The sequence below is a fragment of the Leptidea sinapis genome, chromosome 9 (genome assembly GCF_905404315.1).
Source record: "Leptidea sinapis chromosome 9, ilLepSina1.1, whole genome shotgun sequence".
NCBI classification, from domain to species: domain Eukaryota; kingdom Metazoa; phylum Arthropoda; class Insecta; order Lepidoptera; family Pieridae; genus Leptidea; species Leptidea sinapis.
The window spans coordinates 4,845,869-4,990,047 of NC_066273.1; the positions used below are offsets into that span (position 1 = coordinate 4,845,869).

The 144,179-nt window shown below is 34.4% G+C and overlaps 1 protein-coding gene across 2 annotated transcripts; it reads left to right on the top strand.

Moving 5' to 3' along the window:
• Positions 1-18,428: 18,428 nt before the first annotated feature.
• Positions 18,429-112,468, top strand: LOC126965978 (neuropeptide CCHamide-2 receptor-like). Of its 2 annotated transcripts, none has more exons than XM_050809831.1 (8): positions 18,429-18,658; positions 83,584-83,781; positions 90,953-91,172; positions 97,153-97,316; positions 99,243-99,436; positions 105,115-105,235; positions 106,512-106,694; positions 110,767-112,468. In XM_050809831.1, exons 2-8 carry the CDS (start codon positions 83,585-83,587, stop codon positions 110,924-110,926), a joined length of 1,239 nt encoding a protein of 412 aa, XP_050665788.1. In that variant the 5' UTR covers positions 18,429-18,658; position 83,584; the 3' UTR covers positions 110,927-112,468. The 2 variants fall into 2 exon arrangements, with proteins under 2 accessions (XP_050665788.1, XP_050665789.1); XM_050809832.1 differs by lacking the exon at positions 18,429-18,658 and adding an exon at positions 59,996-60,083.
• Positions 112,469-144,179: the final 31,711 nt, after the last annotated feature.

Here is a 144,179-nt window from a genome sequence, read left to right on the forward strand (position 1 = left end):
TCTGAAAACTTAATCTTTGACCAAAGCTCATGGAGTCTTAAATTTAAGTAAATTATCTTATTTAAAAATCAAAAATAAAATTACAAATAATTAGTATCTATATCAAAGTAATCAAATTATTAAAATCTACCCAAACCTCAAAAATAAATTTATAAACTAAGTTACTTCTAATACAAACTTATAGTTGTATGTTTGGTTAAGCCTAGAAATAGAAATAAAATGTTATCATAAATTTAAAATAGAATGAAAATAAAAATCAACTGAATTAGAAACTATCTAAGTTTCTATGTGATCTAAAATGAACTTTATGCTTTTTAATTTCTATTTCAGGAAGGCTTTTAATCGAATCCTTGTCACATTCATCTGAAATGTCTGTCAATTCAATCGCAGTGGAAGTTGACGTTATTGTCCTTTGGACTTTCTTATTATTGCATTGATTATATATTTGAATGCAACAAGCAGACGAGTTATTGTTACATTTCAACCATTTCTTAAATAATTTGTATGCTAAATATAATAAAATAAAAGTAATTATAATATATGTAAATATGGAATAGTAATTTCCATATTTTATTATGTGAGGCTGGTTTTCAGCTTTATTAATATCATTCTCCAAATGATCTAACTTATGAGAGGCAAATTTTAAAGATTCTAAATCAATATTCGTTAAGCTAATTGGAGACAATAATTTTAAACTTTCATTGTAAATATTGGGCTTACAACAATCATCTTCAATAATGTTAAAGTCCAGTGATAACTGGCTTGGTAAAATTGTTTTTAAGTTGATGCTAGAATAAAAAGTTAAAGTCTGAAAATATGCAATACAATTCTCTTCAAGTTTCAGGATTCCTGTACCTTGTAAAGTATAATCTTTAATATTATTATAACATTTAATAGTTAATTTATTAGGCTTAGACTGTACATAAATATATTGTCCATTATTTAACTTTTGCCATAAGTTAATATTGCCATAAATTACCTTAGAAACACAAATATCAGGTAGCGACAAAGTCACCTCGCTTAATAGCTTAGATTCACAAGATGGATTATTTATAGTAGACAAGATTGCAGGCTGAGGACAAATCATGTATTCAAAATTAACATTTTTACACTTACCTAAATCATCAAATAATGCATAATACAATCTATCATCAGTTACAGCAATGTAAGACTTAGAAGGTTGAATAAGAACATAAGTTTGGTAATGCTCAATTTCATGAGGTGTAGGCAATGGAAGGCTTTTATAAATATCAAACTTAGTCAAACTGATCAATGGTATCTTAAGTACAAATATCAACCTATTATTATAAAAATATGAATTTAACAGAGTATGTATATTTTGTAAAGTTAAAATTAATGGAAATTCAACATTTCTTTTTAAAGAAAATTTACTGTTTGAAAGTTCATCATAAAGCTTGCTAGGCGATAAAACATAAGGATGCAAAATGTTCGCTTTTGCAAACAAAATAGAGTTTAAAATTGCATCTAAAATATTCGTTACAGATAATAAGGAACCTTCAATAATATTCAAAATTGAATTAATCTTTTCTATATTAATAATCTTAGAATTTATCTTACTTTGATCTTGAAATATAAAATTTAATTTCTCGATGCGGTTATTTAATTTTATCTCGTTATTATTTAATTTTATAATAGACTCATTAAAATTTCCTATAGTTGATTTCATTATGTGAATGTTATTTTTCATTAAAGTGTAGATTTCTTTCTCACTTTCTTGACATATTGAAATAGCTTCGTCGTATTTTCTCGCATCGTCGGCGTCTAGAGTACCGAAAAAGAATTTTAAAACTTCACCACCGAACTCGAGGGCTCTTTTTGTTCGATTTTCGGGGTTCTCAGAAATAAGATGTGATAAAGAGTCATCCCTACAGTCTATACTAATGACCGCTAGGTTTTGAACCTTTTCACAAAAATTATTTAAATTGATTATAGACCTTTCAATTTTCAATAAATATGGTCGTAACCTTAAAATATCAATATGAGTAACGACGTTCCAGAAGTCATCATAAAAGTAAGCTTCTGAAGTGGGGTCAAAATAAATTCCTGGGCTATTTGAAATTGGATGAATTGGTTCCGTAGAACATGAATTGAAGAATAATCTGGAACAACAATAATTTATACTGGTTTTATTTCATCAATATGATGTTTAATGTGTTTGCGATTTATTAAAAGGGTAACATTATTTTTTCCGTTAACCTTTATTATTTTATAAGGCCCTTTCCACAATGGGGAGAGCGCTTTTCTTAATCTATGGTGCTGTTTTAAATAAACCATGTCACCTACTTTATAAGACTTTGAGGAAGAAGAAGAGTCATAATAACGTTTTGAAGTTTCTTTGCTTTTATTTATATTTTCAAGTGCTCTTTCTCTACTAAATCGCATACGATATTGAAGAGCTCGTATATACTCATCATAAGTATTATTTTCGTTTGTTTCGTAAACACTACTAGGTATAGTCGGCTTATAACCGTATAAAAGTTCAAATGGTGTATAAAGAGTTGTAGAGTGCGGCGTTGTATTATAAGATAATATTGCCGTCGCTAGATAGCAATGCCAATCATTTTGATTTTCGTTAACAAACGATTTTAAGTATTCCTTTAATGTTGCATGAGAACGTTCAAGGGCACCGTTAGTTTGGGGATGATAAGGAGAAGAATACAAATTTTTAATTTTAAGAATGTTGGTTAATTGCTTAAATAACTCTGAAGTAAAACATGTGCCTTGATCCGTAAGGATCATTTTAGGAAACCCGAACAAAGATATAAAATGTATAAGGCTTCTAGCAACCTCATCAGTAGTGCTCGTCACCATAGGGTATGCACATGAAAACTTTGTAAGGTCATCTTGAAGTGTCAAAATATATTTAAATTTCTGAAAACCTGCTTCAGGTAAAATTCCAACAATATCTAGGGCCAATCTTTCAAAGGGCTTAGTACTTGATGAAGTGATAACCATGGGAGCTTTATTTGATGCTCGTAAGGGTTTATTAATTTGACACATTTTACATTCTTTAACAAATCGTTCTATGTCTGAACGCATACTCTTCCAATAAAAGGATTGTTTTATCCTACTGTACATCCGTTTAATACCTGGGTGTCCAGCTATTGTAGTTCCATGATTTTCTTTAAGTATATTTGGGACTTCCGCAGGTGTCGGATAATATATTTTATTTTTATAAATATGTACATTTATATTAGTACCGTGAAAAATATAAGAAATAATATTGTAAATTTTGGTATAGTTTAATTTTGTAAAAGGGTCTGAAAAATCAGAAATAGCTATATCACTCTCGTTAGCATTTTTGCTAATAATTAAATCTCTTAATTTTAATAATAAATTGTATATAGTTCTATAATTCGTTTCCTCATAATGATGAACCTTAGTGTATAAAAAGTAAATGGTTCTATCACTTGTATCGACTGACTGTACAGTCTCGGATTCACGTTCTAATTCTAAGAAATCAGCGGGACTACTCAACATAGATAACAATTGCTCACAATGTGGCATAGAGTAATCAAAATCTAAAGATATCGGACAAATTATTATTTTATGTTTAGTTAAATGAAGACTTTCATTTAGTTCTTCAATTTGAGTATCACTTGAAAAAGATTTAGTAAATTGATCTTTAAAGTATTGTTCATAAGTAGAATGCTTTAAATTTGAATGAACAACAGCGTTAACCGGGTTACGAGACAGAGCGTCAGCGTTTGAATTTATTCGACCGGGCTTATAAATAATCTCGTAGTCGTATTCTTCTAACTTTAACCGCCATCTTAATAATCGACTACCAGGATCTTTAGCATTAAATAACCAAACTAAAGGACGATGGTCAGTGACAATTTTAAATTTGTAACCATAAATATATGGACGGAATGTATTCACACCAAATAGAATTGCTAGAAGTTCTTTTTCTGTGGTTGAATAATTACCTTCTGCTTTATTTAAAGTGCGAGACGCATAAGCGATTGGTTTGTCCATACCAATTTCACCTTGTGATAAAACTGCGCCAACTGCGTAGTTTGATGCGTCAGTGGTTACTATAAAAGTTTTAGAGAAATCAGGGTATTGAAGTAATGGTGCACTTATAAGTTTTTGTTTCAGTATATTAAACGCTTGTTCTTGTTCAAAAGACCAACTGAAAATAACATCCTTTTTTAATAGAGATGTAAGAGGTTTTGTAATATGTGAATAATTTTCAATAAAACGGCGATAATAACCAGTTAAACCAAGAAACGATTTAATATCTCGTGGATTTTTGGGCACTGGAAAATTTGAAATAGCTTTAACTTTTTCAGGATTTGGCGAAACACCGTTGTCAGTAATGACATGACCAAGATAAGCGACTTCACGTCTAAGGAATTCACACTTATCCGGCTGTAGTTTTAAATTGGCTTCTCTAAGCTTAGAAAATACAAGTTCTAACTTATTTATGTGTGATTCAAGGTCGTGGGAATAGATAATACAATCATCAAGGTATATATAGCAATGAAGACCTTGAAGACCAGTGAGGACAATATTCATCAAACGTTGAAACGTTGATGGAGCATTTTTTAAACCAAATGGCATTCTGGTAAATTTAAAGTGTCCAGATATACCATTTGTTGATACACTGAAGCCAGTTTTGGCAACGTCACTGGGATTTAATTTTAATTGATGGAAGCCAGACGCCAAATCAAGAGTTGAAAAGTACTTGGAATGACCTAATTGGTCTAATATGTCGGTTATTAGGGGTAGAGGATATACCTCGGAAACAGTCACATCGTTTAACCGACGGTAATCAATAACAATACGCCATTTTTGCTTACCAGAGGCATCTATTTTTTTGGGAACTACCCAGACAGGGGCATTCCACGGGGAAGTAGATGGTTGGATGATTTTTTGTTCAAGCATTTTCTTTACTTGTTTTTCAACCTCATCTTTGTGAACTTCGGGAAAGCGATAGGATTTTACATGGATCGGTGCCGAATCACCGGTATTGATAGAGTGCTGAATTACATCTGTACACGATAAAGGTTCGCCTTCAAGATGAAATATATCAGTATAATTTGATATGCAATTTAATAACTTTTTCTTCTCTTGAGGATTTAAATGTGAACAGCGTATTTGTTCAAGAACCTGATTGATCCTATCCTTTTTAAAATTATTAATATGATTTATTAATTCAACGGGCTGTGCATTTAAAGAGGAGGGTATCTCTTTTTTCAAATTCAAAAATTCAAAAGGTGTAACAGTCACCATAAAATCATTAATCTCAATTTGAGAATCAGTACTATTCAAAATAGTAACATTCACTCTTTTATTATCCTTTATTCGGACTATGCAGTTTGCAAGATAAACTCCTTCTCTAATAGTTTGGTCTAAAACCAAAGCTTCTTTTAAATGATGCACTTCATCTAAATTTGCAACTTGACACTCGATCACGCTTTCTGAACGTGCCGGTATCGCATAAGAACTTTTTGTAAAACTTATTGGTATAGAATAACCTTGCACTGTAAGAGAGTTCGTAGAATATTGAACATCAATATTGAAGTGTTTAATAAAATCACTTCCTATAATTCCATCGAATTCTAAATTTGTTGTGTCGTTGATGGAGTGAAAAGTATAATTAATACGCATCTTACTTTTTGTTGAAAACTTATATTCAAGGTTTAATAAAATAGAGCCAAGTGATTCACAGTATGAATTACTATCATTGAGACCTTGAATTTTCACAGTATGTGAATTAAGCACTGGATGATTTGATAAACTCGAATATTTAATAATCGATATTGAAGCACCAGTGTCGATTAAAAAGCTGAGAGGTTTCTCGCTATTATTAACTTTAAAATAAACATGTGGCAATGATATTTTATCGATTCTATTAACCACAAACTGATCCGTATTTATTAATTGCTTGGAATTATTATTTTTTTTATAATTTTTCTTTCCATTAGGTTTACCCTTTTTATTAACCTGTGCTAATAAGAACGGCTCAGAGACACAGGGAGAAGGTTTAATCTTATTTAATTTATTCTGATTATATTTATTTCTCTGTGGTACACTACTCTGTGCAACCGTGAATTGACCACAGGGCAGGTGTCCTTGAGAATCAGAAGATTCAGTTTGTTTAAACCTATAAGAAGACTGAGTTTTATAAAATAATTTCCGATTATTATTTACTCTATGAGGAACATTACTCTGTGCAACTATGGATTGACCACAGGGCAAATGTCCTTCAAAATCAGAACGCTCAGTATTACAATTAAACCTTTTATAATGACTTTTGCCATTATTTAATGTTGACCGTGATTTATAAAATTTAGAAACACGGGGAAAAGTAGAACCATTAGAAACATAATTTTGTTTCGTGTCATTTCTAATATGACAAGGCTTCGATAGACACGGAACCGAAGCCCTTTTTAGTTTAAATGGTCTTGATTATCATTACATCTATCTACATCAATAATATTCACATGGGAATTATTACCTTTCGGTGCGAATGCGGTCCGATTCGGTGCATGGGAAAGTTTCGAATTTCGCTGGGCATTCTTATGCTTGAGCGTGTGACACTCACCGATCAAATGACCGCGCTTCTTACAATAAACGCATACTTTGTTACCATTGTAAGAATAATTGTTTGAAAAGTTATTATAACTTTGATTATAATTAGAAGGATGCGAGTTATAATTATTAACTTTATGAGACTTTGTATGTCTATTCTTATTTTTATAGCACTCAGATATTGAATGACCATTTTTATTACATAAAGTACAATATTTAGAAGATTTCTGTGATAATTTATTTAAGTTAAATAACTTCTCCTCTTCTATCGCGTGAGTTATCGCGTCGGAGAGAGTTTTAGGGTTTCTACAGCGCACAATGTGTGAAAAGTTTGAATTCATGCCTAATAAAAATGTGTTGAGAGCTAAGTCTTCCATTGCAGCAATTCTACCGATGAGTTCTTTATCACTCTCACAACTATAATGTATATCAGATTGAAGCCGTGTGAGACAGGATTCAATCCTCAATGAATATTGCGTCACATCTTCATTGGGAAGTTGTTTGCAGTTCTGCAGATCAAGTAATAAATGAGTTGAGTGTTTCTTTTCTCCGAAAGTTGATTTTAAAAACTGTTTAATTTCGGGCCAACTTCCAAATTTCTTTAGACAACAAGCTAATTGAGCTTTCCCCTCAAGTTGTGACACGATATATTTAAAAAGAACGTTCTGTTGTTCTGTACTTGCTAAAGAAATTGCATTTTCACAATTCGTTAAAAATGCAGGAAGTGATTCGCGATCCCCATTGTATGGTTTGATGAACTTCGTCAAAAATGAGAGTGTGAGTTTTTCACTCATTTTAATTTTTGGCTTTTGGGGTGTCGCTTCTGAAAGAGAACTGTCTGAGTCGCTATTTGAATCGACTTCTACGGACTGTTCCGCTTTAATTGTTTTAGGCATTAATTATTAATAAAATAACAAAAGCGTACAGAGCATCAGAACACACAGACAAAATTATAAACGCACAATAAAATTGATAATACAAAATTGAAATATAAGCTGTATAAAATAGTAAATAAAGTTCTAAATCTTGAAAAATAAAATATAAATTCACCATTCACTTTGAAATTCACTGAGTGATTTATTCACTTTAGGACTCTTAGTAAAGATTAGAAATAACTCACAGAATTAATAAAATCTTCATACTCGTCCAATGACCTGATGTTCTCCGTGGGACGGTCACGGGGAGGATGGCTCCAGGTGACCTTCTGGTCACTGGTCGGAGGTCTGATGTGGTGGAACTAAGCAGGTGATGCGGGCTCACGCTTGATAGCGGAGGCTTATCGTCGATCAACTGTTAGGAGGTGTTTAAGAGATGCTGGCTTGCAACTACAAGGCTAAGACTTAATAGCTATCTCTTACAGGATCCAGGCGTAGCTCTTTATCCTTGACTCCGGGTCTTCCCTAACTATAGGCCTTCCCGAAATCACACTTCTGACACCAATTTTGTTAGGATGGACGCGCTGGTGGCCTTTTTAAAAAAAACACTTTTTGACTCCCGAATTACTTTAATTTCCACACACAATTTTATACAGAACTTACTCACAAGACCGAGTGTAGCCAACTCTCCGCACCGCGTGGCGGCTATCGCTTTTATATAAAACTAATATGTTAACTCGGCAATTTACCTCGTATGACAATTGTTCATAACAAAACGTTGCAATAGAATTTAGATATTCATATCTAGCTCATGATCGAGCATATGTCCCAAGCTGAGAACGACGCCCATTAGACTGAACACTACACACTACTCGCAACTCACAACACTCTCACATATTCATACACATAGTAGAAATGCTGTAAGGTTTGCTTAAAATAAATAAATAAAGAAATATATCAAAATACTCAAAAATACTTCTTAAGACTTGACTGACCACCGATCAACTTATCGTGTTCAACTATTATTAGTATCAAGTACTTTTACTTTTATTTGTAAAATTATAAGTATTAACTGTATATCTAAGTTTCTAACGATTGTGAATTATTTTTTCTTTTGTTAATTTTACTCTGTTGGTGTAGACTAAATTTAGCAATTGTACAAACCTCAGTGGTTTTTATTGGTTTGAAACCTCCTGTAAAATTTGTTTTTTATTAATAAATAAATAAAATAAACTATTAAGGTTAGCTTCGTTTAATATTAAATTTTCTGAAAACATACGTACTAGCGGATTGGATGTGGCTATTTGGGTAGGTAGTAATTTAATTTAAATTTCATATCCTGTAAGATTGATATGTCCTGGCCACACAGCATGCAGTGCTGCTCAGGATTCAGGATCATAATCCAAAAACCGGAAGAAGTGGTGTTGGCAGGCCCTCCACAAGATAGACTGACGATCTGGTCAAGATCGCCAGAGTAGGTTGGATGAGGGCAGCGCAGGACCGATCGTCGTGGAGATTTTTTGGGGGAAGCCTTTGTTCAGCAGTCAGATTTAGACGTCTTCCGGCTGATATGATGATGATGATAACTAGAGTTATCATATATCAAAGCTAATAGGGCTTTCATAGCCCAAAAGAGATGCTTAAGAGCTATGACAGGAGCTTTTTGCTTAGATTCGTGTGAATCACTGTTTAAAGAATTACGTATTCTTCCATTTCCCTGTATGTATATATACGAAATATGTATCTTTTTCAAGCAACATGACGATTTATTTACAAATGCAAGAGATATTTATCCGAAAAATACAAGAAACGGTGACAGACTGGTGATTGCAGACACATTTCATAATGCATTCTACGGAAAATGTAGCTATGACATGTGTATAAATATATTTAATAAACTCCCTCCAAGCTTAAGCGTATTACCCGTCCAACGATTTAAAAAGGATCTTTTTACATGGCTTATAAATAAATGTTTTTATTCCATAAATGAAATGTTAACACATTAGATTAAATTAAATTGACTTGAAAAATATATTAATTCTAGTCTTTAAATAATGACATTTAAAAATAATAATTATAATTTAAATTGACGTAAGTGCTTAAAATATAGTGTTTATTAATGTTAAATCAATTATAATAATAACTAGAATTTTGTAATCAAAGGAAAAATGAAATAATAGTTAATAATAATTTTACATGTCAGAAATGGCCGATAGCATACATTAAAGATATTTACACCAATTGTTACATGTTTTCTAGTAAAATAAAGGATTAATTTATTTATGAATCCAACAATCTTAGCAGCACTTTTTTTCTATGTTTCAAGTCCTCCAGTTTTGATCGTAAAATAGAAAACAATATTTTTAAGATTATTTCAAGCTACTATTGGCACTGTGTGAATGTAAAATGCTTTTTGCGTATAATATAATCGATATCAAAAACAAAACTAAGTAACTATTAACTACTAAAACTAACTATTAAGTCTTCCCACGTCTGGTCATCAAATGGTGAAATTTACTTTGCAACCAGGATACACCTTACACGCCACAAATTAGGATATCATCCCCACCATCTGGATGAGTCGCGGTCCTCCACAGTTCGGTTTTCAAGGAGCTTTCTTCCTCTTACTACTAAACTGTGGAATGAGCTTCCGTGTGCAGTGTTTCCGCGACGATACGACCAGGGTACCTTCAAAAAAAGCGCATAGGTACACCTTCCTTAAATGCCGGCAACGCTCTTGTGATTCCTCTGGTGGTGCAAGAGAATGTGGGCGGCGGTGATCACTTAACACCAGGTGACCCGTACGCTCGTTTGTCCTCCTATTTCATAAAAAAAAGGATAACGAAATGGCAACTGCATCAGCTGCTACCCATCATTTCACAAATCTAATATTAGATTTATCTTTACTGTAACTGCCTAGTTGTAATACTGTTTTAGTAGTGTAAGGGGTTTTTTAAATTCTAAGTATTATTTTCATCTCAATATCGCACAGAAAATTAAAAATATTCTTATGAAATGAAGTATCACCCACGGATTTTTAATCAGTGATTAATAGCATTTAGTCCATACAAACAAGATACAAACGTTCTCATCTGTTTTCTGGTTTGGTTTTTAATCCTAGATCAATATTTCTTTTAAATAATGTTTGCTATATCAAAAAGTTTGCTATACTAAACAAACCTATGAGCGCGTATTCCATTCGCAACAAAAAGTTTATGTTTTTAGTTTTTTCCTGCGTAATATCGGAATGATGTGAGCAGATGAATCAATGGTTATGAATATAACTGCTATATTTATCCTATCTAAATAAGGGTATTGCAAAGTAATCAGTTTTTTTCAGTTAATATTCTGAACCCATTTATTTTACGCAATTATTTTAAAAACAATAGTTATAAATACTCGCCGATCAGATCAAAGAGGTTGTAAATACTACGTAATAAGGGCGAGACTGCCTAAGTATTGAAATTTAGGTAAGTGTGAAACGTGCAGTGATTAGAAATTAGTTTGAAATAATAGTAATTACAGTATGGCGATTGGCGACGAAGTATAATCCGGCAAAGTTTAAAAGCTAACAGTTGCTTAAAACTTAGTAGATTTCAGTTATCTCCGTTTTTTACAAGATTATTGTCGTCATATGTCAATCTATCAATGACTGCACATTTCATACAATCTAGTTAAACTCTCTAAAAAAAAATGCGATATTTTTTTTTAGAGAGCTTCGCTAGGCTGGTACGTGATCGATCGAGGACTTTACCGCCCCAACGGCCGTCTGCCCGTCGAGCTATGTTCCCTGCCCACTGTCATTAGAAATATTTCTATATACGAATATAAAATAGAAATACTTCCCGAAATCGAATACGCGCTCTTAAAATAACTTAATCACATAGGCTGCAAACAGACTCTTAATAAACAAATACGACAACAATAAAAAGAAAAACTATAGACACAGAGTTAATAGAAAGAGAATAAAAGGCATTTATTATCTCAAAATTGGTTCCCTTATAAGATTTTTTTATGTCATTTCTAATAAGCTAGACACTAATACCGATTTGGAAACAAACAAATGGCGCTGAGACAGAAGAAGCAAATATTTACTAAACATTCAATTTCCAAATTTCATTGCGATTGGTAGAGTTTAAGAGAAGGATAATAGTCGAAAACCACACCATGATTTTTGACTTTACTCTCATTTATCATTTAAGCTATGACATAAATATTGATTGAGAATTCTTAAATCTGAGAAAGGTTTCAGCTATTGAAATCTTATTACTTAGACAAATGGTGCTGTCACTCTGGTGTATCTCAGTAATTCCACTATTTAAAGCGCCTTTCAAGGCAAAAAACAAAAAACAGCGAGTGCATCTCTGGACGCCCGACAGCAGTGATAACTTAAACTAATATAAATCGAACTATTTAATATTAAATATGTTTAAATTGGTAATAGCTTAGGTTGTTACTTAAATATTATGTATATTAATATGATAACGTAAGGAAAGGTTATTTAAAATTAAATCTTTTATTGATTATATGCAAAAGAACCGATATTAAATTAATACCAATACCACTAATCAAGGATATTAGTGGTATGATGACGTAATTAGAAGCTATCTAATTATTTTAAGCTTCTACATCAATAATATCAATTAACATATACGGCGTTACAAATAAACTTGGTATTATGTTATACTTGAGAATAAAACAAGAAAACTACTAATATAGTTAATAAACCTTAAAATTAAAGTTTTAATACCTTTGTTGGCGCCGGCTCCGCCAATTAGTACTTCACTTGAGCTTGTGATTTGAATAGTGAAGCCTAACGTATACATTGTATGAGCTACAAAAATAGGAATTAAATTAGGAAATTAAAATAGGAAAAAGGCTGGCAACTCTCCAGTGAATCTTATAGAGTTGCAAGAGAATGTGGGCGGTGGTGATCACTTAACATCAGGTGACAAAAAAGGTGTGTTTTTGAATAATATTTATATTAATATGCTTTTTACTGAACAGAAGAATATTGAGTTAGTGATAACCATCAAACAACGTAAGATATCGTATCTCGGTCGTATACGCGCAGTAACAAAACGTACCGCCTGCTGCAAACTATTTTAAAAATTTGGGGAAAATTGAAGTCTTGGCTCAGAAACATTAGGGAGTGGACTGGCATGACAGTCCAAGAACTATTCCGACAAGGCATGAACAAGGAAACTTTTTTTTATGCCAATACGGGACGAGACGAGCAGGATTTTCAACTGATGGTAATTGATAGGCCCTGCCCCTGTACAATGCATCTCAAAAATAATAAACAAAATGACCAGGGGAAAATCACCTGGACACGAAAGAATTTTGTGTAGGTATGTACATTATTGGTATCATGAGCTTGCTTGCGCGGACACCCCCTATCGACTAAAAACCTCTACGCTGTTAGCCCTGAAGGCTTTAACAGCGACATAGGACGTGGGCCGTGGAGGCCGAAAAGACTACGCAACAACAGTAGCGAGGCGTCTCCTAAGGACACTCGAACCTCGGACCGGCTGTGGGCTTGTGGGAAGGAGAGATATATGATCCTATAAAAGTAACAATTGGTTCGAGTGAGAGAAAGGGGCGCACGGCAGACTGACGCCGTAACGCGTTATGTTACACCTAAAAGAAGGTATCACATCAAAAGAGTTTGCAGACACTACCGATTCGTTACAAAAAATACCGCTGCATAGCATCAAAATCAACAACCTCTTTATAAGCAGGCATGTCTCGCTTCTCGTGTAGATATCGAAATCGTAAGTACGTGCGACGCCCTCTACAGAGTAGGCCAGTCAGTAGGGACTCACGAGTGAGCTTTGTTGTCACCTACTTCACAGATCCGTCCGATATTTTAAGAATGGAGAAACATTAAAAAAGCAAAGCATATTAAAGGTCATTGCATCATCCTAATTTAAATTTTTAAGCTTCCTAAAGATGCTGAAACAATTAAATTAAAAGTGATTATTATTATAATGAAATTACCATTCATGATAGCTACCTATTTATTTCCTATATACTAACGGCCGTTCCCAATATACTATCTACAGATAGAGATAAATACTATCTTCTACTGTCAGTAATTAGCTGTCAATAATCTGAAGCTGTTCCAATATACCCGATAAGTCATTCTTATCGCTTCATATTGGGACGCGTGAATCGCAAATTTCCATACAAACTTCTATCGCTGGTAAGCTATACGTCACCCATTGACAGACGGCGTGTACGGATAAGGTAAGTTACAGTCGATAAGTTTATTGGCATAGAAAAGTCAACGATAGTTATGATTTTTATCTCAAGTAAGAGATAGACTGAATATTGGGAACGGCCGTAAGTAGGTTCGACTATGTCTTGGTCTTACGATACATACATTACTATCTGCAACCATTGTAGGTTTGACAATGAAAGATTATTGATTTAAAATTACGATTAAAAACCTATTTATGTTCTAGAAAAAACTGAGCTATTTTTATGAGATGATCTTATACTAAGTAGGTACAGTTTCAGGTAAAGAAGTCAACCCTAATGTTGTCAGAAGAGGTGAGAGTCGCGCGATAGAAAGAGACACAACTTCTAGGTGAATAAAAATGTAGGTTAGTAGCACTGTGCAATCTAAATTACACCTAATTATATAACAGCAAAAGTCCCTATTTCTTTAAATGATATTGCGGAGTGAGGCTTCCGTACTTGTATTATGGTAAAAGTAAAATACTCCATTCAATATTGACATAAAATGCAGTGCGCAACATTCCTTATAAGAGCGGAATCTTCGAGGAAGGGATGGAAAAATTTCAAGAGGAATAAAGTATCAATTTCATTATTTACGTTCGGCTTTAAGTATTGACACAGCTTACACAGTTGAAACTCTTAAGTGAAATGATACTTCTATCTTGGTTGATTAAATATTATCATAACATAAATTTATATTATTCACGATCGAACAATCAATGAATATAAAGCCTTTTGACTCACTGCTACTTCATGATGTGGGCGAACATTAGTGTTCATATTATGCACTGACCTGTATAAATACTACTGGACAGGCTGTTACATATATTTGACTACAAATTTTTTGTGCCTATTTGATTTATTCTATAGGTACATAAAATTTATCATACCACAATAATTATTATATTCGATTGCCATCTTGGAACCCTATAGTGCCCGCATCTGTGGATGGAACAGATTAACATAAAAAACGCTATACAAAAATAGGTGTTGATCGTAGACGGGTGAAAATTTGAAGTTATAATATGTATTTCTTATAGCTTAATTATGTAAAAAAAAATATATTTTAGGGTTATATTACCCTAATCATACGGGGGTATGAAAAATTGATGTTGGCCGATTCTCAGGCGTACCCGATGTGCACAGTGTTTGCGTTTTCCTTGAGGGTTCCAATCTAGGGCTTGCCTCAGTATATGGTTGGATCTCTCCGTAGTGTGTGGCCTATCCAGCTCCATTTGCGGCATTTTATTTGTTGGTCGATTAGGACTTCATGAAAACGTTGCCAAAGATGAGTGTTGGAAATTTTGTCGGGCCGGTGAATACCGAGGATATTTCGAAAGCATCGGTTAACGACGACCCGAAGTTGATGAGAGATGGGCTTGGTGACCTTCCACGTCTCACACCCATACATCAATACGGTCTTCACGTTAGACCGGAATATTTTGAGCTTAACTCTCCGTTTCAGTTTCCGTGATTGCCATACGGATCGGAACCGTGCGAAGGTTGCTCGTGCTTTTGCTTATATAGCATGGGTTCATAAGACGCAATAGACGTAGTGAAATTAAAGCATAAAATATGATTTTAAGAAAAAGAAAAAGAAGAAGGAAAAGTATTCTAAGAAATAAACCAGATCTTTTAAATATCAAGATTAACAAGATATTCAATGAAATAAAAGTTTAGGCAAACCGTCATGTTATCTGAAACATCAATGACGTCACAGATATTGAAGTTGTCTTCTTTGATTTTTGAGGCATGACGTCATAATCGGCTTCCATGACACTAACGAGCGCGCGTAAAGTAATTTGATAAACATACAGTTATTTCTGTCACAGCTCATTGTATTGCTGAAATAAAGTTGTCCGGAAATAGACGTGTATCGATAATATAATACTTGTATCTTAGATTAAGGATTGGTCTCCTATACGCTCCAACTAGATACCGCACTACCTAAGAACAATATATTTCTTATTACGGCAACTATTAGATGCTTGTGTGCCTGGCATCTTGACACTCAATGGCATCTTTCAAATTTTGTAACATACGCTTCGTGTTATTTTACATTGAAATTAATAAAATACTTATGATATGTGATTCCAGTGTCTTTCTTATTTCTTGTACTATTATTTTTACAAAGTTTTACTATGCAACCCGGCTTTTTAGTTTAAGTTACAATTATTAGCAACGTTTAACAGAACATGACATTATTCGAGACTGGCTCGAGTACGCGCACTTGGGCGTAGAATTAGTTGCCGTACTTTGCGATAGCGCCTTCGTTATATAGCTTGAGAGCAGAGGAGGCCAATTCTTAATCTAAGACTTGTATTAAGACGAAGAACCCAACATCTGCCATTATGTCAACTTGAACAAATAATAATTTGGAACCGGTATGGAAACTGTGGCACATAACATGTTTTTTTATGAAAATAAAGGACAATACGAGCAGGACGTTCAGCTGATTGTAATTGATACGCCCTGCCCATTACTACGACATGTAGTACCGCTCTGGATTCTTGAAAACCCCAAAAATTCTGTATAGTACTACAACTGCGCTCGTCACCTTGAGACATAAGATGTTGAGTCTCATTTGCCCAGTAATTTTACTAGCTACGGCACCCTTCTGACCGAAACACAGTAATTTCCTATACATTACTGCTTCACAGAAGAAATAGGCGCCGTTGTGGTACCCATAATCTAGCCGGCATCCTGAGCAATGGAGCCTCCCACTGGTACTGGTACCAGGCTCCTTTAGTACTCCTGTAGGAGTTACCAGTCACATAACACAACATTTATTTATTCATGAAATAGCCATTTCAATCACATAATTTCAAATCCGTTTAGTAAGTAATTTATGTAATAGTATCCTTTAGCACACAAACGTGTGTGTATTTGCAAGAGAATGTGGACGGCGGTGATCACTTAACAACAGGTGACCCGTACGCTATCTTGTCCTCCTCTTCGTTAAAAAGCTCTTTTTAATCATTCCTCCTGTTAATTATTCCTCCTGGAACATTGTAAATTTACCAAATCGGAACAATAATTGTAAAAAGATGTAGTTGTAACTTGTAGTGTTTTTAATAATTATTATCATAAGGGATTCTTTGTAACTAATTCTAGTAGGCTTCATAAGATACATAATAGATTTAAGGGTAGATGCACTTATATAATAAAGTCCCAGCCACTCTTGAGGCAATAGTTATAAATAAATTTATTTTTTTTATTAAAAAATGGCTGAATATAACAGCTGGGGATTATGATTATTTAATAGCAATAACAATGACGGTAGCATATTGAATATTTTAGTAAAAAGAGCGCAATAAAAAGAATGCTGGGGGAGTTTCTTGCGCTGCTTCTTCTCTCTTAGAGTGCCATTTGTTTCCGAAATGGCAGTAGTTCACTAGATATTAGAAAGGACATCAAACAGGAACCAATTTTGAGAAAATTAATGCCTTTTATGCCTTTAAAGAAAGTAGTATTTGGAGGTCAGTATCACCTAATAATAATTAGGGCTTTAAGGCACAAATTTTTCGAATTGGTGGATTAAATCTTCATCCTTGAATTTAAAATAAACTCTCCGATATTTCATTAATGACGTCATTATCTATCACCAAGTAATAGTCTAGTACAAAATTGTAATAATTTCTCTAAAATAATAGCCAATTACCTTGTGTAGTGTTAAAATAAAAAAGACCGTCTTCAGTCGAACCTAGATAAGCCGAAAATCGTTACTGTTTGACAATAAGTTAGGTTACTAGTGGAAAACTCTTTAGAACAGTATGCCGGCTAGATTATGGGTACCACAACGACGCCTATTTCTGCCATGAAGCAGTACACTACTGGTTCACGGCAGAAATAGGCGTGAGCATTACTGTGTTTCGGTCTGAAGGGCGCCGTAGCTAGTGAAATTACTGGGCAAATGAGACTTAACAACTTATGCACAAGGTGACGAGCACCATCGTAATGCTGCTCAGAATTTTTGGGTTTTTGAAGAATGCTGAGCGGCACTGCATTGAAATGGGCAGGGCGTATTCATCACCGTCAGCTGAATGCCCTGCTCGTCTCGTCCCTTTTTTTCATAAAAGATACCTTTGATAAAAAACCTATTTTGTAAATAACATTGACAAAATATCTCTAATTCCAGAAAAGCAAATAATCAAGACGTCCTTAGAAGCATCATTTTACATATATTGTAATTGATTTGTAAAACGATGAAAATCTACATCTTGAATTAAAAGAGTGGCAATAAGTGTCTTGCTACTTCTTCTCATTACCTCATCCCTTTACGAAGTGGGGGTAAATTCAATAAAAATTTTTTTTTTTGACATTAGACGGGTGAAATTTTTAAGTTGTATGTATCTTTTAATTTTAATATAATAATTTAATCATAATAAAATAAAAAAATATTTATCACCCACCCCGGGTGACCCTTATCATCTAGGGGTATGAAAAATAAATGTTTGCCGATTCTCAGACCTACCTGATATATACACAAATTTTCAAACAAATAGGTTTAGCCTTTTCGGAGGAGTTTGGTAACAAACACCGAGACACGAGAAGTGTATATATACGACGATATTATTATAACATACCGCTCTCTTTCTAAAATTTTGGTATTCATATTTTAATTATGGTTTCAAATGCACAACTTAACATGCAATTCCATTTCTTTCTCTTAACCATGCGCGGAATTATCCTGTACATCGTTCGGGAATCGTGGCTGAATCCAGTCCACTTTGTGAGACATAGCCGCGCAGTCGACCGAACACGCGCCTACACGGTAACAACTTTTATCAACTCAAACGAAATATCGCGCCAAAGACGCGCGTTCCAATATTAAATTTATAATTCAAATAAAAATCAGACTCAATTATTATAATTTTATTAGTAGTATTATTAGTGAGTGACGTGAGAAAGTATTGGCACGTGAAAAGTTTTCGTTGGCATCAATCTTCTAAAAACAAAACGTTCTGAAACTAATCTAGGTAAGAAAATATTTTTAATATTCATTTTTAGCATAAATATAACTATAATACCATAGAATAACCACAACTAATAGTAATTGTTCAATTATTCAGTTTCACATTTATAAATAATAATAATAATATATAAATAATTTATAAATAAATGGATAGAAATAATAAAATATTTGTAAAATATATATTTTTTAAACTATTTATTTTCCATCATATTATTCAAATATACCACGTTTGCTAATTATTAAGCTAAATCCAGCTATTCCTTAAAAAATATAAAATGCCATATAAAAAACCATTAAGTAAAATGTATTTTCTTTGATAAACGCGAGTGTTACACATTTAAATAAAACACTTTTTAAAGAATTAAAATGCGTGTAATTGTAAGTTTTTATTACATTAGATTTTGCGTAAAAGTTACATTTTTATTTTTATTTTAGTTAACCCGACGATTCAAGACCTTTCCAGATATCGCTTTTAGGGGAACTAAAAATGTGACTGGAGCTTGGGAATTTTACGCAAAAATCTAATGTAGAAACAAAATAACACGCGTTTTAATCCTATTAACAGTGTTATATTCAAATCAAGTAAATTGACTGAAGTGATTAAAATTTAATAATTAAAATAATTAAATAAAACATATGAATCTTAAAATTAATATCTATTTATTTTTAACGTCTTAATCTAACATTGTTTGTCTTTTTACACTTATTATCACATTATATTAAAATGTTATATTTTACTTTAGCCTTTTCACTTTTATTATATTTAAAATAGCCACATTTAACATAAAGGCTGTAATTTCATGTAACAAATGCCAAAATTTTATTTATATGGTAATCATATTCGACAATACAAAATTTTTATTAATAGTATCTATACATAATTTTATATTAATAATTTATGTACGTATTTGTATTTATGTAAGTTTAAGTATGTTTATTGTATTAAATATATCGTTATCTAGTCTATACAATAATCTAATCTAATATCTTTAAATGAGCAATTCTTGTATATATATATTAATAATAAATATTCTGAATCTCGGAAACAGCTCCGACGATTTTAATAAAATTTAGTATACAGGTAGTTTAGTATACAGTAGTTTTTTCGGGGGCGAGAATTCGACCTAGCTAGGTTTCAATATTAAAAAATGTATTTTATCCGTGTTTTATATATATATATATTATACACAGGACTATAATAGCTCAGATGGGACATTGGGTGATCTGGAAAGCAGAAGACCCTGGTTCGAATCCAGATGTCCTATAGTATTTATTTTTTCAAGTTTTGTACATTCTTAAAAATCCGAGCAAGGCTCGGTCGTCCAGATATTATAATATAATATAACAAACTAGCCAGTTTGGGACAAGATAATTTTTGTAAAAGTGTGTCAATATTATTATTATTTCATGAAGCTATATTGCGATTTATTATCAAATATACACATTCTGAAAATGGTTTGAGACAAGTCCTGTGTTGGTTAAATGATTGTAAACTCACGTTAAATGTGGAAACGACATAATTTATTACTTTTAGTCATCGTCGAGATACTTTACTAAATCAAAATTACACATTCTGTAAATGATTGTAAACTCACGTTAAATAAAGAAAATACAAAATTTATTATTTTTGGTCATCGGCAAGATACTCTACCTAAACACAATTACACATTCTGAAAATGGTTTGAGACAAGTCCTGTGCTAGTTAAATGATTGTAAACTCACGTTAAATGTGGAAACGACATAATTTATTACTTTTAGTCATCGTCGAGATACTTTACTAAATCAAAATTACACATTCTGTAAATGATTGTAAACTCACGTTAATTAAAGAAAATACAAAATTTATTATTTTTGGTCATCGGCAAGATACTCTACCTAAACACAATTACACATTCTGAAAATGGTTTGAGACAAGTCCTGTGCTAGTTAAATGATTGTAAACTCACGTTAAATGTGGAAACGACATAATTTATTACTTTTAGTCATCGTCAAGATACTCTACTAAATCAAAATTACACATTCTGAAAATGGTTTGAGACAAGTCCTGTGCTAGTTAAATGATTGTAAACTCACGTTAAATGTGGAAACGACATAATTTATTACTTTTAGTCATCGTCAAGATACTCTACTAAATCAAAATTACACATTCTGTAAATGATTGTAAACTCACGTTAAATAAAGAAAATACAAAATTTATTATTTTTGGTCATCGGCAAGATACTCTACCTAAACACAATTACACATTCTGAAAATGGTTTGAGACAAGTCCTGTGCTAGTTAAATGATTGTAAACTCACGTTAAATGTGGAAACGACATAATTTATTACTTTTAGTCATCGTCAAGATACTCTACTAAATCAAAATTACACATTCTGAAAATGGTTTGAGACAAGTCCTGTGCTAGTTAAATGATTGTAAACTCACGTTAAATGTGGAAACGACATAATTTATTACTTTTAGTCATCGTCAAGATACTCTACTAAATCAAAATTACACATTCTGAAAATGGTTTGAGACAAGTCCTGTGCTAGTTAAATGATTGTAAACTCACGTTAAATGTGGAAACGACATAATTTATTACTTTTAGTCATCGTCAAGATACTCTAGTAAATCAAAATTACACATTCTGAAAATGGTTTGAGACAAGTCCTGTGCTAGTTAAATGATTGTAAACTCACATTAAATATAAAATTAATTATGTTTATTCCTCGTCAAGATGCTCTACTAAATCAAAATAACACGTTCTGAAAATGGTTTGAGAGAAGTCCTGTGCTGGTTAAATAAAAGGCATAAAAAGCATTTACTTTCTCAAAATTGATTAGAGATACTACTATCACTTCGGAAACAAATGGCACTCGGAGAAAGAAGAAGCGGCGCAAGAATTTCTCCCAGTATTCTTTTTTACGCTCTTTTTAATAAAATATACAATATTGTACTGTTATTGATTATATGCTAGTTTACTCGCATTAAATGAAAAAAGACAAAAATTATTACGTTTAGTCATCGTCAAGGTACTCTGCTTAAACAAAATTATAATATAAAATTGCAAACATGCAATAATAATAATAATTATTGTAACTGCCGATCTCTACATTCAGAAACTAACATAAAATACCTAGGACTCACTTAATTAGACAGAATATATCCTAAACTTTACTGGGAAAACTTATTCCCATTTTTCGTTAGCTTAGAAATGGAGCCGATCTTAAAACACTAATTACAGTATATTATGTAAGAACATAATATACTGTGTATAATGGCCTATTTGAGCAAGAGCTCAAAGCCTATTAAAATATTGTGTGACAGTATGGGGAGGTATCGGTATCAGTACGTCAGAACTCGGAAACAGAGAAATACTAAAAATCTTAATTAGAAAGTCTCTCAGATATAGCACTAATTGCGTCTATTCATAAACGGTTGTACTTATGCTCTGCCAACTTGATTTGCAAACGACGATCCTAAAGAAACTTAAATATTCAACGTTCGCGCCTATTTTAAAATGAAATAAAAGTAAAATATGTAAACTTCCCCCACAAAAAACATATCAAGCTAGACAACAATTCCAATGTTAACAGTAACTAAATATATAATGCAAGTTATACACGACTAAATAATATATATATATATATATTTTTTCTTTTTATGGAATAGGAGGACAAACGAGCGTACGGGTCACCTGGTGTTAAGTGATCACCGCCGCCCACATTCTCTTGCAACACCACAGGAATCACAAGAGCGTTGCCGGCCTTTAAGGCAGGTGTACGCGCTTTTTTTGAAGGTACCCATGTCGTATCGTCCCGGAAACACCGCACAAGGAAGCTCATTCCACAGCTTAGTAGTACGAGGAAGAAGGCTCCTTGAAAACCGCACTGTGGAGGACCGCCACACATCCAGATGGTGGGGATGATATCCTAATTTGTGGCGTGTCGTGCGAAGGTGGAATTCGGCGGCAGGAATCAGGTTAAACAACTCTTCGGAACACTCCCCGTGATAAATGCGGTAGAAGACACACAATGAAGCGACGTCTCTACGCAACGCCAAGTGTTCCAGCCGTTCACAGAGCACTGGGTCCCCGACAATTCGAGCTGCTCTGCGTTGCACGCGGTCAAATGGATCGAGCAGATACTGGGGTGCGCCAGACCAGAGATGACAGCAATACTCCATGTGTGGCTGGACCTGCGCTTTGTAGAGTGCTAGAATGTGGGCCGGCAATGTGGGCAGCAATATATGTTGGAGGTGTCCAACATATCATTGATATGCAGAAGAAACAGCGTGGGAGATAGCACACAGCCTGGGGGCACTCCAGCGTTAACGGGCTATAGAATAGAGCAATAACCGTCGACATCGACCTGTATGCTGCGCCCAGTGAGGAAGCTGGAGGTCCACTTGCACAAGCTCTCGGGAAGCCATTTTTAATTTATTTATCATATTGCAATTTACTTATATACAAAACAAGCTCAACTTACCGTCTAAAAAACCACATAAGTTACAATAAATGCTAATAATTAGAATAATACGTCACAACTTAAGTTATTTATTAAATAAAAAAACAGTGAAAATGTTGTGAGACTTAAAACGAATAAATATAACTTAGCAGGTTCATTAATATTGTCTTAGCTGTTATAGTTTTCTTAAATACATAATATATTCACAGACTTTATGACAATGAAAGAAAACAACCAAAAACTGGCTGCATGGGCTGAATTTCCATGAGACCGAGAACATGATGCAAGCCGACTTAATCTATATATATATATATATATAAATTAATTGCTGTTCGTTAGTCTCGCTTAAACTCAAGAACGGCTGGTCCAATTTGGCTAATTTAAGTCTTGAATTATTTGTGGAAGTCCAAACAAGGTTTAAAATGTTGAATAAATAGAGAATTCAGAATTAAATTAAAACAACAATTTTGATTTTACTTTGATATGTCCCCCGTCGTTCAGAAATATGGTTTATCAGAAAGCTTTTAATTGTTTAACTGTCGGTATCATATCTGTGTAACTTATAAATAGCCAGTGTTTCAGGAAAACTCTGTTTTGTAAGTGACCAACATCCAGAACAAAAAAAGGACTACTTTTGTTTGTTTTAAGTTTATTTTATACACGTTTAGGTCTTTTATTTATCGAATGAGGCGGTACTAAGTCTGCCGGGTCAGCTAGTACATAATATAATTAAACACTACTACACCCTAACACACACACCCATTCTTAGAATTTAAGAAATAAACGTAAATCTTATTAGTTATGATGATCACTAACATCAGGTGAAGCGTGTATCTGCCCGTTGGCCTATTTTTCGATAAAACAACATTATAATATATACCTACGAAGTAAGAACCTCCTCCTTCTTTAAAGTCGGTTAAAAATTAATCAATACTGTTGTAATAATTGCCATCTTATTAGAAAAAATATAACCTAAAAGGTAGATTATGAGCACCACAACGGCGCCTATTTCTGCCGTGAAGCAGTAATTTGTAAACATTTCTGTGTTTCGGTCTGAAGGGCGCCGTAGCTAGTGAAAGTATTGGGCTACATCTTATGTCTCAAGGTGACGAGCGCAGTTGTAGTGCCACTCAGAGGTTTTGGGTATTTCAAGAATCCTGAAAGGCACTGCATTGTAATGGGCAGGGCGTATCAATTACCATCAGTTGAACGTTGTTCGTCTGGTCCCGTTTTGGCATAAAAGAACCTCTTGCTAGCATCCAGGGCATACGCTGAAACAATTATTGTAAAAGTTGTGATAAAATATTAAATTGTGGAATCGGGTCTCTCGGAAAAGTCTAAGAAAAGTCTGCGACTGATGTTGAAAGTTTTCAATTTCAAATGATTGCTTGAAAATTAATAGGAAGGAATAAGAAAAAGTAATAGGACTGAAATAAAATGAACAATATATAATGTTTGTGTTTGTTGCAATGGAAAGTTGTTAAAAGTTAGTTGAGAAATAAAAATTATCTAGAGCTATACAAAAGGACTTTTCAAGGCAATAACTATCTAGTGTTTTTTATGTAAGTGGCGGACTTATCAGCGTTCCCACGTTCTCCAGAGGAATCACAGGAGCGTTGTCGGTCTTTTAGAAAGCCTTCCGCGCTTTTTTTGTAACCACTTCGTACTGGAAACACCTCGCAAGGAAACTCATTTCATAGGTTGGTGGCAGCAATTTAAAATGTAGTAAAAGGAAATTACAAAAATATTAAAATTAAAATAGAAAAGTTTGGGTAATTTGTTGTTTTGCTTTGCATATCATAGTGTATTTCAAATATCATAAAAACAAGATTTTATAACGAGGCGTTATTCGAACGGTTAGCTCAGCTGGTTAGAGCACCGGCACGGAACGCCGGAGGTCGTGGGTTCGAGTACCGCATCGTTCATAAAATTTTGTTTTTCAAAATATATTTATGTATCATAAAAACGATAAATTTATAAATATTTGCAACTTTTTTTTTAATCTAACGTACCTATTGGTAAATGTTTAAATAATGACATCTACAATGGACAATGGTAGATTTCCTGCGAGATCGAATCAAAAATGAGAAGATCCGTAGGAAAACTAAAGTCACCGACATAGCCCACCTGATTGTGAAACTGATGTAGCAGTGGACAGGGTATATGGCTCGACGGGCAAATGGTATTGGGGCAGTAAAGTACTCAAATGGCAGCCACGTACGGAAAGACGTAGTGTTGGTTAGGCCTCTCACAAGATGGACCGCCGATCGGGTCAAGATCGCTTGAATAGGTTGGATGAGAAAATTTATTGAATCGGGCGTTTCTTTGCGGAAATCCATAATTATACAAATGATTTAACTTTTCATTTGTGTTAATTCCGCCAATATTTCTCTCGCCGAGTCTCGTGCCAGATTTTGGCGAGACAACACGTCCTGAGGATGCCTCGTGTAGAGGCGTAACACGTGTCGAATTGTTTTAAATATGGAAATTGGCGGAATTAACACTAAAGAAAACTTAAATCTTAGATGTGAGGTGACAATGAGGACCAATCGTCATGGCAATCTTTTGGGGAGGCCTTTGTACAACAGTGGACGTCTTCCGGCTGAAATGATGAAAGATGATGGCATCGACAGTAATAATAATGATTGTTAGACCTTAATTTAATTTTGATTTTGACAGATAATGTCACTGACATTTAGCCAGACTTCTTGCTACACAGATGATATACCAAACCAAATGATATCACATAGGGGTAATAACCGTTAAATTTTAAATCGCTTAGAAGACTATAATTTTATGTTGCCTTTATTGCACTGCTCAGATTTCGTATTTCAATACTGTTGAGTTGATATTAATACAACAGCAGGTTGCTGTACAGCTATAAAGATAAAAATAACTGAACATAACGTTTTAATATAAGAGACACGAAGCGATAAGACCTTTGTTTACGTGATATTGAAAAAGGGCATCGGATTATAAGACATGAAATTTTCGTTATAAAGATTAAGTTTTAAAGTTGTTTACACTTTTAAAGGATTACTCATTTATTAAGTATTTTTTCATGGATGCAGAGGACAAACGAGCTAACGGGTCATCTGATGTTAAGTGATCACCGCCGCCCACATTCTCTTGCAACAGAGGGATTACAGGAGCCTTGCCGACCATTTACAAAGGTATTCGCTCTTTTTTGAAGGTACGCAAGTCGATGATACGCCTTGCACTCAAAATTCTTGAAAAACTTAAAATATTAATCAATTTCGCAATTACGGTTGTCACTTTAACATAAGATATTGATTCTCATCTTGCCAGTTACTTCACTAGCTGCGGTGCCCTTAAAACCGAAATACAGATAGTACTTGATAGTACTTGTAGTTTTCTGCTTGGCGGTAGATAAATGCTTCGCTATTACGGCCTTGAAAAGATCCCAGTTACTTATGAAGTTATTTGTACGGAAAAGGAAGACAAACGAGAGGGGTAAACGGGTCTCTTGCAACACCAGAGGAATCACAGGAGCGATGCCGGCCTAAAGGCCGAAAAGGAGGAAGGTGTACGCGCTTTTTTTGAAGGTACCCTTGTCGTATCATCACGGAAACACCGCACACAAGGAAGTTTATTCCACAGCTTTGTAGTACGTGGAAGAAAGCTTCTTGAAAACTGCACTGTGGAGGACCGCCACACATCCAGATGGCGGGGATGATATCTTAACTTGGGGCGTGTCGTGCGAAGGTAGAACTCGGCGGCAGGAATCAGGTGAAACAGCTCTTCTGAACACTCCCAATGATAAATGCGGTTGTAGACACAAAATGAAGCGATGTCTCTACGCAACCATACCAGTTGGAGGCTCCTTTGCTCAGGATGCCGGGTAGATTATGGGTGGTGCCTAACGGTGCCTATTTCTGCCGTGAAGCAGAAATGTGTAATCATTATTGTGTTTCGGTCTGAAAGGCACCGTAGCTAGTGAAATTACTGGGCAAATGAGAATTAACATCTTATGTCTCAAGGTGACGAGCACAATTGTACCGCCGCCAAGAGTTTTTTGGTTTTTTCAAAACCTCTGAACGGCACTGCATTGTAATGGGCAGGGCGTATCAATAACCATCGGTTGAGCGTCATGCTCGTCTCGTCCTATTTTCATAACAAAAAAAACGCCAAGTGATCCAGCCGTTCACAGAGCACTGGATCGGGAATTCGAGCTGCTCTGCGTTGCACGCAGTCAAATGGATCGAGCTGATACTGGGGTGCGCCAGATCATAGATGACAGTAATACTCCATGTGTGGCCGGACCTGTGCCTTGTACAGCGCTTTATTAATTATGACGCCCAGTTTCTTCGAAGCCAATTTGGCTTTGCTCTTCACATGGCCTCGGAATCGGCAATTGCTCGAGTGTGTGAACTGTAGTCAAAGAGCGGTGATACGACAAATGGGGTTTTTTTAGTGGTAAACACGCAAACTTGAGTATTCTGGGGGTTAAATTGGACAAGGTTTAATTTACCCCATTCCGCGACCATTTCAAGAGAGGACTCGATTGAAGACACAAGTTTCTCCCGGCACTGGTCGACGATTTCCCTAGAGAAACCTGCATGGCCCGTGTATACGGCAACGCCCGTGCTGTCGTCCGCATAACAATGTATGTTGGAGGTGTCCAACATATCATTGATATGCAGAAGAAGCTTTGGGGCACTCCAGCGAGCAATAACCGTCTATAACGACCTGTATGCTGCGCCCAGTGAGGAAGCTTTGGCCAGGAGGTCAACTTGTATAAGCTCGCGGGAAGCCCAAATCAAGTTTTGAGAGAAGCGCCTTGTGCCATACACGATCAAAGGCCTTTGCTACATCCAGGCCTACTGTCAGGCCTTACCCCTTACTTTTGGTAGCCGCCGCCCATCTATGAGTTAAGTATACCAGAAGATCACCTGCCGATTGACCATGGCGAAACCAAGTGCAAGCGGCTGATTATGCTCTCTATGATTTTGGAGAGCAGGGAAGTTAGCTACAGACCTGTAGTTTGCCAGATCCAAACTGTCTCCTTTTTTTTGGATCTGATGGACAAGGGCTGACTTCCATGAGTCAGGGACTACGCCTTTTGTATATGAGTGCCGGAATAAATACGTTAGTACCGGCGTCAACGATAAGGCTCTGACACCGCGGGATGGACGGCGGTGTGTTTCGGTTGTCATCAAGAGTCGAGTTGGAGGCAAAAAGAGCGCACAGAACACATAAACGATCTTACGTTTATGGGCGAATCAACTTTTTTACCCACACAAAAGACTGGTCTGAGATATTGTTTTGAAAAAAAGATAACATTAATATTGCCCTATTGTGATTTGCTTAGGACATCAGAAATATCATCTACTTAAATAACCTAGAAGAGCAGCGACGTAAAATTATATTTTAGATAGTTTTTTGAGAAAATTACGACTCAAACTGTCAAAAACTGTCACCTGAGTTACATACATACAATGTTACACAAATGGTAAATAAAACACCAAACCATTAATCATTTTTGTTTATTTACTCTGGGTTGCATTATCAAACATTTTGGCATAATCTGTCTTCATATTATTCTTAAATTAAAGTAAAAAACTAATAGACATTGGTCTCTTGCGTTACCTTTAGACAAATAATTACTAATATTTCTTAATAAAACTTAATACATAATAGTTACAATTGAAAATGAATTATGTATGAAAGCTTGCTAATTGTTAGAATGACGTACTGGTAAGTTCAAAAATGTAATAGAAAAAAATAGTATATTATGATCGGAAAAAACCTTTTTTATATTAGGGACAATAGTAACTCCAAAGGCAAAATTTGGGTAACGCCTGAGACATAGTATTACGCTGTTTGTATAACTAATGGAAGACACATAATTGAAAAAACTAAACTCAAAAATATGGGATACAATATTACAATAAACATAACAAATTAACAATAAGAATATTTTCAAATATTATGTGACATACATGACGAAAACGTCAATCGTAGTTTCAAATTTAAGTATATTGCCCTTTTCCTAAAAAGGCCGGAGTTGTTAAATTTTTATAATGTCTTCATATCCGACATAACTATTATCATTCGTATCAATTCTGAACGTCTGCATCGTCACTTACGACCCGTAGGAACATGAATTCCACTTCGCCGTCTTCTTCAATAGGTGTCAAGGCTTTACACACGTAAGAATACTTTTTTTTTTGGCACCAAATTTTTTCCCATCTTTTTCATAATTTTCTTCCTTTCTTGTCCCTTCACTGTACTTTACAATTCCGGTTAATTTTTCTTTAACATACTTCTCTATATCTTTCTATTTGCACGTTGAGCAAGTTTCTTGTTTGAAATCTGTGTATAGTTTTCGCATTGAGTCCAACAAATACCTCTTCTATACTTTCTCGCGGTTTCGAGTTACTGTTTCTTTTTTCCCAGCTGTAGCTCTGGAGACATCATCACGTAGAAAAAACTTATGAATATTCTTCTTAAGCAGGTTAGGGCCAAGTCTGGTTTTCTTTTTAGCGTACTGTCTGTTTATTACCAATGTTTCTCTTTAACTGTGTCTTGTTTCTACATTTAACTATGTCAGCACTTTTGAAAAGGCTTTTAAACAATCCTTGCTCCTTCTGGCTCTTAATTATTTCATGTCGCTCCTTAATCCAACGTGTCAATAGCTTATACATTTTTTTCTGATCCTTAGATTGCCGTTCTTTTATTTTGTTTCTATTCAGTCTTTTCTTATACTTCGCACAGTTCTTTTTCAACTTCTTGTTTTGTCCTCGCTGTACACTTTATTTCTATCTTTCTTTCATCCACGTTCTCGGCATGCTTTTGATGCTGGAGATACTGGTGGTGAATCATTGTAGCGATTGAGTTCGCATACCGGGGAACTAGGTGGTGTCTTATCCAAGAGCGCTTGTAAATTCTCCCTTTTCTTTTTTAATTTTACTTTATGTGCTACAAGCCAGTCTCACTAAGTATGTAAATGTCTTAGGAGTTACCAAGATTGTCTTTGGAGTTACCACCAATGTAACTCAGTATACAAGTAACTCCGCAGACAATCGTCGTATTTTTATGAGAAGAGCACATTATAATTTGATTTTGGTACTAAACGTTAGCTTTAATCGAAAACATGTGATAGGTACTACCAAAACATCTGATTATATTAAAAAAATATTAAACTTACAACGAGAAATCGCGGTCATTCAGCAGACGATACAAAAAAATACTCACACCCTGCTAACGTTCTTCGCAGACTAGCGACTCGACCGCGCTATCAAAGGACACCGCCGCGTCATGCGGGCAAAAGCAAACACATATGAACCTACCTACGGCAAATTGCGCCATCTAAGTGTTTCCGGGTAAAATTTACAAGTGTAACTCAGCATACGAAGGTAAAATTATTCTAGTAAGGGACACAGTTTAGAGATTTTTTTATAAAAAAGTAATTTGGTCCATCTCTATTTTGTTATACACACAATAAACTATTATTTATTGTCTTTTTGTATAATTAAAATTAACGAAACCCAGAAGTATAAGTAAATTTAGAATGCAAGTTCAAATGTGAATGTGGTCTTAAGACAGGAATATTTTGTATGGTGCCAGTTTTAGGTGTACCGAGTTACCATAAATTTTCATGGAAATTATATATTTTCGAGAACATAACCAAGTTCCCACTGTGCCGTATAATCTGGGATACTATAGCTATACTCATTATGTATGTAAATATAATTAATTAGCGTATTTTAATAAGAAATGGTCGGGGACAGCAAAGTGTGGGTAAAATAGTTGATTCACCCTTATACGTCTAGGTAGACTATCCGCCAGTTGCAGAAAGCATCCTTAAAGTTAATGTTTCATTATATCACATTCTATCTTTGACTGTCAAAATGAAAAAGAAAGTGACCGAATTATATTAAATGAAACATTAACTTTAAAGAAGATTTCTGCACCTAGCGGGTTGACAGCTGTGAAAACTTTGAAAAAAATAGACTTAAGAACTAATTTCTATTTTGACCACTCATGCACTCTTACACAAAGTGACATACAAATCGCGATTATAAGACATAGCTTGTCACTAAAGTAATAAACGTGGCCTGGTTTTATCGGTTGTCTAGCAGGAAGTGACTCTATCTAGACGTATAAATTATATATGTCTCAAGCAAGACATCAAAAGAAGTGGCTAACTTTGGCATGAAAACAAATCGGTATATCATTTTGGCCAAACAAATTGACCAAAACCCTTATATAATAATAATAATAATAGTATAGCCTTTATTCAGATCTTAACTAACATAGATAACTAACAATACTCAAACATAAAACATAAGAAACAAAATAACTTATTCTAGTATTTGTATTTTTTTTATTTTTTGTGGATCTGTTTGCCAATCGGCAAAGGCCTCCTCCAACCGTTTCCATTCGTGTCTTTCTTGAGCCACTCTGTTCCAAGTTACTCCTGCCACTTCCCTGATATCGTCCTCCTATCTTTTCTGGGGTCTACCTCTTTTCTTTTTCCCTTCCCTGGGATACCATCTTGTCACTTTCTTGCTCCATTTGTCATGTCCTCTTACCATGTGCCCAGCCCATCTCCATTTGAGTCTTCTAATTTTGGATTTGACATCGATGACTTTTGTTTTACTTCTGATGACGCGGTTTTTTAGTCTGTCTGATCTTTTCACGTTCAGAATACATCTCTCCATAGCATATTGGCAAGCAAAACCCTTATATAGCCCTTTTTAAATACAATTTTATTGACTATCTTATGAATAAATTAAGCATTTTTATATTAATTTTATTATAACAGAACTAACGACCTGAAAAGGTCTGATAATATAGAAAGACGTCCCCTTCTATTACTATGGTTAAAATAAAATATGTTATACAGCATATCAAAATAATATTGAATATAATATTTCATTTATAAAAACGTTTATAACGTCAATCATAGCGTGAGGAATATGCGTATTATTAGAAACACGTACATAATTAGCAATAAACCGCAATAATCCATCTCACGACTTAGCTGAACTTAGAAATTCATTACTCACCAATAAATTGGTTTATGCTTAAGCAATCGCTGAAAGATATGAGAATGTTTTATTGCGCCAGACACCTATACACTCGGTGCCCTACATTATCAAAATAATATTTACATTTTGCTACCTGCACATAGAATCTAAATCTAAACTTAATATTATAAAGGGAAACATTTGTGTGTTTGTATGTATGTTTGTAATGTTGTCACAAAAAAACTACTGGACTAAATTCAAAAATTCTTTCACTATTCGAAAGCTGCATCTTCAATAAGTGACATAGACACACATATTATACGTTTTCAAAAAATTGTAATCCCTACGATAATTGCAATAGTTTACCCCAGGGTGTGAAGAAATTGTCATAAATCTGTCATCGCGTGCGGTGCGGAAACTATTGATGATAGAATAAAAAATGTTCGTCAATATTATAGTACGTATCAATATCTACAAATAAGTACGAGATATCATATGTTCATCTACTGTAGTTATGCCACTATAACTACTTTTATACATTTTAAAAGTTGATAAAAGTGCGACAAACAACCCTTAGCCCATTAAATTTTATTAAAGGCCATTTCAATACCTGTAAAATACTTTTTAAATTATTAAAATTGGCTATTCCATTCAAATGAAATATTAAAAAACCCAGTCTAAATAAAATTATAACTAAATGAAATAAGACTTTTATGTTAACAAAATAAATCTATAGTCCGACTTAGTAGGCTTTGCACTACCATAAGATCGGTATCTACGTGATTGAAACCGCGGTGCATTGCTAGTACTTGATATGACTGAAATGCGAATAATTTTAACCGAAATGCCAAAAATAATTCATACATTAATTCACAGACTGAGTTGATTAAAAAAAATGCATGTGTAATGCACGCAAGAATTTATACTTCTTTGGGCATCGAAGCAAAAATCATTAAAATAATTTATTCCTCTCGCTATTCTACGTTTTTAGAAAGAACAATTTTGTAAAAATCATGCAAAGATGGCTTTGACAATTAATTATTATTACCGATTCCAAAAATAACAATAATCGTAACTAGAAGTAGATTAATTGATTAGATTGTAAAAGTACGCAATTATTTTTATGCTTTTTAGTACGTACGTATTATAATATCTATTGTTTTGAAAAAGTGTTTTTGAACTCGGTTGTTTTTTTTGTTATTTTTTTTTATTTGAAAGCTGGTGCTTAGTTTTGTGACTACATATAAAGTTATAGATGAGATATGCTTGAGTCGCACGCGTGACGTGAGGAGGCAAGAGCAGGGCGCGGCGGGAGGACTCCGATATATCGATATATTGCATCCAAAAGCGTGCTATTGCTACAGACGCCTAGCACAGACTAGGTGAGTTGTCGACAGCTGTCTTAAACTCGCGTTAAACAATTAAGGTGCGATCTCTACTCTAGTATATAGTACATAATACGTTACCCCAACGTATAAATCAACCAGAGTATTATAAAATCAGTTGTATTTAATGAAATTTAAAATTAAACTCAGTTAATAAGTTTCGGAAAATTTGCCGGAACAAACAGGTAAACAGACAAATTATTAATTTTTGAAGTTATACTTTTTAGGCGCGTTATGAAAAAATGATGAGAGTGAAATTTTAAGATGCGCGCGCATCACTGTAACACAAAAGTAACAGGTTGAAGTTGGTTTCTAAAATTTTCGGACGTTTGCGTCATTCGTTATTTTTTTTTGGTTTTTTCGTCCATTATTAGGACAGGCAAAGGGTTTGAGCCCATACAGCCGTATTCATTATATAATAATTAACTATTGCAAGCTTTTTACAAAATTGTTCTATCTAAAAACATAGAATAGCAAGAGGAATAAATCATTTTAATGATTTTTGCTTCGTTGGCCAAAGAAGTATAACTTAATATGCATAAGTACACACACACTTTTTTTATTCAATTCAGTCTGTGAAATGTATGAATTACTTTTGGCATTTTGGTCAAAATCATTCGCATTGCAGACATATCAAGTACAAGCAATGCCCCGCGGTTTCTCTCGCGTAGATACCGATCTTACAAAACGAATATAAATGGAATGATAATAAAGTTAATGAAAATTTATTTTTAACCGACGGAATATAATAATAATAATATTGACACACTATTACACAAATTATCTTGCCCCAAACTAGGCTTAGCCTATACTATGGGTTACAAGACAACGATATATTTAATACAATATACTTACTTAAACATACATAAATACATATAAACATCCATGACTCGGAAACAAACATTCTATTAACATTCGAACCCGGGACCTCTAGCTTAGTAGTCAGGGTCACTAACCATTCGGCTATATGGGTCGTCAACGGCTATTTATCTGTTACATATTTCCGAAGTTCACAGTGTCTCAGTATCCTGAACGAAAATTGAGCATCCAATCTATAAACGCCATTTAACAGAATATGATCCTAATGATACATTATAAAAATTGAATTTGATGAAAATCTGATTATTATGCGCAATAGAAAATTGATGACTCGAAAACGTCTTAAAATAAAACGTAATAGCTTTCAGGCCGTTAACTACATTGAGCGATTCATGGCTGCATTAAAAACGATTTTATGTGAATAATAGCTTTCTAATAGATTGTCTACAGTTGAATTTTGTGATGTACATTTTTGATCTGTACCTAAAAACGAGAAAAAGGAATCCAATTCGACACGTTTTTCGCCTCTACACGAGGCATCCTCAGGAGATGTTGACTCGTTAAACTCTGGCACGAGACTCAAGACTTCAAGACTTGTATTGGCGGAATTAACCCCATAGAAAATTCAAAACACTTGGATAATTATGGATTTCTGCGAAGTAACGCCACGCCTACTTCAAAAAAAAAATTTTTAGAAAAAAAGTAAATCACTTTATTCTACGTTCATCTATCTGTCACTCCGTCTGACTGTCTCTTTGTCAAGACCCTTTGTCTTGCGAACGAGTGGATGTATGGAGTTGAAATTAAAACTATATAAAGGCATAAAGGCATTTATTTTCTTAAAATTTATTCCTTTAGAATTCTTTTTGATGTCAATTCTAATATACTAGATACTACTACCGCTTCGAAAACAAATGGCACTCTGAGAGGTAGAAGCAGTGCAAAAAACTCTCCCAGCATTTTTTTAATGCGCTCTTTTTAAGAAAATATACAATGTTTTACTGTCATTGCTATCGCTATAAAATAATCATAATCTAGTCCCTTGACTGTCCGATCACATATTCAGCTGTGGAGTAGTAGGATTTACGACAGAGCATATATACTGAAATGTATAGTCTCTAGAATCTGTGAAAAGACCAAATATCTGGGTAAGCGTTGAAAAAAGATACGGCCGTTTATGCCCCAAAAAACGTATATTTCGACACTGTCAAGGGATTCAAAATTTATAGGGTGTTTTGTTGAGTAGTAGAACTATGTATAGTAGAACTATGTATTGTAGAACTATGAAATTTGGCAAGTTATACTGTCTTATCATTACAAGTATAGGGAAAATTCTGAATACTAAACATTGGTAATTACTTCATAACAACATTTAAGTACGCAAGCGTTGGTGAGCTGGTCTGACTTTTGTCACACTTTTCCTTTTTTTTTACACATTTAAAGTACTTATGCGGTGAAGCAATAATGTGTAAGCATTATTGTGTTTCAGTCTAAAGGGCGCAATAGCTAGTGAAATTACTTGGCAAATGAGACTTAACAACTTATGCACATGGTGAGGAGCCGAATCATTTTACATTTTACATATTATATTGTAATTTGAAATGATTTGTAAATCGATGTACTTAAATGTAAATCTTGATATAAAAGAGTGGCAATGAGTTTCTTGCTACTTCTTCTCAATAGCTCAACCCTTTACGAAGTAGCGGTAGATTCAATAAGAAAAATATATTTTTTTTGACATTCATAAGTGTCATTTCCGTGACCTACGTGATTAAACTGATTTTGATTTAATTTGAAGTGCCGATCAGAATTTTTGGGATTTTCAAACATCCGGAACAGAACTACATTGTAATGGGCAGGGTGTAGCAATTACCATCAGCCGAACGTCCTGCTCGTCCCATCCCTAATTGTCATAAAAAAAATGTATTATTATCTTATCTCACTATAGAATAAAAAACTGCATTACATTATTAATATTAAGCCGCATTATGATAGCAGTCTGCGGGTAATATACCTTCAGAATGCGATCTTACCAGCCAGCGTCTTGGGCATATTGCCCACGAAGCTGGCAAAGTTTCCTCTTTGAATTGCCATATTTTGAATGCCAATTCTTTGGCCGAAGTAAATTAAATTGACTTTTCATTTACTTTCTTATTTTTCAACGCAATTTTACTTAAAAATAATACACAAAAAATACAATCTGTAATTAAAAAGTTAACTAAATAAAATAGGTATAACTATTTATGTGACAGAACCTAAAATGAAAGTTTTGTGGCAAATTTTCAAAAGTGCGTTGTACTTTTTCTCAGGTCTGACGCATATTTTTTCCAATAAGTAGGATTTTCTGAGTCAAAATTGACTATCAATCTTACTTCGAATTTATTAATATGTGAAAGTTATTTAAAATGTTATAAATGATGATCTACGTAATATTATGTTCGCCGTTAGATAATAATAGTTAGAATTAAAAGGCATAAAAGGCATTTATTTTCTCGAAATTGATTCCTTGATATTTTTAAAGTGAAGCGACGTGCGGATATTGATGACGAGGTAAGCAATGCACTCTCAAAGATAGTGCGTTGGTTTGAGACGAATAATCTGCACTTAAACAGTAAAAAAACAAAGTGTTTACGGTTCATTACACCAAACACAGCGGAGGTACAAACCAACGTACTTATAAATGACCAGAGATTGGAACTTGTGGACACTACGGTCTTCCTGGGTATCACGTTAGATAAAAAGCTTCAGTGGGGTCCACATATTACCCATCTAGCAGATAGACTCAGCTCTGCGGCATATGCAGTTAGAAAGATTAGAGAGTACACGAATGTTGCGACCGCTAGATTAGTGTACTTTAGTTATTTTCACAGCATCATGACGTACGGTATATTACTATGGGGTCATGCTGCTGACATTGATATAGTGTTTGCTCTGCAAAAGAGAGCTGTTCGTGCTATATATCAGCTTGGTTATAGACAGTCTCTCAAAGAAAAATTTAAAGAAATAAATATTATGACTGTTTATTGTCAGTACATTTATGAAAATTTAATATATGTTCACAAAAATCGTCACCTTTTTGCTCTTAATAGTGATTTTCATTATTATAACACTAGAAATAAGGGATTGCTTGTAACTAATTCTAGTAGGCTTCATAAGATACATAATAGCTTTAAGGGTAAATGTATACACTTCTACAATAAAGTCCCAGCCACTGTTCAGGCATTGTCTATAAATAAATTTAAATGTTTTATAAAAAAATGGCTCTGTCGTAAATCCTATTACTCCACTGCTGAATATCTAAATGATCGGACAGCCTGGGACTAGATTGTGATTATTTTATAGCAACTGTACAATATTGTATATTTTTATTGAAAAGAGCGCAAAAAAAAAGAATGCTGGGAGAGTTTCTTGCGCCGCTTCTTCTTCTCTCAGAGCGCCATTTGTTTCCGAAGCGGTAGTAGTATCTAGTAGTATAAGAAATGACATCAAAAAGAATTCTAAAGGAATCAATTTTGAGAAAATAAATGCCTTTTATGCCTTTTTATGCCTTTTTAGAATTCTTTTTGATGTCATTTCTTATACTACTAGATACTACTACCGCTTCGGAAACAAATGGCGCTCTGAGTGAGAAGAAGCGGCGCAAGAAACTCTCCCAGCATTATTTTTTTGCGCTCTTTTCAATAAAAATATACAATATTGTACAGTCATTTCTATCGCTATAAAATAATCACAATCTAGTCCCAGGCTGTCCGATCATTTAGATATTCAGCAGTGGAGTAATAGGATTTACGACAGAGCCATTTTATTATGAAACATTTAAATTTATTTATAGATAATGCCTGTATACATTTACCCTTAAAGCTATTATGTATCTTATGAAGCCTACTAGAATTAGTTACAAGCAATAATTAATAAATAGTTAAATATTCATGCAATAATGTTTGGATTATAGTACCTCTTAAATTTCTTCTATGATTTTTGCAAGGGGAAGAAATACAAGCATTAGTACCTATGACCTGACGGTATGTCATCGCCGCTGTAAATAATAATAAATAAATGTAATAAATAAATAAATAAATAAATAAATCCTTTATTTTGCAAGAAAAATTGTAACAATGGGTGTAAATAGTTTTAATGTATCAATGTTATCGGCCATTTCTGGCATGCAAAATTATTATTAACAAAATTCTAGTTATTATTATAATTGATTTAACATTAATAAACTCTATATTTTAAGCACTTAGGTCAATTTAAAATATAATTATTATTTTTAAATGTCATTATTTAGACTAGAATTAATATATATTTTAAAGTCAATTTAATTTAACCTAATGTGTCAACATTTCATTTATGGAATAAAAACATTTATCTATAAGCCATGTAAAAAGATCCTTTTTAAATCGTTGGACGGGTAATACGCGTAAGCTTGGAGGGAGTTTATTAAATATTTTTACACACATGACATAGCTACATTTTCCGTAGAATGCATTATGAAATTTGTGTGCAATTACCAGTCTGTCACCGTTTCTTGTATTTCTCGGACTCTCTATTGTGGCGACTGGAATCACATACGTACCGTTAGCGGCCTTGTAGGTAGAAATTTCGTCCTGAAAATACCGTGCAAGAAATTTAATTCCAAAGTTTGGTAGTGTGAAATAGAAAGTTCCTTGACAACTGCACTGTGGAGGAAGACGACACATCCACATGGTGTGAGTTATAGTTAGTTTCGTGGGGTTTGTTGTCAAGAACTGTAGGTTTGAACAGCTCTTCAGAACAGTCGATATATTTAATAATTATAAATTCATTAGAAGAGACACAACGTTCTGTTACAGCTTACTAGTCTTCATCATTATATATCAGAGAGCTATTCTTAAGAGAAATTGACATCTTGACTGTTGCTTTTCAATATATTATTGATGATGTAATGTATGCTGATATAGTTGATACCAAATACTTAATTGCATTTACCTTTTAAATTCAACCAAAGAGGAGTTAGGACGGATCGCTACTATTATCGTATTCAAAACAAAAATCCAATAATACCTATACTTTTACAATGCAAACATTTCATTCGAAGAACTGAAGTAAGCGGGCGCGAGGTACTTAATGTTCATTGGTCAGATAATAAGTTCAATTTATCGTAAACAATCAATACTTACTTCTGTGGATTTAAATAATATCTGTGTCTCTTATGCGGTATTCGAAAGTTTTCGCCCCCTATTATATACAAAGAGGGCGAAATAGGTTAAAAAATCGATGATCCAAACAAAAGATGAACGATGGCTAGTCGATGCATCAACTCGTGAACGGGTGCTGCTTGTGGTGCCAGCTCGACCTGTTATAGTTAATAAATCATTGTATTTGTTGGATGCAATTACTAATTATGACAGGAATCGTGACCATCTTGTTCACGAAGCATCCTTACACAAACAATGAATTCAATCTCTAATATATATTTATAGAATTTATTCTTTATTACGGTTTTTTGAAATAATGTTCGATATTCGATATAATTATTTAAACACCTTTCATATATCGAGTGCAGCACCATACAAACTATTGTAAAATACTCTATTTGATTGAAAAGAGTTCGTTGAGTTTCTTGTATGTTCTTTTCACGAGCTCTATAACCTTTTCGAACATATAGTAGATTCAGTAATTTTAAAAGAAATATTTATAGTAACGACTCAATAGCAGTTACTTTAAGCCTGACTAAATAAAGTTTATTTGACTTTCACTATGAATATAATACCAAGAAAACTCCTCGGTATCTTACATACCTTGCCAACGACAATCTAATTCTGTAGTCGTATTGAAAGACACGCCCCTTGCAAATGGCTTTTTGGCTGTATTATCGTCTGCAATGCTATCAAGCCGTAATAGCTTGCCTTGACATCATTATTATAACTTAAACAAAACGAATCAAAACTAACTTCAAATTCCCCTTCTTGGTATTCATTCATTTGAGTACCTAAACTGCGAGTGCTCGCTACCTAAAGTTCCTTCATAATCATTGGAAATATGGAGGAATATTAGAATCAATTTTAATACTAAAATATAGAGAATATTGAGTGATATCCTGTGATAATAATGTGATAAATTTTTGTCGAAAATATTTGATCTTTTTTTTATGAAAATAAGGAACGAGACGAGCAGGACGTTGAGCTGATGGTAATTGATACGCACTATCCATTACAATGCAATGCCGCTCAGGATTCTAGAAAAACCCCAAAAATTTTGAGTGGCACAAAAACTGCGCTCCTAACCTTGAGACAAGATGTTAAGTCTCATTTACCCAGTAATATCACGAGCTACGGCCTCACTAGCTAGACCGAAACACAGTAATGCTTACACATTACTGCTTCACGGCAGAAATGGGTGCCGTCGTGGTACCCATAATCTAACCGGTATCCTGTGCAAAGGAGCCTCCGAATGGTAAATACATACAAACATACTATCCTTAACTAAGTATCTGTATACTGTCTGTTTGTCTATTTATAAAGGCCTCTTCCAAGTTCTTCCACTCTTTTCTATTTTCAGTTATCCTTGACCATGTCTTGCCTACTATCATCCTTAGTTTGTCTGACTTTGTTAGTATGAATACTAAAATATAGACAATATTGAATATTGCATGTCGCCGAGATGAAAATGCTCAGATGGGTGGCGTCACTCGCTTGGACAAAGTGAGGAATGAGCACATCCGCGGCACTTTCATAGTTCGGCCAATCCCAGAAAAGCTGTTGGAGACTAGATTGAGGTGGTATGGGCATGCCATGAGGCGTCCAAAAGATCATATGACCAAGAGAGTGCTTGATATTAACACCGGACCAAGAGGACGCGGAAGACCCCGATTAACATGGAAATCAGTAATAGACAAAGATCTACAAAAAGCCCAAATAGATCCGCAGACAACCCAGGACACCACGTCCTGGCAAAGACTAATTAGGAGAGCCGACCCCAAGTAAAATGGGATAGTGCGAGGATAAAGAAGAAGAAGATAATATTGAATATTATCCTGTAATAAATTTTTCGTCGAAAAAGTATTATTATTTATTATTTGAAGAGGGTGGCTATTTCCTAGTCCAAAAAGATTTCTAGTAACACCGCGTCCAGAATTGGACTATTGTGTTCGCCACTCATACTAAAGCTCATCGTCAAGCCCTGCCGCCTTTACGAACCGCAGTAGTTCCTTGATGCGAGTGTTGCAAACACTATCTGGTGGCACGAAGTAGTCGCCAAAGATTGTGTTACGCTTATGCATTTGTGGGCCGCAGTCGCAGAGTAGATGAATAGGTGTTTCATCATCCTCAAGGCAGAACCTGCAAGCTTTGTCGCTTTTGATGCCGACCACACTGAGGTGCTTGTTTAGGCGACAGTGCCCGGTTAGCATCCTAGTGAGTATGCATAGATTTTTCCTGTTCAATGATAGGGCTTCATTCGCATAGCTACTGTTGAATGCCCTTATCAGTGCTTTAGAGTGGTTTAAGCCTGAAGAGTTGTTCCAGCGTTTAAGTGCTTCTTGTTAACATTGGTTACTCAGGGTGTGTCGGATGGCGCTCTTGGGCAGTCCGCAAATGGGTTCCGGACCATATTGGACTGCTTTAGCCCCAGCTCTTGCAAGCTCATCGGCCATTTCATTGCCTATGATTCTGGCATGCCCTGGGACCCATCTGAGAATCACTCTGTTTTTCATGCCTAATGAATTCAGGCATTCAACGCAATTATTGACTAACTTAGACGACGTCAAGTCAGCGTCTAAAGCCAACAATGCTGCCTGACTATCAGAGTGAATGTATATGTTATGATTGAAGTAGCCTTTTTGAACGTTGGTTTCCGCGCATTCCAGGATGGCGTACACCTCTGCTTGAAATATGGAGGTAAAGCTTCCCAGGTTTGTGCTAGATTTAAACCTGGGGCGTTCTCCATAGACCCCACAGCCAACTTCATTTTCCATTTTGGATCCATCGGTGAACCACATGAGGCTCCCGTCCTTCCACGTGACTTTGTTGTTCATCCAGTCGTCCCTGGAAGGTAGTTCCACGATATAGTGTTTAACAGTGATTAATTGTGGAATCATCTAATCAGGTAACATGCCTAATATGTGGTCTCGCAGAACTGAATCCTCTAAAGTCCTAAGCGTTTGCGACATCCAGTTACATGAACCCCCTGGGCGATTGCCCTCAGCATGCTTGCCTTCGCCTCTTGCTGTATGAACAGTGAAAGAGGCGGTAGGTTTAGCATTGCTTCAATGGCCGCACCAGGAGTAGACGTCATGGCCCCGGTTACCAACATACAGGCAAGTCTCTGCAGGCTATTTAGTCTGTCTGCAGAAAAAGTATTCTTCCCTTTCTGAAAAAGTTTTTGTTTGACCCTGTTTCTTTTTATTAATTATTTGTAGCCCAATTATCTCCAGAAAGAATTAAGATAACACGAATAATTAAGGAAAGAAAAAAAACTGATACTTTTAACGTATCAAATTTTAAGAATGTACTTTTAGTTTTTACAAAGCTAATTTTCAGACATATTTATATTTCAGTTGGATTGCAATAATAATTCGAATTTAAAATTTGTTATACGAAATTAGTTTTCTTACTAAATGTAGCCGTCAGTTTAGAATATAATAAAAATTATAAGTTAGGGGTTCGACCTCCACCCACCACTCAATGAGCCTCGCTCGATGCTACGAGTCAAAGGTTCTATCTACTGCATTACTGATGTTTAAAATACATTTAATAATAATAGAAGTTACTAAATAAACAGTCTCTTCTGAAAAATTGCTCAATTTGAAGAGGTGTGTTGACTCTCATTAGAAAAACGAACATAATGATTTTATTGATGTAAATATTAACAAGATAATGAAGCTACCGCAACCAAGTCTCAATAAGTAAATTCGAATTATAACACAAAAATAAAGTGGGCATTTCGCAAACTTAGTTCTTGTGGAAGTATTCTAGAGAACAAAATTAATTAAATGCCTAATTACAGAGAAATGGACAGGAAATTTAAAATTAGTTATCATAAAAATAAATTTATATCCTGTCATTAGTTAATTAGACGGACACACTTAATTGAAACACATCATCATCATTTTAGACGGAAGACGTCCACTGCTGGACAAACGGCCATCTGTCCGTCCAGCTATGTGCAGGGCACATAGTCACTGCATATTATATAATGTACTCTGTGCTCACTGCCATGTCATTTATGAAATACATAATCTATATATATAAAAATGAATTGCTGTTCGTTAGTCTCGCTAAAACTCGAGAACGTCTGGAGAGATTTGGCTAATTTTGGTCTTGAATTATTTGTGGAAGTCCAGAGAAGGTTGAAAAGGTGAATAATTATGAAAAAGCTCGGAATTAAATAAAAACAACAATTTTGTTTCTCCTTTGATGTGTCCCCCGTCGTTCAGAAATCAAATTGAAATTATAATTTAAAATGAATAACTAATTTGAATTTTTAAATCTTTCTTTCTCAGCAGGTAAAAAATAAACTTGATTTTAGTTAACTATAGTTGGTAGATTAACTACAGTTGTTAACTATCTATCAGTTTTTTTTTATGTAGATTGATAAATCTTAAGTTTTGTCACAAATTATAGTTCTGAACGCAACCATAATATTTGACATTTGACAAACAAATATATGTAGATTGATATATCGTAAATATATTATCGGGAAATTAATAAAAACCTTTATTTTATTCATTATATACAGAAAAACTTTTGTCGGGTCAACGACTACTAAATATATAAATTATAAATTGTGAATGTACAGAAACAATCCACTAGAATTATGTTTCATGCAAATTCAAACGAATTCCGTGCTTAAATTATTCTAGTGTTGTAATTTTAGCCTCTTTCATTATTATATCATTAAGATAATGATCCTGCGTATATATCTTAATTTTTTTAAGCGATGCACTGAGTAGGCGCCATTGATATTCAATAAACTACTAGACTTACTATTAAAAAAGCATAAAAGGCATTTATTTTCTCAAAATTGATTCCTTTATAATTATTTTTGATGTCTTTTCTAATATATTAGATACTACTACCGCTTCGGAAACAAATGGCGCTCTGAGAGAGAAAAGCGAAGAAGAAGGCAAGGCTTGTAACCAAAAGCCCGACACTTTTTGTGTCACGTCCAAAAGACGAGCACGTTCTGTTCTGTCAGTAGATGAGATCAAAATATGATCATCAAAGGATGACTTACAAAGAAGTGCATCCCATGCTTTTTGACACTTTAAATTGTCTGGAAATTTTTGAATATTTGCGATATTTAGCCAAACATTGTTTAGCTTCGTTCAAATACACAATTTCAGAGTTACCTGGTTCATGATTTAGAATTCTAGTAACCAAAGGCTGCGAACTATGAACTGAAGATAGAAATGCTGGTAAGGCAACGCCCGAAACTTTGCGAGTATGTAAGTATATTGTATTAAATATATCGTTATCTTGCACCCATAGTACAGACTATGCCTAGTTTGGGGCAAGATAATTTGTGTAAGAGTGTTTCAATATTATTATTATTAATGGGAAGTAATATGCCATATCTATTAGTACAATGCAGTGCTTAGGATGCTTGGGTGAACCCAACGTTCTGAGCGGCACTGAGATCGTGGTCGTTAATTCGTGACATAAAATGTTAAGTCTCATTAGGTGAGTAATTTCCTTAGCAACTACGCCCTTCAAATAAACGCAATAACTGTCTCATGGCAGTAAGGGTACTGCCGTGGTACTCACCTATCCTGCAAAAAGAAGCCAATTGGTAAAAATCCATTCATTAAAATTTCTTGAAATTGCGTATTATAAAATATGTATTACTGAAAATGAATGAAAATAGCAAATTTTCAAAATGAAAAATCGTTCTGGTCGATTTCCGTCAATAGTTAAAGAAATTTTAAAAACTAAATATGCAGTTATTCCTTTCTTATAAATCGAGGGCATGACTCCTTTCACGACTTTCCTCTAAGTCTCGTAGTTTCCGACTTGGCCATCACCGCCCTTCTCACAAAACTACCCTGTATATTGAAATGATTTGTAAACCGATGAAGCTGTTAATGTTGATGTAAAAAGAGTCGTTTTAAAAAAATTGACTTTCTTGCCACTTCTTCTCATTAAAGCTCAACCTTTTCAAGTGATGGTAAATGTAAAAAGATAAGAAACTTTTGACATTCAAGTGTCATTTCCTTGATCGACATGAATATAGTGAATTTGATTTGATTTTAACCATTGACTATCACCACGGAGCCTCACCTCAGTTTACATAAACAATGCATTAACAATATCAACAGTTTAAACAATGTGAAAATAATTTATCTACACCCATGCTTTAAATCCTCTATTATAGATGCTAAAACACAGGTTATTGCCAACATTAAAACACCCAATGTCCTAATAACCATTACATCATCCAAACGAGTGTTGTAATGAAATTCAGTACAACAGTATTCATAATAACACTCCTTTGGATGATATTATGGTTACTAGGACTGGCTTTTTTAATGTTAGCAGTTTCAGAATCTTTTATAGAGGATTCATATTATGGGTGTAAATAAAGTCTTGTACGCAACTGTTGATAATTAGGTATTAAAACACTCATTTGATACTTATATCACTACCCACATTCGTGTAATACTTCTTATTACACAACAGTTGCGTTTTAAAATAAGTTAATGTGTTATGTGGGCACTGTGCGTAGCTTTCGCTTAAATATTTATAAGGTAGGTGTTCGCTATAAGACAACCATGACGTCACAGGATAGCTGTCACTCGAACCACTGGCTCGTAGATTAATGAATAAGGAAAATGTATCATAATATTGCGTCACTTTTGCTAAACGATGTAACGGGTAGATAAATATTATGTTATCTCGACAATAGGTCATCGTAAAAATCTTAAAAAGTATCATTTTTTATTAGTTTTGAGTATTATTACTTATCCTTCGGGAAGCTCCGTGATATATTCTCGTCCCAGATACCTGAGTGTCTGAAGTTTTTCAACCAGTGTGTGTTGCCAGTGATGACTTACCGTACGCAGACGTGCTCACAATCTAGTGGGCTTAGGTGGAAGTTTCTCTGCGAAATCGAATCAGAAAGAAGAAGAGATGGACAAGACGGAAGACACAGTTTTGGAAGGCCTCCCACAAGATATATTGACGATCTGATCAAGATCGCTGGAATACGTTGGTTGAGGGCAGCTCAGGATCGATCCTCGTGGATATCTTTAGGGGAGGCATTTGTCCAGCAGTGGATATCCTCCAGCTGATGATGATTATTTCTTAATAAACTTTTAATTATTACTTTTTGTACCTGGGTACATCGCGCATTGGGAACTTCACTCAACAATACGGTTGGTTGTACGTTTAATGGAAGTTGAGTTTTCGAATGCAATTTTAGATTTTTACCCTCACAACATTTAAATAATTTTGCTTGGAAACCTATTCTTTTGCAATTTTCTTTCTTCTATTCTTCTTTCTTTCTTTTTCTTCTTCTCCTTCTTCTTCTTATTTTTCTTCAATTGAGGCTAAGTTAAAAGTTTAAATCAATTTAAGATTGGTGTAGTACAATTGAAATAATGGAGAGAAGAGAGAGAGAGGTAAATATTTCCTTATCTAGTTAGCAATAAGCTTATTTATAACAAGCTAAAAGAGGTTCGATTAATTTATTCTTTTATCGATGTAAAAAGAACATTTTCCAAATTAAACAACACTCTTAAAATGAGATTCTCAAAAAATTGTAAAATTTCATAACTCCCTAGAGTTTTGTATCGTATCTTTAACGGCCGTTCCCAATATACTATCTACAGATAGATATAAAAAACTACCTTCTACTATCAGTAATATACCAGATAACTCATTCTTATCGCCTTATATTGCGACGCGGAAATTGCAATTTCCATACAAACTTCTATCTCTGGTAAGCTATACGTCCTCCCATTAACAGACAGCGTGTACGGGTAAGGTGAGTTACCGTCGATAAGTTAATTAAAGAAATTGGGACGAATCTATCATAAATGACGTTTACAAAAACCAAGCTTGTTTATCAAGTAACGTATAATGATACCTCGACTATTGTAAGCACACGTGGATAGCGTCTTATATGGCCGGCGCCGGGTTTAGCGCCAAAACAGCTCAGAGGCATATCAGAGGTAAATGATAATGTCTTGATAATATTCATTAAAATATAACTTAATATTTTTAATCAAAATATACAATATTGTACTGTCATTGCTATTGCTTTAAAATAATAATAATCTAGTCCCAGGCTGTCGGATTACTTAGATATTAAGCTGTAGAGTAGTAGGATTTACGACAGAGCCATTTCTTAATGAAACACTTAAATTTATTTATAGATAATGCCTGAACAGTGGCTGGGACTTTATTATAAAATTGTATACATTTACCCTTAAAGCTATTATGTATCTTATGAAGCCTACTAGAATTAGTTACAAACAATACCTTATTTCTAGTGTTATAAAAATGAAAATCACTATTAAACGGGAACGTGTGAACGTATATGAAATTTTCTGCCCTGTGCTGCCCCGGGGCGTAAAAAGAATAGGGTAGCCCCAGGTCCAAGGGTGTCGTAAGAGGCGACTACGGGCTTTTTGAAAGTGGGAGAGTCATGCTGCCGTCTTATGACGTCAGCATAATCGGGCCAGACTCGTCCAGGTTACTTACCACACTCGCACAGAATACCGGCGTGAAGTAGTGTAGAGGACCGGAGGCCATTCCCCCCGCCCTCGCCCCCCCCCCCCACAAAATATGAGAGCGGTATTGAAAGAGAAACTACCCCAGGAGGGTACCGGATCTTATAGAGCCGGAGAATCCCTCCCCGAGCATTCGCGCTCGGGCTGCCCCTCGTATTCTGGGAGGGCACAGTACCGTGTATGACACAGGACAAACAGGGCAGCAACACCACGGCACCCCGCTCCACGCTTAACGTGGACTTTTGTAACATCCGCGGAATTCACTCCAACTTAAACGCCGTCCACCACCACCTTGAGACGGCGCAGCCGGCCTTGTGTTTCCTTACGGAGACGCAGATATCTCGACCTAGCGATACGTCATATTTAACGTACCCCGGGTACAAAATTGAGCATAATTTCATGCCTCATGCCGGGGTATGTGTGTACGTTAGGGAGGATGTCTGCTGTCGCCGTCTATGCCGCAATTTTAAGGGAAGGGACCTGCCTACTCTCTGGCTCCGCGTAGATTTAGAGGACCGCGTCATCTATGCGTGTGTCTACAGGTCCCATAGTGGTAACGCAGAAACGGATCACCTCATGGGTTGCGTTCAAGCGGCATTTGATGACGTGCTTGCTCAGATCCCCTCCGCTGAAATCGTAGTCTTGGGTGATTGCACAATGCCGAATGGCTTGGATCACGTACTACAGACTACGCAGGGCGATCTGTGCATAATTTTGCATTAGCGTATGGTCTGTCCCAATTGGTTGAGTCGCCAACGCGGCTCCCGGATGTGGATAGCCACATGCCGTCCTTATTGGAACTTCTGCTGACTACACATCCCGATGTTTACCAGGTCTCGGTCGACGCCCCTCTTGGAACGTCCGACCATTGCCTGGTCAGGAGTGTAGTGCCTATCCGACGCCAACGTCGCAGACTGGGATTGCAGATTGGGATAGGATGCGTACCTTTTTTGCATCCTACCCTTGGGGCAGGGTTTGTTTCCCTTCGGATGATCCTAGTGCCTGCGCCGTTACAGTAGCCGATGTGATACTGCAGGGCATGGATATTTTTATACCAAGCTCTGTAGTACCGATCGGTGGCAGATCACAGCCCTGGTTCGATGCGTCAGTTAAAGCAGCATCTGACTGCAAAAAACGGGCGTATCGAACTTGGGTTGCGGCGCTGGGCTCAAAGGATCCGAACTGCAAAGTTCTGACGAGGAAATATAACCGTGCCTCTAGATTTTTTAAGCGGCAAATCGCCCGTGCGAAATCGAAGCACGTCGTCAAAATTGGCGAGCAGCTTTCCAGCTACCCGACCGGGACACGCAAGGTCTGGTCGTTGTCGAAAGCTGCTCTTGGTAACTTTAACCAGCCGTCCATGCCGCCGTTGCACATGAGGAATGACACCCTGGCCCATACGGCAAAAGAGAAAGCTGATCTCCTGTGCACTCTGTTTGCCTCCAACTTGACTCTTGACGACAACGGAAAAACACCGCCGACCATCCCGCGATGTCAGAGCTCCCTGCCTGAAGTACAGTTCCGACAGAAGACTGTTAGGCGAGCTCTATTTTCGTTGGACGTCAGGAAGTCGAGCGGGCCGGATGGCATTTCTCCAATCATGCTTAGAACGTGTGCCCCTAAGTTGACGCCGGTGCTAACGCGTTTATTCCGGCACTCTTCTTCAAAAGGCGTAGTCCCTGATTCAAGGAAGTCAGTCCTTGTCCATCCGATCCCAAAAAAAGGAGACAGTTCGGATCCGGCAAACTACAGGTCTATTGCTATTACCTCCCTACTCTCCAAAATCATGGAGAGCATAATTAACCGCCAGCTCTTGGTATACCTTGAGGGTCACCAGTTGATCAACGACCGGCAGTATGGCTTTCACCATGGTCGGTCGACTGGCGATCTTCTGGTATACCTAACACATAGATGGGCGGCGGCTATTGAAAGCAAGGGGAAGGCCTGGCAGTTGGTCTGGATATAGCGAAGGCCTTTGATCGTGTATGGCACAAGGCGCTCCTCGCAAAACTTCCATCATTTGGACTTCCCGAGAGCTTATGCAAGTGGACCTCCAGCTTCCTCACTGGGCGCAGCATACAGGTCGTTATCGACGGTTATTGCTCGAATCCCAAGCCCGTGAACGCTGGAGTGCCCCAAGGCTGTGTGCTATCTCCCACGCTGTTTCTTCTGCATATCAATGATATGTTAGACACCGCCAACATGCATTGCTATGCAGACGACAGCACTGGTGATGCCGTATACACGGGCCATGCAGGTCTCTCTCGGGAAAACGTCGACCAGTGCCGGGAGAAACTTGTGTCTTCTATCGAGTCCTCTCTCGAGAAGGTCGCGGAATGGGGTAAGTTGAACCTTGTCCAATTTAACCCCCAGAAGACTCAAGTTTGCGCGTTTACCACTAAAAAAACGCCATTTGCCGTATCACCGCTCTTCGAGAACACTTCCCTGAAAGCCTCGCCTAGTATCGGAATACTGGGTCTCGAAATCTCGAGCGATTGCCAATTCGGTGGCCATCTGGAGGGCAAAGCCAAATTGGCTTCGAAGAAACTGGGCGTCATAAATAGAGCACGGCAATACTTCAAGCCGGCCCACATTCTAGCGTTCTACAAATCGCAGGTCCGGCCTCACATGGAATATTGCTGTCATCTCTGGTCTGGCGCACCCCAGTATCAGCTCGATCCATTTGACCGCGTGCAACGCAGAGCAGCTCGAATTGTCGGGGACCTAGCGCTCTGTGAACGGCTGGATCACTTGGCGTTGCGTAGAGACGTCGCTTCATTGTGTGTCTTCTACCGCATTTATCACGGGGAGTGTTCCGAAGAGCTGTTTAACCTGATTCCTGCCGCCGAATTTCACCTTCGCACGACACGCCACAAGTTACGATATCATCCCCACCATCTGGATGTGTGGTGGTCCTCCACAGTGTGGTTTTCAAGGAGCTTTCTTCCTCGCACTACGAAGCTGTGGAATGAGCTTCCTTGTGCGGTGTTTCCGGGACGATACGACATGGGTACCTTCAAGAAAAGCGCGTACACCTTCCTTAAAGGCCGGCAACGCTCCTGTGGTTCCTCTGGTGTTGCAAGAGAGTGTGGGCGGCGGTGATCACTTAACACCAGGTGACCCGTACGCTCGTTTGTCCTCCTATTCCATAAAAAAAAAACATAAATGTGCTAACAATGAACAGTCATAATATTTATTTCTTTAAATTTGTCTTTGAGAGACTGTCTATAACCAAGCTGATATATAGCACGAACAGCTCTCTTTTGCAGAGCAAACACTATATCAATAAGTTTGACCCATAACAAGTAGTGGTAACCCGCAGGTGCAATCAAGTGGAAAGGTAACATCGGCACATAGAGGACTGTTAGTCGCACTTATTTTAAGGTACCTACGGTAGTTGTATTTCCTAGAGCTATTTCTCTAGTGTTATAATAATGAAAATCACTATTAAACGTGAACGTGTGAACGTATATAAAACTTCATAAATGTACTGACAATGAACAGTCATAATATTTTTTTCTTTATTTTTTTCTTTAAGAGACTGTCACAAAATATATGATCACAAATCTTTGAATGCATTCCAAAAAGCTAAGCTGAGTAAATTTTTCTTATCCAACTTATCTATCAGACATCGTTTCAGCAAGAAAAATTACTTACAGTAAGTACTATATAATTTACAGCGGTAAAAGATTGCTTTGTTAAAAAAGCAATATTGGAAGGTGGAATTTGTTGCTTGCGAGCCTATTGGCTTGTCCGACAGACAGATATATTGAGTATCGACAATTGCGTACGCATTCTAAGGGACAGTTTATAAATGAGGTTTGTTTTTATTAAGTGTAAATAAAATACACAAAATTCTCGAGTGTGAGACTTCTTTTCACAGTATTACCACAGTGTTATGAAGCCTCAACCTTGTTGAACAAAGCATACGAGAATTTATAAACGATACGTTACTAGAACGGTTGGAAGTGCGCTCGCACGGAACGCGAGAGGTCGCGGGTTCGAGACCCGCATCGTCCATAAATATTTGTTTTCAGTTTTATTTTTGTAATTAATCCGAGAAGTGAGTGTTATCACTTTAAAAACATAACATATTGTTTAGATTTACAAGAGCGACATCTCAATTCAATTTCCTAATATGCAAATATTGGGGTTGAGCAGGTTATCAATTACTGTAAAGTAAATCCTGTGGATGAAGCCACAGCCTGAGAGTTGAACAAAGCATACAAGATCTTACAAATGATACGTCACTCGAACGGTTAGCTCAGTTGGTTAGAGCACTGGCACGGAACGCGAGAGGTCGCGGGTTCGAGTCCCGCATCGTTCAAGAAATTTTGTTTTCAGTTTTATCTGTGTAAATAATCCCAGAAGTGAGGGTTATCACTTTAAAACATAGCAAATGCACAATGTTATATTATTTCGGCTTAAATGTCGACGTAGCTAGTGAAATTACTGAGATAATGAAACTTAACATCTTATGTCTTAAAATGACGAGCGCCATTGTAATGCTGCACAGATAAAATATGGGTTTAATGAAGAAACTTGAGCGGCACTGCATTGTAATGGGCGGGGAGTATTATCAGGTAAAGTCTTGCTCGTCTCGTCACATTTCCTCATGAAAAATCATAGCCGCTTAAGAATTTGTTAATTTTAAAGTAATAACCCTCACTTCTGGGATTAATTACACAAATTAAATTTAAAATCCAAATTTATAAACGATGCGGGACTAGAACCAACGATCTCTCGCGTTCCGTGCGAGTGCTCTTCCACTGAACCAACCGTTCGAGAAACGTTCATAAATCTAGAATTAATAGTAGCACATAATAAACAGCAATATGGCGAATTTCAAGGGCACCATGCGACGAAACATAATATTCTATGTACAGGCTCATGAAATAAATGTAATATGGAGTATTGAGCATTGAAAAAAACTCTTATATATATTCAGAATAATCCGCTTTCAGTGTTATGATGAGATATAAAGTAAAACCGCTTAAAAAGCTTGTATAAATGAGTAAATTAATTAATAATGCCATCCACAGGCTCAACACGAGTGGGTGCCTAATTGATAATTGACAAGCGTTACCTAAATTCACTAATATCGGTAAATATAATATCTTTTAGCCTACATTTTGTGCAATTAAGATAACGTTGTATCACTTGATTTAATACAATTTCATGACAAAATAGAAGCCCTATTATAATATGAGAAATATCTTTTAATGTAACAAATTGAAATGAAATTTAAATTTGAACTTTATTTATTCGTAGGAATCGTGGTAAAATAGTTTTAACAATTGATAGATGCACAGCACAATTCGCCAATGAATCGGCATATTTAAATATTTGATTGTCAATATTGGATTTATTATATTTGTACGTCAGTAATACACGTAACTTTTAATACTATAGCTTATAAGAATTCTTTAGCCAAAAATAATAGTATTAAAAAATTTAATGATGGCTAATAGATAAAATATGCTTCAATTATTTTATCTATTAGCCATCATTTAATTTTTTAGTCATTATTATTTTTGAGATACACCTAACATTTACGTTATGTTGATAAAGCGCTGTTCCACAAAAGGCGAGTTGGACCTGTTAATCGTAATTTGGAATAGTCTTTTGCTTGTTGAAAAGTTCACCACGATTTTTAATGTTATTACTAATTTCTAATATATGTAGACTAGTAGGCGAATACTCACGGTACTGTTTGAATAATGGTCTACAAGATTCTAGAGAACTGACATTGCATAAAGCTCTTATACACTGTTTTTTGGGTGATAAAAACATTTGAAATATTAGCGGAGTTACTAATAATTACTAATAATTTTATAGTGTTTGCTTCTTTAATAGTTTGGTCACTGTGTGTTATATTTAGAGCTTTATGTTGTGTTTTATTATTAGAAAATTGTATATATTTAGTTTTTGTCATATTAGCGAATAAATTATTCTCATTGAACCATGTCAATATAGTTTCAAAATTTTTGTTAATAGTTATGTTATCATTTATAGCTTTATGCTCGTCAGGAAAGTTATGGATATATCACCAGGAAATAATACACAGTTATAATCAACCACATCAGGTAAATAATTTAAACAAATTAAAAATGTTAAGGGTCCCATAAGACTACCTTGAGGAACTCCAAATTTACTAACTAAATAGGGAGACGTGTGTAGTTTCCAGTTTCTTTTTCAGTTGTGTATGTCCAGATTCTCATTTTGTTGTCCATCAGCTTAATAATTTTCAATCCATTTGTTACCCGGGGATAGGCTTGCCAATAGTGAATGAATTATTCAAATCGGTTCAGTAATTTCGGAGCCTATTTAATGCCAACACATAATCAAATCATTTAAAATATTAGTATAGAAGAACGTGCCGTATCTTGTTACATCGTTTGGTGAGGAACAGTTCAATGTACAAACAACAATTTACAACAGCTCCTTGTTAATTCCACTAACTTTGCTTCCAGAAATTATAATTAAAAATTAACGAAATAGTATTTTGTGTGAATTTGTGTGAATGACAGATTTATAATTCCCCGTTTTGAAAGTGTTTAAAATGGGTAGGTTTGATAAGAAAAGAAATGTGTGATATCTTAATTTTTGTACTTTTTACTATCACAAAAAATAATTAATAATCGATTGTATAAGTTAAGTATGTATTTCATAATATCATGTTTATCTTTCACAGTTATTATGTTAATTTGTATAACTTTTTTGATTTGCAGTTTATATCGTTACCTTTTAACTAAAAGTGTTGTATAACTTTGCGAAACTTCACTCCTAAGTTCTGTTAATATTTATTTATATTGTTTAAATCCCCAATAATACACATCCTCGTACCTTATCTTACACACACCACATTCACATTCGAAATTTCGTAAAAACTCGTTAATGCTCAGATCTGCCGTATCTTGGAATAAAATTTGTATGAATATAAAATATAAAATTTAACCTTTTTTGCATCAATGCCACTACCATTCGTAAAACACTGGCAAACGAATTCTTTAACACATTAGCTTTTTTTACTGCTCTTTGTATTTTTTGCAATTTCCCCTGTATTCCTTATTACTTTTCTTTCTCCCAGTCGAGTGTTTCTTTTTTCTTTTTCTTTTTCATATATAAATTCTGTGTGTGGAAACATGTAATTAGCTTATATTCTTCTTCTGTATTTATTGACTAATTTCTTTAAATAAAGCTGTAAGTCCTCTTTTAAAATGAAATAAAAGAAAATAGTACTTATTTTCTTATACAAAACTAACATTGTTTTCCATATTCTTAAATAATATAGTGGTATAGGCTACTACTAAATAGAGTCATAACATAAAAATCGACTAAATAATTAAGTGTTTTCTAATCTGTTTGTAAATTGTTATTTGAATCTCATACTAAATCCCCAACATATAGTCTAACTTTTATTATTTCAGCTTATTGTTACTGCAAATTGTTGTTACCGATACAACTAGATACCGCACTACATAAGAACAATAGCTTTTTTATTACAGCAACTATTAGATGCTTGTGTGCGTGGCATCTAGACGTTCAATGGCATATTTGTTATTTTACATTGAAATTTATAAAATACAAAATCCCAGTGTCTTTCTTACTTCTTGTATTTTTATTATCACAAAGTTTTACTACGAAACCCATCATTTTAGTTTCAATTATTAAAAAAGCTTAACAGAACATGTGACACGGCAACGCACGCATTGTTCAAGACTGGCTTGAGTACGCCTACTTGGGGGTAGTATTAGTTGCCGCACTTTGCGACTACGCCTGCGGTATCTAGTTAAAGCGCAGCGGAGACCAATCCTTAATCTAAATATATTATTTCTTCTTAGACCGTTGAAGCATTAAGTATTTTTAAATGTTAATTAATTGTGCTGAACATTTTTTCGAAGAGTTAAAAATTTATAAGTATTGGTGCGTCATTATATACAACCAAAGAGGGTGTAAATACTACGTTATAAGAGGCGGAACTGTCTGTAAAAATTTAAATTTAGTTTAGTATGAAACGTGCAGTGAAATTTCACATAAGTTTGAAATAGTTATTACAGTTGGGCGACGATGTATGATCCGGCTAAGTTTGAAAGCGAACATTTGCATAAAACGTAGTGGATTCCAGCTATCTCAGTTTTTTTTACAAGATTATAACCATTGTCATCTGTCAATCTAACAATGACTGCACATTTCATACAATCGAGTGAGTTTCGCTGGGCTGTGTACATCATGAGAAAGTATGAGAGTGATATTGAAAGAAGAGTGAATGCAGGAAACATGGTGAATGGAGCTTTGCACTCCTTTATGAACAGTCAGAAGGTGTCTAATAAGGCTCGCTTGGCTGTGCATGAGGGGGTGTTGGTTCCAACACTCATGTACGGAAGTGAAAGTTGGGTATGGCAGAAGAAACATGAAAGCAGAATAAATGCAGTTGAGATGAGAGCGTTGACAAGTATGATAGGAGTTAAACTGAGTGACAGGATAAGAAATAGTGAGATAAGGAAACGTTGTGGTCTGATAGAAGATGTTGTGACAAAAATTGAGAAAGGTATGCTGAGATGGTTTGGACATGTCGAGAGAATGAATGAAGAACGATTGACGAAGAAAGTGTATAAGGCCAGTGTGAATGAAAGTGTTGGAAGGGGTAGACCTAGGCGGACGTTTCAAGATCAAATCAGGGACGTCTTGAAAAAAGGCCAGGTCAAGAGTACCCTAAACCGGAGAGCATGTATGAAAGGAATAATGAAAGCGGACGAAGTGAAAGAAGTATGTAAGGATCGTAGCAAGTGGAAAGAAGTGGTCTATGCCTACCCCTACGGGAAAGAGGCGTGATTTTATGTATGTATGAATGTATGTGTACATCATCTGTGTCATGTAAAGTTACTCCAAGCTTAAGATTACTTCTTCCTGTCATGTAATTCTGTAATGATAAGGGTAAGAGAAAGACATAAAGTTTTAAATTTGGAATAACTTTACTTCGCGTTTATTAATAGCATAGCACATGTGTAGCTCATATCTGTAGCTATACGTTTGACGCAATGCCCGTATTTTACGGACATTCCATAAATCATCGAGTAGCGGAATATTTCAAACCAGTTGTGGTTTGTCATATTTTTTATTAGCATATTTTACTTGAAATGTCATCGCCAGATCTAAGTTTCCACTCGGACTATTTCTTGAAATATTTATTGACGTTCACGTTGATTCAAAATTCAAAAACACATTATTCATGTAGGTCACGGAAATTACACTTTTTTTTTTCACAAAAATTTTTTTCTTATTGAATTTACCACTACTTCGTAAAGGGTTGAGCTAATGAGAAGAAGTAGAAAGAAACTCATTGCCACTCTTTTAAGTCAAAATTTACATTTTAATTGTTCTACAAATCATTTCAATTACAATATTTGCAAAGTGACGCAACAAAAATACTCAAATGTCAATAACTGAAAGGCTTACACGATTAAGTCAAAAAAAGAAAAAAAATAAATTAATACTTATAAACACAAGAGTTATTGAGTACAGAAGATGCATCAATCCACACATACCGTAAATAAATAGAGGCATTATGTGAGCATTTCATACAATAAAATATATAATAACTTCAACTTTAAAGGAAATAATAATAAAAAAAACACATTAAGCAGACCTCCCGGTAACAAGATCATCCAGCCACCACGAGTAGCACCCGTTCACAAGCATTACGCATGGACCAGCCATCGCCTCCCTCGACCATATTTTAGGGAAGGGAACGACCCGCCCCACGTCGCCGCCACAAGCAGAGGCATTTAAGCGAGCATGACGATGCCTGTCACGAGAAATCTACCGAATAACAAAACAATGTTCATCTACATATTATGCAATACTTACTAAATGCCTCTATTTACAATTTTGTTTCAATTTACATAAATCATAATTATAATTATTTTTCTTATTAAAATTGATTAAAAAACAGAAACAATATTAATATTTAAATTATATAACTATAATGACATTTATCAAACTGAGACAGACATGTAACAGCCCAGCAGTTCAGTCCCAAGGGTTCCTTAGATCCAGATATTCAGATATTTTATAGTACCCTTTTGTATACAACTTTAAGATTTTAGATAATAATTTCTATCTACGGTTAGCCATATAATTATTAATTATATTGTTCCCATGACATGAAAAGTTTATAGAAAATTTCAAATAAAGAAAGAGTTAGGTACTTTATATTTTCTTGTAGGTAACTGCAAAAATATACGTGGTGCAGTTTGATCTTTCAAAAAGAAACTTATCAATACCTACTAAATCCGTTTAAGCATATCTAGTCAATGTTTTCACAACTGTGCATAAAAGAGAGAAATACAAAAATAATAAATAACTTCAAAATGTTGTAGAGATAATTAATTTATTACTTTCTAATTACATAGTTTACTTAAGAAATTCAACTGAATAAAGAGATAAATTCTAGGACCTCGCCACGGCAGTTAAGCTTTAGATTTTTCGTATAAAGGCAAATTCCTAGTGGCTAGATAATTTATTGAGTTAGACGTTATTTTGTGGAAATCCATAATTATTTAAATGTTTTAAGCCTTCTTGGGTGTGAATTCCACGTAGATTCGTCTTCAATCAATTCAATCAAATCAGGCACGAGACTCGTGCCAGAATTTGGCGAGTCAACATTTGACAAGCAGGCAACACGAGAAGCGAAACACGTGTCGAATTGGTTGAAGACGAATCTTAGCGAAACTAACACTAAAGAAGGCTCACAACATTTCAATCCTAGTGGCTAGTTAAATCTGGCCATGCTTATCAGCGTTCATAAGACCGCACGTTGGGGTAGACTGAAGCCTTAAAATTACATGGAACTCATTTTCGAGCCACACACACAAAGCCCACATACAAACAAGCTGAGTGTAGTTTCAATATAATATGCCATCGATATCTCAAGGAATCATGAACATAATAAATAACGTATTATGTTTGTCATCACTCAAGAGTCTCCAGTATTCACTCACATTGTTATTGGTTTAACAAATCTCTCTCTATCTCGGTACGTGACTGAAATAGAACGGAAACAAACATTTATAAAAGCATTGATAAATGGAATAACCTTCACTTCTCGAGTTTTATTGCGGAACTACATTCCAATTGAGATGTTTCAGTTGTATTTTGAATGGGTGTAATGAAAGGAGTAATTTTTGGTCTTCAATTTCTTGTATTAGTTACTTCTTGTGTACTACTTAAATTATATTTTATTTTTATTTACAGTATTATTATGTTGTAGATATAATATCGTAGTGTATGGTGGACTTAGAATTTAGTTGCACTGGTAGTAATAAAATCTTGACTTTATACATGCATAAACTATAAATACAAGGTAACGAAAAAGTAAAAAATATTTTTTTCCTGCAACATTTGGAAGTTTGTTTAATTCAATGCTTAGAAGTAAACTTGAATATTACTCTATTTTATGGAATCTTTACTATCAAGTGCATAAACACAGAATAGAAAGAGTACAAAAAAAATATTACGACACAGCCTACAAGAAATATATATTGAAAGACATTATTTATACCAACGATCGCTTGGAACTTTATAAAACCATAGGAATATGCAATCGTAGAAACTCAAAAGATCTTTGTTTTTTGCATAAAATTGTAAATGGAGGTATTGACAGCTGTAACTTATTAAACAGTGTTGGATATATTTTGGAACTGCATCGATTTTTAAGCGCAAAATTAAAAATCATTTACCTTATTAAATAATATCATTCGTCGTTGATTTTGATAAGTATAGTTAGTAATAATAGTTGATTTATTTCTATGGCTTCCTATTAAATAAATTAATATGTCGTTACATCAAAAAACTGTGTATATTTTGTGATCATTATTTTTATTGATTGCCTCCCACGCCAAACAGACACTTTTATGATTTTAAAATAAACATTGCATTACGTTATATCGCAGTACCGCGATTGTAATCTAATTGATGGTTCATCGTCATTCGTGGTTCGTCGTTTTTTGACAAATACAGATTATATTGAAGTCACGCGATACTCGCATAATGCATAACATCAAATGGCTTGGTAAGTAATTTTTTGCGAAATAGCTATTACCAAATTTAAGATTCAAATTCGTGTAGTTTAATTCACGTTAAAAGGTGACAAAAATATGAAAATGAAATGAAATGAAAACAATAATTTTGTTTTTCCTTTGATGTGTTACCTTTTTCCCCGTTACTCAAAAATCAAATTGAAAGAATAATTTTAAATGAATAACTGATAAGAATTTTTAAATCTTTCTAACTTTATCAGGAGGTAAAAATAAACTTCATTTTAGCTTACTATAGTTGATAGATTAACTATAATTGTTAACTTTTTATCATATTATTTTTATGTAGATTGATAAATCTTACGTTTTGTCATAAAATAAATTTCTGAACGCAACCCTAATATTTCACTTTTGACAACCATACTAGGCATATGTAGATTGATAATATTGTAAATATATTATTGACAAATTAATAAATAAACATTATTTTATTTATTACTAGCTGACCCGGCAAACGTTGTTTTGCCATATAAAGTATAATTCACGCGATAGTTTTATAAGTAATAAAATATTGCCTATATTATAGCCTGTACATCATTTTGTTCTATTGTCAATAGTTTTTGCAGCGCACGCAAAAATAGGTTTTCGATTTTACACCTTGTGTTACAAAATAGCAAATTTTATTACGGATCCCTAATTTTGAAAAAAAAACATAGCCTATAGCCTTCCTCGATAAATGGACTACCCAACACTGAAAGAAGAATCTGAAAAGAATCATTCAAATCGGACCAGTAGTACCAGAGATTAGCGCGTTCAAACAAACAAACACTGCAGCTTTATAATATTAGTATAGATATACAGAACAACGTCTGTCGGATCAGCTAGTTATATATAATTATTGAATATAATAATAATATGTTTTTTAAGTCCTGTTGCATATTGTTTTATGTTTTTACATGTTTCTCGAGTCTCCAATATTATTTATTTTACTATACATCTTGAGGTCCTCTGCATAAACATAGAATTGAGAATATTTAAAACATGACTAAATCATTAATAAAAAATACTGAATAAAGTTGGGCTGAGATTGGATCCCTGCGGAACACCCGATGTCGCAATAAAAGTATTTGACTGGTCGGTGGAGTCGGTATCATCCCAGCTCAGACACATCTCAGCTATAACTATGTAGTTATAGGTGAGATGTGCTTGAGTCGTGAGGAGGCGAGAGGCGAGAGCGGGTCGCGGCGGAAGGACACCGATTCCAAAAATAACAATAATCGTAACTAGAATTAGATTAATTAATTAGATTGTATAAAAATACGCAATTATTTTTATACTGTTTAGTGCATATTATATCTATTGTGTTGGAATAGTATTTTTGAGGTCGGTTGTTTTTTTGTTAAAATATTTTTTTTTTATATAATACAGCCATTCTAAAATACTCTTCAGAAAAGAATGGCAGTTCAGTTTCTACTATGTTCTTCTCACGAGCTGAACTTTTTTACGAACATATAATATTATAATTAATATATTCATACTACAATAAAATCAAATCGTTCTCATCATTGTAACATATTATGGTAAAGGTACTTATAAGATAGTAGCTTCAAGCGTTAAATAAATGCGTGGGTCGTGTAATGGAATAAAAGTGTCAAGTAAGTAAGTAGTCCTACTCAACCCAGATACGAAGATAAAACAATAAAAATTGTGCCTTTTCCTTCGCGCCTAATGCGACTTTGTTTAATGTCACTCATCGAAAGACGTGGTATTAGTCATGAAGATTGGTTGGCGACATGCCACCAATTCCCGTGTTTATATTATTAACGGCAGGATTTTTAACGTCCCGCAAAGAAATTTGAATATTTTCAAAAATCGGGAAGTTATTGGGTTTACTCCGTTTTACAAAAATCTAATTCTCATCAGATCTTGACGTTCTGAGGTCTTAGGAAGCTTCCCTGACTACTCTCGCGAGGGTGTCACTATGTCTGTATGTATGTGTGTGTGTGGGTTTTCTTTTGCGGGGAAAAATACTTTTACGTATCATAAGATTGTGGTCGCATTGATCTCGTGTTTCGAGCTCGGTTTGAAGGCCAATACCAACTAAAAATCCGCCTCTTCTTCTATCACCCTAGTTCCCATGAAATAACCGCAAGGCAGGCAAGTACAATGTCCCTTACTTGAGGTACTCCAGCGTTCTTGCTATCGTTGCAAACTCCTCTGTTTTTTTCTTTGTTTTTGAGTTCAGCTGGCAACATTGCAAGGAACCATACATAATTTTACCAATAAAAAAACATCTTAAATTACACAATTAAAACAGAAAAAGGAATAGTTAAAAATATTATAATAGCACCATATTATTGAAAATAAGTAAAACCACTGTGGCACGTGATACATTGCTAAAAGAAGCTGGCTCAGTATTGAGTTGTGTTATTGCTTGAGAGAACAACACACCACTGGTATTCAGCAGCCCCTCATGACATCTGGAGCAGAAAATTGTATATTTTTATTTTTAGCCGACTTCAAAAAGGAGGAGGTTATCAATTCGATTAGTTTTTTTTATGTATGTACACCGATTACTCTGAGATTTATGATCCGATTTACGTATATTTTGTAACTTTAGTTCGATGCAGATTTTAGATAGATAAAAATTTTACATAGGTTTTTGGTTACCTCGATGATATAATTTCTTTTTGTGTACGGCTTTTTAGGAGTTTTCATTCAAGTTGATTATAGGCTTGGCGACGGCTTAAAACCTATCAATAGGTAGCAAATATAAATAGTAGCATTTTATTAATATTAAAGATAAAGGTGTATCATATTAAATTTTAAGTTTTTTGATACTTTTCAGTTTTAGAAGTCGTTTTTTAAACGTAGTTTTTTTTAGTTTTTATTCTTAGTATTTTAATAATTATTTGTAACTCTTTTTACTTAAATAGGTAAGTATTACAAGAGTTGAATAAAGTTTTTAAATCACTCTAATGGTTGGCTCAGTGGAAGAACTCTCCCACGGAACGCGAGAGGTCGCGGGTTCGAGTCCCGCATCGTTCATAAATTTTGTTTTCAAATTAAGTTGTGAAATTAATCCCAGAAGTGAGGGTTATCACTTGAACATAATAACAAATTGTTTAAGTATTTCAATCTTCACATATCCTACCAGAGGGCCTACCATCAACTTTTAATAAGCGATGCGAATCCGATGCAGTTCAGTTTTGGTACCTAAACTGAATCACTAAAATTCGTACCATGAAGTGCCTTTTACTGAATGGCGTTTGGATCGCTTATGAAGAATGAACGAAATAAGATTGCGTTTCGAAACCTAAATTGATATGATTTTAGCGGTTTTTTTTGCGTAGAAAATACTAAAAATACATTTTAAAATTATTGCACTTTATAGCGTCAAATTATAAACCACTAAGCCCTTTTTATTACTTATTAAATAATAGTAATATAAATAAATATAGTTCTTTGAATTACAAATTAAATATTTGCTTATGTGTTTTCGTAAAAATAACGAGTTATGAACGCACCTCCATTGATGTTTGATTTGACAGGACCACAGAGTACATTTTTTTTAATTCGTTCTTGCGAACAGGCTTTAGCCCGGGCCGTTACTGCCTCGTCTTTAGTATTTTCATTTTTGATATTTATTTTCAGTATTTTGTTTTACAAAAAAGACCAATAAAGTATTCTCATCTCATCTTTAATCAATAAAAATTTTCTTTTCTATGTTTTCACTATTTTTTAAAAGTTATTAACAACACGATTCACTTTCCTCTAAGGAAGTAGCAACTTTTTTTGAATCGGTCACTTTGACAAATAAGCTATCCAGTTTATATTGAAATAACACCTCATGGTACGAATGAATGAACGAACTAAATCAGTTTGCGATTCAGTTGATATCATTTTTGACATTCAATTGACATCATTGCGATTTAACAGTTGATTTGACGTCAACCTAAATTAAATAGCTCTAATCACGTCGTGGTACGAAATAGCAATGCATTTTAGGTTGTCAATTGAATCGCAATAAGAGTTCATAGTAGGCCCGCAGATCAGATAAATACAATGTGTGCTAATTAAGAAAACTCGATAATTTTTACAAAAAGAGATTGATAATCTACGATATAACAGTTTTTTAAAGTGAAACTTTTATTACATCGTCTCAAACTTTTTCGTCTGTGTGTTGCATGTCCGTGACGGTCGGGCGGCGCCTATAGTTCGCAGCAACAGCTGACCGTGTAGTGTATAGACTATTGCTCATTTGTGCCAGTGCTCTACGATATTTTGTTTGTTTTTGTCAGTGTTTAATGTTAATGTTGTTTGTCAGTGTTGGAATGTAATCCTTTACAATCAATATTTTTAACCAGGGCTAAGACACAGAGTTCAATAAAAATATTTGTTGGAGACTTAGTCTACTTTTATTATTTGCCATTATCATTCCAATTTTCCAATTATAAAATTAAGATTGATAAAGCGATTTTTATACCCTAATGGAATATTATTCCAAAATTTTTTAGTTAAATGTATATAATGTGAAAAAAAGTTTCACTTTTACCGTGGTTTCATAAAACCATACAATCCTTTTTTTTCTGTATTAATGTTAATTTACAGGTAAAAACCTACTACTAATATAAGTATATAAATTATTTCGATAAATTTTATAAACTTAGTATACTATCGACCGTGTGAAAGTAAGATAACTATCCTTGCATAAAAATCTAGGTGTGAGAAAGAGACGCAATAGATGAAGACCATAAAACCGTTTTGAAACAATTTAGTGTCCATTAGTCTCCTGTCAAATTGGACCGCATTATAATTTTAGTGTTTTATTGTTACTGTTTTGTGTTTGTACGGATATTAATTAAAAAAGGATTGTGTGGTTTTATGAAAGCACGGTAAAAGTGAAACTTTTTTCAAATTATAGACATTTAACTAAAAATTTTTGGAATAATATTCCATTAACTCTGTCGTTGCTTACCAAAAGCAAATAAAAGTCTCGCTTAAATAAATGACAACATTTATATTGAACACTGACGAACAACATTTAAATTAAACACTAACAAAAACAAACAAAATAGCGTGGAGCACTGGCACGAAGAGTAATATATGTTTTTATACTTTTATTATCATGGTACTTCAACATTGTAATTATTATGACAGTCACGATATATATTTATTATATTTGATGCCGATATTTCGGTCCAATTGCATGAATCGTGGTCATGGCGGAACTGGCCAGTTCAATTAATTATATATAATAAATACAAAAAGGCAGAAAGACAGCAGGCGTCGCAAATATGTTGCTCTCAGTGAGTCATTCATCTTTGTGCCGTTTGGTGTCGAGACACTTGGCCCGTGGGGCCAGAGGCGCGGAGAATGTTCAAAATACTATCTTCGCGCCTCGATAAGGCTAGTGGAAACCCAAGCGCTGGCAGCTATTTCGGTCAACGGATCAGCCTTGCTATCCAACGCGGTAATACTGCCAGTATTCTTGGTATGCTTCCACGTAATGATAGTTTTAATTTTATGTAGTCGTAGTATTGTTAATATAGTTATAAGATTTGTTTTGTTTGAATAATAAATAAATACAAAAATTAGTAATAGTCTATACTCTACACGGTCAGCTGCTACGAACTATAGGCGCCGCCCGACCGTCACGCGACATGCAAGGCACAGACGAAAAAGTATGAGACGTTGTAATAAAAGTTTCACTTTAAAAATATAAGGGTGTCGTGTTCTGGATTAGATTGTGTTGTTACATGTAGCAACAATCTAACTAAAGAATCATTTAAATGCTGATTCTTCAATACTACTTTCATGATATTTATTTTCGTAGAACATATTATTATTATACACTCAATAAATATTCCATTTGATATACGTAGTAAAATCTCTATTTTCTAAAGATTTTGAAAGACATTGACTATTTGACGTTTGAGTGTGTCTGTTGCATCATTTTATATTTTACATATTATATTGTAATTTGAAATGATTTGTAAATCGATGTACTTAAATGTTAATCTTGATATAAAAGAGTGGCAATGAGTTTCTTGCTACTTCTTCTCATTAGCTCAACCCTTTACGAAGTAGCGGTAGATTCAATAAAAAAAAAATATTTTATTTTTTTGACATTCATATGTGTCATTTCCGTGACCTACGTGAATAAATTGATTTTGATTTGATTACATTAATTAAAATAATATCTGTTAGAAAATAAAATATTGTATACGTGAATATGACGCCGTTTATCAATATTTATCATAGGGATTGTCTAAAGCAAAATACTACACACTTCACTAACTTACGAACACATCTGTAAAACTAGCAATGAACATTAACGTTTTAAATTTATGCTCGCCGTAATGAGGACTATTTTTGTCTATTACCCTAATATACTAACGGCCGTTTTCAATAACGTATCTTTCGTTACGGATACACTGCTGTCACCGTTTAATGACAAGATCTTATCTATCCATAGTTATGTCCAGTATTGTTATACGGTCGTTCCCAATATCCTCTCTTACTTGAGATAAAAATCGTAACTATCGTTGACTTTTCTGTCCCAATTAACTTATCTACGGTAACTAACCTCATCCGTACACGCTGTCTGTACCAGCGATAGAAGTTTGTATGGAAATTGCAATGCACGCGTCCCAATATAAGGCGATAAGAATGACTTATCGGGTATATTGGGACAGCTTCAGATTATTGACAGTAGACGGTAGATAGTAATTTATCTCTATCTGTAGATAGTATGTTGGGAACGGCCGTAAATGACAAGATCTTATCTATCCATAGTTATGTCCAGTATAGTTACAGTCCAATGCTTTATGCCGATATGTTATTGAAATGTAATTAAGCGTAAAAGGATAGATTTGTCTTACCCCTAGTAAGTTAAACTAAGTATAGATAGGTTATTGAAAACGGACTTATGATAAATTTTAATGCTTGGATTCATATCCCAGTAAGTTTAAGAAAAATATATAATATCTGCGTTCTGTTTCAAATAACTTTTAATGATTATTATTTGTAACGTTAAATTTGTTTTGATTCTAAATAGCTCTATGCAAAAAATATCACAAAGAACCTAATTACTTTACTAAATTGAACTTCTAGAATGCTATTGAATTAAAATAATGTTCCAAGATTTGTGAAGAAACAAATATTTTAGACAATGTGTCCCTTGCTGAACACTTCAACATAATTAAATACCATTGAGAGTTTAATGCTAATTAAAAAGCAACATTTGAATTTAGCAGCTTATGCTTTTAATTTTAATAAAATCATGAAAATTTATTAGTTGTGTCCAATTTATTTCTATAATTCGCTTTTAAATATTTCTATATTATATTTTGTGCGGAGTAAAGTTTTCTAAGAGTAAGGATAAAGTATTTGCTATTGAAATCTTTTTCTTACTCTTTTGTATTCTAAAAAGATAATCAGTTACCTTACAAATAAATTGACATAAAATTCTAACAAAGAATAATCCAAGAATATGCAATATGTTTACAAATACACAAATTTGGAAAACTACAGAATTATCATTGTATTGACAGTGTTGTCCACGATATAGTCAACACTTTGCATATACTGTGTTTCTTCTCGGTTTTATTTTTGTAAGGCGATCAATACTTTTTTTTTAAATCATAAGATCATAATTATCGTGTACACTATCGTAAAAAAAAACAAATAATTCAATTGAAATTTTATTTTGTGCGTTGACAAACTAGTCACAATTTCTCGTGCTACTTTAAAAGAGCGGCGTCATTCACAGCACGAATCTATCATAAATCACGCTTTTTGTGTACAATAACCAAGCTTGCTTATCTAGCAACCCGTAACATAAACCGCATAATGACACCTCCAGTATTATAAACACAAGTGGGTATCACGTTTCACGGCTGGTTTGGCGCCAAAACAGCTCAGCAAGTGACGTGTTGGCATATCAGAGGATAACTCTTTGCTTGCTAACAGTTGACCTCACTGTAAATCTCTGTTTTTAATAGTATAAAGAGGAATAAAAAACAGCCGGAGATGCATCTCTTAGCGTCTGGTGTTCTCGATGACTCATCACTTTCCATTTGAATTCAATAAATATTGTAATTTGAAATCATTTAATCCAAAAAAAAGTATAAACTGTTCGTGCCGTTTGATAGCTAGAGTTAAGGGCCCCCTCATAAGTATTGGTATTCAATATAAAATACCAGACAGTATACTAGGACTCACTCCTTCCCTATAATTCACCACGACGATCGGTCCTGCGCTGCCCGCTGATGGCGGAGTCGTAGTGGCTTGGCGCAAATGGGATTTAGATCTTGATAACCGAAAGGTTGTTAAGTCCATGGGAAGGGAAATGCCCCAAAGGCCATCTGTCCGTAGAGCTATGTGCCTGCTCAGTGCCACTTCAGTTTCGCAACCAATAGCTAGGAGATAATATAGAGGATATTGATGCATGGTTATCGTCTGGTTCTGCATAAGCCACCTAAAATTGAATAATATTATATTAAGTAGGCTAAGTAGTTAAATCTAATATATAAAATTCTCAATTCTCATGTCGCGGTGTTTGTAGTTAAACTCCTTCGAAATTTTGAGATTCTCATGAAATTTTGAGTGCATATTGGGTAGGTCTGAAAATCGGACTACATCTATTTTTCATCCCCATATATTTTAAAGAAAGAAAGATTTTTTTTTTAAATTTGTTTGATTATGAGTCAGCATTGCAAAAAACATACAACTTCAAATTTTCACCCATCTACGATCAACAGTTACCTTTGTATCGCGATTTTAATATCGGCAATACAACGTTTGTTGGGTCAGCTAGTAATGTATAAAATGGGCTGGGAGTTTTTTATCAGTTCTTCTCCCCATGTCAAAACCTCTTTACAAACTTATGCAGCTTCATGACGCTGACCAAGTGTTATTCCAATATGTTATGTTATTGTCACCCCCTAGTGCCATATAAATATATTTCTATTTCATTAAGAGAGGTTTCTGCCAGTTAGCCCCCTTCTATATAAAAAAGCTAATCTCTCTACTGAAAGTCATTCTACTGGAAATTTCATCAAGTTCCACAATTTGTTAATAAAAACGCAATAACGACAATTTAATACCGACGAAGCTCTACAGTTTTTAATTTCATTTGTCCGTAGGACTCAGTGCATTGATTGAATTGAAACCTGGGCAAATACAATGATATTTCATTTCGCGGTTCAATCAGCGTATAATTTATTTTTGTTTATTTACAGTTAGTGTGGTAAAGACGTTTTTGTTTATAAATTCATACGTCATATTTGTGAAATATATATTAAACTCCTTTCGGTCCTCGGCTTTCCTTATTGTGGTCGTAAGTGGTAGGCCAGTGAGTGTCTTATTCTGGTCCGACCAGCGGCTAGGTGATCGTCCGCGTGGTCTTTTGCCCTCCATCTTGCCTGTGACTATCAGTTTGTCTAGATTACTAATATCTATAAGCCTATGTGAGAACTTAAGTGATATTCTCTGCCACCTTTTGAATTCAGTTCGCTCAAAAGATTGGGTGAAAAACAATATTGCTTGAAATCGTCAGTGGCTGACGCGCAATGAACCGAAACGGTGTGGGTGAGTATCATTTTCGGGACTTGTAGAAGTAAATTGCGGGAATCAGAATCAGGTTTTTTTGACTTTACCAATCCAACTCAATCTCTATCTCTCTCATAGTGTTCTATTTGTTGTAATAATAAATTTGTGCAGTAAGTGACATCATCTTATGAAGTCTAGCTTATTCACAAATCCCACACTGTTTGTCTATAATTCAAATTAACAGTTTTCAATTATTATATTATATTAAATTACTGGACAAATCAGACTTAACATCTTATGTCTCAAGGTGACGAGCGCATTTGTAGTGCGGATCAGTCATTTTGGGTTTTTCAAGAATCCTGAGCGGCACTGAATTGCAATGGGCAGGGCGTATCAATTAACATCAGCTGAACGTCCTGCTCGTCTCGTCTCTTACTGTCATAAAAAAAATCTTTTGGATGGTTCTGCCTGGCAGAAGCTTATAATGAACAATGCCCTTCCAATCCCACCACCATACATACAGCATGATCATATTATGAGTCAACCCGGGTTTTGCCAAAGTCTAGCCTGATCGACTTTCGACCATGACTTTTTTCAGTCCTTATTGCCGTACGTGATCTAGTTTCATTCGTGATAAATCACTTCCAGAACTGCTCAGTTTCATTACTTCTCAATTTTCGTTTATTCGGTTTTTTCACTGAGCTCTTCTGGCACCCAAATAACGAGCTTTTCTGTGTAGTCTAGCTTTTTTCAAATGGGTCCAACAGTTATTCAGCTATATACTGATATATCGATCGAGCTCCACGATTTAAAAAATGACATCTAAATTATCCCTTACAATGTGACCAGGAAACGAAAGTTTTGCATTTAAAAAAACGAAATACCATATTTTTTCAAATTAATTTGTCAATCGCAATTTTTATGTGCCTCCCCGAGATACATTTTTCAAAACAGCATTCCGAATCGAATCAGCTATTGCCAAGCTATCGCTCATATTTCCACGTCGAAATAGTTGACTAGCCATCCCCGGGGAATTCAATGTACAAATTTTCAAATAAAAAAATGAGATTCACTGAGTTTTTTCTGCCTGTTCTCAGGTCGTATTGTATCCTTTCAAATGTGGCTAGTAGATTTTAAAAATGGCTTGGAAAATAAACTTGATAAACGATGTTTAATTTTAAGCATCACGCTTCAACTACTCAACAGGTTTTTCATATTTTAATGTTTTGACTTTGGCAAAGAATAAGTTTAATATTGAATATCTTAATAGTTTCTGAGAGAGAGATTTTATATATATTATAACATGAACGAAGACGTGGGCGAATTTAGTTCTTTATAGCTTTGAAAAGGTTTATTTTGTATTTGAAATTTTTTACTGTGATATTCTACATTTTTCCATTTAAAATTTTATTTATTTAAACTTTCACTTAAACCACTATATTAGAAACGTTTTTAATACTCAATCACATTTTCATTCTATCAAATATGTAAATATGCACGGAGATGAAAGATGTTTGCATATAACTAACAATATTTACGATGCAGCCAGCAGTTGATGGATATAGTCGCGACGAGGAAGCGCGCTCGTCAAAATGCAGTAATGTTGTGTTTATGCACTCCTATGAAACACTTTATACAAGTTAGATTTATAGAACATCTTGTAATACTGTATAGAAAATAAATATAGAACAAAGATTTCATGCTTAGAATCTTCTTCCTTCTCAGTCGTTTCCCTCACTGCTGAGGATTGTGACTCCTTCTGATCTTGTCCACTAGCTGTTACCATTGGTTGCGTTCCGTTGCCTGATGTATTGCAACTATCATTGGCACCTCCAGCTCTTTGGAAATTTGGTCAGACCACCGTATGAGACTCCGGCCTCTTGGTCTCTTTCCTTCTTTCTTCCCTGTCACCATAACACGCTCCAAATTATTGGCATTTGCAGGCAGATTGTGGACAAGCGCTGAATTTTCTCTATGTACTAGTTTCTTATTTCGGGTTCTTAAAATAACTAACAATGATAAGTCAGAGATCAATTCTTCTGCAGATGTTATCAGAAAGATGGAGAAATTTATGGTCAAGAACTTGAGCTTGATTGATGAAAAATAAAATGTTGGAGAAACAGCAGTAAGTAAATCAAGGAAGTAATTTTGTGTCGAGTTGTCACTGTAGACGAAGCAAGGTTTTTTATGAAAATAAGGGACGAAGCGATCATGACGTTCAGCTGGTGGTAATTGATATGCCCTGCCCATTACAACGTAGTGCCGCTCAGGATTCTTGAAAAATCCAGAATTTAACTTTATAGTTTTGTTTTTGTTTGTTTGTTTAATTTTGTTTTCAAATTTAAGTTATGTATTTTATTTTTTCAAACTAAAATCGTTTGAGATGACAGTATTGGCCTGGATAAACTTTATGTGGATTCCATCATGAGTTTGTCAGAAATGGGAATGTACAATAAAAAATAAAAATTCTCTAAATACAAACACTTCAACAATTTTATTTTTAATAAGTTCTCTACAACTGCTAAGAGATTGCTGCTAATTTTTAAGAAAATATTTGGTACGTCGTACTCCTAAGACTCTTTAATTATGTCGAATTGCTTAGCAAGGGACACATTGTCTAGAATATTAGTCTCTTAACAGATCTTTGTGCATTATTTGAATTCTAGAAAGTCAATGTAGTCTTAAATAAAATTGGAGCTTCGTGCAAAGCGAGATAAACTAACAAAGTGAGCATGGAAGGTGAAATGAATTGTAATGAAAAAAAGGCACATTAGAAGAAAAAAAAGGATTGTGTGGTTTTATGAAACCACGGTAAAAGTGAAACAATTTTAATGAATTTAACGATATAAAAACTACGTTTACTCATCAAGATCTTTCTTCCTTTTTCTATAAGCACGTGCTCTGTCGGCGTTCTGTTTTTTACGGCGTAAAATTAATTCATCGTCATTCATTTTTGCACTTTTCTTTGCTTTTTCCTCGTTGATCAGTTTTTTGGACTCACAAGCTGTGTCGTTGTTTACCAAAAGCAAATAAAAGTATCATTTTAATAAATAACAACATTTACATTAAACACTGACAAACAACATTTATATTAAACACTGACAAAAACAAACAAAATAGTGTGGAGCACCGGCACAAATGAGTAATAGTGTATACACTACACGGTTAGCTGCTGCGAACTATAAGCGCCGTCCGACCGTCACGCGACATGCAACACACAAACGAAAATGTTTGAGACGATGTAATCAAAATTTTCACTGTAAAATTAAATTCATCATTGCAATTATTCTTACCCTAAACATTCACATAAACATACTTATTTCTTGTATATCACCCAAACATATGTATGACGATAGACAATGTCCATGTGCGGTAGTTCAAAAAAAGATCACGGAAGCAAATCTTACTCTAGGTTTTTCAACCAATCTACACGAAATATACTTTTGTAATCAAAATCACAAAAGTATTTATGGATTGTCCATTCTGTTCTAACTTTCCACGATATATCGCTATAAATGCATCAACTAATGACCAAATATTTTAATTGAGCCACTGAGAAGGCCATAATGTTATAAGGTTTACATCTTAAATTTTTTATTACATTCTCAATAAGTCTTTCCTTCCGAAATTGTGATAAAGTTTCAAGTTTTTCGATTATCTTAAAGAAATTTTTAGTCCACGACAAACAAAAACAATGAAACAATATTTCTTTTTTTTTACTATATAGATTGTGGAATTTTGATTGCAAACCGTCACTTGGTTGCTTAGATTTTTAACATGACGTAAAACTTTTCCCACCATTAAATATTTGTTGAAAGATAAATATATGGATAAATCTATCTAATACATGGTGATGTGTTGCTACGTCATCTGCCATTATATTATAGCAATTAGAAACCACAATGATCAACAACTACCAAAACAGTCGAATGAATACCTTTACAGGATTAGCATCTCATGAAAGACAGACGTACTAACATTGATTTTTATTAATAAAAACAAAAAATAAATATAAGTGCTTAAGACAAATCGTACACCTACATCACCATCTATATAAAGTAAATTTAATACCATCACATTTTTCAATTCAATTATTCGAGTTACTTCTTGTTAGAAATTAAAATTTTAACCGATTCTTTTCATTTTTAGTAACCTAGATCTTATGAAAGGTTTTGTATCAGTATTTGCATTTACATCATTGCTTCAAATTCAAAATGCTGCTTCTGTTCTCTTAAGAAATGCCCATTTAAATCCAATAAAGAAAAACTACGTATAAAAATCGACTTCAAAAACTAAAAAGTAATAACTTAATACAACTCTTACGCAAACCTTTACCTTTAATTTTAATAAAATACTATTATTTATATGTGCTACCTATTGATAGGATTTAAATCAGTGCCAAGTCCTAAACAAATAAAACTAACTATTATAAACAGCTTACTTATTGTAATTATTTAGGTTGTCTGGCCACGTGTGTTTGTCCGCTTGGTTCTAGACGTAGCTATCCCGCTCAAAGTCACGCGTGGCGAGTGTAAGTACCTTGGCTTGTCACCGGCTTCAAAGCAATCAATATGTAGCACATACAAATAATAGTATTTTATTAATATTAAAGGTAAAGGTTTGCATAAGAGGTGTATTAAATTAAATTTTTAGGTATTTGATACTTTTCAGTTTTCGAAGTCGGTTTTTTTTAAACGTTGTTTTTTTATTTTTTACGTTTTAGTGTCATTTAATAATAATATATCATCAACCTGAATTAAAGCTCCAAAAAAAAGCAGTACACAGAAAACAATAACGTATTCCAGGTAGACAAAAAAATTCATTTAAAGGTTCATAAAGTGAAAACTATTGGGACAAACTATGTAAAATTTTTATTGGCAAAAATGGCATCTATTTCGCATCGAACAAATATTTACGTAAATCGGATCATAAATCTCAGAGTAATCGGAGTACATACATTAAAAATAACGATCGAATTGATAACCTCATCCTTTTTGAAATCGGTAAAAAAAGTATACTAACAAAGTGTGGTTAGCAAATGTAATTTCACTTTAAAAGAAATGATCACCTGCTTTCTTACAAGTTTTTTTTCATGCGTACTTCTCATTATAGATTCAAGTCCCTTCCTTGGCTCTAATTCACCTCCTTATCATTTCCTTACACGTACTTGGAGGGACTTGGTGTAGTCGGCAAACCTTTGACCGTATAAATCTCTAACAAAAATATTTGTTTTTGGATCTGAATAATTACTCATTGATATCACGTACTGAGTTGAGAAAGGGAATAATTAATTAGAAATTTCTAATTGTTGCGCATTTTTGAGCTGTTTTCTTCTTACATTGCTTTTATTGTAATTGTTACATTTGTTCGGCTCCAATTATTTAACGGCCGTTACCAATATACTCTATAGATAGAGATAAATTACTATCGTCAACTGCCAGTAATTAGCTGTCAATAATCTGTAGTTATCCCAATATACCCGATAAGTCATTCTTATCGCCTTATATTTGGAGGCGTGAAATGCAATTTCCATACAAACTTCTATCGCTGGTAAGCTGTATGTTCTCCCATTGACAGACAGCGTGTACGGACAAGGTGAATTACCGTCGATAAGTTTATTGGGACAGAAAAGTCATCGATAGTTACGATTTTTATCTCAAGTAGGCCACAACCGGAGATAGACTGAATATTGGGAACGGCCGTAAGTGGCTTTTGTATCTGTTAGCATCAACAGCGGATAAAGCTGTACATTTGAATGTTGGTACAATTCCGATGACATGGCTGTATTATGTATTACATATCATGGAGTTACATCAAGAATGAGCATATTAATCAATGTCATTAATCTCAATAATAAACTCTCCAATAATGAACAAAGAGAATGTATATACTACGTAATAAGAGGTGAAACTGCTTAAGTAAAAATTAAAATTTTGTTTAGTATGAAACGTGCAGTCATTTGACATAAGTTTGGAATAGTAGTAATAAAAGTATGGCGATTGGCGACGAAGTATAATCCAGCTAAGTTTGTAAGCGAACAGTTGCCTAGAACGTAGTGGATTTCGGCTGTCTCTGTTTTTTACAAGATCATAGCCATCATCTGTCAATCTATCAATGACTGCACGCTTCATACAATCGGTGAATCGCTTTTTTCTTAGAGAGTTTCGCTGGGCTGATGATTAACAATGTGCATACTGGTGTACGGGTTAGGTTACGAAAGTCAGTTCTTTTTATAACTAAAAAAGTATGTGCGTGTAATCTTTACACGCGAATGAAGTAAAACATTATTTCGACCACCATAATTTCGTTCACGTTAAAACATATTATTTATTTATTTATTCATAAAGGCTTACCAACTAAATACAATTTATTAACTTATGCACTAAGAATTAAACAAATATAATAAAATAGTTTAAATGTACTTAAATTATAGGTAGGCACAACATTACTATAAGAAATACATGTTATATTTTAAAATCTAAAATCTTGGAGAAAAAAATTTTGGAGAGCAATATAAATTTGTTTTTTAAAATTAAGGAAGTTTGAAAAGAAGATATTAGTGTTTTCATCTAGATTAAAAATACAATTATATAATTGTAACATTAGCTGTAGAGGAGAGTTTAAGCCATAATTACTGTGGTGGAATTTAATGAAAAAGTACTAAGCCGACAATTGAAGGCAGGCACATGCAAACCGATTTGTGATAAAAGCGAAGGACAGTCCATATCATAGCTTAACAGTTTATGTAAACACAGCAATTGTGAAGCATTTCTACGTATTCGCAGAGACCTCATTTGAAATGTATTTAATCTATTCTCATAGCTATCATTAATTAATTCATAAACTGTACGTAGGACGAAATAATTTATTTAACACAATTAAGGTGATACGCTGTTAAATCTCTATTAAACATCCGTATCAGCAGGTAACACACAGTATGTTTTCGACAGAATCATTCACCCGGACAGCTTTTATGAACATTTAATTATTTACGTATTGTGATTCACCTCAACTATTATTTTAAGCTGTTCATTGAGTAACATTTAAATGACTATAATATTTATATCTAGTAAAAAGCTAGACAGTGGATGCCCGCGATTTACTAAGTAAATTGTTTTATTGGCTGATTCACCTTCAGACCAAGAAGAGTTGATCAGAAATTAATCTAGCAAAAGCACAAATATGGATACACAAAAAAATTACACTAACTCTACTAAATATTCTTCATATAATCGAAGAATTACGAAGCATTTGATAGACACATTACACGATAAAGTAAATAAAGGAAAGTATACTATTGGATACCTGTCTACTCCTTTGCCTTTTCTGTGGCTAAACATTAACACAAATACGGCCCTACGAAAAGTTTCTGGACTGGCCAGTAAAAAAAAATACAAATTGATTCAGATTCAGTAAATCGAACAATAATGAAGAAATAGATACGATTTTTTGTTAGTTTTCTTTTTTATGTTTTTTAATTGTTGTAAATTTAATTTACTCCAACTAGCCATAATTTAGAACACTATTTAATTTCGAAAAGTATTGAATTAACACTTTTTCTATATACCTTGCATTGAATACCTCAAAGTTGTACATAGTAAGATGTAATAGCGTATCTGACTACAATTTTATTGGTCTTATATGTTATTTCTTTATGTACATACTCTGTAAGTTGTAGTTGATTGCTTTTCCTAATAAAAAATAATAAAAATACGATAAAGTACTTATAGAATGGCATAGTATTCGATACTTGCCTACTCCTTTGCCTTTTCTGTGGCTAAACATTAACACGAATACGGCCTTAAGAAAAGTTTATGGACTGGCCAGTTACAGGTTACATTTTTGTATGTGAGATTGTCATATTACTTTTACATTGTGGCATCGTTTTAAAAATTGTGTGGTTAATATTAAAAGTCTTATTATTATAATAGTGGACAAATCAAATCAAAAATATTTTATTTCATAAGTAAATCATATTATACTTGAAATATGTAATTTATTTTCATACAACTCATTCCGAAGGCAGATTTCCTTAGAGAAGAACGAGCAAGAAACGATAAGGTTGCTCTTTCCAAAACAGATTAGGTATTGTAAGTTCTTATTTTTAATGCAATTATCATTTCAGTTACAATATATGCAAAGTGATGCAACAAAAATACTCAAACATTACAAAAGTAAAAAAAAGTAAAGTAATAACAAAAAACAAGAGTTATTGAGTACAGTAGATGCATTAAGTGAGCCTTTTATTAAATAAAATATATAATTACTTTAGTTTTAAAATAATTAAATAAAAAATATAAAAAAGACACATAGCAGAACTACCGGTAATAAAATCATCCAGGCACCACAAGTAGTTACTTTATTATCATATTTAGGGAAGAGAATGACCCATTCCACTTGGTCTTTAAAAGAACACTAGTAGTCAGCCTGTTTTTTTTTAATACAAATAAGGCATGAGACGAACAGGGCGTTCAGCTGATGGTAATTGATACGCCTTGCCCATTGCAATGCAGTGCCGCTCAGGATTCTAGAAAAACCCAAAAATTTTGAGCGGTAGTGAGAATTGCGATCGTCATCTTGAGACATAAGATGTTGTCTCTATTGCCCAGTAATTTCACTAGCTACGGCGCCCTTCAGACCCAAACACAATAATGTTTACACATTACTGCTTCACGGCAGAAATAGTCGCTGATGTGGTACCCATAAACTACCCGGTATCCAGTGCAAAGGAGCCTCCCACTGGTAAACTAGCCTAGCTTACTACATTCACCATTCATTTTGTTACATGAAAAAAATTAAAATCAAGAGAATATAATATAGTAGTTAGTGGTTCAAGCGGCCGATTTTTCGTTAAAATTTCTGGTAAATTTTTGTATGTACACATCCGAAGCGTATATTTTTCACGTTTTCCTTGATTTTGTATTCACAAATTTTAAATTGTGGTTGGACGGAAGGCTTTGAATGATTTGTGTTTGAAATTTCAGCTTCCACTAAAACATTTGATAAATAAATTTTCATTCCATTGCAAACTATGATAGGTTTCTAGAAAAATATTGTCATATAGGAATCGGTAAACACGAGCTTATTACTTTCTAGGAAAGTCACTTGTGTTGTCACAACTAGGCTGAAAGTGCGTCATTTTTTATGAATTGTTGTATGAAAATCCATTAAAGACAACATCATCGTATTTTTTTTGAGGTTATATTTTTTCGAGGTTAGTTTTAAATCATAACAATGAAATGATCTGTTTTTAATAATGTTTGATGTTGATAATGTTTTCATCAACATTAACATTCACGGAATTGCACAAAGAACATAAAAAAAACCTGTGTTACCATAACACATCCTGTTAAAACTAAAAAGGCTGTGAATGCTGTTAAAGGCAGAATTCGCTATATTCGCCTGGATAGATTTTTCAGACGCTTTTTTTTATCAAAATAAGGGACGAGACGAGCAGGACGTTGAGCTGATGGTAATTGATACGCCCTACCCATTACAATGCTGTGCTGCTCACGATTCTTGAAAAACCCAAAAATTCTGAGCGGGACCATTGCGCTCGTCACCTTGAGACATAAGATGTTAAGTCTCATTTGCCCAGTAGTTCACTAGCTTCGGTGCCCTTCAGACAGAACCACAGTAATGTTTACACATTACTGCTTCTCGGCAGAAATAGGTGCCGTTTTGGTACCCATACTCTAGCCGGCATCCTGTGCAAAGGAACCTCCCACTGGAAAATATGGTTGCCATATATATTTAAAGTATTATTAAATTTGTTATGGAATACATTTTATTTAATGAATATATGAAGGTAGTTTCCTACTTAGATCTTAGACAAAGAGACGAGACTTTATTTTACGAGATAATTCTTCAAAAATATCTGATATGATTTGATACATTCAATGAATGTGTTTAGCTGTCAAATTGCTCCCTGTCAGACCGTACTACCTAAGAACAATAGCTTTTTTACTACGGCGACTTTATATTGTAGTGTGTATTGGCTATTTGTAAAGATGCTTGTGTGCGTGGCATCTTGACACTCAATGGCATCTTTCAAATGTTATAACTTATATACGCTTCGTGTTATTTTACATTAAACTTTGTAAAATACACCTGTGGCACGTCAACGTCACACATTGTTCGAGGCTAGCTCGACTACGCCCATTTGGATGTAGTATTAGTTACCGCACTTTGCGACTACGCTTGCGGTATCTAGTTGGAGCGCAGCGGAGACCAATCCTTTATCTAAGTTTACAGCAATCCAACAAGGATCAAAACAAAAGCCAAAAACTTTAATATCTCTTCTAATTATCAAAACCTGAACAAGGGAAAATGGGCAAAAAATACAGGTAAATGATCAAACAACAAGGATTGCTTTAGGTACATTATTTTTATATTTTATTTATAATAATATAATAATAATAACTCAAATATCCTTACTTAGGTATATTACTAAGACGTATCTATTATTTATCCCGAAAAAACCATTCGTGTCCAGAATAATCCAGATAAAACACGATTTATCCCGAAAGAGTACATAAAATGAAATATAATTTTCACAAGTACGACGAAACTAGACAATTACATATCCATATCAGTAGGTAACATACAGTCTATTCTCGACATAACCGTTCGTCCGGAAAACCCTTTATGAATAGCCACTTTAGGACCAATACATAGCATTTAACGCGTAATGAATGAAACTTTAATAGGTATTAAAAATAGTACTCCCGCATTAATTTCGATGTTTAATAAAAAGAAAAAATATAGATAAAAAGATGATATATGATTTTAATAAAGACAAAGAATTTGTTATGTTTTTAAAGTAAGAACACTCACTTCTGGGATTAATTACACAAATAAAACTTAAAATAACATTTTATGAACGATGCAGGACTCGAAGCCGCGAACTCTCGCGTTCCGTGCGAGCGCTCTTTCCAACTGAGCCAACCGTTTTTAAAAAATCTCGAGCGGCACTAAATTGTATTTTTTTTCATATAGTGAAATGTTTTAGACTTTCTTGTAAACGCAGTAATGGATCTATACATACACTTTTTTTGGAAATGAGGGAAGATACCATGAAGGGGTAAGCATTATCAAAATAATGTTGTGCAAATCTTCTTAAAATACACTTTAAAGTTTTTCCCAACCAATTACCAAACTCAGACATAATATATTATTAGTTAAAAACTTCTAAAATACTTGGACTACACTGAAACTGAAAACTGACTTAATATTATAAGGTAAAAATTTTCTACAACACACACACCAAGTCACTACACACACACACACACACAGACCTACACATAATCAACATCCACACTAACACCAAATACATTCTTTATCTAAATAAGTTTTCTTTTTTTAATTAAGTTTTATTATAATATATTTATTTTTTGTATATCCTTTATATCATTGGGGCCCCGGTCTCTCACAATTATTATTACAACAATGTTTAAATATAGATTTTAATATACCTTGTATACTATGTAATTGTGAGATATAATATATAAATTTTAATTTTAATTGAATTTTAAGTTAGTATATTTAAAATATGTTAAACAGCGCTCCCAAATCAAAGGAGGTAACAGACACATCGTGTAATATTCATGTCCTTAATGATTTGAATGGACGGTCGTAATATTTACGACGGACCTAGATGTAATGCGAAGGGTTTTAGGTTTAAAACGATATGCATTTCTATTTTTACGTTAATCGAGTGCCAAACGTGTCCGTCCCTAACGCAACGTAATAAATTATTCATCTTTCCGTAGGTGAGAAATATCGTGAATATTTCAAACATGTCTCCTATGAAATTTTCTGCTGTCAGCTCTTTTAATATTAAATACTAGCTGCCCGGACAGACTTCGGTCATGTCAAAAATGAATTGTCAATATTTTTATTTTCAATGTTTGTTTTGTATGGAAATATTTTGTATGAGAGAATTTAGTGACGCACGGTTTGAAAGTTCCACTGTGAAACAATTTCATTATAACAATAGGGAGCATTTTATACGTAATAATTCTTGATGTTTGAAATATTATTAGCAAATTCCTAAAAATCAGTATTTTTTTTATTATCTACAGAAGAACGTCTGTCGGGTCAGCTAGTAAATAAGTAATATAAGTTTCATGGACTGCTATACTTTATAAGCTTGATGATACTAATTCTAATGTGTTCCCGGCCGGAACCGCCGCAACCGCTATGTCCCTGCGTTTTAAATCTGTAATATCTTCGAAAATATTCATTAAAATTTGCTACATGCTGTCAAAGGACTTAATGATAAATATGAAATGAAAAAATATATTTTAGGTACTTAATTGAATAAGTATTTATGCTGTATTTCTTAAAATAACTTCATAAATAAGCCATTATGTCTTGTATAAAGTAAAGGATAAAAATGGATATCACTATATAAGGATATGGTCCGCTAACTTAAAACAGCCGCTATAAGGAGTGTTTTTTCTCATTCTGACTTAGGTCAATAGAAGAAGACAGAGTGTGAATTAGCAATGTTTGAATTCAGCAGACTGGAATAATGAATAAGGGAACTTTTAAGTCTCACTAACCTTTTTAAGGCGTACAATACTGTAATATTATATATACAATATATATATATATATATATATATTACTATCTCGTAGGGTTCAGCCAACGTTTGAAATGTCGTTTGCAAAGCGCAAAAAATATGTTTATTGACTACATCATATGAGAAGATTCCTCTTGACTTTTCTTTTTCACTCTATCTATTAAAAATACCGCAGCAAAATTCGTTGCGTCGCAAGTGACTATGCGATTAGTCAAATGTGAATATGCAATTTTTGGGGTTGAGCAGGTTATCAACTGTAAAATAGATCCTGTAGATGAATGAAGCCACAACCTGAGAGTTGAACAAAGCATACAAGATCTTATGACGATACGTCATTCGAAAGGTTAGCTCAGTTGGCAGAGCACTGTCACGGAACGCTAGAGGTCGTGGGTTCGAGTCCCGCGTCGTTGATAAAATTTTGTTTTCAAATTTTATTTGTGTATTAATTCTAGATGTGAGTGTTATCACTTTTAAAACATAACAAATTGATTACTCTTGTATATATTCTGACACTTCACTCTGCTATATCTGTAAATGACACAAATGGGTGGACTTATTTGTAAAAGTAAAAAAAAAGAACACACTTGCTTTGTACCTTTTCTGGGATCATATTGGAAAATCATTTAAATACAATTGTGTTACCTACTTATGAAGATATAGATACTCATGTTTAGTATAAATCACTCACTTTTGGGGCATTTTGTGTAGATTATAACTATTTTATACATTACATCACAGCTATACACGCAGCGGCCTTAAGGCCGTTCCCAATATTCAATCTATCTCTTACTTGAGATATAAATCGTAACTAACGTTGACTTTTCTGTAACAATAAACTTATCGACAGTAACTCACATTATCCGTGCACGCTGACTGTCAATGGGACGACATATAGCTTACAGCTTACCAGCGATATAAAGTTTGTATGGAAATTGCAATTACGCGACCCAATATAAGGCGATAAGAATGACCCCTCTGGTATATAGGGACAGCTTCAGATTATTGACAGATAATTACTGACATTAGAAGGTAGTAATTTATCTCTATCTGTAGATAGTATATTGGGAACGGCCGTTAAAGGCCTACCGGGACGATACGACATGGGTACCATCAAAAAAAAGCGCGTTAGTATATCTTTCTTAAAGGCTGACAATGCTCCTGTGATTCCTCTGGTATTGCAACAGAATGTGGGCGGTGGTGATCACTTAACACCAGGTGACCCGTACGCTATATTGTCCTCTTTTTCCGTAAAAAAAGCGGCAATCATTTTGAAATCAAGATTTGATCTGAAACTACACATTTTACACATCTTTTCTTCTGACTTAAAGCCGATCGGAACCGGGTAGTGATGTTAGTAAGCTACCACAATAACGCTATACTTTCTTTTGTTACAGAATGTACATACAGTCAAACAATAGCATCACGTACTTTGACGACAATGCCAGCGACCCGTATACACCGTACAAGGATAGAGTGGAGACTTATGTGGTGCCAGTAATCTTTGCTATAATATTTATCGTAGGCGTATTGGGAAATGGAACTCTAGTTATTGTTTATGTTAGACATAGGGGCATGAGGAATGCACCCAACACGTAAGTACTTTAATACATACTAATTTTATAAACATAATTATTTTATTATGCTTTTGTTGACCCAGAACGCAATATTGAAATTTCATACCAACTTATCATGACATCATAATATTATCTTTTTTTGTTATGTTTTTTTTTAAAGTGATAACCCTCACTTCTAGGATTAATACACAAATAAAATTTGAAAAACAAAACTTTATGAATACTTTAATCCTAGAAGTGAGGGTTATCACTTTAAAAAAAAACATAACAAGTTGTTTAGATTTACAAGAGCGACATGTCAAGTCAATTTCCTAATATGCAAATATTGGGGTTGAGCAGGTTATCAACTGTAAAGTAGATCCTGTTGAATTGATCCTGATGAAGCCACAACCTGAGAGTTGAACAAAGCAAACAGAATTTTATAAGGCGGTACTCGAACGGTTAGCTCAGTGGTTTAGAGCACCGGCACGGAAAGCCGGAGGTCGTGGGTTCGGATCCCGCATCGTTCATAAAGTTTTGTTTTTCAAATTTTATCTTTTTTTTATGACATTAAAAGGACGAGAGGAGCAGGACGTTCAGCTGATGTAAATTTATACACCCTGCCCATTGCAATGCAGTACCGCTCAGGATTCTTGAAAAACCTAAATATTCTGAGCGGAACTAAAATTGCGCTCGTCACTGTGAGACATAAGAAGTTAAGTCTCATTTGTCCAGTAATTCACTAGCTACGGCGCCCTTCAGACCGAAACACAATAATGCTTACACATTACTGCTTCAGGGCAGAAATAGGCGCCGTTACCCATATTCTAGCCGGTATCCTGTGCAAAGGACCCGTTTTAGTTTTTCTCGTAAGTTGGAAAAATTACTCTTAGCGATAAGCAGGTTTTAGTTAATTATGAATTATGTCAATAAAACTGACTGAAGCTTACCAAATTGAGATTTACTAAGACCAACCACAAGATCGAGCTGCATAACCCACAGGTAACTTCTGCTGAACGCAAATACATCCCACGGCTTGTTGGAGAAGCTATTAAAATTAAAAGTATCCTAACAATTTTAATAGACAGGATGGTTTTAGACTAGCGCAAACATGGAGTCTCGTGGTACAAATGCAACAAAAAGACCCGAAAGTATAGACGTCTTCAGAAGTGTGTGTCGTGAATTAGGGAATCAAGGACCAAAACGAATTAGGCGCCACGTTGATGTCATAACGTCATTGATGTACTATTAGTGTCAAGTGTCAATGTGTCAAGAGTTTCTTGCCGCCTCCGCAGTTCTGCCGCGACCACGATTCATGCAATTGGACAGAAATATCGGCACCAAAGTAATAAAATATATATCGTGAGCACGGACTGGTAAAAAAATAAGCACTCCGTGTCACCTTACATAACAGTGTAGCACCAAAACAAGCCGATTAACGTGTAAATACATAGCCTCACGCACACACTTACACTACTACAGGCCGATAGGCGGCCAGTATGAGAATTGTCATCGTCTGTGACGGATCAGTTTGCATCTCAGTAAAATATTTTAAAAAAGGCGTCGTGCGTTGTGAAAAAGTGTAAAAACAATAACATAAAAGTATTTGTGGATATATGATTATTTAAGGGAGAAAAAATTGTGTAACCGCACACACATTAGCATAAAGGTGCTTCATTTGCTAATATAACGGCGCGGAGTCCTTCTTTTTTACTAGTCCCGTGAGTACCCGTCATAATAATTACAACAAATTTAGATTGAAGTCCATTAAAGCAATGAGTTGCAGAACTTGTTTATAATTTCTTTTCACGCATCACTGTCAGACAAACCTCTGAATAATTAAGCATTGTCCCTCTTGTCATTATTAAAATGAGAGTCCTCAAATAGAGCAAGGCTTGCAGAGTCCCTAAAATTAAAGTATGCTTCGTTAATATTCATAATAGGGATCCCAGTTCGGTAACCAAAAGCCGTAAAAATGACTCGAGGTCGCCCGACTGTCGTGACCAAACTATTGAAAATCTAGTGATTTTCATCAAACTGTGATAATTGTAATTCAGTCGCTCTTAAGTAACCTTTCTAAATTCTATATTTATCCGATTTTTATAACCTTCACCTGTGTGTTACTATTTTTAACAATCCGCTTGAAAGTTTTCAAAAATTGGGAAAGTAATTGATTGTACCTGTTTTTCTAAAATCGAGTTTTCTTATTCAGATCTTGTCGTTTTAAGGTCCTAGGAAGCTTCCTTGACTATTTCCGCGATGGTTTCCGTACCTCTGTATGTCTGTACGTGTGTGTGTGTATATGGATGTATGTAAACCTCTTATAACTATTGAACGGCTTGACCGATTTCATCGCAGTTGGCGCCATTCGAAAGGGCTTGACCAAACTTAGATTTTGAATACAGTTTGGACCGATTCGGACCCTTTGGATTTAGAAAAATTTCAGAACAACTACAAATAAATATTTAAATTTGTTTTTTTTTTGGAATAGATTTTAAACGGATTTACCGATCGACTGAAATATCGGATTATACATTCAAAAGTAATTGCGGTTTAAAAAATTATAAAATAGGTGTCACAAAATTTATTTTTGAGCTCGAAGAGCTAAAACCTAAACCACTTATTGGGGTAAAACAATAATAAAAAATAATGCTTAACCATACAAAAACCATTAATTACTTTTCAAGATAGTGAAAGACCTTTGTCAGCTGTTATTGGATACATTATTCTTTGAACGAAAGAAACAATTTACCCTTTTTCACGAAATAATCACGGCATGCCTTAGTTCATATCAAGATACTGCTCAAATTGCCTTTATTTGCTTTCTTATCATTCCGCTCTGCCAAGCGAATTAATTAGTTTCTTCTGAAACACAATTCGTATGTAGAAAATACAAACTACATCAGCAAGAATGTAACTTAAGTTAATTTCACTTAGCTGTTTGCTGAGAAATGGAATACAAAAGATAACTTTTTCTGTTTGAAACTGTTCCATCTTCCAATATTTCATAGCGACATTTGCAATATACATTCTGTCTGTACTTATCATAAAATTTATATTTATATATTGAGCATATTATGCATATTATGCATAATATTTTATTTTTAATTCTAGCTGCTTTTCCAATAGTTACTTGTAATAGATATTCATGTAAAAGTGTAAATATAATTTTACTTTTTATTAGAAAACCTATTTAAATAGAAAAAATCGAAAAACTCAAAATGATTGCATAGTAATAGTTAAATCATAAGATTCCTTGATTTATTCAATAATTATAATATATTGATATTCAATAATGATTGATACTGACGGTGACGACCTCCTAAGAAAATACGCTAGATTAAAGATTACCCTAAAAGCGCCAAGATAATAAGGGCACAAGTTATTTTATGGCCCTGTTTTAAAAAACTTAAACCTCTTCTTAAGAACTTGTAATACCTCATCTGTTTTGAAAAGAGCAACCTTAGAGTCCCTTGCTCGTTTTTCTCTAAGAAATCCTGCCTTCCAAACAAGCTGTATGAAAAAAACTACACATTTCAAGTGTAATGTAATTTTCCTATGAAATAAAGTATTTTTGATTTGATTTGGTTTACATTTAGCATGATCAAAATACAGGCAACGACGGACGCGCAAGCGTTCCTTTTAATATGGTGTAAGTCACGCTTCTCGGACACAAAAAAGGTCGGAATTTCTTATTTTCGGTACACAACTATTTTTTATATCTCTAATAAATTGTGAATGATTGTAAACCGGGAAATGAATGAGACGTGTTATATATATATACTAGCTGACCCGGCAAACGTTGTTTTGCCATATAAATAATTTTAAGAGTTAAACCATTTCTTTGACATTGCAACATTACTTGATTTTTCTAAAATACGTGAATTTTTCTGAAATAAACGTAGCCTAAGTTACTCCTTATTACACCAGCTACCTGCCAATAAAAGTCCCTTCAAAATTGGTCCAGTCATTTCAGAGATTAGCCGGAACAAACAGATAGACAGACAGAGAAAAATTGTAAAAAATGTTATTGTGGTGTATGTACCGTATTAATTCAATATTAGAAACAGACACTCCAATTTTATTTATATGTATAGATAACGTATGAACACTTTGCTCGTTGCGTTTATGAAGGGAACCTTAGAGTAAGGTGGTAAAGTTTAATTTTTATTAACAGATATTTATCTTCATAATTTTTATAATTGAGGACAGTTATAAGCGTAAGTTTTGTATCATACTTAAATATCGATGACAACAACGTTGAAATGAGCCAATGAACAAAAAATTTCAATTGCACTGTTGTTGACTATATCTTCTTATATGAATATGCCCAGTTTTTGAAGGTTAAATAAAAAAGACGGTCAGTGAAATAACGTGATCAAGTAGATTCTTAATACATAATATTATCGTTCTGCATAAAACAAATTCGAAACTGCGAAGCCAAATTCGTGAGAAACAGCGAGACAATCTAGCAAAAAATATTTTGTTCCACCAAGATAAAATTCCCGCCATTATTGTGGCTCCATTTTCACCTGATAGAAAAAAGAACAAAAATGATTTACTGGACTCCTGTTTAAATGGTTAATCGACAAAAAAATTTATAGTGTTAAGGCTTTTTAAATTTTAAGTAAAATTTTTGCATACTACACTTGCCTTCAAAAGTAAGTATCACACTTTTAAAATTGGGATAACGTTTTAAGTTCACAGGATATACTTTCGAAATAAAATGGACTCCAAAGAGAATTTCATTTTGTACATTAAAACTTCATAGTCGGTAACCTTCTTTTAAGAATTGGCTGAAAAAAAACTTCAAAAACAAAACCATTCCTTTTTCAAAGTGGACGTTTCCGAATTACAATTTTACCATTCACATTTTTCTTTCTGTTTTAAATTTTTTTCAAGATCGATGGGTCTTGTTTTAAAAATTTATGCTAAAAAGCACATAACATTTATATATCATGCCTCTTTCAGGTGAAGAATGTGCTAGGATCATGGCTTTTCTGGAACTAGGCATCAGTATGCGTCGCACTGCAAGAATGGTGGGTGTGACGGTACGAACGGTCCAGAAGGTAAAGCGAAGGTACGAAGAGATTGGACACCATCTGAGGAGACCTTCTAATGGCAGACCCAGGTGTACCAGTGCCCGAGAGGATCGTTATATTATTTCCACTGTGTTAAGAAATCACCACCAAAATGCAGTTGAAGTCCAGCAACAGCTACTTCAGACCCGGAGGGACTACATTAGTGACAGTACAGTGAGAGGAAGACTTGCTGAAGCAAATTTGAAACCCCAAAGACCAGCGAGTAGCCCAAAACTCGAGAGACAGCATCGAGTAGCGAGACTACGATACGCCCGACACATGCAGTAGGATGAAGAAGAATAGTCAAGAATTTGTTTGCAGATGAGTCTCGATTCTCCCTTTACACTTCTGATGGTAGGCGAAGTGTTTACAGGTGACCTGGTGAGCGATACCTTCAAGCCTGCATCTCAGAGAGAGTCCAATACGGTGGAGGCAGTGTACACGTATGGGCTGGCATATCTTCAGAAGGTCGCACAGAGCTCGTAGCCATAGAAAATGGCACCCTCACTAGGCAAAGATATGCTCAAGAGATTCTCAATGAGTATGCAGGGCCGTATTAAGCAAATATGGGTGGTGGATCGATGCTGATGCATGATAATGCCCGGCCACACACGGCTCATATCGTACAAGAGTATATTCAGGAGGTCGTTATCAGCGTGATGGCTTGGCCATCAAGAAGTCCTGATCTCAACCCGATTAAACACGCCTGGGTTGAGCTTGGGAGGCTAGTCAGAAATCGCAGACCACCACCTACTACCCTCAGGGCACTAAAGCAGGCCCTGGTAGAAGAATGGAAGAATATTCCCAACATCGGCTCCGAAGCCTAGTGTTCAGTATGCCAAACCGGCTCGAAGTTGTAATCAGAGCTCGAGGAGGCAATACCAGTTATAAAAAATTAAATAACATGTAATACATATTAGTTGAATTTTTTACACTAAACTAAAAATGTCTATTTTCATTATTTTATCTTTTTTAAGTAAAAAATCTTACTAATGTATAATTTTAGTTTCTAAGAATTAAAGCCTATAAAATTTGCAACAAAACGTTTTTAATCCTAAATCTCTACCTTCTATAGTAAAGAAAAAAATAATAATTTGAAAAGTGTGATACTTACTTTTGCAGGCCAGTGTAATTTAAATTAGCCGAATATAAGACACTACAATGAATTTAAGATCTATAATGTGTGTGCTGTTTTCGACGCAATAAATCAATTTTATTCATTTCGTTATATTCGTTCATTTAGTTCATTTCGGTCATTTAGTTCATTTAGTTCATTTAGATCATTTAGTTCATTTAGATCATTTAGTTCATTTAGTTCATTTAGTTCATTTAGTTCATTTAGTTCATTTAGTTCATTAGGTCATTTCGTTCATTTCGTTCATTTCATTTCATTCATTCAAGATATTCCGAGAGTGTTATACTAAAAGGGACAATATCGAAAAATTACGATACTAAAAATTATCGACAATAAACACGATCTAACTTTTATTGAACGTCCTTCGTATATATTTATAATATGTGTGTCAGCGACTTAACAATATTTTTCCTCTCTGTGAATTTCTCAATGCGATCAAAGAAGTTTTCACTTCAAACAGGTTGAGTTATGCTGTATTTGGTTGAGGTTATTACCTACCTACCATTATTAACAATTCCACCGATGCTTGACTAATATTTTACTCTTAAGGCCATTATCCCCAGAAATCACCAAAATAGCGCATAATTGAACACATGCATGACGGTTTATATAATATTTACAAAAAATAATTATATTTACACAATTTGAGACGAAAATAATTTTTTTCTATACATTTCTATTTTTATACACATTGCGAAAAAAATCACCAAACTACCCTTAATTTTTACAGTTGGAGCCATGCTAATCATTCAATCTAGATAAAAACTGTACGAAAATTTATTAATTGTATACCAATACTATTCAAAATCACTTAGTTTTGTTAGTTTAGTAATCAAATTTGTATTAGGTTTGTAATAAATTAAAAATGCTTCTAATTCTGAGTTTAAATTTCGATCTTGTGCGAGAGAGGTAACCTAGCTCCGTACGATTCTTCAAGGCCATTGACTCGGTCCCCAGCCTTAAGTTCACTCCATAATTCAGTTTTCTTTTACAGGTACATATTCTCTTTGGCGCTTGCTGATCTCCTAGTAATTCTAATCTGTGTACCGTTTGTCTCTACGATATACACCCTGGAGTCATGGCCATGGGGAGAGGTGATATGCAGGCTGTCTGAAACTGGCAAGGACATTAGTATTGGGGTATCTGTCTTCACGCTGACCGCTCTCTCAGCTGAGAGGTATTGCGCTATTGTGAACCCCTTTCGTAAGTTACAAGTAAGTTATAATTTGAACTGTTTGCTTAAACTCTTACTTTACAACTATAAACTAAATTTAAAACTGTGCACATAGTTATCTAACACACTTAAACCTGACTAATAAGCTAAAGGAATCGAACCCGGGAAATCCTGGTAAGTGCAAACATTTATATGATGAATATGGATGTTTATATGTATTTATGTATGTAAGTTAAGTTAAGTATATAATATATTGTATTAAATATATCGTTGTTTTGTACCCACAGTACAGGCTATGTCTAGTTTGGGGCAAAATAATTTGTGTAAAAGTGTGTCAATATTTTATTATAATATATATATTATTATATTATAGTTTATCTGTATTCAAATTAGTTGAAATCCGTTTTGAATCATCATTAAAAGATGTATCAATACGACCGATCTATAATGTAGCAGAATGGTGAGTGACCCTGACTACTAAAGCTAGAGTTCCCGTGTTCGAATCCTGGTAGGTGCAAACATTTATACGATGAATATGGTTTCCGAGTCATGGATGTTTATATGTTAAGTAAGTATATGTATTGTATTAAATATATGGTTATCTTGTACCCATCGTACAGGCTATGCCTAGTTTGGGGCAAGATAATTTATGTAAAAATGTGTATTCAAATTTGTTTAAATCCGTTTTCAATCATCATTAAACAATGTATAACGCGTTATACTTTGTTTATCACTACCACCGATCTATAATGCATGAGTAAGTGGATTGGCAAGAAACTCAAAAGAGCGGCCAAGGATGAGTCGGACTCGCCCATGAAGGGTTCCGTAGCAGTAAGTAACATAATAGAAAAGTTATATAGTAAGGCAAATTACATTAAATTATTTGAATGGAATTTGACTTGATCTTTTAATGAGACCTGAGTTTTTTTTAATTAGATTCATCTGTGGTAATTACAATATTACATTAAAAATTATGCTAAGTTACAAAGGTCTTATTACTAAATGCATTAATTACCTTTTAAGCTGAATACTGCATGCGAAAAGATGTGTACTTTCCCCGGGGCGCAAAAAGAATAGGGGAGTCCCAGGACCATGGGTGTCGTAAGAGGCGACTAAGGGCTTTTAAAAGTGGGAAAGTCACGCTGCCGTCTTTTGACGTCAGCACAATCGGGCCAGACTCGTCCGGGTTAATTACGACACTTGCACAGAATACCGGCGTGAAGTAGCGGCCTAGTGCCGCTATGTTTCGCATAGGTTAGTGTCGAGGACCGGTGGCCATACGCCCCCCCCCCGGCACTGCATTGGGGTATGTGTGTACGTTAGGGAGGATATCTGCTGTCGCCGTCTCGGCAATTTTGAGGGTAGGGACCTGTATACTCTCTGGCTCCGCGTAGATTTAGAGGACCGCGTCCGCATCTATGCGTGTGTCTACAGGTCCCATAGTGGTAATGCAGAAACCTATCCTCTCATGGGCTGCGTTCAAGCGGCAATTGACGACGTTTCTTGCACAGATCCCCTCCGCTGAAATCGTTGTCTTGGGTGATTTCAACGGGCACAATGCCTAATGGCTTGGATCACGTACCACAGCCTACGCAGGGCGATCTGTGCATAATTTTGCATTGGCGTATGGTCTGTTGGTTGAGTCGCCAACGCCGCTTCCGAATGTGGATAGCCACATGACGTCTTTATTAGATCTTCTGCTGACTACACATCCCGATGGTTACCAGGTCTTTGTCGACGCCCCTCTCGGAATGTCCGACCATTGCCTAGGAGTGTAGTGCCTATCCTATAAATTGAACCTTGTCCAATATAACCCCCAGAATGCTCAAGTTGCGCGTTCACCACTAAAAAAACCCCATTTGTCGTATCACCGCTCTTCACAACACTTCCCTTAAAGCCTCGCCTAGTATCGGAATACTGGGTCTCGAAATCTCGAGCGATTCCCAATTTCGTGGCCATCTGCAAGGCAAAGACAAATTGTGCGTCATTAATAGAGCACGGCAATACTTCAAGCCGGCCCATATTCTAGCGCTCTTCAATGCGCAGATCACCACACATGGAGTATTGCTGTCATCTCTGGTCTGGCGCACCCCAGTATCAGCTCGATCCATTTGACCGCGTGCAACGTAGAGCAGCTCGATTTGTCGGGGACCCAGTGCTCTGTGAACGGCTGGATCACTTGGCGTTGCGTAGAGATGTCACTTCATTGTGTGTCTTCTAGCGCATTTATCACGAGGATGTTCCGAAGAGCTGTTTAACCTGATTTCTGCCTCCAAATTCCACCTTCGCACGACATGCCACAAGTAAGGATATCATTCCCACAATCTGGATGTGTGGCGGTCCTCCACTGTGCGGTTTTCCAGGAGCTTTCTTCCTCGTACTACAAAGCTGTGGAATGAGAATCCTTGTGCGGTGTTTCCAGGACGATACGACATGGGTACCTTCGAAAAAAGCGCATACACCTTCCGTAAAGACCGGCAACACTCCTGTGATTCCTCTGCTGTTGCAAGAGATTGTGGGCGGCGGTGATCACTTCACAACAGGTGACCCGTACGCTCATTTGTCCTCCTATTCCATAAAAAAATATGTGTGAAATTGTTATAAAAAAAAGGATTAGTTATAAAGCAACCATTCTATGAAGTAAAGAAATAAGAAATTAACAAAATCTACCAAACAAGTCTAGATATAGTTACTAAACAAATCAAGAATACATATTTTTTATTTTTTACATTTTTACGAAATTATCTAGCCAAATCTAGAAGCACACGAGCTTCGAAGTCTTTTAACAATACGTTATTAGATCACTTAGGTATAAACACGTGCTGTAACTATCTAAATAGTTTATTGTGAATTTGTATTATTATAATAGAAAGCTTTGTCTTCACGATATTATATAGTAATATCGTGTAATATCTCTCCGAAACAGTTTGAGAGAAGAATTGTTTGTTATTTTAGTTCGAATTTCTGTCGTATTTAAGTTGCCGTTCCTCGTGGAATACGATTAAATACATGTTTTGTTTTTGGAGCTTCACTCACTCTGTTGCGATAATAGATTATTCAGTGAACAGAGAGATTTAACTCGCAAAATAAATCACTTTAGGAACTCTCCGTGCTGAAAAATACAATAATTTACATACCGAATGGACATGACGAATTGTGCTAGCTGTTCGTGAAATATTGACTTAATAAAAAGGAGTTAACATTACTCAGGAGTTTTCACTGAAATGGAATCCATTTGAATAAAAATGCCTGGAATGCTGTCTAGGTCTGAATATTAATGCCTAACACGGAAAGAAAGATATCTACCCCATTTATAAGTTTAATTAGGTAAACTAGATACTACCAGTGGGAGGCTCCTTTGCACCGGATGCCGGCTAGATTATGGGTACCACAACGGCGCCTATTTCTGCCGTGAATCAGTAATGTGTGAGAATTACTGTGTTTCGGTCTGAAGAGCGCCGTAGCTTGTGGAATTCCTGGGCAAATGAGGCTTGACAACTTATGTCTCAAGGTGACGAGCGCAGTTGTAGTACACTGCTCAGAATTTTTGAGTTTTTCAATAATCCTGAGCGGCACTTCATTGTAATGGGCACGACTTATCAATTACCATCAGCTGAACGTCCTGCGCGTCTCGCCCTTATTTTCATAATGTCGAGAGTGCGCCACTAAGGGGGCCTCCATTAATTACGTGAGGCATTTTTGAGAATTTTTCGACCCCCCATCTCTCCTTGGATAGATTTTGTAAGATTTTCCTGAACTCTCTCACCCCACCCCTAATCTTACGCGAGATTCTTCAAAATTTATGTTTCGGATGTAAACGTGTTTGATTATTGAGAAGAAAAAAACAAAAACACAATTCGTTGTAAATACTTTTACTGAAGACTAGCAAGGACTAGTTAGTATTTGTGAATTTTACCGTAATTTAAAATCATAATAATCGCTGGTCGATAGGGCTTAAATATTCGAGCTACTTCGCTACTGTGCGAGGTTCCGGACGAATACGACAAACACCATTGTGTCAGATTTGGAAATATTCTAGAAATCATATTTCACGCAATTTTATACTCTTTTCTGCTAGAATAGTAGATTGTTAACCTAGGGTCGAAAGAATCAATTTCCGAGATATTTAGGCCGCCCTTGCTGCGCTCGGGCGCCTATGGTCCGAGTAGGAATTGATTCTTTTACCCGTGTTAAGATCTTTACTTTTCATTTCGAATATGAGGAAATTAAAACTAGTTGTTTATCTCAACTATTTATTGATATTAAATCATAATATTTGTAGTACCTATTTAAAATTAATTGTCAAATTAGGACAATTTATGACGACTTTTTAAATTTTAAATATGGAACTCTCCGCGTAATTGTTGTGGCTTATTCCGCTCAAAGAAGTTTGCGCTAAGTTCACACTGGCTGTTTAGAAAGTCACACAGCCGCAGCTTTTTTTTAATTAGTTTTTTTTTTCAATAAAACTCTTCACAGCTGAAAGCAGTTCTATTTTTGAAGTTCATTCCGGCCTTTAGGTGGAAAGTAATTTGTATGAGTTTTTCCCATGGAGGGAAGCAGCATTTTCCACCCAATTTAATCAGATCAAGACAACATTACTTTCCGAGTATGAGAAATGAAAAAATAATAACGTGATATTTGACAAGTCCCTGCACCCAAAGTTAGATGTGGAAAGATTTAGCTTGATTCCCTCCCCCCTAGAACACCTTACGTAATTAATCGACGCCCCTAACGTTTTTACTTTAATATTATCAATCAATACAAAATATTATATTAAATAGCGTCTGTATACGGATTATTTTTTCATAAATCATTTTGGATGTGATCAAGTGATTGATATTAAGGGATAGTTAGCATTAACGGTGTACCTATTCAACAAGATAATTTTCTTTAAATAATAAAGAAAATTAACAAAAAAAAACCGACTTCTAAAAAACTAATCCAAGGCCCTGCTCGCCTTTCGCCTCGTCACTTCGCGCGTGCAACACAAGCACATCTCACCCATAACTATGTATGAAATAAAACATACCTTGACTGACACTGAAATCGACCACACGGGAAGCACCAGCTTTGAAAAAAAATAATCAACATCGGTTCGGCCGAAAGTTCTGAGATAACAAACATATAAAAAAATACCGTCAAATTGAGAACCACCTCTTTTCTTAAGTCGGTTGAAAATAAACAATTAATATAAACTTTAACTGCCTGATATAAAGATATGAATGGTCTCAACAAATTTCAAATTACTCTCGTTGCCAAAAGATTTGAATTAAGCTAATATAATATAAGTTATGATGAAGTTTTGTTTATCCAACAACTGTAACAGGAGAACTTCAACTTATGACGCTAAGCATACACTTAGCGAAGTTGGTAGCAATCTGATCTAAGATTTAATTATCTTCTATCTTGTTAGTTTTTGGGGTTCCGTAGCCAAATGGCAAAAAACGGAACCCATATAGATTCATCATGTCTGTCTTTCTGTCAGTCCGTATGTCACAGCCACTTTTTTCCGAAACCATAAGAACTTTACTGTTGAAACTTGGTATGTAGATGTATTATGTGAACCGCATTAACATTTGTATGCAAAAATAGAAAAAAAATCAATAAACTTTCGAAACTCAACTTTTTTTTCATCAAACCCATACGTGTGGGTTTATTTATGGATAGGTCTTCATATTGAGGTTTCCGCTATCATTTTTTTTCTAAACTGAATAGTTTGCGCGGAAGACGAGCTCCAAGGAGACCCATCAGACATAAAATGTCAAGTCTCATTTGCGCAGTAATTTAACTAGCTACGGCGCCCTTCAGACCGAAACTCAATAATGCTTACACATTACTGCTTCATGGCAGAAACAGGCGCCGCTGTGGTAACCATAATATAGCCGGCATCCTATGCAAAGGAGCCTCCACTGATGAATTTGTGTTTGTTTAATTATACGCATTAAGAATATGACTATTACTTACATTAACTGTTACGTGAAAATGACAATAAGTTGATCATTTTATTTTTGTTGCAGCTAAGAAAGTTGCCGTTGGTATGCGCTACGATAATTTGGATAGTTGCCCTGCTATTGGCAACACCAGCAGCCTTATTTTCCAATACTGCATCGGCAACACTTCACAACAACGTCACTATATTATTTTGCTCCCCTTATCCACCAGATTGGACTACATTTCCCAAGTAAGTCTTGTGAAATTCTAAGAAAGAATATTATTTGCTTCTATTTATATGTAACAGAATTATTATCTGTAAAAAATTTTTCACAAGCCTTTTATTACATTGCCATTTAATATTTAGAGCAACTTTTTTAAACGCTTTTTATTAGCTTCACCTGTATATATATTTGTTTGTAACCGACTCATTTGGGCGCCATTTTGATTCACTTTAAACGACCAGATTTCGTACAAACTCCGTAGATTTGTCGAGGACCGATGACAATACAATAATATAATAAAATTATTCCATTTTTCAATTTGCAAAATATGATTTTTGTTAATTTATATAATTCTCATATAATGTCGATAAGGCAGGAATTTATGTTAATTTTAAATTTAAACAAAACACTTTTAAAGGATTAACAGATCTCGTTTTCTGGAAGATCTGGAAAGGTCTTGAAACTAAACTAAACTGAACTAACTGAAATAAAAATGTAACTTTTACACAAACATCTAATGTAAAACCGTTACAATTACACGCGTTTTAATCCTTTAAAAGTGTTTTATTTAAATGTGTAACACTCGCGTTAATCAAAGAAAGTATTAATTTGAAATTTCAACCATTACATTTAACCGATTAATCTAATTTTAGGATATTTTCGAATACAAAGAGAATGTTTTAGTTTTTTTAACTATTATCATTTTATTTATTATTTCAACGTCTATGATACTAACACGATGTAGCTAAGAATTCAATGATATTATGAATAAATAATTCGAAAATGGGTTGATATCAAAAACTACAGAATTCCATAGTTTACTAAAGTGGAAGGGTTATTGCTAACACTGATAGAAAATGCAAGGACAAACAGCTATCTACCTATTTAAGCATGCTTGGAATGTAAAGGTGAAATATATAAAACTTACAAATATTTCGTAAGATTTATATATTTTGTTGATAAGTTAAACAAACCTCTTATATAACATAGCCCTCTTTTAAATAACAAGATATACTGACGATAATTAATTTAAAATAATTGTTTAATATTCCACATGCCTATAGCTTTGCCTATTATTTTGATATACTATTTTGATTTGCATTCAATAGTATTTGCATCAAAGTAGTTACATCTTATACATTCCTAGTACTTTTTATTGTTATAAAACTTCTCATTACATAAGTTTTTGCCCATTTCCACTTCAATAAATACTAGTTTACTATATTGCGTGCTATTTTTGTGAATACTGGTATAAATTAATTCGAATTAAACTGTAATATGTACACTACAAAAATAAAGTTATAAACAAAATTTTATGATCGATGCGGGACTCGAACCCGCGAAGTATCGCGTTCCGTGTGAATGCTCTTCCAACTGAGCTTCCAACCGATGGAGTGACGTATCTTCATAAAATCTTGTATGCTTTGTTCAACTATCAGGTTATGGCTTCATCTACAGGATCTAATTTACTGTTACCAGTACCAACTCAAACCCAATATTTGCATATTAGGAAATTGACTTGAGATGTCGCTCTTGCAAACCTAAACAATTCATTATGTTATTGTAGTGATAACCCTCACTTCTGGGATTAAAACACAAATAAATTTTGAAAACAAAATTTTATGAACGCTGCGGGACTCGAACCCACGACCTCTCGCGTTCCGTGCGAGTTCTCTTCCAACTGAGCTAAACGTTCGAGTGACGTGTCGTCATAAAATCTTGTATGATTTGTTCAACTCTCAGGCTGTGGCTTCATGTTGAGTTTTTTCTTGTGAAATTTAGTTTTCAAATGAGGGCTGTCACTTTAAAAACATAACAAATTGCTTATGTCCAGACTAGGCTAACAAAATCCACAAAATCAACCCTCTTCTACCTTACTAATGAATTTAGTGTTGCTCAAAATAGAACCCAAAAGATTTTCGCCTATTATCATTAATACAATTTCTTTTTAGATGGATGACATTAGCGAAAGCAATAATATACTACGCTTTACCGCTTTTAGTAATAGCATTCTTCTACTCCCTAATGGCACAAAGGCTATTAGCAAGTACAAAAGAAATGCCGGGAGCACTTCACGCGGGTCAGGGAGAGGCGCAGGCAAAGGCCAGGAAATCTGTCGCTTGTATGGTCCTCATATTTGTGATTGGTAAGTCGGGTTTTAGTATCCCCTTTTCTCTCAGCTGTCAAATCATTTGTATCTAGGTCAGCTTTTAAAACAACTGAGTATTTTTTCAATCTCAAGCGCAGTGGTTACTTAGTAATAAAAGCAACTGAGTTTTATGTGCAAATATTTAAAGCAACATACACAGGAAATGCAAAAAATAATTACTTAAATAAAATTGAAATAACAGTTAATAAATCAGTAAGTTACGCTCGGTTATTTAACATTCTTCACACATCTTAGTAAATTGGTTTGGTTGTCTTGAATTAATAAATATAATATATTCTTTAAATTTGTCGTAATGAAACAGTCGGTCATGCCATGCGATAATTTATTTTAAGCCGCGAATTAACATCAACTGTTGCTATTTAACTAAATGTGTTGTATCTCGTGGTAGTTTTTTCACTCATTTACTACAAACTTTGTAGTAAAAAAGAATACTCTAGTTTTTTTAATAAACTTCTATCTTTATGGGTGACGATTACCGCTACGTGCGCGAGAACTTTCTTTACTCGGGTTATCCTTTATTTAAATTTCAAGTCATGTGCTTTTTTTGTTGACGTTTTGTGGTAGTGACACTTTACTGCTAAGTGCGCGAGAACTTTTCTCACTTTGATTTATTACAATTAACGATGCCGAGGAGAAGACAACCTGACTAAGGTCGTCGCAGTCAATCAAATGTGCGAAGAGCTACCTCACGTGCTAGCCGCAATGATGACCAGAGAGAGACAGATCAAGAAAATAGTCGTATTGCTATGTCAGAATTGCATTCTTTAGTGAGTGACAATGAAGTAGATAAGCTTAGAATGCAACGAGTTCGTGCACATCAAACACAAGAACAGCGAGCACGACATAATGAAATTGAGCGATTCCGAGCTGCATTCCACTGTGATCCGGCAATAGATTATTGTGCCGACAAATCGGTAACAATTGGGGAAATGACAATTATTTGTAAATATTGTAAGGCGTAAAATACAGTGATGAATCGACTGGATTATGTTGTGCTGGAGGCAAAGTAAAATTGCCACAATTGGTCCCAACACCAGATCCTTTACGTTCTTTACGATTCTGGGATTGGAAATGATTTTAAGCACTTATTCAGTTGGCCAACATTTAGAAATATAACAGCTGTTTCCAGACGACATCAATTTTTTATACCCGTAAATGATAAGCTTAGATATTTATACAAACTAAATATATTTTTTGACATTTATTTTTGTTTTTATTTTATTATGATTGAGCATTAAAAATACATACCATTACAAATTTTAACCCATCTACGATCAACACAAGATACAAAAGTATCGCAATTTTTATATTTTTCTGTTCTATCCACAGAAACAGGGTTGCAAGATGGCGATCGAATATAATTTTTGTACGACATATGTGGTAGGTCTGAGAATCGGTCATAATTTTTTTTATACCCGAAAATTTTAATTACTAATATTTTTCTTATTACTTTATATGGCAATACAACGTTTGCTGGGTCAGCTAGTAACATAATAAAGATTTAATTTTGTACACCTCTTATGAACATTTTATTCTTTTGACATTGATAAAATACTTTGATATATATGTACTACCTATTGATTGGGTTTAAGTCGGTGCCTGCCCGCTTTATTTATTAATTTATTTATTATAAACATACAGTTTCTTCTTCAAATAATACAAAGTCCTGTAAAACTGTTTACACAGTTTGTCTACAGGATCGAGCGAGTCTCATAAAATAAATCTTAAAGCGTATTTTACAAATGTTACTGCAACAATAAATATTGATTCAATAGTTTTTTAAATTTATTTTTGATTAGGTTGTTAGTTTCTAGACGAAGCTATCCCACTCAAAGTCATGCGTGGCGGGTGTAGGTACCTTCTATTACGTTTGGCTTGGCACCGACTGGGTATCTATCCATAGGTAGTGCATACAACTAATAGTGTTTTAGTAATTTATAAGGTTTAAGATTTGCATAAGAGGTGTATACAATTAAATCTTTATTAAGTAAGTTTTATACTTTTCAGTTTTGAAATCTGTTTATTTTTTTTATTTTTTACTTTTTAGTGTCATTCATTTAATCAGGTAAACTATAAGATTTCGTTGCTTTTTACTGTCATATAATAATAGATTATTATAATGAGTAGCTATGGGTAGGCCTACGAAAAATTCTGCGTGCCTTAAACAATATAGATCCCCTATTTCACGTTCTTGTGAGACACTGACATATGTGATTGTAAATGACTGTACTGAATTATCATGAAAAACGTTTGTTAGCTATGAATAACAGGTAGACTAAGACCCAATTATCGGCAAACAGGTTAATAATAATAATATATAATCAATCTATATGAAAACTCCTAAAATAGCAGTACACAAGCTATAATAACATTATCCACGTAAACAAAAATAGTCATAAAAAATGTTCGTAAAATGAAAACTACTGGGCCAAAGTACGTCATTTTTTATGGGACCAAATGCCAATTAATCTGCATCAAAATAAAGAAGAATCACGAAAATCGGATTATAATACGTAGCCCTCTTTTTCGATGTCGGTTAAAAATATTGTTGCGATACTTATTTTAAGTGTAAAAGTGTAGCAATCTTTTTTTGATAAATTAATATTTTTATAATAGAAGGAAAAATATGCAGTTATTTTTAGATTAATGTAAATTACTGGGCGTTTACTAGTCTAAAATGGGCATTCCCCTTTTGTTGTTGAGTTAGCGGTAATGCCAAAATATGAATACATCATTTCCTTAATACTGAATGACAATGTTAAAACCACAATCAAAATTAGTTCAGCGGTCACTGACTAAGAGGTGTACGAACAAGTGATAATAAGGGCGTGATGACTAATTTGAAACAAGATAATGCCCTGGACTTTTCCCGCGTAGATTCTTAAATAACTGTGTTAAATATAATGCCAGTGGGAGGCTCCTTTGCACAGGATGCCGGCTAGATTACGGGTAGCTATTTCTGTCGTGAAGCTGTAATGTATAAGCATTATTGTGTTTAGGTCTCAAGGGCACCGTAGCTAGTGAAATTACTGGGCCAAAGAGACTTAACATCTTATGTCTAAAGGTGACGAGCGCAGTTGTATCGTTGTGCCATTCAGAATTTTTTGGGGTTTTTCAAGTATCTGCGGCACTACATTCTAATGGGCAGGGCGTATCAATCCATCAGCTGAACGCCCTGCTCGCCTTGTCCCTTATTTTCATAAAAAAAAATTATAAGCCTAAGTAAGCAGTGAGTCAACCCATCTGGCAGTGAACGTACATCTGTTTAGGAGATTAGAAACAAACAGACATGACACAATAAAACATAAATAAAAAGTTTATCTAGTACAAATATCATATAAACAGCGTTATTATGACATTTAAAATTTGAAGAAATTAACATTTTAACTGTTGTCTCTCAATATAATATTGATAATGGTATACAGTACAAAGGCACATAAGTGAATTTGCTAGAAACTGTCATAACCATAACGTTAACACCAGAAACTGACACAATGCCTACTACTTAGCTAAGTCGAGTTAAGAAATAAGGGGCGATGTATATGCTTTCAAATCAAGATCCCAGTAAATATTCGATACAAATGTATTAAGAAACACAAAAGAATTTTTAAAAGACGTTTATGTGGTAAAGGTTTCTATAACATAAATTACTTTTAATAATCGAAATTTAATATTGAGGGGATTTGAGGTGTTCCCAACATTAACAGTATCGATTTCGTTTATTTCCCATGTATACCAAAGGATCGTCTAGAATCTAGATGGAATCGAATACTCTACACAAAACAGTAGTACAAATAAAAAAACAAACCGCTCAATTCGTAACAATAGCTTATCCATCACTTTAACCTTCTCCAGAAAATTACAGAAAACTTTATCAGAGTAGCTCTATATTTATACATCGGAATACTTAGTTCTAATACGTATTAATTAAGGACTCTCGGGTGAAAAAGTAAAAAGTGAAATTTTTCATCAAGTCTGCAATAATGACTTTCTTACTTACTTTTATTAGAAGGCTAAGTGGCTATCTAGTATCATTAATGTTCAAAGAAGTTGTGTTTTTATGTTGTAAATAATACCTTCAAATTTGTTCATCAAACTTGAAATACCACCACTGACCTGTATAAATACCACTGGACAGGCTGTTCCATATGTTTGATAGAAAATTTTTTGTGCCATTTTGAAGCGCCACTCGCGAGCGTTCGTTTTCCGTGTTCTTTATACTTCAAGAATCAACGTAATAAAGTAAACAATATATTTTTGTAATAGTTGTAAATAGTTTCCCATCATCTATGTTGTCCACTAGGTTGTCATCACTAGTTTTAGTACCGCAGACTCTCGCTACGTGGCCAACAGCGCCAAAATGGCGAATATCAAACAGGCACAAAAGCACTTTAACAGCCACCAGTCCAGTGGTTTAAAGTAGAGGCCAGTGAATACCACTATCATAATTGACACAAAGAACCCATGCTACATACAAAAGTACTACGACTTTTCCCGTATGTTTCAGCGTACTTATTACTTCGATTATAATTTTTTTTATTGTGAACCGTTTACTTTGAAACAAAACTAAATTTTATAGGGAGCTTGCCCAAAAAACATACGTAAAAAACAAGCTGTAATCGGTACAGCTGCTTCTGAGACTAATTTAAAATCTATAATCTAAAAAAAATGCTAACATACGCAATCAATTAAACAGAGACAGACAAAAATAATTCTAAAAGCTATATATGCCTTACATGAGTACATGATCTATTAATTGTTTTTTTCGATGAAACATTTGAAGTAGACCCAGTTCCTACGCCTTCAATTTTCTTGTATGTATAGATCTCTTTAAATTATATATTAAGAAAACGCAATAGTTTCGAGGGGACTTTAGAGCATCCAGTTATTCTGGGCAGGATATATATACCACTTACCATTACATGAACCTCTTGCGCGTCTATTTTGTAAAAAAATTGGTAGTTGTAGAGACTGCCGATAGAGGTAAAAATACGATATCCACAGGACTAATGTTGTACAATACGTCAGCTGTATAGCTACAGGTATACTGCTATAAGCATTTCGGTGACACGTACTCACCAGATTTAACCCATTCAAAAAGAGCCTAGGCTAAAACAAATATGTTATGGCCATAACATATTTTTTTTTAATTATTTGTTTATCACGTGCGCCAGTCACGAGGGTGTCGGTGACGCGAACCCATAAGATTTCCTCCAACCAAAAAGTGCCTATCGCGGCTAAAAAAGTTTTCACGTCAAAAATAGACTCCCAAATTGTAATTTCAGTGTGTTTTGCCCTTGTGGAGGATCATAAATTATAAAAATAATAATTATCATAAAAATAAGCCTGCCGACCCAGTAACCATCTTAATATTTTTTATGGATGAGTAGGAGAAACTACGGGTCTGATTATAAACGATCAATTCCCACATTCTTTTGCAACACCAGAAGATTCACACTAGCGATAACGGCTTACAAAAAAAGTATAGATACTCTCTTTTTTTTAAGACCCATGTCATATTGTCCTGAAAACGCTGCGGAAGAAATTATATTCCTTAGCTTGGCTGTTTCAACCTATATTGTGTATTAAATCTATGACAATTTAATTCAGCAAAATTTCTCCCTAACAGTGCAAAATTGTTTGTTTATTTTCAGTATTCTTTATATGCTTCCTGCCATACCATGCGTTGGAGTTATGGTATTATTACTCACCAACTGCCGAGTATGATTATAATGATTGGATTCACGCCCTGAGAATAATAGGCTTCTGTCTCAGGTAAGTTCCGTACAGGTTCTACGTAGCAGCGAAGTAAATTCACGAGCAATTTATATTATAATTCGATTCAAAAGTTTAATGCGCTTTTGGAATGCTAAAGATGAGATGGTTAATGTATTTCGTTCGCGACGAAGCCTTAACTTACGAAATGGCCATTAAGGATGACATCAATTTCAAAGTTTTCCAAGTACTTAACGTTTATAAATATATGATTTAATAACTTAAGCTTTTCAATGCTAATGAGGTATTTTACAAGAGAAGGTAGAAGAACTTATAGCGACATGGCCTAGTAGGAAAAAACGTAGCTAAACTAAATACAATGACCTGACATTTTAGGAAAATTATGGGAATTAGGAACAGTCTTCAAACCGCTTATTCCAAATGATTTGAGTTTTCTTTAGTGTTAATTCCGCCAATATTTGTCTTTAAATAATTCGATTTTTAATGAATTCACCTCTACACGAGGCATCCTCAGGACGTGTTGACTCGCCAACATATTGGCAGAAATAAAACTAAAGAAAACTCAAATCATTTGGAATAATTATGGATTTCCTCAAAGTAACGCCTACTTCTATATATTTTTTTTCAAACCTCTTGCCAAGAATTCAAAAAAAATACTTTCAACGCAAACGCATGTGATTTATGCATATGACAATAAGAAGACATTCATGCATACTGCTTTTCATATGGTCATGTATATGAGATATAGATTACTGTCTTATAGATAGACTGACTGACAGAAAACGGAATCAGGGGTTTTTCTTTGCTACATTTACAACAACTACATTTACAAGCCCTTAAAATACTTGTTATTTCTTAATAGAGCGCAAGAAATAATACTAGGAGAGCTTTCTCTATTCTTCTAAGAGTGTGGTGCTACACTGACGTCAAATTAAATACTAATCTAAAATTAAATAGCAATCAATTTTGAAAAAAAATAAATGTGTGTGTGTGTACTAGAGTACACACGTAAGAAGTGAAACTTCTTCGTGTCTTAATATTTCTACTATTTACAACTTCACAGAAAATGAATAGAAAAAGGTTAAGAAAAAAATACTAATAGACATGCCTACATATCACTTTCAAACTAATATATTATTCTTTACATGACTATACTGAACTTTGATAAAAAAAAAACAATAGTGCGCCTAACCGAAAATCGTGACGGCATTGCTATAAAATTTCTCTCATACGTATATAAAGAAGTTTCACTTCAAAAACTTTTGATTTTATGAATTTCAGATTTTGATTTAGTTAATTTTTCTATGCTCTCCAGTTTCCTCAACTCATGCGTGAACCCCGTGGCCTTGTACTGCGTGAGTGGAGTTTTCAGACAACACTTCAACCGGTACCTGTGTTGTCAACGTAGCACTCTTCACCCGTCTTGCAGCTCTCGGCTCTCCAGAACTGCTATTTGTGAAACATCCTTCAGAAGCACTCATCGGCATCGTTGTAACAGGTAATAAAACTTAGAAAAAATCTAGGAGAATTAGAAATAGTTTGGGAAATCCAAATGTGCATGCCTTAAGCCCTAAAATTATGGGTGGATCAACTTTTTACCCACACTTTGCTGTGCTCGACCATTTCTTATTAAAATACGCTAATTGGTTAAATTAACACACAAAATGAATATAGCTAAAGTATCCCAGATTATTAGGCACAGTGGGAACTTGGTTACGTTCTCGAAAATGTATGATTTCTTCTTTCTATATATAAATGTAAGTGGCCTGCCTATGCATAGCAAGACAAATACCATGCATTAATATCATCCATATAATCTCCTATATTTCTAGCTTTATGTAGCTTTAATTTAAAATCGAAATTTGTGTACAGTGAGTCCTAGTATACCAACTACCTCGGTAACACTGAAAATGTTTAGAAAATGAAAAACGGCTTGATGAAGAAAGTGGCCAATACTTTTATTGTTTTTCCTCTCCTCCATCCTCCATCTCCGTTCCTCTCTACACATCGTCGCATTCGATGGAATCAATGAGAAAAGCAGTGGGCCTATTCTTCCTCAGCGGTCTCTTCTATGGCATTTTCGTACGCTTTCACCGCATCTTCAGGGCTCGTGAAGCTAGAATATCTCGAATTTTATCTTTATTTCTTGGGAATAAATTAAATATAAGTAATAAAAGTCGATAAAAGTAACAGGGCACCAGGTCAGGACTGTATGGCGGATGACTCAGTATCTCGACACCTGCCATAGTCAAATATTCAACATTCTGTTTTGTGGAGTGCGCTGAAGCTTTGTCGTGGTGAAGGAGGATCCTGCTTCGAGGGCGCTGCTTTCGAATTTTTTCCAAGACAACAGGCAAACAGCGATTGATAAACCAGTATGCACAAACTGTCCTTCCATCTTCTAGCAAAATGACCATTCCGACCAAAAAATGAGGCAATCATCTTTTTCCTTTCTTTACCTTAGTTGGCCGATCCTTGAAAGGAATCCACTGAGCTAATAGTCTTTTGGTTTCGGGTTCGTAGCAACATATCCAGCTTTCATCACCTGTGACGATGTCAAATACAGCATTTTAGCCGCCCCCGTTGAACTTATCTAACATTTGGCGACACCAGTCCATGCGAAGGTGTTTCTGGTCGTCGGTTAAAGTATGGGGAATCCATCTTGTACAAAGCTTCTTAAATAATCGTGTAATATTTATTGAACTTAACTCATACCAATGCGTAGGCTTGCCCGTATCTGCTGATAGGTCACTCTCTTATCTTCCTCTATCATGCGTCGCACAGCACTGATATTATCTTCAGTAGTCGCAGTTAAAGGACGTCCCTCACGCGGATTATCATTGAGATTGCTATGTCCACGCTTAAACTCGATAAACTAATTGTAATTAATAGTGTCACGAGATGGGGCTTCATTAAGAAATGCTAATCGCAGCCTATCATTGCTTTGTTGTTGAGTAAGCCCACAACGAAAGTCATAATAAATCATTGACCGAAAATCTTGCGATAGGTCCATTTTCACGTGTAACAAGAGTTTTAGATTTGCCGCCAATTCACAAAAACAAATGACAAAGGAATGCAATATACTACATAAGGTTACCAAAGAGTTCTAAAATTGAAATTCAAAAAATTTTTTCATTAGAAATGTTTCACACTTTCATTAGAACTGGGCACAGTTCTGAACATTTTCAGTGTTACCCACGTATACTTGACAGATGAAAACATACACTATTTGTTTAACCGTACTTTCAGTTTGAAGTTTTGAATTTGAAGCATAAAATATAAATTTTTAAGCACTATCTGAAATTGTAAATTGCATCAGGAAATTTCACCCTAGATTCAAAGGTTTAAAATGCAACTACAGAATTTTTATGCACCTTTTATTAAATTAATAAGTATCTAAAATAAACGTTCACTCAATACATTGATTTTTGAATCACCAAGATATTAAAATATCTTTTAGATATAGGTATATCAATAAGGCAACCTTATTGATATTTCTATATAACATGTTACCTTCAAAGTAACATTTCCTAATCTATTGAAACCTTAAAATATCCTTTTCATGACATTATTAAATTGATTATTTGAGCTATACGTTTTTCAACCAATTTTCATCTTTACCATGAATCATTTGATCTACTAAAGCTCAATGTTGATGACACAGATAAGTGTTAATCTTAGATTAAGGATTGGTCTACGCTCCGCTCCAACTAGATACAGCAGGCGCAGTCGCAAAGTGCGGCAACTAAAACTACGCCCATGTGGGCGTACTTGAGCTAGTCTCGGACAATGTGTAACGTTGGCGTGCCACATGTTCTGTTAAACTTTACTTATAATTGAAACTAAACTGCCGGGTTGCGTAGTTAAACTTTGTAAAAATAATACTAAAAGAAATAAGAAAGACGCTGGGATTATATATCATCAGTAAGTATTTTATATTTTATTAATTTCAATGTAAAATAACACGAAGCGTATGTTAAAAAATTTGAAGGATGCCATTGAGTGCCAAGATGTCACACACACAAGCATCTAATAGTTGCCGTAATTGAAAAGCTATAATTATTGTTCTTATTGTTAGTGCGGTATCTAGTTGGAGCGAAGGTTTTAATATTTAAAACGAACAAGTGGAACATGCAACCGGCATTTCGCACATTGTCGTGGGTTCCGTACTTATGAAATAACAAGAACAAAGAATTAATAAAAATATCTTATAGTAAATGTGATATACAAGAACAAATAGACACTTTGTTATCAACATTATTTAGGCGCCTAAGGCCTTATTTCAACTCCAATATTTATAATATTACAATAAAGTATAATGATTTTATCTTTTCATTTGATCAAAGTAAATAGGACTTAGATTGGATCGGATTATCTTTTCTTTTGATTTGTCTCGATTAGAAAAAGTATTGCTTATTTGTATTTGGATACAAATCCATTTTGCTTCGACTGCCAAAGATAGCAAGCGTCGCAAATATGTTGGTCTCAGTGAGTCATACATCTTTGTGCCGTTTGGTGTCGAGACACTTGGCCCGTGGTGCCCAGAGGCGCGGAGAATGTTCAAAATACTATCTTCGCGCCTCAATAAGGCTACTGGAAGCCCAAGCGCTGGCAGCTATCTCGGTCAACGGATCAGCCTAGCTATCCAACGCGGTAATGCTGCCAGTATTATTGGTTAGCTTCCACGTAATGATAGTTTTAATTTTATGTAGTCATAATATTGTAAATATAGTTATAAGATTTGTTTTGTTTGAATAAATAAATATTCATAGTCCATGTTGTATACAAGTATTTTTGAAAGTTACTATTAAAAATACTTCTACTTTAAGTTCAAAGCAGTCTTGCACTTCACCGGTTATTGAAACTTTGGACCCAGCTTCAACAAAGTAATAAAGTTTTCCAAATGTAAATTTTCCAAGCACTTGAGGTTTCTTTTTAAGTTTAAAACTTTGGCAGTTGTTTTACAGAAGATTTTAATTAAAGATTAGATTGTTCTTATTATTCATCAACCATTGAGAGCAAAACTCAAAGAAATAAATATCTTGACTGTTTTGTCTCAATATATTCTTGATAATGTAATGTATGTTAATAGGTATATAAGTGAATTTGCTAGAAACTGTCTTAACCATAATGATAACATCAGAAACAGACATAAGCTTATAATGCCTACTACTCGGCTAAGTCGAGTTAATAAGTCTTTTGTGGGTTGTAAAAGCATACCTATACATCGCGTATACGCTTTTACAACAAGATTCCAGAAAATGTTCAAAACAAAAGTATTGCGACATTCAAAAGAATTGTTAAAAAACGTTTGTGTGGTAAAGGACATAATATAAATGACTTTCTTAATGATACCACAAATTGGGAATGGAGCGACCGCCCTCAGGCTACTTAACTACTTACATAGTAAACATATTTTTTTGATGAAAAACAAAGCCTGCTGAGTTTGTTGCGCCTATTCTTCTCCGGTCTGAGGTATTCTTTTTTGAATGGGTGGTAGTGTTTGACTTTCAATAAGTGATGTCACATCGTATTTTAATAAAAATATTTGACTTTGAACTTATTTTCAGGAACCCCACAGAGAGTGTGGTAATATCTAACTATGATTATGGAAATAAGAAGAAAAACAACATAATATCGAGGAGCAGCGCTGATGCTGTCACTATTATGACTATTAGAGATTCGACAGATTTCATTACAGATGTGAACGAGAAAGCTATTAACAGATAGACGACTAAGCTATTTTCTTGTAAGGCTTAAGCTGACTATTGGAACCAATGTTAATATTGTAATATCTAACGAAACTGACTTGAATGTACCTATAGTTGAATGGTTTTATGCTGTCAATATAATATCACAATACTTTTTTTGGATATATCTAATATCTTTACACGAGCAATTCTTGTATATATACAACCTGATTCTCGGAAATGGCTCCAACGATTTTCACAAAATTTAGTATACAGGGGATTTTGGGGGCGACAAATCGGTCTAGTTAGGTTTCAATTTAATAAAATGTTTTATCCGTGTTTTAATGAGAAACTGCTACAATAACATTAGAAAGGTAAATTTCGTTACTATATACAAGACTATAATAGCTCAGATGGGACATTGGGTGATCCGGAACGCAGAAGACCCCGGTTCGAATCCACACGACCTATTTTATTTTTCGTTCAAGTTTTGTACATTCTTAAAACTCCGAGCAAGTCTCGGTCGTCCGGATATTGGTATATTATTCACGCATTTCGTTCGTTGTAGGCTGTTCATAAGCTCAGGAACTTAAATTTACTTCCCTGTATCGTTATTCATCATGAGAATCTAACTAGGAAGGTACAAGAATATTACTTTAAACATGTCACCTCGTAGGTGACAAGTGGACCACCAGGGGTATCTAGCGATTTAGAATTGTAATTGGCGAATGTGAAGCAAATAACTGGAAAAGCTCTTGCACGAAATATTTTAGTAACTAAACTTTTTTTAATGCAATATATGATTCTGAATGAATGAATGAATGAGATTCTTTAACGTTGAGTAGTATGTGTACACCCGTGTGTTTATATAATGTTGCTATTGTATGTACTCTTCCCGCAAATGATAAGCACTCATAATATTTTGATGGCCTTCGTATTTAGATTTCCATGTTTAAGCTGTTGAGCTTAGGTGAAATTAATAGTTTTTCAATTTTATGAAACTCAAAATTATTTGTAAATCCAAAAAAAATTACTCATAATTAGTTACTACACAAATCGAAACATAGCAGTGCGAAATTGTTCTCGATAATTATATTAAATTCTACCGCTTATGTAAATATTCTTATCTATCAGGTAATTTTTAGTCACCTTTGTATGTGCATATGATAATATGCGGACCATGCATATCCTAAAAAGTTGGCTTTGATATAATAAACCTACAACCGAAAACGTGGTCTGAGTTAGATCAAATTATTTATTCACCAAATACCAGATTAGAATGTTAATAATTTTATGTGAACATAATAGTTTGCATATAATCATGCATTTCTGATTTTTAAGAATGGCAAGAATGTATATATGATAGTGTGTAAAAGGCTTACTTATAACTATCGCACCATTCCGAAAAAATCCTACCAATATTATGTAAATAACTTTTCTTTTCAATACAATAAATGTATTAGAGACTTCAAACTTTCAACTGTTAATATCTCAACATGATTACAAATATCTAGAAAAAATGTTACAATATCATCTATAATATGCATTTAAATATAATATATTTAATATAATATTGTAAATAGCATCTTTTTTGTAAGAATATATGACTGTCGCTTTATCAATTTATCAATAGAATATACTTATCTGTACATTGTAATTATGAGCTACAAAATCTACAATAAATATAAGAAAATGATTTTAATTTATGTGTTTTATTTCCAATCTATTATTGCATCACATCTATTATTATAATCATAATTATTTATATCAGGCATAACCAACCGATAGAAAATACAATTGAAATATTGGTAATATTTTAAATTAAAATTATACTCAAATTAATACAAATAACAAGTTTAAAAAAAAAATATTTAATTATAATTACTTATATTTACAAAAATAAAGCATTTTCTATTTTTATCAATATGGACGTCTATCCCTCTTTATATATTATTATTGTTCACATTTTTAAGAGACCTCATAATTTCGTTGTTGGAGCGTCTAATTCGATCCCAAAATATGAAGTTCTTGTGCGAATTATTGCAATATTATTCCAATAAGAAGCCTATGTGTCATTTGCAGTCATGACAAAAAAAAGTATATTTTTTTTTTATGGAATAGGAGGACAAACGAGCGTACTGCGTTGTTAAGTGATCACCGCCGCCCACAATCTCTTGCAACACCAGAGTAATCCCAGGAGCGTTGCCGGCCTTTAAGGAAGGTGTACGCGCTTTTCTTGAAGGTACCCATGTCGTATCGTCCCGGAAACACTGCACAAGCTCCTTGAATACCGCACTGTGGACCGCCACACATCCAGATGGTGGGGATGATATCCTAACTTGTGGCGTGTCGTCCGAAGGTGGAATTCGGCGGCAGGAACCATTTTTTTTTTCAAAACGCACCCAATTTGACCAACGAATGTCCTACGAGGTCTTCCGCAACACACTTGCCTTATACATTTGATAAGTCATTCTATCTTCACTCATTCGCTCCACGTGTACAAACCATTTCAACATTGCTTTCTTAATCTTTCTCCCAACAGTTTCTTTTAGACCACAGCGTGCTCCTATTACTGTATTCGGAATACTATCAATTATTCTCACCCCACACATACAACGCATTGATCGCATCTCAACCACGTTACTATTTTGCTTTCATGCTTTTTCTACCAAACCCACATCTCACTTCCATTAATCAACAAGCACTCAATTATGAACAGCTAGTCGCGCCATTTTGACACAGTCTGGCGTTCATAAAGGCATGCAGCTGTCCAATCACATAGTTTTCTGCAGTCAATCTAGTTTCAATATCTCCTTCACATCTTCCGTATCTTGTAAACATGCTACCCAAATATACAAATTCTGTAACTTGCTCTACGTTTTCATCTTCAATTGCAATATTATACTCAAACACCCTTCACCCCTTTAAAACACCATCACTTTCGTCTTTCTTGCATTCACTTTCATACCTTTCGCTTAAAAGTTCTCGTTGAGCAGTCCATCGTTTGTTGCAACTCCGATGATGCAAGAATGATTTGATCATCTGTGTTGAAGAGGTACTTAACACACAATCCTTTAATATCAATCCCACATTCGATTTCTCTCATATCATTTATGCAGCTATCCATGAATAAATTGAACAATGTAGATTAGTTCTAGTTTATCTATTAATCTTAATGTTCTGTTATAATTGTATTAAACCAATTCATTGCATAACAATCTAAGTTGGTATTTTTATTCTAGTTAAGTGCTTACGTTCAGCTTTCATTTAACTAAAACACTTAACACTGAAACTGTATAATAAAATTGAAATTGTAATTCAGACCAGGTAAGGCACTATTCAGCAATGCGAAAACCGTGTACTGTGGTTTCCATCGTGCTCTGCTGTTCCATGCATACATAAAACAAGGTTCACTTACGGATTATACTCACTTATTCATAACATGCATATATTTGTGATGACATACATGGTCTATTACGATTCATAGTAACTTGACCTTTATATAGGCAGTAATCGTTAAGTGTGACCAGGAGACTATCCCGTAAGTATCCAATGTAGGACGTGATCAGTAAAATGATATTAATAACTTTTTGAAAATTAAAGAATAGTATATTACGCACCTAGAGAGAAAAGTAGGTCATTCTCACCTTTTTTTTAGAAGTTTGCATGGTTAATGTATATCATAATATATATATTTTTTTTAGTTTTATCATTCTCGCATTTTAGAAGTTATAGGGGGGGGAGAGACAGTTTGGAAGTGTCTCTCGCGCAAACTACTCAGTTTAGAAAAAATGATATAAGAAACTATCATTTTTAAAGACCTATCCATAAATACGCCATGTATACATGTTTGGGTTTGAAGAAAAAAAATAATTGTATAAAGTATGGGACCCCCCAAAATTTATTGTTTTTTTTTTCTATTTTTATTTGAAAATGTTAATGTGGTTCCCAGAATACATCTACTTACCTTTAGAAGCTCACAATACATAACTTAAGTTTCAACAGTATAGTTCTTATAGTTTTGGAAGAAAGTGGCAGTGACATACACGGACAGACAGACAGACATGACGAATCTATAAGGGTTCCAATTTTTGCCTTTGGCTAAGGAACCCTAGAAAATGAAGCTAGATAAGACAACCCCGCCGAGCCACTCTCTTTAACAGTAGGGATTGATTTACGGCCGTTCCCAATATACTATCTACAGATAGAGATAAATTACTACCTTCTACTGTCAGTAATTAGCTTTTAATAATCTGACGCTGTCCCAATATACCCGATAAGTAATTCTTATCGCCTTATATTGGGACGCGTGAACTCTCGCTACATGGCCAACAGCGCCAAAATGGCGAATATCAAACAGGCACAAAACTACTCTGACAGCCGCCAGTCCAGTGGTATATAGTAGAGGTCAGTGCTTTGCATATATTGTAAATGAAATGATTTGTAAAATTAATTTGTAAATAATATCATTCAGTTTTGAAAAGGGCAACCTTATAGTTTCTTGCTCGTTCTTCTCTAAGGAAATCTGCCTTCCGAACGAGCTGTAATAAAAAAGTTGACATATTTCAATTGTAATGCAATTTACCTACGAAATAAAAATATTTTTGTTTGTTGGTTTGTTTGATACACTTACAAACTTTGAAGATGACGAGATCTACGACAATTTGAGGAGCTCCGTGATATGCGTGATCAAATATTGTAAGCTTATATCGGGTCATCTGGCCGTTCTGCACTCGACGACACTCGACTGAGTCGACGGAGTAAATAATGCCAAAAAAGACTCATAGCAGCGGCAAACTAATAAAGCTCCTACAATTATTGAAAGTGTTTGTAAACATGTAGCTGTCAATATGTAAAAAAGGGTGATCCTCAGTTGATTTTCCCCATTTAGGGAAAACTGTAAGGATTGTTTTATTTATTTATTTATTTATTGGTAATCAACAGCGTTACAGTAAACGTTAATGAACAATAATATAAAACATAATTCTTAAGGCTATTATAGATTACTCATATTGACAATATTATTTTACATTAGTTTTACAACAAGATATATTACAGAACAACTGCCTCTTGTGTGGGTGTGAAAGCGAATGTGTGTGGGTGTGAAAGCGTATGTGTGTGGTTAGTAGATAATAATATGTATATATTTTAAACAAATGAGTAAGGCACTGCTTTAGACTTGTGTAATTATTAAATTAAGCATGAAATTATTAAATTTCACGCTTCAATTTATCCTTTTCTAACATGAAGATTTTTATTAATTTATTATGTAATACGGCTTTACTCACGATTTATCTGTGTAGGTACAAACCAGGTTAGTTTTTTTTAGTCCACGGGTGACACCAATAGTGAGATAGTGTCAGTGAACCGTGCTCGTCATCACCAACGGCGCATCCCGCACCCTCCGCCCTGTCCAGCCGCGCACTACGAGCACAAGTCCGCAGTAAGAGACGGGATGTTATCACGAACCCACTAAACTCACCCTGATGAAATACTTCCGAATGGTGGGAAATTTGTCGATACCCACACCGATAAAAGGTGAGTACAGCCGTATTACTAAATAAGTTAACAATGTCTTACGAAAGTTTTAATACATTGGTTTTATTAAACTTCTTCCAAAATCTATATAATTATCAATTAATTTTATTGTTTCAGCAGTATCTGAAAAAACTGTCAGTACAATCAGCTATAAGAACATGGTTTCAGCAGCCAAAGATGAAACACAACAAATAAAAAACTATTTAGATGGTGTCAATATATTAGTTCTATACTCTATAGGAATAGAAGAAATAGTTTCTATAGGAAACCTTTGAAATGAATTGAAAGATATAACTTTAGAGGGAGACTACATAATAGCAAACAGCAAATTCCACTTTCGCACGACACGCCACAAGTTAGGATATCATCCCCATCATCTAGATGTGTGGCTGTCCTCCACAGTGCCATTTTCAAGGAGCTTTCTTCCTCGTACTACGAAGCTGTGGAATGAGCTTCCTTGTGCGGTATTTCCGGGACGATACGACATGGGTACCTTCAAAAAAAACGCGTACATCTTCCTTAAAGGCCGACAACGATCTTGTGATTCCTCTAGTGTTGCAAGAAAAAAAAAGGTTCAACAAATGGGAGTTCATTTTAGACTACAACCTGCGCGCCTGTATCACTCCTATCAATATAAATTCTTAAGCACTAAATCATTTCTATTATCATTTATCATTTAACTTAAGGCTATAAATCAATCAATTAATTAGTTAAGGATGTTCGTATTCACTAGGGGAATATCTGCTGTCGTCTGTTTGAAAAGCCCGTTGGTGAATTACGTAAAGACGCATTCTGATTCAAGCGTAAAATGTTAAGGAATATTACACAAAAAAAATGATTATTCAATACTACCCACAATTTATTAAAAAGATTTTTATTTTCATTAATTATTGATATGTAATATATTTTAATTTAAAGCCACAACCTGAGAGTTGAACAAAGCATACAAGATTTTATGACGATACGTCACTCGAACGGTTAGCTCAGTTGGTTAGAGCACCGGCACGGAACGCCGGAGGTCATAGGTTCGAGTCCCGCATTGTTGAAACAATTTTGTTTTTCAAATTTTATTTGTGTATATTTCAATTCATAATTTATTACACCTCAGCTATTGTTATTAAAAATTTAAAACAAATGCTTACTCAACTTATATGTAATAGGTTGGGGTTAAAGTTTCTACACATTTTATATGAAAAAATAAATGTTCTTTAAATTTAAAAACATTTCGATGACCTTCTACCATTTTTTTAATAAAAGTTTAAAATTTTAAAAAATTCGACAAGTATTTTTGGACAGTCCTCTGACCGAACTTTGAACATCATATTTTTCGGGTACTCTGGTACAACAGTACGTTATCCAATTTTGGAGTAAATAACTTCTTCTGGGAATGTAAACCGTAACGTAACGCGTTACGGCGTCCGTTTGTGTGGCTTCCCTTTCTCTCACGTATACGGCAGCGATTGGCAGGGTCCTCCTCTCTCACTTGAATCAATTGTTTTTTTATATGATTAAATAATGATTCTAATAATGTACATACACAACATTCCAATGTATATATTATTCAAGATTTGTAACTACCAATAAAATATATTTATAATCAATCAAAGATTTTTATTAAAAATAACCATTCCCTACATTATCACATTAATATACATACAATTTTAGTCATAACTTAAGTTTTTCTCAAGATAAACAATTTCAATATTACATAATTAAATTAAGAGTTGTTTAAGTTGTCACTTTTTTATGAAATAAGGGACGAAACGAGCAGGATGATTAAAGTGAGAAGGTAATTGATACGCCCTGCCCATTAGGTACAATGCAGTGCCGCTCAAGATTATTGAAAAACTCAAAAATTCTGAGCGGTACTACAACTGCGCTCGTCACCATGAGACATAAGGTGTCAAGTCTCATTTGCCCAGTAATTTCACTAGCTACGGCGCCCTTCAGACCGAAACACAGTAATGCTCACATATATTGCTCCACGGTAGAAATAGGCACTGTTGTGGTCCCCATCTAGCCGGCATCCTGTGTAAAGGAGCCTCACATCTCCCACTCCTTTCGGACGTCTAATGATTCAGACGATTTTTTTTCATCACGAGTTATTTATCTCTTCAGAAACGGTTTCGATTTCATTACGTCTGAGTTAATAATCACAAATGACCACACGGACACTGATCCATTATTGAAAAAATCATAATGATGCTTTTTTCAATAAGCTCGTGTGTAACGCACATATCAAACTATTTTGTGTGCCAAGCTTTTTTGAAATAGATCAAAACTCTTTTAGTGTCAACCTTGCCCAATTTCTACAAAATCGAGCCCATTTACTCCGTAACATGGTTATATGCTGCTTTGGCGTAAAAATTAGCCGCATCGATTATAAACCAACTTTGTGTTACTCTTACTCACACTGCATTACATAAGTAAATTTTTATAAGACTCAAGTGATATTTTCTTTTTATTAACGCGAGTGTTACACATTTAAATAAAACACTTTTAAAGGATTAAAACGCGTGTAATTGTAACGGTTTTACATTAGATGTTTGCGTAAAAGTTACATTTTAATTTTAGCTAACCCGACGTTTCAAGACCTTTCCAGATATCTTTATCTTACGGGTTTTAAAAACCCATAACTACACATACCAAAAAAGAAGAGGACACTGTCAGTAAATTTTGCCAAAAACCATCTGTGTACAGCAAATACCACCTCCGAGGAAATAAATGGCGCTAAACTTCATAATGACAACTATGACAAATACTATCTTTGACTCACTTCATCTTTAGTCCCCCTGAAAACGAGATCTGGAAAGGTCTTGAAACGTCGGGTTAGCTAAAATAAAAATGTAACTTTTATGCAAACATCTAATGTAAAACCGTTACAATTACACGCGTTTTAATCATTTAAAAGTGTTTTATTTAGACTCAAGTGATGGTAAGATATAAGACAACAGTCTATGGACATCCGTAAGACCAGGGATCAAGAGACGCGTTGCCAGCCTTTAAGGTGAGTATACTCTAAACATGATGGTGTATATATACCAGTGGGAGGCTCCTTTGCACAGGATGCCGGCTAGATTATGGGTACCACAACGGCACCTATTTCTGCCGTGAAGTAGTAATGTGTAAGCATTACTGTGTTTCGGTCTGAAGGGCGCCGTAGCTAGTGAAATTACTGGGCAAATGACACTTAACATCTTATGTCACAAGGTGAAGACCGCAGTTGTAGTGCTATTCAGAATTTTTGGGGTTTTTCAAGAATCCTGAGTGACACTGCATTGAAATGGGCAGGGTGTATCAATTACCATCAGTTGAACGTCCTGCTTGTCTTGTCCCTTATTTTCATAAAAAAAAAATAAAAAAAAAACTGCAGTCGGTAATTGATAAATAAAAACTAAATAGAAGCCTAAGATCAGGGGTGGTCAAACGGTCGGAGTGCTTTTTGAGTCGATCTCGAGAAAAAAAAAACCGATGTAATAGTATTCACAGACTTTGTTTAAGGTTACTAAAATCGGTAATTACGTACTATCTTATAAAAATTATGCTCAGGAAATGCAGTGTCATGCAGATTCAACATCTAAAGTCACTCTTTAGTTAAGCTTAGAACTTTAGACACTAGAACGCGTTTGTAAGAAATAATAAACTCGCAATTTTGAATAATTATGAGTTTTTTCTTTGACATTTTAGAGCAGACCTACACCTACCTTGACTAATAAAATGCATATTATTGTACGCAAAAGTAATATCTATGTTATCGTTACACTCTACTTAAACGACAATCCTTCATCACACATACTTGAAGCCCCTCAGAGTCGATCGATCGTAGTCTAACAATTTTGAGATAGATTGCCAGCAGTTTAAGCTTGAGCACCCCTGCCTTAATTCATTTATACGTCTAGATATACTTGTGACAGCTGTGAAAACGTTAAAAAAATTGAGATTGATAGTTAACTTGGTTATTCTGAGCAATGTACTACCACAATACGCGAGTGTAAGACGTAGATTGTCACGCACACTAAAGTAATAAACCTGGCCTGTTTTCATCGGTTGCCTAGCAGCAAGAGGCTCTATCTAGTCGTATAAATTATCTAAGCTAGAAACAACATCCTAGTTTATATGAAATGTCATCAAAAAAGTCAGATACAAATAGTACCTACAAAACAAATAGATTTTATTACAACTTTATACATACTACTAGCGAACACGACAGACGTTATCCTGTAAACACGTCTTAGGTTTGAAAAATCAGTCCAGCCGTTAGGAGGAGTTCACTAACATGGGCAGGAGTGTATATGGACTGAATTGAGAATCTAAACCATTCTCAAATTCACTGGAACACATAAAAAAACGGTGTGGTGTCGTGGGACACCGGATAGGGACGAAGTTCCTCATTATAAAAATAGTAAATTTAAGTTCTATTCAAGGATTATAAAGGTATAAAGTGATTAATAGGGATAAAGAAATTAATCTTCGGGTGTAATTTTTTTTATTATGATTTTTTTATTGATAAAAGTAAAAATAAAACTACTTTACAAAGTTTATATATATAGTGTATAGGGGAATATATATATACATATATATAAGGGTGCCCTTTGCATCGTCCCATAAGAAACTTCGTTCCAAAAAATCATCAAAATCGGTCCAGCCATTTTGGAGGGGTTGTAAACGGTCACTGTCAACACATGTACACAAGAATTATATATTTAAAGATATGCGAAAAGATTTTTTTCCATATTTTTTAAATAAAGGGCAACCTTTTTTAAAATTATTACATTTAATATTTCGAACAAGGAAATATGGTATGAAAGCAAATATGGCAATACAGTGCTTAGGCTAGCCAACATTACAGTGAGAAGCAAAATAAATGTGAACAGAGTGTAGTCGACATTGCGCGGTCACGAATGCGGCTTAGACCACAAACAATGTCCGCTTAATATCAGAGACATATCGACACAATATGACCTCTCGCATATTGTGCTTGTGTGAATAACTTATTCCAAAATTGTTCTATTATTTCTTTAACTAGATTAAGGTCTAATCGAGGTTTAATTTCTGTTTATAAATAGGTACATAATATAGTATTATGAAACTGAAGTGGCAGTGGCCAGGGCACATAGTTCGACGTGCAGATGGCTTGTGGGACACAAAAGTCTCGACTTGGACTCGAATGGCGACCACGTACCGGAAGACGCAGTGTTGGTAGGCCCCTCACAAGATGGACCGACAATCTGACCAAGTTCGAGGAGGGCAGCAAAGGACCGATCGTTGTGGAGATCTTTGGAGGATGCCTTTGTCCAGTAATGAAATTACTGGGCAAATGAGACAACATCTTATGTCTCAAGGTGACTAGCACAGTTGTAGTGCCGGTCAGAATTTTTGGGGTTTTTCAAGAATCCTGTTGTCCTGCTCGTTTTATCCCTTATTTTCATTAAAAAAAAGGAGTGGACGTCTTCCGGCTGATGATCATGATTTTATTATACAAATCCGTAAACTCTATGATTAAAAATCGTTGACACGGTCGTGTGTTTCGCGTGAATATTATGTATATCGTATCGATAGATTTTTTTGAGCGTAGTATCGTAAGACAGGTATTATGAAAAGTAAGATTTATCCTTCAAATTTTTATTAATTTTTTGGTTCAAGAAATCATCAAAAAGTGCATATGTTTCGTCTGGGGTTATATTACTAAGCGCAAATTAATTATTATTATTATTATTTAACGTTACTTATATTATTACTCTTGCCTTTATATTTTAAATTTGCTTTCATAATAATGTATACCGGGTTCTAATCCCGGTAGGTGCAAACAATTATATTATGAATATAAATGTATGTTTTCGAGTCATGCATGTTAATTTGTATTTATTCATGTTTAATTATGTTTGACGTATTAAATTTATTAAACTACAGGCTAAGCCTAGTTTGGGGCAAGATAATTTGTGTAAAAGTGTGTCAATATTACTATTATTATCCCTGCACTTTGTGGTATGGTGTTTTATGGGTATTATAACATTACGTTTGAGTGGCCCTTTCCAAATTTATAAATACGATTTTTTACTTTTTAAGATGTAGAATATTTAAATTTTATTTTAAGGAAAATTTACTAAATTATGATAGACTATTTTAATAATTAAACAAGAAGGATTTATTAATATTTAATAGGTTATTAAGTATGATTCAAGGATATTAGAGTTTCCTCGTACAATCGTGAGAAAGACGTTCAAAGTAATTAAAACTATTGTAGTATATTGTCAGGCTTGGAAGATGTTCTCTATAAAAATAAAATTAGAAAAACAAAATTTTATGAGCGATGCGGGACTCGAACCCACAATCTCTGGCGTTCCGTGCCAGTGCTCTTACCAACTGAGCAAACCGAGTAGTGAGGGTATTAGAAGTGGGTGTATTAATAAGAAGTGAGGGTTATCATTTTAAAAACATAACATATTGTTTAGATGTAACTCTACTTACAAAAAATATTTGTCTACAGTATAATAACGCAAATTGAAACTATTGTAGGGTTTATATTGACAGGCTTGGAAGATGTTTTTAGAAATGCTTGTCTCAAAGAACCCCTCACCTTATATTGCTTACGGTCAAATATATTGAGGGATAAGAAAACTCACGTCTCAGGATATTAAAAAACTTTACCACGACCATCATGTTTACAAAGCATCCTCACATAAACAATGAGTTTAAGCTCTAGAGGCATTTAATATACGATAATTTATATTTATAGAGTTAATTATTTATTACTTTTTATGAAATAATTTATATTATTGAAACACGACTCATATATTGGATGCAGCACCTTACAAACTAATTCTTTATGTATATTATAGCCATTGTAAAATACTCTATTTGATTGAAAAGAGTGGCTGTTAAGTTTCTTATATGTTCTTCTCACGAGCTCTACTTTTTACGAACATAATATTATGGTAAATTCAATAATTAAAAAGAAATATTTGTAGTGACGATTCGAAAGCGCTTAGATTAAGCCTTCTTGAATAAATATTATTTGACTATAAAGTAAGCTAAGTAGCAGCTTAATTAAAATATAATTATACTAGTGGACCCAACAGACGTTGTCCTGTCGGAAATTTCGGACACACGTCTTAAATATTAAAAATCGGTCCAGCCGTTAGGAGGAGTCCACTAAAATACACTATATGGACGGAATTAAGAATCTAAACCAATCTCAAATACACTGGAACACACAAAAATATCATCAAAATCGGTCTAGCCGTTTTGGAGGTAGTTCAATTGTGAATGTAAACCATTCTTGAATCCACCCGAAGACACACATCAATCTCAAATTCACTGGAACACACAAAAATCTGATAAAAATCGGTCCAGCCGTTCAGGAGGTAGTTCAATTGTGAATCTAAACCATTCTCAAATCTACCTGAAGACACACAGAAAGTTTCAATAAAATCGGTCCAGCCGTCTAGGTGGAGTTCAGTGACATACACACGCACACAAGAATTATATATATAAAGATTATTATGGGAACTACAAATAATATTAAACGTTATATTAATATACTTGGCAGCATATATGGGAAAAACAATTTCACATTTACATCAGAGATACTGTATCCTGTCCAAAAAAATTATTATATGATTATAGATCAACAGCCCAGAATATAGTTTTTCAAAAGAGAGGTGACTATTTAGTGCCAGATGTCCCGTATACTCATATAGTATAGTCATCCAATAGCATCAAATAAAGTTGCGCAATCTTCCCATTTATCGTCGCAGGTGAAGATATGATATACCTTGGGCTTCAAACGCATGTTGCTCCAAAATTATAAAGAACCAACAATATCAAATATTCATTAACATATCTAATATAATAATATCATTTTTCTATTATCGTGCGCAAAGTTCGATTTTGCGCATGCATTTGTGTTCGCAAAGTACCACTTTCCCACAACTTGACAAGAGCGTGCGGGAATGTAGCTGAGCGTGCGGGAATATGGTGAGCGTGCGGGAATGTTTGAAAATAATTATAGTGGTAGAACCTTGCGCAACTTAATAGGAAAAATAGTATACGATACTCGTGCGCAAGTACTTTGCACACTTGTATCGTATTGTACTATATCTTGGCGTGCGTCCGTGCAGAATGGAATGTCGCTATGCCAACTTAATGGCTAACAGGCTTGCCCTGCATGTTTCAGTATGACAACTCTCATGATTATTCTGATATTAAACATTTTATTGAGATATAACCTTCAGTTGCGAATGCAACGGGCAACTACTGGTTAAATTATATAATACATAAAAATGTAAAACTATCGCTAGTAGATAAATGCTTCTTTATTTTAAAAGAATTTATTGGAACTACTGAATCTTAAAAACTATTTATACACCCTCCAATAAATACCTTCAAACTTATCTTTTTAATGATAATTATAATAAAAGCATATATTTACTTACGCAAAAATATATTAAATTTAGTGTACTGATTATTTCGAATTTACAATATTATGTATGCCGATATAGTGGCGAATTGTCCTGTGCAAGGAAATATATAAATAACCACGGGTTGAAATCAAATGTTTGCTTTATAGATGCAATACGATACGATTTACTTACCATGAACTGGAACACACGGAAATGATGAGTTTCGTGGCTTTAAAACGACTGAAATAACAATTCCTTATTCCTCTTTCTGTTTATTTTATTGAGAGCTTAATTTTTTTGCATCAATCCATTTAGGTATTTCCTTCTAAATTGTATTTGGTAATGCTTCATTGTTTAAAATAAAGGTATTTTGTCATTACTGGTAGTCATTATTTTCGATATAAGGACCGCCTTAATCGGTAAAAGCCTCCTCCATTAATTTCCTCTCGTTTCTATCTCTTGCAATTCTGATCCACAACTTTCCTTTTGTTTCTATCATCACTCCATATTGGGCCTGCCTCGATTTTTTATACCTACTTATGTTTCCTACTTATAGGGCATCAGTTTATTACTAATTTAAACCATTCGTCTTTTGTTTTTTGTATACGTCCAGCTTTTTTCCATTTTAAACGTTGAACAGATAAGGCTACATTTTTTGCTTTGTTTATCTTTTTTTTTCTTATTGCATGTTAATTATTTTGTCTCTTAGTCTTAGCCCCATATAACTTCTATCAATTCTTCTCTGACAAACTTTAATTTTTTCTTAGTTTCTATCGTTTATCGCCATGTTAGCAAGTGTAAGTGAGGCTTTTCGTGTACTCCATTAATAAATGACGTGTTAGTTTATATAGGCTGAGTTATCAACAAGCTGCCTCTACATCACTATGTCCTAGCCTTGTCGCAGGGCATTCGAGATATTGTATCCGTTATGGTCTCCTTCCCTCGACCATACCAATACAATCAGTTTCTCCAGATTATCAGGCTGTTTTTTAGGCAAATTAATTTGCATGTTATTTTTAACTTTAACGTACTTGAGTAAGTCATGAATCATTTTTGTTTCATGAGTTTAGGTACGAGGGTTATCATTAAAAGAAGCTGTGAGTATTGATTTAAAAAAAAGTAGCAGAGTGTTCTTTGCCATCAATAAAGCCCTAACTTTTCCAAATTGGTTGACTTGATTCCTGCTGCCGAATTCCACCTTAGTACGACACCTCAATGATTACGGTATAATCCCCACCTTATGGATGTGTGGCTCTACAGTACGGTTTTCAAGAAACTTTCTTCCACGTACAACCAAGCTGTGGAATGAGCGTCCTTAAAAGGCCGAAAACGCTTCTGTTATTCCATCAGATGAGACGTACGCTTGTTTGTCTGAAGCTTCCATAAGAAAAATTTAGAATGACATCCTTAGTGGCTTTTTTGACCTAATTGAATAAAATCTGATTTAATTTGATTTGAATGTGATCAAAATAAATAGTCTTTTTTAACATATGGTAGTGGACGCTACTCGCAACCTAGCTCCTGTAGATTTCGTTAATGTAGCATCCTGATCATTAATTAAGATTTCGTTCACAATTTGAGAGGTTTGACTTATTCTATCTGAAGATTCCTCTGTTTTTGCGACAGAGTTGGTGAAAGGGGGCGTTGATCAGATACAATCAAGTACGCTCATTTGTAAACCTATATTGATCATACCTTCACTACTGTTTTAAGAGTGAAATGTAGAAAAATATATTTCATTGTTTGTAGAGTTTATCTGATTTATTGATAATAGTGCCTTATTGCTTCTAAAGAATCAATCGTGCAGCAAAATGCTAATGCCTGACGCAAAACCAAGTTAAAACTAAATCTTCAGATGAATCAGTGTCATTAATAAACAGGATAACCTCAAATCACGTTTTCTAGATAATCTGTGACCTTTAATTGTTAAATGTTAACGGAAATACCATTGTCTTATTGTTGTCATGAAATCTGAATAACGTTTTAAAGGACAATGGAATAAAGGCAAATTCTTCGAAAAAAGTTTAAGTTATCAAAACTAAAACTGAAAACATTCGAATTTCAAGTAGACTTTTACAATAGCTAGAAAATTTCTATTCACGCTTGTGTGGGTCGAGCTTTAGGAACCGGTGCTGTCTGGCAGCACGACAAGTATTCCGAAGAGCTGTGTCACTTCATTCCTGCCGCCGAATTCCGCCTTCGCACCATACGCTACAAATAAGGACATCATCCTCACCACCTGGATGTGTGGAGGTCCTCCAAAGTGCAGTTTTAAAGGAACTTTCTTCCACGTATTACAAAACTATGGAATGAGCTTCCAAATGCGGTGTTTCCGGGACGATACGACATGAGTATCTTCATAAAAAGTGCGTACACTTTCCTTAAAGGCCGGCAACGCTCCTGTGGTTCCCCTGGTGTTGCTAGAGAATGTAGGCGGCGGTGATCACTTCACACCAGGTGACCCGTACGCTAGTTTGTCCTCCTTATCCATAAATAAGCACCTGGATAGGAATTGCGTTACTCCATTATATAAAGATAAACGGATCTTAATATCCATCTGCCGATGTTTTCACAAAAATATTGCGCTGTTACTCCTTTGTAGGTTACACCATGGGTAACGTTTCTGCGATCTACTTTTGGGTTCCGTACTTCTAGAAAAAAACGGAATCCTCATAGAATCGCTGTTGTTCATCCGTTGGTCTATCAGTCAAGACCCTTTATCTCGGGAACGCGTAAAGTGAAGTATAATGTCTCCTAAAGCTATAAAAAAAACACCAAACTTATAATTAAATGTTTATGACACAAAAAACAAGTATTTATACAACTCTTAAGGGAATCAAAATTTACAGGGTTGTTGCAATTAACCTAGAACTAAGAAATTTGGATAGTAATACCGTCTTATACTACAAGTATAGGGAAAAGTTTGAAAACTATACTTAATAATTAAATCATAAAAAAAAAACAGGGTATTTATGCAAGGAACGGCAGTCCATATTTTGAATTAAGTTTAACCGTATCATGTGGGGTATAGTATGAAAGAGCTTCATTGGCACAAGCTTAAACAATTTTAATTATTACGACAATTAACGAAAGTTTAAAAAACCCTTTTCCTTTATAGGTAGGTACCTAATTAAATGCAGGGAAAAGCAAGTCCGAAATGCACTGGTTTTAAAAATTATAGGTTAAATACTAAGCATAGATATGCTCCGAATTCTAAGTTATCTAGTAAGCGATATTTTGTAATATTAGGGAATTATTCTTAGGCCGGCAACGCTCTTGTGATTCCTCTGGTGTTGCAGGAGAGTGTGGGCGGCGGTGATCACTTAACACCAGGTGACCCGTACGCTCGTTTGTCCTCCTATTCCATAAAAAAAAAAGTCGTATGGCAACATAAACTAAATTAAAATTAAACGAATCTGATAGTTTCACAATAGTTTTGTATTTCATTTCCCAAATTGTAAATACTATTCCAAAGTATCTGTCATTAGTGGTAAAACTAAAACTGATCTAAAATAATCTTATTTAAATATTAAATTTATGTTTGTGTCATACGACACAAAGAAGTATCAATATCATGGCTATTGAAATAAGCGTACTTTATTTATCGTTGAAAATCATAAAGTACTTAAAGTGCCCGTTTTATATTATATGTAAATAAATTTATCTATGATACATAATACTAATAATTACTGAAAATTATAATATATTTTGAAAAGATATATTTTTTGTCCAATAACAATAAAAAATTAAAATGTTCATTAACAACAATGGTTATTTTATGAAATTACAATAATCGTAACTAGAATTAGATTAATTTATTGCATATATTATTATAGCATAGCAATTATTTTTATACTTTTTAGTGCATATTATATTCATTTTTTGGGAAAAGTGTTTTTGAATTCGGTTGTTACTTTTGTTAAAAAAAAATATTTTTTGATTTTTAATGAATTTGATGTACACTTACTAACAACTTGTCTAAATATGTGCAGATATACTAAATTTTTCAATGCAGCAATGAACGTAAGCGCTAAATTGAAGAGTTCCGTTTCTTTGCCATGGATTCCGTAATCAGAACCTAACCAAACTCTCACCAAACCATAGTATATTTGAAGTATATCCTTTGCAATAAAAAAAGAATCATCGAAATCGGTTTGTGCGATATTGAGTTATTTGTAAATTTATCATCCAATTTGCTATACGTACGTATAGCAAATTTAAGACTTTTAGGATTTTTCTTAACACTTAAAACTACATATAAATATTAATTATGCAGAAAAAAAAAACAAAACAAAAGCATAAACAGGTGCTAAGACATTATATGAACATAATAATAATATGTAATGTAATAAAACTAATTATTTAATAGGCTGAGAGCGGGGACTCCTTACACAAACTGTGGTATAAGTAAGAAAGTCATATGTTATAATAACCTTTACCACATAAATATATATTCTCGGGCGACCAGAGAAAGCAAATGAAGTAACTAATTGCTGACGTTTACAAAATGCTTGCTAGCTGGAGCCTCACAAATGTGGTTACAAATAACATAACATAATAAAGCATGAAATGCAATGAAATAATATAATAAAATGCAATTGTTCCGATTTAGGTGTGGTGAATAATTCTCGCTAATCAATTATAAGAAGTAGATTGCCTCGACCTTAATTAAGTGCAGCAAGCGAATGAAATTGTTATAACGTTTGTACCCACGTATACATTGACGAGATTAAACTTTTATACGAATTCTTACTTGCAGATAGTTTGAGAGTAAACAATGTTCCAGAATATTTCGTTTTCATATTTTTTTTGACGGCCGCCGAGCAAGAGGTCCCGAGAGCATGGCTTCGAATCCCCGTCGGTGAAATGAAATGAAATTAAATATATATAAATTATTTGCCAGAAAATACTTGAGATGTTAACATAATATAATTAATAATCCAATATTTTTCGTCAATTGACATGCAAAATATTTTATAGAGTTTTCGGAGTACCAACACACTACTGTTATACTGAAATATGTCGGATTTCAGAATGCTATCATCATAGATATTAATAAAATTTAAATTTAAAGATATTATAATGTAAGATGTAAATAATTTAATAATGTATAATGTCGACAAATTAAATGTCACAAAAGTAAATAATTAACAAAACGCGGAATGGGGTAAATTGAACCTTGTCCAATTTAACCCCCAGAAGACACAAGTTTGCGCGTTTACCAATAAAAAAAACCATTTGTCGTATCACTGCTCTTCGACAAGACTTCCTTTAAAGCCTCACTTAGTATTGGAAGCCAATTTGGCTTTGCCGTAGTACAAAGCCAAATTGGCTTCAAAGAAGCTGGGATTCATTAATAGAGCACGGCAATACTTCAAGCCGGCCCACATTCGAGCGCTCTACAAAGCGCAGGTCCGGCCACACATGGATTATTGTTGTCATCTCTGGTCTAGCGCACCCCAGTATCAGCTCGATCCATTTGACCGAATGCAACGCAGAGCAGCTTGAATTATCGGGGACCCAGTGCTCTGTGAACGGCTAGATCACTTGGCGTTGCATAGAGACGTCGCTTCATTGTGAAGTATTCTAGTAAGTAGTCTACCGTATTTATCACGGGGAGTGTTCCGAAGAACTGTTTCACCTGATTCCTGCCGCCGAATTCCACCTTCGCACGATACGCCACAAGTTAATAAATAATAAAATAAAATAAGATATTCCACCTTCGGCGGCAGAAATCAAGGTCAAACAGTTCTTCGGAACTACGGATAGATGCGTTCAAAGACATAATGAAGTGACGTTTCTGTGCAACGCCAAGTGATCTATCCGTTCACAGAGCACTGGATCCTGACAATTGGTGCAGCTCTGTGTTGATCGTGGTCAAATGGCTCGAGCTGATATTGGGGTGCGCCAAACCAGACATGACAGCAATACTCCATATGTGGCCAGACCAGCGCTTTGTACAGCGCTAGTATGTGGGCCAGCTTGAAGTATTGCCATGCTCTATATATGACACCCACTGTCTTCGAAGCCTATTTAGCTTTTCCTTCAGAATGACGGTGGAATTGACAGTTGCTTGAGATTTCGACACCCATTATATCGATTCTAGACGAGGCTTTAGGGGAAGTGTTAACGAAGAGCAGTGATACGACAAATGGTTTTTTTTTTGGTAAGCGGGCAAAATAAATCTGCTGGGGGTCAAATAGGACAAGTTTCATTGAACCCCATTCCGTGACCTTCACAAAAGAGGACTATTTATAACTAAACTTTTTAAGCTCAATAATGATGGTTAAATATCTACACAATATTAATTTCACTTTTTTGAGGTGAGATCTTCTTTAGCGGCGTTGAGCACTTTTCTAGGGATGTGTATAAAATGTTAAACTCGCGTCAGGACACGTGGCCTAATCGAAAATTCGTACAGACACTCGTTGAAATTATGAATGAAAGTTGACTTTTCTGAGCGATAAACTTTTTAATGTGAAATCAATGTAATCTTTCTGAAGTGTTAAATTTTTATTGTAATATAAATTCTCATTTTTGTGTACGATAGCGCAATAAATGAATATTGTATTTAACCTCATAAATGGTAGTACCTTTATACTGAAACCATTCCAAAATATTCCAAAATGCATCACGTTTATGTTCAAGTTTTCACTTCTGCCGGCACTCCCGGAGTGTTTCAGTATCATTTTTATAATTTCACAGTTAATCGAACGCTATTAGGTGATTTATGGGCAACTCTTCAATTCCGTGACGTATTGATAAGGCATCAGCCACTATAATATTAATTCGAAGGCCTTTCTGCTTGCATTCATAACAAATTGAGTCGTTGAAAGCATAACTTGTATTAGAAATTTTATAAATAATTGAAAGTGACTGAATCAATCAATAAATGATACAAGGTTTGTACAACACTATATTTTATTTCGTTAGCTGATGTGACAAAGTCTTACTCAGACTATTTTAACAGTTTATTATTTTTATGTGGGAGGCTCCTTTGCACAGGATGCCGGCTAGATTATGGGCACCACGACGGTGCCTATACCTGCCGTAAAGCAGTAATTTGTAAGCATTTTTGTGTTTCGGTCTGAAGGGCGTCGTAGCTAGTGAAATTACTGGGAAATTGAGACTTAAGACCTTTACTTTAGACCTTGTCTCAAGGTGACGAGCGCAATTGTAGTGCCACTCAGAATTTTTGTGTTTTTCAACTGCATTGTTATGGTCAGGGCGTATCAATTACCATCAACTGAACGTCCTGCTCGTCTCAATCTTATAAAACAAAAGTGATAACCGTCATTTCTGGGAATGAAAATACAAATTTAATTTGTACCTAAATTCATGGACGATGTCTCACTCGGACGGTTGGTTCAGTAGGTAAGAACCCTCGGATGGAGAGAAGCGAGTTCGAGTCCCGCATTGTTCATAAATTTTGGTACAGACTATTTTAGATTAAGGAAGTAATTTTATAATTTCTAAATATTGAGAGCAATATAATTGATGCCAAATTTAATTGAATAATAACATTAATATTATCAAATAAATAACAGAAGCGGCTAAGGTTAAGGATTGGTCTCCACTGCGCTCCAACTAGATACCGCACTACCTATATACTATAGCTTTTTTAATAGGGCAACTAATAGATGCTTGTGTGCGTGGAATCTTGACACTCAATGGCTTATTTTTTTTAAATTTATTCTTCAAATTTCATAACATACACTTAGTGTTATTTTACATTGAAATTAATAAAATACAAAATAATTACTGATGATATGTGATCCCAGTGTCTATGTGATCCCAGTGTCTATGTGATCCCAGTGTCTATGTGATTCCAGTGTCTATGTGATCCCAGTGTCTATGTGATTCCAGTGTCTTTTATTTGTTGTAGTATTATTTTTACAAGGTTATACATCGCAACCCGGCATTTTAGTTTCAATTTTTAGCAAGCTTTTACAGAACATGTGACACGTCAATGTCACACATTGCATACGCCCACTTAGGCGTAGTATTAGCTGCCGCACTTTGCGACTACACCTGCGGTATCTAGTTGTATTACAGTGGAGACCAATCCTTAACCTAACAGAAGCAGTCCAATCGTAATACAATATCTCTTTTATGTACCATCATAATTTTTCAATTGAAATTTATTTTTCCTTTCAGATAAAATGGCCCTTTATAAGATTGCATTCACCTATATTCTAACTGTGGTTCTCGTAGAAGCTCAAAGGCCATTTTACGCTGGCTCACGACCAATCGGTTTCCCAGTCATCGAGTCCGAATCGGGTCTCAGCCAACTGGGAGAGAACTCAGGAGCTCCGATCGAAGCCAAAGGAGACGCAAATCTAATAAACAGGATCGAACAAATGCCAATCGACAAGAGACCTTTTTGGTATTTAAATGCAAAACAATACGACGACCTTCGCAAGAACCCTCAGACATACCCATTGAGACCCAGTGGATTTGCAAGGGGGTGACAAGCAATTTAATTATGACTTGGGCTGTGATTAACTTTAATATATAAATTAATTTAATAAATCAGAATATCTCTGACCCGAGTATCTATGAAGACATAATTTTTTATACGCTTTATATTAGCTTCACTTGTACGTTTGTATGTATGTTTGTAACTGAGTCCTTTAGACGCGATTTTGACCCACTTTAAGCGGCCAGATTTCATTCAAACTATGTAGATTTATCGAGGACCGATGACAATACACTAATTTTATAAGATTATCCCATTATTAAATTTGCAAACTAAGATTTTTGTCAGTATATATAATTTTTATCTATAGTCGATTAGGCAGGAATTGATTTTAAAGTACTCAATAGTTTTTTAAATTCGCTTTTATAGAAAAATTAACTAAAAAATGAAAAATAAATAATAGTTTAAAAAAATCTTAAAAAGCACCCCACGCTTTTTTTACAATAAAATATTTTTTTTTACACTATTTTCAATTTAAATTTATTAAAATTTATTTTCAATTTTTTAGCTAAATTTTATATAAAGCGTGCTTTTTAGTTTTTTTAAACTATTATTTATTAATTATAAATTTCGTTTATTTCAAAGAGTACATACACATTTTAGTGTTTGAGACTTCTCAGTAAGTTGTCTTAGGACACTTGTATTGGGAATATCTCGCAACTTCCTTAGAAATAAACAAAAATGATGAAAACCAATTTTAACAAATATCGCACAGTTAAAACCAATCTAAAAACTGCGTGTGTGTGTGTGTGTGTGTGTGGGTGTGTGTTCATGTGGGTTTAAGTTTGGACCTTTATCTGTTGTCAGTATGATCAGAGCTTAGTAATACATTAATTAAGTTTAAGCTCTTACTGCGTTATGATGTGTTATTGTGTATTATTGTGTATAGATAAATATATATAAATGGAGATGTGCGTCTCTATATTTCAATTTGCAGCTAAAACTGCACGTTTCAGACATTAACCACCTTATTCATAATAGTCTGCTAACTTAAAGCATTGCTAATTCTCACTCTGTCTTCTTCTGTTGACCTAAGTCAGAATGAGAAAAAACACTCCTTAGCGGCTGTTTTATGTTAGCGGACCATTATGAATAAGGGGGATAGTTTTTGTATGTCGCAATAGATACAAGACTCCCATAGTGCACTAAACTAAAGGGGGTTGAAACATGTGAAATATGTGATTGTCATTAATCTAAACTGATTTGAATTGTTCTAGAAGATTTTAGAATAATCTAGAGATTTCTAGAATAATTTGGAAAGTTTTGAAATGCCTTTATTCTTATCAAATAAAACTTTAATGATCTAGATTTCTTTTATATGAAAAAATTGTGAAGTAAGTTGCGATAGATAATTAACATTAACAGGAGCGGGTATTCACAGCTAGTAATTCACTAAAAGTTAAAAAAAAACGAAATAAATCAATAAAATATAATATTCAGTCATTCCCTTTGATAACTACACAAATTAATTACAATGGGAAGACTAAAGCAACTATCTTAAACTAACTAACTAACTAGGGGCTGCTGTGTTGGTGTCTTCTGCACTGACCAACAATATCTCATTTTAGCAGGGAATCACGCGTACACAGTTACTTCTATTTATTTATTATTATTTTTTATAACATTAGATACGTTATTTAATTAGTATTTTAAGATTTTAATATTGTAAATTGTTGTGTTTTTGTGTGAGTGTATTTTTATTGCCAATAAAGTGTTTCTAGTTTGTTAATATCCTTACTGTACTTTGATCGAATCTCATCACCCTTTTGATATAGTTATAAAGGTGATCCGGTTGATAGAAAATAGCCTGAATTTATATAATAAAATACATCTGGTTAGTAGGTTTGATTGGAATAATGGCGAAATATATATTTTTGTAATGAAAGAGTATCAATAAGTTTCAAATTACAGACAAATATTTGTATTTTTTTGCATAATACTTATAATGTATAGATCTGTCTCTGTCCTTAAAATGTTTTGGGGAATTTGAGTAAGAAATTGAATAGATGTTCTTATCCACTTCACAATAATTCTATACCTAGGTAACACTGAAAAGTTGCCAATACTTTTATTGTTTTTCGAAGTAATCTCCATTCCTCTCTACACATCGTCGCATTCGATGGAACCACTGAGAATAGGAGTGGGCCCATTCTTCTTTAGGGGTCTCCTCTATGGTATTTTCGTACGCTTTCACCGCATCTTCAGGGCTCGTAAAGCGAATACCTTGAATTTTATGTTTAGTTCTTGGGAATAAAATAAAAGTCACAGGGCGCCAGGTCAGAACTGTATGGCAGACGACTCACTATCTTGACAACAGCCATAGACAAATATTCAACAGTCCGTTTTGCGGAGTGAGCCGATCCTGTTTCGAGGGCGCTGCTGTCAAATTTTTTAGAATGCTATGGCAAACTACACCTACTATTGGTATAGTTATGGACTTGGACTTAAATTTCAGTTGTTCACAAATCCCGCGGGAACCATGGATTTTTCCGGGATAAAATGTTGCCTATGTCCTTTCTCAAGCTTTAGTATATCGCTTTATCAAATTTCATCAAAATCGGTTGAGTAGCTCCGGCGTAAAAGCGTTACAAAAAAACTTATATTCACATTAATAAAATTAGTAGGGATGCTCATTACATCTTTTACTTCCGTTAAAAAATAACAGACAATAATTCCTAATGTATCGATTTAAAATAATCAATAATTGAATTAAAAAACAATCAAATCATAATTCAACGTAAACAAACAATAGTAGAAATACAGCTCGTAGATTATTCAAATGGACACTTATTGTCATTCATTAATTTTTAAAATCCTAAATATAGACAAGGTTATTATTAATTTACATTCAAAGCTGATAACAGAGTTCAATAGCATATTGGCGCCGTATCCTTGGCCTGTATTGAAACTTGAAAGGCGCGTGCTGTCGTCCTAAGTAACGGTGTTGCGGAACAGTGCTTAAATAATTCTATTGTAAAACAGGATAAACCAGATATTATCTCCTACATTTTATGTAGTAATAAACCCATTCACTTCCTTCATATAATATTATTAAACTGGTATTTTCCCGCTAACAATATGAATGCTATAAACGCTTATAACGCGTGTCTCAGTAATAATATTGAGGTTTTTTTTTAGTTTTATGAGAAAGAGTGATGACGGGACATTCACCCGAAAATAAACGATACGCTCTGCCGATTACAATTGACCAGTGGGAGGCTCCTTTGCACAGGATGCTGGCTAGATTATGGGTACCACAACGGCGTCTATTTCTGCCGTGAAGCAGTTATCGTGTTTCATTCTAAAGGCCGCTCAGAATTTTTTGGGTTTTTCAAAAATCCTGAGCGGCACTGCATTGTAATGGGCAGGGTGTATCAATTACAATCAGCTGAAGGTACTGCTCGTCTCATCCCTTACTTTCATAAAAAAGGCGGTACCGCTCAGTAATCTTGATTAAGCTCGCAATTCTTAACGGCATCGCATTTGCGCTCATACTCAGACATGAGATGATCAGTCTCACTAGCCCAATAATTTCACTAGATAAGGCCCTTTCAAATCGAAACATAATACTGCTTACTAAATTCTGCTTCACGACAGAAAAAGGCATACATATCGTCACACCGTAATTTAAACATTATATTCGAACAAACACTCACATACACTCACACCACTATCATTCACCCACAACACTCTCATTCACCCACACCACTCTCATTCGCTCACACCACTCACATTCACTCACACCACTCTCATTCACCCACACCACTCTCATTCACCCACACCACTCTCACTCACTCACACCACTCTCATTCACTCACACCACAGAACCTACTCACCATTTCAGTTACTCAATATGAATACGATTTCTTCTTTTCTTTCTATTAAATTTATTCATGTAAGTTTTTATGTAGTATTTTGCATTTTTGTCTTAAACTACAAATTTTGTCACATGCTATTGAATTGTTATTAGTTTTCCTTTTAACTGTCGTATCTATTCTGATTTATTTTTATATACTCTTTATAATATTTTGTTAGCTGTAAGGATTAATAAATAAATAAATATATATCCATCGAGCTCGTGAAGGCTTTGTTCGGCGGTAGCTTCTCGCAATATTGAAAGGGGATTGGCTGCTTTTGGTTTTGGCGTTATCATCGTGAACAGGTGCTCCTTCGGATAATGTCGAGCCTGTGATTGAGAAATGCATTTTTTTGTAAATTATTGTTACTTTTATCTCTCCAAGTTATTTTATATATCTCTATCATACTACAATTTTATATTATACTGGCTGACCTATATGATGTAAGTATTTGGAAATGATGTAGTCGAAAGTCATCGGAAATATGCAATCCAAGTTAATGAGTTTAAAATGAAACAAAAAAGTATTTCTAAATGATTCTTTAATGTGTTATCCTTAAGAGATAGACATATGCCCCTGCAGACTTTTATATAGACCTACATAAGATACATAATTCCACCATACATTATTTTCTTATATTACAAAGGGCTTAGATAGCGTTTTTGTTGAAAGCTCCCTGACGACTTATTTTTTCCGACACCTCGAACAAATATCATAAATGTATACGAAAATGTTTAAAAAATCGAACAAATTATACAATAAAACCTTTCTCGAGAGCCAGGCTATCCATTGGTGATATCAACATGAAAATCGGTGCAGTAGTTTTTGAGTTTATCGCGAACAGACAGACGCGATGGAGGACTCTGTTTTAAAGTATGTAGTGATTGTGTGAAGATTGATAATAATTTTACTATATTTCGAAAAGGAGTCATTTAAAAAAATGTTTTATCTGCAGTGATAGATATTAAAATGTATATTCTGACATTAATATTATGTGTCTATTGACTACCGAGTCCATTTTAAAAGTACGTAAAGTTGTAAGATAAAAATTATATGAATTTTTTTTTAAATGTTTTATTATTTATTTTAGATTTGATTATTTAGGAAGCAGTGGTTATTCCTTTATAGCAATTCATATTAAATATTTGTTCTTACTTTGTACTTTTGAGTTCATCCAAAGTTAGTCAACAGGAAATTGCCAACTCTACAAAGACGTTGCATCAAAGACAGCTGTCGAGAAAACTTATCACAATCAACAGATCTTATAGTACTACTTTGCTTAGTTTTTTTTTATATTCATTAGTATTATGTCAATTGTATATTACTATGGGGCAACGCTGCCGAAATTAATACAATCTTTGTGCTGCGGAAGAGGGCTATTCGCGCTATATATATATAACTAAAGTTGGTGGTCCTAAAGAACCATTGAGAACAAAATTAAAGGAATCATCAATCAAAAAAACATCTTGAATGTTGCTTCTCAATATATTCTTGATAATGTTATGTACGTACATAGGCACGTAAGTGAATTTGCTAGAAATTGTCATAACCATAATGTTAACACCAGCAATTACATAACCTTATAATGCTTACTACTCGGCTAAGTAGAGTTAGTAAGTCTTTTGTGGTTGTATATGCGTTTAGGACAAAATTCCAGAAAATGTTCGAAACAAATGTATTTCGAAATTCAAAAGATTGGTTAAAAAACGGTTACAACATAAATGACTTTCTTAATGATACCACAATATATTGGGAATTGAGAGACCATCAACAGAATACAACAAAAGTATACACTTTAAAAAGGAGCCAAGTTCGACAGAAGTAATAGGCTTGCTTTTCAACCTTAATTAATTGAAGCAAAATACTCTTGTTCTTGTCATTATGTAACTATTTAAGCTTTAACAGCCATGTATTATTAAAAGGCATTTATTGAACACAAGATACAATTCGATAATGAATTTCTTTAGCACCATTTCAGCCGGAAAACTTCCACTGCTGAATGAAGGCCTCGCCCGAAGATCTCCATGACAATCGGTCCTGCGCTGCCCTCATCCAACGTATTCCGGCGATCTTGAACAGATCGTCGGTCTATCTCCTACCAACACTACGTCTTCCGGTACGTGGTAGCCATTCGAGGACTTTAATGCCCCAACGGTCATTTGTCCCTCGAGCTATGTGCTCTGCCCACTGCCACTTCGGTTCCGCAATCATTTGGGCTGTCAGTGACTTTAGTTCACCTACGGGGCTCCTTACTTCTGATTCGATCTCGCAGGGAAACTCCGAGCATATCCTTCTCTAATGCCCTCTGAGTGATAATGAGCTTCCTCATAAAGCCCATAGTTAGCGACCACGTCTGCGTTCCGTATGCCACTGGCAACACGCACTGGTTGAAAAATTTCTTTAGCACATTACGTGCTAACATCGATAAAGTTGTTTTAGGGTGCCGTACCCAAAGGGTAAAAACAGGGCTTATTCTGTTTTTATTGGGACTTAACAATTACTACAATTATACTCGTCACCCCGAGACATAACACGTTAAGTCTCATTTGCCCAGTAATTTCACTAGCCACGGCGCCCTTCAGACCGAAACACAACAGTGCTTACACATTCCTGCTTCACGGCAGAAATAGGCGCCATTGTGGTACCAATAATCTTGCCTGCATCCTGTGCAAAGTAGCAAGACTGGTAAATTATTCACATTCTTTATTATGGGTGAGAATAATCAACCTAGTGAATTACTTAAATGAACCTAGCGAACACTTAATAACGTTACCAAGATAGAAAATTTAATTCAACCTAAGTTAGTTAGTAGTAATGGTAATTTTTTTTTTTGTTTTTTTTTTTTTTTTTGGAATAGGTGGACAAACGAGCGTACGGGTCACCTGGTAGTAAGTGATCACCGCCGCCCACATTCTCTTGCAACACCAGAGGAATCACAAGAGCGTTGCCGGCCTTTAAGGAAGGTGTACGCGTGTAATTTTAAGTGACCAGTAATAAATATGTGGGTGAAATAAAACTTATGTTTTATAATAAGTAATGTCTTACACATTATCAAGTTACGCTAAACTTGGTTAGGTTTAAGTTGGATTTAATCCGAGAAACTAGTATTAATAGTTATTACTATTTGATTCCGCCCACAAACAACCCACTTCGTGTCGCTGTTATTCATTTTCAGAGTTTTGCCACCACCAATATGAATGTAATTTAAGTTCGTTATAATTACCAGTAGAAGGCTCCTTTGCACAGAAAGTCGGCTAGATTATGGATACCACAACGGCGCCTATTTCTGCCGTGAAGCAATAATATGTAAACATTTCCGTGTGGCAAATGAGACTTAACATATTATGTCTCAAGATGACGAGCGCAATTGTAATGCTGCACAGAATTTATGGGTTTTTCAAGAATCCTGAGTGGCACTGCATTGTAATGGGTAGGACGTGTCAATAAAAAGCAGCTGAACGTCCTGCTCGTCTCGTACCTCATTTTCATAAAAAAAACCTTCAATGTGAATGTAATTTAAACTCGTTATAATAAATACGGAAGCGATTTCGTAAACAAAAGAATCGTTTCGCTTTTGTTTACAAGTTAAGCACTTTCCAATATGAATCATGTTAGTTGAAGAGATTCGTGGCCAAAACCAGTTTGTAAACGATTTTACTTTGAAGCTGCAAAAGCTCATGACGTTTGGTAATGTTATGACGATACCGACCGGTAAGATAAGTCCCCACGTGGCGTCATGACGAGAAATTATGTGCGGGTTTTTACGTAGTCTTACAAATATATAGAGCGGCCGCGTTAGTATAATAATTTTTTTGTTGCACTAGGTCAGTGGTCTTATATATTTTTGAAGTGAAACGTCTTTAAAGGCATAAAAGGCATTTATTTTCTCAAAATTGATTCCTTTAGAATTCTTTTTAATGTCATTTCTAATAACTACTGGATACTACTACCGATTCGGAAACAAATGGCGCTCTGAGAGAGAAGGAGCGGCGCAAGAAACTCACCCAGCATTCTTTTTTTGCGCTCTTTTCAATTATAAAAAAAATACTATTGTAGAGTCATTTCTATCGCTACAAAATAATCACAATCTAGTCCCAGGCTGTCTGATCATTTAGATATTCAGCAGTGGAGTAATAGGATTAACGACAGATCCATTTTTTTTATAAAACATTTAAATTTTATTTATAGATAATGCTTGAACAGTGGCTGGGACTTTATTATAGAAGTGTATACATTAACCCTTAAAGCTATTATGTATGTTATGAAGCCTACTAGAATTAGTATTTTATCGACGTATGAGAGAAATTTTATTGCTATGTCGTCACGATTTTCGGTTACCCGCCATGTTGTTTTTTTTATCAAAGGTCAGTTAGTGACGTAAAGAATATATAATAGTTTGAAAGTGATAAGACGAATAAATAATAAGAGAGACGAACATCATAGAAAAGTAAAATATATTTTTAATTAAATATAAGAAGTATTTGCAGAGATTCTATATGCCATGCCAGATCATATATAATTTAGACTATTTCATATTCGACTCTCAATTTTAAGTAATAAATTTGTTACTTTTTTATGTGCATAAAATTGAACTTTATTACTATCCATGCTGTATTTTTTTATTAAATTCGATTATAAAAGACAAATAATAACGTTTTTGATAAAACGCCAAACGCTTAACGAATCCAAATTTAAATAAATGTTTTCAGATGAACTTAAGTATTAAAAAATATATAAATTTGAGTTTAAAATGATAATGATATAATATAATAAAATATTTAATAATCTATCAAATATTTTTTTGGAAAACTTGAATAAAAACAAATAAATGCAAAGTATGCAAACTTAAGGATTGTTATTGTACTGGAAGCTCTATATGTTAATGTGTCTTGATTTCTGTGGTGACGACGTCACAGAATTAAAGCCACTAGATAAGATGCGAGCTGTATATTTATACGAAGGCTTCTCTTTATGCATTCATAACAACTTCATCCGTTGAACACACAACGCGTGTTGGATAATTTTGTGCTTATTTGAAATCAACAGAATTTCAATTGACTTAAGGTACGTTTGCACTTTGTAATGTTTTGTGTGTTTTTGGCTTTTTAATGTAATTATAAACTTCAAATGGCACCGACGTTTAACTTATTTGGTATAATTAATTTTATTTTATTTATCTAATATATAAATTTCTCGTGTCATGGTGTTAAACATTGAACTCCTCCAAAACGGCTTGACCGATTCTCATGAAATTGAGAGTGCATATTGGGTAGGTCTGAGAATCGGACAACATGCATTTTTCATCCCCCTAAATGTTAAGGGTGGTCCACACGAAATTTTTTAATTTTTTGACATTTTTTTTTAAATTTGTTTGATTATGAGTCAGCATTAAAAAATACATACAACTTCAAATTTTCACCCATCTACGATCAACAGTTACTTTTGTATCGCGATTTTAATATCGGCAATACAACGTTTGCTGGGTCAGCTAGTATACTAATAAATTTAATTAACATAATATATTAATTTTATTTAATTTTTGTTTAAATCGTGTTTAGTGTTACTGATATTAAAATATTGTTTAAAAAAGTTGAAAAACATCTACATAACGAACAAAAATATTAATTTATTCATATAATTTAAATTACCAGAAAGATTTCAATATTTCTATTTCGTGAATAATTCAATTGATATTAAAGATTACTTTCTTATTATCAAAATAGTTAGTAATAAGTACACGAGAGAGAGGACAACCTCTTTGCATTGTGCAAAGAATTTACAATATAATAAGTAAAATACAAAAATTTGAAAGCTTTAAATATAAAAAAATATATAACATAAACCGAAAGTTTTTTTTGCCATCGTTTTCAATAAGAAATAAAATATTCAAAATTAAAATTCTAATTGAAATATTTTTATTCATAAAAGGATGTGACATGACATTTTGAAAGTCAAAACCATCCATTCCAAAAATAATACCTCAGATCTGAGAATAACGAGCGCAACCAACTCAGCAGACTTTTTTTCATCAAAAAAAATATGTTTACAAAGTAATATTGTACACTTAAACTTATTATTTAATAGCCTGAGGGCCGTCGCTCCATTCCCAATCTGTGGTATCATTATGAAAGTCATTAATGTTATAGTAACCTTTACCACACAAACGTTTTGTAACAATTCTTTTGAGTATCGAAATACTTTTGTTTTGAACATTTTCTTGGATCTTGTTGTGTAGGTATATACACCGCCGCACAAAAGACTTACTAACTCGACTTAGCCGAGTAGTAGGCATTATAAGTTTATGTCTGTTCCTGGTGTTAACATTATGGTTATGAATGATTCTAGACAATTCACTTATGTGCCTATGAACATACAATACATTATCATTATTGAGAAGCAACAGTCAAGATGTTAATTTCTTTGAATTTTGCTCTTAATGATTCTTTAACCTAGGTCGGTTATAAATAGCGCGAATAGCCCTCTTCTGCAGCACAAATATTGTATTAATATCGGCAGCGTTATTTTACTAGCTAATAATTGTGTTTTTTTTTCAGATAATGGCTTTACTTAAGGTCGCATTTGCTATTGTTTTAATAGCGGCATTGGCAGAGGCCCAGAGACCGTTCTACGCAGGATTAAGACCAATTGGATATCCAGCGGTTGAATCTGCCCCGCTGTTCAACAGATTTGGAGAGAACTCAGGAGCTCCGATCGAAGCTAAAGGAGACGCAAATCTAATAAACAGGATCGAACAAATGCCAATCGACAAGAGACCCTTCTGGTATTTAAATGCAAAACAGTACGACATTATTCGCAAGAACCCTCAGACATACCCACAGAGACCCAGCGGATTTATTAGCGGGTGAAAAGAAATTATGTTATAACTTTCATTGTTAAGGACTTAAGTATAAGAATAATTAAGTGCCATATTTATATGCCTAGTAATGTTTTCATGTCTCAGTGATTTTCTATGTATGTAATTAATGTGTGTGTGAGTGTAAGAATAGAAAAATTAAT

Excerpts from the sequence above, each read along its gene's own strand:
- LOC126965978 (XM_050809831.1), top strand. The coding sequence starts at position 83,585 with ATGTACATACAGTCAAACAATAGCATCACGTACTTTGACGACAATGCC. Across the intron at positions 97,317-99,242 it reads GATTGGACTACATTTCCCAA|ATGGATGACATTAGCGAAAG; the intron begins GTAAGTCTTGTG and ends ATTTCTTTTTAG. Across the intron at positions 105,236-106,511 it reads ATAATAGGCTTCTGTCTCAG|TTTCCTCAACTCATGCGTGA; the intron begins GTAAGTTCCGTA and ends TATGCTCTCCAG.